The 144,179-nt window shown below is 37.5% G+C and overlaps 3 protein-coding genes and 1 long non-coding RNA gene across 4 annotated transcripts in view; 3 read left to right on the top strand and 1 right to left on the bottom strand.

The window, feature by feature from the left end:
• The window catches only part of tent5c (terminal nucleotidyltransferase 5C), a 7,729-nt gene extending 4,634 nt beyond the window's left edge, over positions 1-3,095 (top strand). Inside the window, exon 2 of the mRNA XM_007255609.3 lies at positions 1-3,095. This exon is cut by the window's left edge and continues 2,071 nt beyond it. The gene's annotated coding sequence lies outside the window, so the exon portion shown is untranslated.
• Positions 3,096-31,368: 28,273 nt separating this feature from the next.
• gdap2 (ganglioside induced differentiation associated protein 2) lies at positions 31,369-80,789 on the bottom strand. Its single transcript, XM_007255608.3, has 14 exons — positions 80,504-80,789; positions 76,358-76,584; positions 70,815-70,954; positions 70,508-70,661; positions 69,869-69,957; positions 67,838-67,914; positions 67,170-67,329; positions 58,469-58,619; positions 57,221-57,297; positions 56,242-56,318; positions 53,766-53,905; positions 47,297-47,351; positions 45,197-45,340; positions 31,369-32,990 (listed from the first exon to the last, which is right to left on the bottom strand). The coding sequence occupies exons 2-14, from the start codon at positions 76,555-76,557 to the stop codon at positions 32,949-32,951; spliced, it is 1,506 nt and encodes a 501-aa protein (XP_007255670.2). The 5' UTR covers positions 76,558-76,584; positions 80,504-80,789; the 3' UTR covers positions 31,369-32,948.
• On the top strand, positions 36,538-37,322 carry LOC111194929 (uncharacterized). Its single transcript, XR_002651377.2, has 2 exons — positions 36,538-36,829; positions 37,097-37,322. It is a non-coding gene; the product is annotated as an uncharacterized LOC111194929 (long non-coding RNA).
• Positions 80,790-81,288: 499 nt separating the features above from the next.
• On the top strand, positions 81,289-105,406 carry wdr3 (WD repeat domain 3). Its single transcript, XM_022680455.2, has 27 exons — positions 81,289-81,359; positions 83,563-83,763; positions 84,038-84,247; positions 84,425-84,543; positions 84,662-84,740; positions 85,775-85,870; positions 86,891-86,992; positions 87,165-87,266; positions 87,356-87,453; positions 87,566-87,667; positions 90,379-90,609; positions 91,064-91,157; positions 92,295-92,396; positions 92,518-92,603; positions 93,766-93,904; positions 94,070-94,126; positions 94,223-94,323; positions 95,387-95,498; positions 95,787-95,921; positions 98,778-98,828; positions 98,930-98,995; positions 99,082-99,174; positions 99,458-99,508; positions 101,291-101,334; positions 103,746-103,874; positions 104,486-104,579; positions 105,111-105,406. Exons 2-27 carry the CDS (start codon positions 83,590-83,592, stop codon positions 105,264-105,266), a joined length of 2,823 nt encoding a protein of 940 aa, XP_022536176.2. The 5' UTR covers positions 81,289-81,359; positions 83,563-83,589; the 3' UTR covers positions 105,267-105,406.
• The last annotated feature ends 38,773 nt before the right edge of the window (positions 105,407-144,179 follow it).

Here is a 144,179-nt window from a genome sequence, read left to right as displayed (position 1 = left end):
TACATGCTTTCGGCGCTGTACAGCTGCTATCTGTAAGCTTATTCAATCATGCGTAGTTTGTGTAGTTGCTGTATAGCCCGGGTCACAGTGTAGTCACTGAACATGGCAAGAGCATGGTTTCAGACAAGTTTGAAATGAATAGTGTAACATGAGGGAGGGTTTTGGCTATGTCAGCTGCAGCAAGGGGTAGGTCTGCTACCTTTTTGAATGACTGCCCTATGCAGGAAGTCGGTTCTAAATGAAAGCATGAGAGAGAGAGGGTGTGAGTGAGTTAGTGAGGGAGACAGAAAGAGTGAGCAAGGTTGTCCCTTTCCTTAAAAGGGTAAGGCTGTGGGTGTCCAGTCCTCTTGAGTCTATCACGATCCTTAGCAGGCTTTGCATCGCTCGCTGTGTAACGAGACTCCACGCTGGTGTCACACTGCTCTATATTTATCCAGTGAGGAGCACGGGTTGGGGGAATGAGGGTGGGAATATGCGTATGTGGTGTTCCACCTCGTGTGAGGGGTTAGTATGCTCAGCAGTGGGGCACCCTTGTCTGGTCAAAAGTAAAAGAAGAGCTGAGCATGGTCATGTTCATGGAAACACTACTTCGTTCCAATTCTGGACTGCTTTTTACTGACCACTGTTAATGCTGTGGTTTATGTTTCACACACAGCGTCAGCATGTCTTTATCACACTTGCATTATGATTTAGAGCTACTCCTGTCACATCTTAGATCGATAATCATGCCAGATCATATTAAATGGCCTAAATTGTTAATCTGTACAATGTGGGTAGACCCAGGTATTGTCCCAGGATTCCACTGCCTGCCTGAAAGGCCTTCTTCTGCCCTCATTAGCTTACTCGGCACATAAAGGTGAGAGAAATGCTGGAGATCCCTCTGGCTGCCCTTACGTAATGGCTACAGCTAACAGCTGCCCCGATAGCCCATACCAAGGCTCTGGCTTCCCCCCCCCCCCCCCCCTCTTTCTCTTCTCTCTGCAAGAGCGTGCACACACAGCTGCTGCCGGTTCAGCATGCACAGGCACACTAGCACACGCTCTGATAACCTGAAGAGCTGGACTTGGCCTCTTATCTGCTTCACACACAGACTTTGGGAGGGAGGAGGGGGTGGGTCACAGTAGCCTCTGCTGCAGGCCCCGGTCACACCCCTAGGTCAGAGCAGTTTGAACCAGAGTTTGTCCTGCTTTTTGCTTCTTTTTTTCCCCCTTCTTGTCTGGCTATCAGTTATTGTTTTGTGTGTAGAAATTTAGACTGTGGACCAGTGTTTGAACCAGCAACAAAACACAAGTGCCTTACTGAGTTTGTGGCAGTCTGTTTTGAGTCTATGGAATATGAGCATTGACTGAATTACCACATTTTGTATTTTTTTCTTTTTTTTTGTTTCTTAAATTTGTTACATTTCCCAAAAACGTGCAAATGGAATTTGAATGGGATTAGAACAAGTGACCTTATGGATCTAGTTCTTTTTGGTGTAATGTGAAAAGTGCCACCTTAGTTTTTCTTGTTGTCTGTGAACAGCCTAAACGCTGCAATACTGCTACCCAACTTTTCTCAAACCTAGTTGTCTAGTCATTCCAGTAATTGTTGCTTGTTTGAGGCTGTGTGTGTTTAACACCCTCGTTACCTCCCACTCCACCACACCACCAAAGCAGAGCATAGAGCACTGAGCAGTTTTTGCCATATGAGGATGAATGACTGACTCAAACACCCCCAGTAAACAGATGCACTTTAAATCTTACTAACCCAGGTAGCTGTGGAAGCATAAATATAAGCTCTAAATGAGGCCGGGACGAGGCAGAGGAGGGATCTCAGGGAGATGGGACATGTTTGTGGGATTCATGTATCTTTAAACTGTGGCTTATACCCTAATTGGTCCTGCCCCGTTTGTGTGTGTGTGTGTGTCCGTGTCCGTGTGTGTGTGTCCGTGTGTGTCCGTGTGTGTGCGCGCGTGTGTGTGTGTGTGTCCCAGGATGTGTTTTCAGAGGAGAGTATGTATTATGTAAATGTCATCTCCTGCCTGTGCTGCATTGTTGTCTGCTTTGCTTCTTTCTATGTGTCTGAGTTTCTTTGGCTGTCAGTTCCCCATTAGTGGTCTTGGTTCTGTGTCAATATTTTAAACCACCACCACTTAAAAAATATGTAGGATGTGAGGATTAAGACCACTGATGTGAACAAATGTGATCTGTAGATCAGTCCTGCTGTAGCTCCTATTGATCTGCTCGTGATTGGCTCCTAAACCCGTCATTCTCAACTCTGGTCATGGGTTGCCTCTACACAGGTCCTACAAATGTTGTCCAACTAATAATCAATCAGTAATTAAAAAGCCCTAAATTGGTGAGGACAAAGGGTGCTACAGGACCACAGTTAAGACCGTGACCGTGCCGAACATGAATGGTTTGATCTGACACAGAGCAAGCAATAGGTTTCTTGTAAATAGGGGGACGTTTGAAACCGATGCATTCAGAGTTGTGTTCATAGTTGTGTGTTTTTTTTTTTTCTCCCTTTTTTTTTTTTTGTTCTCCCCAGCTATAATTCCAGAAAAATCCCAATTCTGACATTTCCCTTATTTTTCCTGTCTCTGGATGAAGATGTTTTTGAGCTTTGCTTATATGTTGCACTACTAGAGCTATGAATGCATAAATGTATTTGTTTCATGTTTTTCTGGGTTTGGACAAGGGTCTAAAGTGCAAAGGCCTTTATTTTTCTTTTTAGGAGCTCAAATTCTACGGTGCGGGAGAATTGGTGAGATTTGCAGTAGATGCTGTTTACATTTTATTTTGTTTCTTATCTGCTGTTTGTCTGACGATGCCATTGATTGTGAGTTGAAAAGGTTAAAATATGGAAGTGTTGCACTATATATTCTTTTGAATTTCATTGGAAAGAGCTTACTTGTCAGCTTGGTGATTTTTGAGGACTATGAAGATGTTTCTTTGATTTTTTTTTTATTTTTTTTTTTATTTCTTTTCTTTTCTTTCCTTTTTTTTTTTGTTTCCTCAGCACTTTTACCTCACTTTAATTTTCCTTTGGATGGAACTGAACATCGGGAAAATGTGTTATATGAAGAGGGGAAAGAAATAAAGTATTGAACCCCATGTTTGTTGCCTGTTGGTTTTATTTTATGCCAGTGAAAACGTATTTACCTTCCCATTCACGTTTTAAAGAATGCCTATTTTCAGTGGCTTGTATTCCCATTTGCTTTAGTGTGTAAACCTTAAGTGTTTGACTTTGCTCAAAAAACACTTCACATCTTAAACAGATGTGGTTGTTCTCAAGCAATCCCCTGAGGTAGTACTTCATGGTGACTTTACATACTGCTATCTCATGACTTCTGGCATGTTTGTGTAGCATAGCCCAAATAGCTTGGAGTCAGTTGCGTATTACCTTACTATCTTTTTGCTTTAATGTCAGTAAGTAAAGGCAGGGGTTTTTAGGTAAATGGTAATTGTAGTCACTGGTTTCAAGCCCTTGAATAAGTTGTAATGTTCCTGGAACAATTCGTTCCTGATTGTGCCTCATCAGAACATTAACAGTCCTTCCTAAAGGCAGCAGTCTCTCGTCATGGCCTTGCTCCAGTGCCCCCTGCATACTCCAGCAGAGCTGTGAGTCAGCAGGCCAATCTGCTTAGAGACACTTATGGGTTTGGTCAGTATTTGGGCCTTAGTGTTTTGGCAAAAGCAAAATCTAAAAGTTAAAATTTGTACATTTTAGTATTCAGTTTTTTCAGGTTTTAATCACAAACTATGGTATGAGTAATGTACCATTTGTTGTCCAAAAGTAAGTAGTCACTTTTTTTTTTCATAAATGTAAAACTACATTTTGACAACTTTCCAAAATTCCAATTTTATTTTATCTTTCATTTTTTTGTTAAAACATACATTTTATTACACAGTGCATTTCAACACTGACAACATTGTGTTTATCAAAACAACAGGTTGTCATAATGCAACTTTGTTTGCTGTGTAGCTGACAGACTTTTTTTTTTTTAGGTTAGCTTTGATTTCTACATTCAAATGGAAACAAGTGTAACAATCCCCAACAATATGAAAATCTATTAAATATCAACGTGCAATAAATCTGCTGAAATGAATAACCAGAGTATGCTTTTACCTGAGGGCAAACTGAGGACTAGTGAAATTACTCAATAGTGTTGATGCAATGAGGTATAATTGTATGAATTTCGTTGGAAAGGGAGTTAAACGTTGTAAAGAGTCCTTGTGTTTATAGACTGGCTGTTTGGAGATGTTATCACACTGAAATCAGTTAAAATTTCACAAGAAATTTGTTGTTTACAAAGAGTTTTGTAATTGTGTGGGAACATTACTGCACATTTCCATCTTGCAGTTAATTGTAAAGTCATTTTCCCCTCCAGAGTCTGACTGTAATTTGTGTTTTACAGCTGCGGACTAATTCAGTATTTAAAACCATGAGATTTAATCCATATTTTAATGTAAATAAAATGTTATCTCCTTCTGAATTGAACAGAAGCAACCCTGTATTTTCATTGTTAAATTAAAACAGTAATGCATTACCAAGCTCTGTAAAGAGAGTATATGATGAAAGGAAGTTGGGGGCCAAACTTGGTACAATTATTAATTTACATAAATGTGAGTAAAAGTATTAAATGAGCCATTTCAATGAAAACGAGTATAACAAATAACCCTTTTTTTATATAAATCTACATAGAAGTAGTATAAGTCCAAATACAGCATATTTGAGATGCATTTTAATGTAAAAATCTAAATAGGTACAAATAGTTGCTATACTCTTTTTCATTGAAAAGGCTCAAGTTTTAAATCTGCAAAGCTTTTCTTTGGCTGCTTTTTTCTCTCTCAGTGAAAAGTGAGTTCACATGGACCTCTCTCTGGTCTTTGTAGATCATTCCAGTTAGAAACTTCCCACATGTTACATGTTTATGCGGATGGCAGGTCCGTGATGATCAGAGGGCCCAGGCAGTCAAAACATGGCCAGGCCAGTGGGAGGACAACAATCATCCCAACAAAGCCCTATTTCTGGAAAATTGCTGAAAGACATATGCGCAGAAAGACAATGAAAACACTACACAGCAGAATGTGAGAGCGAGCGAGAGAGGCAGAGACAATCCTGAGAGCATCCTCCCCCTCCATTCATCTGATCACCATGATTTAGTTCATTCACTTTTTCTCTTTTAGACAAAGCAGGTTTTCTAGGGTTACTTATAATTTAATTTCATTCCGCTTTTAATGAAATAGCTTAGAACAAGCAATACTACCACACAAAAGGTAGATTCTGGTATTTTGAAACATTTCAAGTTCATAAAATATACTGTATCTTCCTTCTTTATTTGATGCTGTTTAAACAAAAACATAATCTCTCTGCCATGTGCTCGAAGAAGATTTGAGAAAATAGTAGTGGCCTACTGATCTATATATAGGGTCTATATTGCATGTAGGGAGTGCTAGTCCTTTTGGTCTGAAATCACAGAAAAAGCACAAATTCTGAAAATAGTAAAACTACCCTACATGTCAGAGTTTATTGATCGCCATTCTGTCAAATGGATGTATTTAACTACATGAAGTTGGGGTTCATTCAACATTCCGACCTCACTGACACTCTTGTTCCAGAATCTAGTGGAAGGCCTAACCTGAACAGCAGAGACAGTTACTCCAACAAATGTAGGTTACACTCTTTTTCAATGCCTTTGATTTTGCAAAAACAGTGAATGAGCAATACTCCCTTAACTTATGTAAACGTAGTGCTGCTGTATCTTCCATGTCTCAACAGGTCAGAACTATTTTGGATGTACACAATTAATAGGCAAACTCTGTAAACAGAATTATGGCTTGTCTGTTATTTTTGTCACAAGTTGTGACCTGATTTGCCGTTGTGTTGGCTCATCACTCATCACTCATACAGGCCTTAACAAGTTTGCTTGCTTCACCCGTTTTACATGAAGCACATTAAAAAAAACAACACAAAATACAGATCATTCATTTCATTTGTAATAAGCTTGGCTCACATGTAGAGTCTGTTACATTTTTTCTGCTTATTAGCCTCGTCAGATTGTGACAGTGATATTGGCTCATCACACTGACACTGTTTGCATTACAAAAGTAAATACATTGTAAAAGTAATATAGGAAAATATGGCACAATACTGCACCTAATAGTTGGGGTTCAACTGGGGCCATGAAACTGTATACTTTTTTATTGCACTATTGTTTACCCTGGCCTTGTCTACCACCTTACTTTCTAATTTCTACTTGTGCACATTACTTACTGTCCTTTCTGTCTTCAGTGTCTTATTGTCTCATGTATGTGTCCTTCACATATAATGTTGCCTCAGTTGTTCAGTCCATTCGCATTGGGCTTTACAACGTCAGACAAATTTGACTGTTTCTAATGCAACAGGCTACCCAACTGTTGGTGCAAGCAGTGGTCATCTCCTGTCTTGTCTCCTGTAATACAATGCTAACGGGCCTCACAGCCTGTGCAGTAAAGACACTACAGATGGTCCAGAATGCAGCAGCAATGCGTCTGGTCTTCAACAAGCCAAAACGGGCACATGTCATCCCACTACTCATTGAGATCCACTGGCTGCCGGTTGCTGCTCGTAATAAATTCTATTTTGGTCCAGGGTCTATACCAGGGGTGTCCAAACTTTTTTTTGGGGGGGGCCAGAAGGAGAAATATATTTGAAGTCACGGGCCACAGACTCTATAATAAAACAAATAATGAAATATACCACTTTAAATAATACATTTTCCTGATTACTTTCATTTACACATCATTTTACTTGACTTACTATCTTTATCTATCTTTGACAGTGTTGTGTAAACTAAGATTTTTCAAATTGATGTTTCATTTCATGATGTCTCTTAATATTAAACTCATTAACAATGGCAACTTTTAGACTCTTTGGCCTGTTTTTCTGCGCTAAAACTGTGCACCCACTCCGCTTTTAGACTCGTTTGCCCATTTTTCTGCGCAACAACTGAGAACCCCCTCTACTTTTAGACTCTTTGGCCCGTTTTTCTGCGCTACAACTGAGCTCCCTCTCCGCTTTTAGACTCGTTTGCCCGTTTTTCTGCGCTAAAACTGCGCACCCTCTCCGCTTTTAGACTCTTTGGCCCGTTTTTCTGCGCTTCAACTTCACTCTCACCGCTTTTAGACTCTTTGGCCCGTTTTGAATCCCACATTATAAAAACCTGCTTAACAGCGGGCCAACTTCCATTCTATTTCTAAAATACCTCGCGGGCCGCTCCAAAAAAGCAAATGGGCCGCAAATGGCCCACGGGCCGTAGTTTGGACACCCCTGGTCTACACGCTTTATTAACCTACGTCACTTTTGACTACCAAAACGAGGGGAATGGAAGAAGCATTGTACCGCTGGGTACTAGCAATTCCGCCTCACTGCTGCATTCCCAATTGCACTTCTTCAAAAAGAAATAACTATATTTCTACTATTTCTTCTACTAATATAAAGGTCAAACCTTCCATAGTTTCCCCAAATATCCTGTACTTCACTGTGAATGAATTCACAAAGATCACCATTTCAATTTAAGATGTATGTTACTGTGCTAGCTAGCTAGCTAAGGCTACCCGGTTCTCCGGCTATAACTTGATTAAAGTGAATAAAGTGTATAGACCTAAATATGTTTAACTGGCCTCGAACAGCAGCCGCACTGTTTTGTAACGTTTAGTAAACTTTTAGTTTTTCAGTGTGCAGTTTCTTTAGCACTGCTGCTCACTCAGTGAGCATTTACCCGTCAGCGTTTGCGGACCCGTCCCAAATCACACCCTGCGCCCTGCTCTGCTCCGACAACAACACGCAGGGCGAGAAGCACGCTTTTCGGGACACAGCCAATCTATCCACCTGCAGCCCCACGCGCTCCGCACGCTGACAGCAACTCAAACACCGCGGACAAAACGAGTCACACGAGGGAGGAATCCAGGCCTGGGTCTTAATTAAAGCAGCTCCTGCACAACACACGACACTGAGTGTGAGTATCCGCTATTTATTTTTCTTAAACACACTTCAGTGCCTTCAGTAAATCACCATTGAAGATTTTGAAATTGTCTGAAGTTGCCCTTCCACCAAATGCTGATGTGGTGACATTTTTAGGCGCTTTGAACTGAAGGTCTTCAGCTTTTAAGGTGGAATAGAACATTCCAGGTTCAGTTTTATTTGAACTGTTTGTAATTTCTTTACAAAATAAACAGAACTGATGAATCCGCAGCAGCCTGATGTACCAATCTTCATAATTACTTACACAAGCATTAGCTTCTCAAAAAACAAAACAAAACAAAAGACACTAATATAAAGTTTAACAATATTAATTAATATTAACAACTCTAACTTGCATATAAAATCTGAAAATAAAAGCAAAACTGTGTTTATTGTAAGATACTTTAAGACATTTTAAGGCAATTAAAACCTTATTTTAATATAAACTAAGACTTTTAAGGGTATGCACTAGGGCTGGGCAAAATGGAGAAAAACAGATCCTCAGTATTCAGTAATATATAAGCAATTCACGATTCTTTATTTAGAAACAGACGGCACTTACATTTACATTTACAGCTACTGTTTTCTTTACATACATATTTTTTTTGTTACAAGTAGTAAGCAGCCACTTTCAACATTACATGTGGCTTTTATATTAAACACGGTGTAAACATAATGCCCTTGTATTTCAGTTTAGGAAAAGTGTAAATCAAATGTAAATCACTGCCACATAAAATAGTTCTTTACAGGTTTCTGACAGAAGCAAATGTATATCTACTAGGGGTATAACGGTACATGTATCCTTTATGTACGCACACAGAATACAGGGTACACAGGAAGTCTATAGGAGACTCGTGGAACCAATGAACGTAACCCGGAAAGTGTAGCTGTAGCACTGTTGCTATTAGTAACTCGCTAATGACCTAGCCCATAGCCTGCACTGAGAAGTTTAGCTCTGATTGAAGTCAAAACGTGTGCGCAGAAACGCAGATCATTCAGACTGTCCACACACCGCTGCTGGTCGCCTGTCTCTTTCCAGTGTGAACGCAGGGTCAGGGGCTCCTACTGTTTCTCTGTTTCTCTTAATGTACAAGCCCTTTGAGCCCTGTTTCGTTAAGTAAAACCCATGACTCAGGCCGTAGCAAGCCCCACTGGCACTGTTAATGCTTGTTCAGTACCACCAGTTTCATGTGGACTCCATGTATAACACTACTTTTTTTTGCATTTTACCAGAAATCTCAGCTCGTTTATTGGTGATTCCTTCAGTGAAGAATGTTTGGAAAACAGTAATCATGCTTATCATGCTCATAGCCACAGAGTATGCTGTGACTCAGTGGCTTGTAGATGTAACTGCACCCAGAGGCTAATAACCTAATGTAAAACTTAAGGATGCTGGCTGCACTCTCTCCAGCTGTTTTTCCAGCTGCAGATGCATTTAATTATAGACCTTTAAGTAAAATGTTCCCTCAAAGAATGACTGTATTTGTAAAGCATGTGGCACTTGATTGATTTACTGAACTGTCTGTTTATTCTTTAGAGATGGAACGTTGTTGTTTGATACCAAATTTATTATTTTTTCTTTAAAAATAATTAACCATGACATAGGGCTGAACGATTAATTGCATTTGCGATAATCTCGCGATATTTTAAAACGCGATTCTCTAACCGCACTGGCTGCGATTTGACTGGTCACGTGACTTGGGAGCGAGCCAAGCCGAGGACGAGCGGCGCATACCCGAGCAGAAGGCAGGGAGGTGGAGAAGTGAAGTCAACACAGCGCACTTTAGGGCGTTTTCACACCAGCACTATTTGGTCTGGTTAAAATGAACTCTGGTCCGTTTGTAACTTGTGCGGTTCGATTGAGCAGGTGTGAAAATAGTAATCGCACTGGAGTGCGGATCAAAAGAACCGGACCGAGACCAGCTAGAGGAGGTGGTCTCGGTCCAGTACCAAACGAACTCTGGAGCGGTTCGCTTGTGGTGAGAACGTGATCCGGTCTCGATCGGATCCACCTATTAAATATAAGCCATTTATTTGAGCTAAACTGCTAAAAAAGCAAGCATAGTTTAAACTAATATATTAGCCAGATAAAGCTAATTACCACAGCTGTGAACAAACACTGTGTCCAGGCACGCGCTGCATTCACTGCTCTGTTTATTATGTATAAATCTGCGCTGCATTCATAGCTCACAGCCGCGTAACTCTGTTTATTATCTATAAATCTGCGCTGCACGCAGAAACACTGTGTTTGAAAGTGCAGTGTTTCAGCGTTCAGTGTTAAAGCACAGATATTTGCGCTGGAACACAAAATCTTCTCGCTGTATTTACTTTTTTCGTATATTTATATTTAATGTACTCCCGTGTCAGACAGCTCTGACCAATCAGAGGACACAGGCTGCTCGCGTGGTTTATTGATGCGCATTTTGGTGCGTTTACATTTATGCCTGTGGGAAACCAGACCGAACAGAGCGAGAAAACGCTCCAAGTAAACGAACTCATTAGAAACAAACTACAGGTGTGAAAACGCCCTTGTTGCACAATGGCTTCAGGCTCGAAGGAACACATCAGTTGTGTAGAATTACTTTGGCTTTAAAAAAGAAGATGCTGCTCAACGTCAGGTACTGTGGTAAACGTGCCTTGCTACTGTTGCTACGACGCGAGGTAACACTACAAACCTTTTTCAGCATTTAAAAAAAACACCACAAAGCCTCGTGTGGTATTTGCAAGGCTAAAATGCCAACGACCAGTGCTGCATCCTCAAATACAGAAAATAACGAGTTTGTTAAAGCAGATTCTCTTTATGTTTTTTGCACTTTAATTTTTCATGATGATGTTACTAGCTGGAGAGCAGTAAGTTAAATTTTGTATATCTATTGTTTTTCCTAATTTAAAAAAAATGGTGAAAAGGAAAAGCTATTTATCTATTTATTTTTCTATAAAAAAAAAAAACAAATGATGAAAAGGAAAAGCATAGATTTTTTTGCTTTATTGTTATCTGTGCTTTAAATAAATCTGACATTGTTTATTATTAAACAGATTGATTTATTGCTTCTGTTGTTGAAACATACTTGAGAAGACAAAAAATCGCATTTTAAATCGCAATCGCAATTTATAGATAAAAAATTGCAATTAGATTATTTTCCTAAATCGTTCAGCCCTACCATGACATGAGCACCAGCTAGCAGACTTCACTTTCACATCAGGAATGTTTTATTTCTGTCTTTTAAATAAAATGACTTGCAGGGAAAGGATTGTCTGCAGCTCTACACTTGCTGATGAAGTGTGAATGAATGAAGTTACACTTAAATATCACCTTTCTATACACCCAGGGATGCTTTACAATCGACACTAATTACATACAATTCTTCACACGCAGTACTAAACCAACACACACGCACAAAGGAAAAACAGCGGCACTACGTATGCAGGAAGTAAAGTCAGATTATACTGCTCACTATATCTCTGAAACGTGCAGGCCATTAAACATTCACATTTAATGCAATTAATTAAAGGACAGAAATTGTATATGTTTGCTGGCTCTGTGCAGAAGCTGTGATTGGCTCTGCAGTTTTGGAATTGAGCTGAAGGAAAGCGTTCGTTTGGCTCAGTTTCATCAGTAGTAAGGATCTGCGGTCCTATTTCCAAAGTTACTGCTCCTTCATTCCTTCACCTTTTCCGAGGGATAAGAGAAGTGGCAAATGTTGATTTGGGCACAGAGAAGGCACCAGCTGGAGTAAATGATCACTAATAGGAAGTTGAGGCCTTGACAAGTTAAAAGTATTATGGAACTTTAATCTAAAAGTAGAGATATGCATTGACATGCACTCGCACACCCCATACCTGCACTACTGCTTCACTATCATACCCACTTTAATTCCCCCTACAACTGTGACATTTAAAGAACTTTACGCACTAGTTCACTTACTTTACCAGCCTTAAAGCATTTTTATACAGCTCTATATTTGCACTAATGTTTATATATGTTTTGTTAATTTGTTGGTACTGTCATTACTTCTTTAATCCCATCCTCATCACTGTTGCACTATTGTCTTGTGTGTCTTGTCTCACATACGTCTATCTTTGTCCTTGTTGTATTGGACATTTAGTGTCTCTCATACTTTTATATTTATAATCTGGTTTTCTGTACTTGCTGTAACTTTTGGGAAGAAGAGTAACATAATTTAAATTTGCTGTATGTCCTTTACATTTTTTAGCATCTGGTGTGAAATAGACTTGGGGTGTAGTGAAACATTAAAATGAGTATGAACTTTAGTTAAATAGTCCACCTCCATTCACCCCCAGCATTCCAAAATACAGCGCATGTAGCCAATGCTCCCAACAGGCTTACAATGCTAGTGATAGGGGACACCATTTTTCCAAAGTAGCTCAACACTTCATTGGTAGAATTCCAAGGATGCTGACAATTTAAATGATGCACTGAGAGCTTTAAAAGTGCATGAGTATTTTATTAAAAAAAACACTGTTTATATACATAATACCTTGAGGTAGTAGTGAGCATGAACAAAACTACAGGTGAGAAGTCCTGAATACTCGCATTAGTTTTGGAATGTAGTTGGTGCAACAGAAGTTGCCAAGTATTGCAGTGGTAGCAAAGTATGGGGACCATAACTGAAGATAGGATAGAATCATTTGTGTTGCCATTTTCTTTTAGGCAGTACGTAATAAACACAATTCGTAGGCTACCATAGAGTACCAAACTACTATACAACACTCAACTGTCCCACAAGAGGAAACATAGGCTACAGCTAAGAACGTCGGATCACCCAGTGTGTGATTGTGTGGTGTTCCAGGGGGGATTTCTGGACTGTATTGGATTAATTTTTGTCCTTCTCCAATATACAATTTATAATTTTCCACTTCCATATCAAATAGTAGCAGTATGCCCTCTCGGCTGTCTGCTCTCAATTTTGTGGATATTAATACTAAAGTGGCTTAATGTACAAAAGGCCCATTTCATATTGCCTAATAGATAACATCTTATGTGGAATTCATGCATACATTACAGATCACATCTGCCGTTCCATATGGCTCATGGGGCTGGCTGAGCATACCTGCTTCATGTAGCCAAATACTAACAAGCTGCTCAAACCAAATTGAACCAAAGTGCAGGATGTTAGCATCAGAAGAGTATGAGGTCAACACATTTACATAGAAGGTAGTTTATATTTTTAGTTTGTATTTGGGTAATTATCATTGGTATGACCCAATAGTATTGAGTTTGTATTGGGTCAGTACAGAGTAGATCATTTTTACATAAAAAAACCCAAACATTTATTTATCATAAATATAAGACTTAAAGGAGCATTTAGTAGGAAATGAGAACGAGTGTGTGAAATAAACTACAGCCATAAAAAAAAACCCAGAGGGTTGTCTGCCCCGCCCACTCCTCCCCAGATGCAAAGCTCACTCAGGTTGCCAAGTTGATGAGGCTGAATAAATATGTTTCATCAGCTAATGAATACAGTTGGAGGGTTTTAAATTGTTTGCACATTATAAACCGGCTCATGTGAACTTTGTCCGTCGTTAGCTAACCTAGCTTTATGCACTGCTATCTGCGTTAACCCTAGCCAAGCCTGTTATACCGGAAAAATCCCACTGCTCCAAAAATACACACCCTAGAGTTGGAGTTACTACTTTACAGGTCAGAGTAATACACTGCTTAGTTTAGCAAAAAAATTGTACGTCTATATATTTGAGTAGCCTACCGTTTTATCTTGTTGCAGCCTGATCTAGATCTCAGGGAATTCTTGGACTTGAATGTTTAAATAGCTTTATATTTTAATGAAAATAGTTAATAAATAACAGAAATACATTTTAAGAACGTATCTTTAAGAAAATATTTAAAAAGCACTTAAAATAATTGTTACTAAACCACTGTAAAGAAATATTTAACTTAACCGGGGAAAATTCATCCCACATCATTAAAACATGTAAAACAAGTACTTTTTAAGTGAATTAACATTCTTCTTTATTTGTAATATAATTTGTAATTTCAGTAAACAGTGTAAATAGTGAAAATTATATAAAAATGTATACAACCTTACTACAGACAAAAAAGGCATGTTATACTGATATTGGCCCAGTTATAGATGTAATCCACAGTCTGATTGATATCCTTCCATAAAACAGGGAACACAGTCTGCAGGGCAGTGCTGGTTGTCTTAAATTACAGGACATTGGAGTTTGAGGTGAGCTTTTTGTGGTGTAGCAGGCACGGCCAGAAGCCAGCCTAAGCCCTGTACTTTAATATTCTGAGAAAGCCAGCAGCTTAAGCAAACTGGCCTTCCTTGCCAGGAAATAGGCAAGCTGCTCAAACACAGACTGGCTGCATCTCTGAAGAGGTGCCATTTATAGGAGCTCAAGGTCCTGAGAAACAGGTGATGGGTGCAGGGAGGGTAGCAGATGTTCCTGTGGCCGAAACAGAGAAGGGGGTGGTGGTGGTGGTGAGGAGGGGAACGTTGGGGAGGGGTGCAGATTATAATGGTGTGGAGTGTTTCCTGTCATAGTTTGTTGTCATTTCTCAGAAGAACTCATACTTCAGCCCTTGTTCCCTCTCCCCCACACTGAAATAAAAACTCTTACCATGTGCTTATCACACTCCATGGACCACAGATCAGGCTTGTCAGACCTACATTCTCGAAGCCTTGTAATTATTTCCCTGACTCATGTACAGTATTTGGTTGGCCAGAGCACTGTATTGACTTCTCGGAGGTTGGGCGAGATGTTTGAAATGGATCTGGATCTGAGGTTGGGTCAGCTTCATGGTAACTCTCTGTATAATGCTTATGTATACAGTTCTTGAGCTGTTTATTGTTGCTGTACCTTAATGTCTGTTCTCCAGTTGTGTGATGGTTTTTATCATCATTATCTTCATTATCTGAGTCCTACAGTAAAGTTCTTTAGACATTTGGATATGCTGTATCAATTACACGCCTTGGATACAATCACTGGGCAACATTGTCTGATAAACATCAACATCCATATCTGCAACATGTCATCAACACCTGGTTATTATTAGTCTCCCCAAAGATTTTAGATCAGTGGTTCTTAAACCGTGGTACCATGTGTACAACTGGTGGTAATCGAAACATCCCAAGGTGGTACACCAGATGACATGCACGATTAGAATCTAAAAAGTTCCCATCTATAATTTACCCTATATACACACACCACACATTTTCACACTCATAACACCAGCTTCTTAGACCCTAAAGTAGAACCCTGTGAAACTCCACAGTTCCCAATAGTTTGTGCATTAGGATTAACCCAGAAGAGCCCAAACCCAGTTCTGAATATTGAAATCCTCATGTAACACAAAACACAACAATTTCATAACTTATATTTTACCTTTTTGGCCCTAAAATATGGTAAAACCTATAAGTATGTAAGGTAAAACATTTTAAAGCAGCTTTGAATGGTTATATGGTTGGAACAGGCCTGTAGAAGCAAATAATACACTTAATACTAACATAAAATTCACTAATAAAAGGATAAAATTAGCTAGTTTTATCTCCAGCACTAAACCAGCTCACATACACATACACACTTCAAGGCAATCTCTTGAGATGGCAGCAGTATGTGGATGAGCATTGTCGCATTGAAATAGCACACTGCAGTGTGCCTTTAACCTAATTAATTTAACTTTGGGCTGTAAAAATGCCTGTAATGAAGTACAAAGGTAATCCAGAACCACAAAGCCTAGTTAGACGGTTAGACAGATCCGTCTTACCTCCACAGCAGCGTGTTACTTTTTAACAGTGAGCATGAGAATGCCCTGATTGTGTACCAGATGTGGGTTTGCTAAGGAACAACTGATGTAGATGAGCCACGATTTACGACTGCACTTGCTTAGTCATCAGTTTGCTGTACAAAACCTCTGCATTCTTTCCATCTTTGCATTTCAATAAACGTGTACCGTAGTAGAGATTCAGTACTTTTCAGTGAACATGAATATTAATTTCCTACAAGTGTGCCTTTCTCAAGAGTGCAAAGAAAGTGTCAGATAAATCCTCAGGCTCACAGAAAGTGAGATTCTTTCAATATTTGAATAAAAAGAACAGCTGCTGAATCCTCTCTTTCCTGCCCCACACTGGATGGTAGTACACACAACACAGTGACCCCTGAGTGCCCCCACAACATTTAGACTTCATTTAAAGACATAGTTTAATGTGAGCCACAGTAAGCAGATGAGCATACACAGTGCTGTAGCTCCAGTATTGATCAAAGGCAGCAACCTGCTGTTCCTGCTTCTACAAACCTCAACAGTGGAGAAGGTGGAGTCTCCCTTTTATTAGGTGGAACACAAACATACTATAAGCTGTTCCCGTCTCACTACAAGCAAAACCATACAGTGGTGCCTGAGAGTTTGTGAATTCAATATTTCTGCATAAATATGATGTAAAACATCAGAAAAGTTAAATAAAAGTTGATGAAGAGAACCTAGTTAAACAAATTAGACAAATATACTTTTTATTGTATAAAATGATCTAATATTAAAGTATGTGAAACTTTGCCTTCAGTATCTGGTGTTAACTGTTGTTTATCAAACCTGAGGTCAGTTTCTCTAGCCACACCCAGACTTGATTACTGCCACACCCGTTCTTTATCAAGAAATCATTTAAGCAGGGCCTTCCTGAAAAAGTGAAGTAGACCAAAAGATACTCAAAAGCTAGACATAATCCTGATATACAAAGAAATTCAAAAACAAATCTAATAATAAATAATAATAATAAATAAAATCTATCAGTCTGGAAAAGGTTATAAAGCCAATTCTTACGTTTTGAGACTCCAGCAAACAACAGTGAGAGCAATTATTCACAAATGACGAAAACATTTGAACAGTGGTGAACCTTCCCAGGAGTGGCCGGCCATATGAAAGGGTCTGGGCAAAAATGGCCTGCATGGCAAAGTGCCAAGATAAAAACCACTGCTGAGCAAGAAGAACATTTAAGGTTCACTCAATTTTGACACAAAACATCTGGATGATCCCTAAGACATTTGAGAAAATACTCTGTGGGCTGAAAAGAAAAACAGTGAACGTTTTGGAAAGTGTGTGTTCTATCAGTCCCATCTGGGGTTGTTTTGCTGCTTCAGGGCCTGGAAGACTTGCTATGATAAATGGAACCATAAATTCTGCTCTCTAGCAAAAAGTGCTGCAGAAGAAATGTCCAGCCATCTGTTTGTGACCTCAAGCTCAAATGAACTTGGTTTCTGCAGCAGGACAATGATCTAAAATACACCAGCAAGTCTACCTCTGAACGGCTGAAGAAAAACATAGTGAAGACTTTGTAGTGGCCAAGCCAAGTAATGACCCGAATCTTATTGAGATAGTGTGGCATGACATTAAAAAGGTGGTTCATGCTCGAAAACCCTCCAATGTGGCTGAATTACAACAATTGTGTAAAGAAGAGTGGACCAAAATTCCTCCACAACGCTGTTAAAGACTCATTGCAAGTAACTGCAAATGCTTGATTTCAGTTGTTGCTGCTAAGGGTGGCCCGACCAGCTATTAGGTTTAGGGGGCAAGCACTTTTTCACACAGGGCCATGTAGGTTTAGATTTTTTTCCTCCATTAACAATAATAAACCCTTATTTAAAAACTGCATTTCGTGTTTACTTGTGTTGTCTTTGACTACTATTTAAATTAGTTCGATGATCTGAAACATTTAGGAGTGAAAAACATGCAAATAAAATAAGAAAACATGAAGGAGGCAAACACTTTTTTACACCACTGTATTTGTCTAATTTGTTTAACTGGGTTATTTTTATCTACTTTTAGGACTAATGTGAAAATCTGATGTTTGAATCTATATTTATGCAGAAATATTTTAATAATAAATTATAAAGGGTTCCCAAATGTTCAAACACCTATTTATATACACTCAATCCTAGGAACAAACAAAAAAAATTAACAGCGTGTTTTGTCAGGTGTCTTCATCTGTGTCTTCAAAGCAAGCTCTTGAGAGAGCAGCAGTACTAGGATAAGCATAGTCCGGTCGAATTAGCACCACTGGAGTGTGTTTTTAGAAAAAGTAGAGCCACTGATGTGTATTATACAATTACATCCAAATGTTCCTGTGCAGCGTTGTAGCTCTCTTAATCCCACAGACACCAGTGTTTAAAGATCTCATTCTATCGTTTTTTTCATTATTTTTTAAATGTCTAGTTGTGGTCTGAATGAATGCCATGTAAGCTGTTTTTTGTGAAAAAAAAGTGCTCCGGTGATGCGGTGTAACGCTGCTTTAGTCCCGTGGAGAAGTGGCGGGCAGAAACGTTTTCGGCTCTTGCTCATGAGTATTCATACATGCAAACATCACAGCACTGCGAGGCAGTAAGATGAACAACAGTTAGAAACGTTTTAAAATAAAGACATTTTTACACTAATAACAGTCTTTGCAATGTCATATGTTATATACTTTACAACATGTGTAATGCCCTGCTAAGTGCAGTTCAGCCATTGACCTAGTCTTAGAGTCTCTGTAAAATGCAAAATCCACCGGAGATCATATTTGAACCTATGTAATCACTAAGGCTGCAACGATTAGTCAATATAATCGTCAATGTCCATTATTTTTAATTTGTCGACTACAAATTTCGTTGTCGACTAATCATTAATTCATAACAGTACTGCATTACACAATGTGCAATGGGAGATGGGTAAATGGCTCACTTCCACAGATTACATTCAATTTAGTCTGTGTCTCCAAAAGTGCCCAAAACTCAACAGATTACATATTTAATCACTAAATATCGGTAATTTCCACGTTTAAACCACACCTAGACATTTAAATACCTTTTAATTCTCATGTTCAGCTGCTTCTATCATTTTAAGAGATGGAGGACATGGCGGAAATAATTGTTGACTAATCGAAAAAATAATCACTAGATTCGTCGACTACCAAAATAATAATTAGTTGCAGCACTAGCAAACACAGAGACGTGGGTAATCCAGGTCCTGAAAGTAAAAATCCACCCCAGGGTTTTGTTTTGACTGCGTGGGCAGCTCTGCTCTGCCTGGGGGTGGATTTTTACTTTTAAAGAACTGTTCTAAACATACACCTACCTATCTCAATTGTACTTTGCTGGTGGTGTTCCACAGACAAATTTTAACCATTTGTTCCTTAGCTTTGAATTACAGGTCAAAGCATACAGTATAACACTGATGTGATATTTGCACAAATAACACAGCAATGAACTTGCCATGCTGATCCTAGCGCTGTTAGCTCCTGCCTGAAGAGAGGCAGTCACAAGCCAAGGGGGGCGAGGCCATAAACTCACAAGTTGACATGGGTGTTTTCTTGATCAAGATGAGTTTTTCAAGATGAGATCTCAAAAAACAAGAAAACTTTCTTTAGCATCTGCTCATATCCAGTGTTGATTAAAAGCATTATAAGTGGAGTATTTAGCTGTAATGTCATGAAATTTAATGCTTGCAATACTATACTATAGAATCTCTAGAGAAGCCTGGTGAACCTAATTAACCCAATTAATCATGTTAACCTCCCACGACCCTTACCTATCATACAGTAAAAATACAACTAACTGAGATCCTAACTTATAGTTTAATGCAGATATGTACCGTACTCTCACTATACAGCTGGGAAATCTTGTATGATTTTCCTTGACCCTTATCAATTCCCAGATAAGTTTACACGTTTACGTCATCACACAGATGAGTGTGTCTTATCTGGAAGAAACAGTGCATGTGTGTGGATGGGTTAAATTATGTTTAGCTAAGGTTGGTTAGTTCTAAAGTTATATGAATCTGTTTAGATGCAGTTGTTTGATTAGACCATAATAAATAATTCACTAAGTGCCTCTGTGGAAAAGAAGTAAGCTGAGTAGTAGTAATAACATGGAAAGATAATGACGTTTAAAAAAAGAATTCCCCATGACTTTACCACTCCTACACACACACACACACACACTCTCTCTCTCTCATACACACCATACAATTATATTACACTTATATTATTATATTACTATTTACAGCTTCACCTGTAACTAATTCTTTCATATTGTGTCCAGAATATAAAATTACAGTCTCTATGAACTAATCTCTTCTTATTTTACAGTCTAACCCAGATATTCCCTCCACTGATAGCTACAGTTACAGCTCTACTACACTGTCCTACTTTAAAACATGTCCACAGTGTACAGTCCCCATCACGTCAGTGTCTTTAAATATTTTAAACATTAAAATAGCAATATTACTAGTGCATTACAGCAACAAGAAAAACAACAAAAACTACCATTAAAGCAAACAATTACAAAATAAATAGCAAATAATTATTTAAGTATTTAGACCCGTCTCTCTCTAATTTCTTTTAAATTTCTCTGTTTTTCTGTATTTTCCTCTGTCTAATATTTGTCTTTCTCTTTTCATCTTATGCTCTCTCTCTTCCTCTTATTTCTCTGTCATTCAGTTTCTTGTTCTTTCATTTTATACTTTCATTTTACATTTTGATTCTCTTGATTATCATTACCTTCCTTTCTCGCCTGCTCTCTTTCTGCCTGTCTTTATCTTCAACTCATTTCTCACTAGTTTCCCTCATTTCTTTGACTCTCTTCTTCTTCCAAAGTCATGTCTAATTCTCATTGTATCCCATTTCAATCTTGTTTCTCACTATCACTCCCTCTCTTACAATTCTCTGTCTCTCTGCATTATATTTCTCTGGCATTTCTCTCTTTTTCTCTAACTTCTCTCTCATTTCTGTGATTCTCTTTCTCATTCTTGCTCTTTCTTATTTCTTTGTGTTTTAAATCTCTCTTTCCTGGTGTATCTCTTGTTTCACTCTCTTGTTTCTCTATTCTCTCTGTTATCTGATTGCATGTTCTCTCTATTGCTTTCTTTTTACTTTCCTCTACGGTACCAGTAAACATTTGGACACACCTCTTCTAAGTCAGTGGGTTTTTTTTTAATGATTTTTAATACATTGAAGACTTAATACTGAAGACATTAAAGCTGTACACGCGTAATTATTTTGCAAGCAAAAAGTGTCAAACCAAAATATGTTTTATACTGTAGGTTTTTCTAAGAATACATTTACCTTTATGACATCTGCAGTTTAATCTTAGTGTTTTCATGAGGTAGAGTCACCTGGAATGTCAGGGTGCGAGCCGGGAGAGGACGCGGGGGCGGACGCCTCCGGAAGACAAACTAAGCAATTAACCAAAATAACATATAGCAAGGCAAATAAAACAGACTGGATAAATATAAGAACTACGGAATACACAAGGACTGAAAACAAAATACCTACAAATTAACTGATAATAAACGTATATAAACGGATAAACGGACAAACTAACACTAAAGACATAAATACACACACACAAGGGAACAGGTAACACATAGGGACTGATAATGAGGGGCGGAGCTACAGATGAACAGGCAGGCAGAGCACATGGAAAATGACAGGCAGAGGAAAAGGTAAACAAACAAAGAGAAACGCAAGCACAAGGGAAATGACGTGACATGGACGTGACACTATTCTTCCACTTTTACTTTACTGTTAAAACGGTGTAACTCAGGCTTTGGCAACACAAATGTAGCACTATTTGTCATGCCAATAAAGCACCTTGAATTGAATTGAATTGAATAGTTCTCTCAACATCTTGAAGGAGGTACGCTTTTTTACACTTTCTCAGCGTTGAAGGTGCACTTTTAATTGTTTACAACGTAATTCCACATCCACCTCTCTTAATTGTTTTATGTCTTTAATATTAAGATAATTAATAAAGAAATAAAGAAAATGGAATAAGAAGATGTATCTAAACTTTTGCCTGGTACTGTATAATATTTCTCTCTTATCTCTCTTGTCTCTTTCTCAAAATTTCCATGCATTTTTCCTTTTCTCTCTCTATCTCTCGTGCTCTTTCTCACCTCTTCTTCCTATCTCATCACTCTCTCTCTCCCACACTCTAAACTGATGTGGTTTGTTTCATTGACGTGTGTTTAGTGCTGGTTAGTAAGGTGTTAAACCACACTGTTTAGTATGTGAAAATAAGGAGCTAAATGTAGCACTTTTTTAGTATCTCATCATCTCAGATAATCATGTCATCATATCTCATCACAGCTGTATGTTGTAAATATACAGACAAATGTCTGATTAAAAGGTACTTAAGTTCATACTTTAATCAAATGTCTAATCTAGCTACTCTGAACTGTTCAGTCTAAATATCATTTTTAATGTTTGACACACTGAAGTGGGTTCATTTAAACTAGGTCATTAAAGTAATAAAAAATTTGTTTGAAAACCTGCATAAAAACAGTGTAGATCATAGACATGCAAATTAGAAACTTGTTGGTTTACTCCATGGTGGTGCCACATCCATCCATGGCTGGAAGTCCCATGGGCCATGAGCATAATTGTCCTTACATTTTTAAAACGTAAGTAGCATGACCCTCATCAGCCAGCTAAAAAGTGCTACCTCATGCTACATGATGTAGCAGAATTGGCGGTTAATGTATTTGAAAAACAATTTGTTTTATAAACTTTGAACAAGCAAAGTTTCCAATTTTATTTGGGAGATTTGTAATACATGTTGACAGCCAGTGTTGTGCGTGAACGAGTTTAAAAGAACGCGTTCATTGAACATGGTCATTTTTCGTGAACGTTGAACTGAACACAACACATTTTTAAATAAAGAACTTGAACGTGAATTAGTTCACATTATGTGTCATGAATGGACATCACTGTAAATGAACGCTGGTTGGTTAATAACATACTGGCAACGACGCGGAGAGCGTGCGCGCGCGCGCGAGAGAGAGAAAAAAGCAACGACGCGGAGAGCGCGAGAGAGAAAGAGAGAGAGAGAGAGAGAGAGAGAGAGACCAATGATGAGATTGCGCTGCAATTAAAAAAAAAAAAGTCTAGTGGAAGTGATGGCACGCAGACAGACACCGATTCTCCTTATGAACATTTTCATCACCTGGTAAGAAACCCACAATTGCAGTGTCATGAGCAAATGTCTACAATAAGCAGTTTCAAAGAACGTATAGTATTCTAGCTTGTAGTGTGAAAATATGTATTTATTTGAATATCTCACGAAAAAAGTAAAATGAACTGAACTTTGAACTAGTTCAGAATTAAAATTGTGAACTTTGAACGTGAACTGTTCACTTTGAGCATGTATGAACTGAACTTGAACTAGTCCAGAAAAGCTGTGAACTGGCACAACACTGTTAACAGCTAAAACATCCAGTTCTGTATACGGTATACAGTATAGATTAACCTATGATTATAGGATTTGCTCGTTGTATCTTGGAGTTTGTTTTTCAATCACTGAGTAAAATCAGAATAAATAGTTCTTTTTAAAGAGTCTAAAAGAGACGAAACTCTAGGACTCCACAGAATGTGCCTCTAGGGGACGTGGTTATCACAGTGAAGAACACACAACACACACAACTAAACAAAATCCATCTGATTCCAGAGCCTGTCATTGCTCATAATGTAAAAAATAAATTCAGCATTAAACACATAATCTATTATTCCTGGTAGTAGCATATAAAACAGGAGATACCACCTAAGCAGCCAGTCATGATACATGCGGTTCAGCTTATTGAGTGGGAAGGAATCTATTTCAAACAAGCCCTGAACCTTAGCCACATAGTTTGCAACTGCATCTTAAAATGAGACAATGATAAAAGCAGTCTTAAAAAAATATGCTTATGTTTTCAGAATCAAACCTTATATTTAGTATTATGTGTTTTTTTACAGTCTTTTTTTTGTTCATATTCATTTAGAAACAACATTACTAATATTTTAACTCAGGAAGAGTTTAGAAATCAATATTTGGTGTAATAAGTATTCCCTAAATTTAGTATCTAAATAAAGTATCTGTCTGCCTGTCTGTCTGTCTGTCTCCTGACATTTTATCACAGCTTTCATGCATCTTGGCATGCTTTCCACCAGTCTTTCACACTGCTTTTTCAAAAATTCAAGCAGTTCAGCTTTGTTTGATGGTTTGTGACCATCCATCTTCCTCATAATTATATTCCAGTGGTTTTCAAAGAGGTTCAGGTCTGGAGATTGGGCTAGCCATGACAGGGTCTTGATCTGGTGGTCCTTTATCCACACATTGATTGATCAAACTGTGTGGAATGGAGCATTATCCTGCTGGGAAATCCAGTCCTCAGAGTTGGGGAACATTGCCAGAGTAGAAGGAAGCAACTATTTTCCAGGATAAACTTTGTGGCTTGATTTATACGTCCTTCATAAAGATGAACCTGCCCAATTCCAGCCTTGCATCCCCAGATTATCACTGATCCTTCACCAAATTCCACAGTGGGTGCAAGACACTGTGGCTTGTACGCCTCTCCAGGTCTGAGTCTAATTATTGGACGACCAGGAGTTGGGCAAAGCTAAAAATTGGACTCATTAGGGAAGATGATGTAGATGATCTTACTCCAGTCCTCTATAGTCCAATTCTTATCATCTTTTGCAAACTTCAGCCTGGCTCTTCTTTGCTTCTCAGATGAAAGGCTTTTTTGTCATGGTACGGGGGTCACGGTTCGGTTTGCGCAAATGCATGCAGAATACATGGTACACGATAATCTATCTCTCTCTTGCGCACGCAGGCGTCCTCTCTCTTGTTTTTTTTAATATATTTTTATATTTTTGTGGAATCAGTAACGCGTTATTATTACACCTCCATGTTTGACCCCAACCTCCACTGTCATTTTTTCTTTTGAGCTAAACTGCTGATTAGGTGCAGTTTAATCTGATATATTATAAACATAATATACTGATATGAACAAACACTGTCTCTGCTACTTCATGCTGTTTACACGCGTGGTCTGTGCTGCATTCACTGCTCGCAGCTGCGCGACTTCGTTCACTACACGTCCCATTGAAAGCGCAGTGGCAATTTTTCAGCCTTAGTATTAAAGCAGCTTCACACTGCACAGATATACTGAATCCTTTTGCTATATTTCCTTTATTGCTTCTGCACAAGACAACTTTGACCAATCAAAGGAGACTGCAAACTTACGTGGTATGTGTAAAACCAAACAGAGGGAGAAAACTACAGATAAATCAACTGATCCGGACCATAGAAACAAACTACAGGGGAGAAACCGCTCTTTTTTATGCTACTCAGCTAATTAAGTTCAAATGAGATGTTTACAATAAATACTAGTATTTTAAATGACACTACTAATATAAATATAATTGCATTTTACATTTCTTACATTTAAATTTCCATCTGTGCATGAATTCCATCGGTTGTCGAAAATAGCCCTATAATGTTCATGCATTTCCACAGAATTAATTTCTGTGGAATCTGTTCCCCTGTCCCACGTATTCTTCAGTTGATATATTCTGACTTATTTTTAATATGGCAGAGCCTGGAGAACTGTGCACTTTCACAGTTCTCAGTGTCTCATTTTAAATGTCAGGGTCCTTAAAATTCTATCAATGAAGTGTTGAGCTACTTTGAGCTTGTTAATGGTGTGAAAATAGTGCCCATGTTGCTGACATTGTAAGCCTGTTGGGAGCATCAACTAAAAGTGCGCTGTATTTTGGAATGCTGGGGGGAATGAAGGTGGGCTATTCAACTAAGTTTGTACTCATTATCGGGTTTCACAATACCACAAGTCCATTTCACACAGGCTTTCCCCTTTAAATCACTTCATTGCTTGGTATGCTTGGTGCCAAAAGGTATTTTTTTTACTTTAAGAAATTAAATGGAGTTGACTAGACAAAACAAAATATCTTTATCATTTCCAATTAAATATAAAGAAAAGACTTTCCCCCATTGCTTTTTTCATATATACGTTTTAATTTTACCTTTAAAAAAAAGTTGTGTTGAATATATACAACAAATATATAGCTACAGTAAAAATGAACAAGAATTAGAATCTTTAAGAAAGTAGTTCATAGCCTGTGAGCTTGTCTGAAAAAACAAGTTTTTAATTTGTCTTGGGTGCATCAAGTCAGCGTGTGGATGTGTTCAATGTGATGTACACAGTGATGTAAAACCACTACTTGTTGTATTTGTATTTAATCTTATTCTAGATTAACTGAGCAAATAAAGACTTACTGCCCTGAAAAGGAATTTTACAGTTGTCAACAGGTATGTATGAATATTTTGTTGCTCAGGGACTGTAAATGACTACTGATAGCACTTCTAGAGAGAGATGGCTGCTGCTTCTAGGAACAGAGCGGTTATTTGAGGTCACTGGTGATGTCCTGTGTTTTTGCGCTGTAAGGAAAGCTCAGCCATGTCCGCGATGACACACTCCACCCTGCACTAATGCTGCTGTTTTGTTCACGGCTTTGATCCTCCACCGCCTGCTCTGATTCATGGAAAAGCCGAAAGCAATTCCATCCAGGTGTTTTGAGTTCACTGTGGCTTCCTACCTCCACTAATCCCGCTCTCTCATACACACACACTGACACAGAGGTGTGTGAATGATTGATTAATTTACCTCAGCTCGTTCTTCACGGGAACAGAGGTTCTTTCTGTTGTCCAGCTCTGCTGGCCCCTTCTTCAGAATGCTTTAATCCGATTCTCATTATTAAATAGTGGAAGAATAGAGGAGAGTGAGGGGGTCAGTTTAATGAAATGATGTGCTTCTTGATACAGTTTTATGGCGTGACGGGAGGAGGGTTCAGACCAAAGGGCTAAACATTGGTTTTAATTACAGTTGTGTGTGATTTATACCACAAAATTATATATATATATATATATATATATATATATATATATATATATATATATATATATATATATATATATATATATATATATATATATATACAGTGCCCTCCATAATTATTGGCACCCCTGGTTAAGATGTGTTTTGTTCAAAATAATATAGGACCACGATGGGAAAAAAAAGTAAAGTCCAACCTTTAACTCAAGTAAATTTTGAGGGGGAAATAAAATCCCTGACTAAGAAATAATTATTCTTCATAAAATCACCTGTTCCAAAATTATTGGCACCCTTAACAATTCTTAGGAAATAAATTTAATAAAAGTATTTCTGTCACTTCTACAGTAGTTTACGAAGTTGATCAGAGTATGTAGGAACATTTAATTAGTAATTCACAACTTCCTGTTTCCCTGGGGTATAAATATGACGTGACACAGAGGCCATTTATCTTCAGCATGGGAAAGACAAAGGAACATACCATTCAAGTGAGGCAGATGTGTGTTGACCTTCACAAGTCAGGCAATGGCTACAAGAAAATCGCTACTCGCCTACACCTGTCCATATTTACTGTCAGAGGAATTATTAAGAAGTTTAAAACAACTGGAACAGTGGTAAACAAGCCTGGACGAGGACGCAAGTTTATTTTGCCACCACGCACAGTGAGGAGGATGATAAGAGAAAGAAAAAGTTCTCCAAAGCTCACTGTTACAGAATTGCAACAAATGGTAGCTTCTTGGGGTCACAAAGTCTCCAAAACAACCATCAGGCGCTATCTACATGCCAACAAGCTGTTTGGGAGGCATGCACGGAAGAAACCATTTCTCACTCACAATCATAAACGCAAACGTTTGGAGTTTGCTAAGCGGTACTGGGACTTCAACTGGGACCGTGTGCTTTGGTCAGATGAAACAAAGATAGAGCTTTTTGGCAACAAATGCTCTAAGTGGGTCTGGCGTAACACAAGAGCTGAGTATGCAGAAAAGCACCTCATGCCCACTGTGAAATACGGCGGGGGATCAGTGATGCTGTGGGCCTGTTTCTCTTCTAAAGGCTCTGGGAACCTTGTTAGGGTGCATGGCATCATGAATGCTCTAAAATACCAGGACATTTTAAAACAAAATCTGGTGGCTTCTGCCCGAAAGCTGAAGATGGGTCGTCACTGGGTCTTTCAGCAAGATAATGACCCTAAACATGTGGCCAAATCTACACAGAAATGGTTCACCGCACACAGAATCAAGCTCCTCCCATGGCCATCTCAGTCCCCAGACCTCAACCCCATTGAAAACCTGTGGGGTGAGCTGAAGAGGAGAGTGCAGAGGAGAGGACCCAGGTCGTTGGATGATTTAGAGAGAATGTGCAAAGAGGAATGGTCAAAGATCCCTCTTTCTGTATTCTCCCATCTTGTGAAACATTACAGGAGAAGATTAGGTGCTGTTTTTTTTGACAAAAGGGGGTTGTACAAAGTATTAACATCAGGGGTGCTAATAATTGTGGCACACATGATTTGATGTTAAATAATTATTTCTTAATGTGGGATTTTTTTCCTACTGAATAAATTCACTTGAGTTAAAGGTTGTATTTTACTCTTTTTTTCCATCGTGGTCCTATATTATTTTGAACAAAACTCAATTCATGAGAAGAACACATCTTAACCAGATTATGGAGGGCACTGTATATATATATACAGGAGTTGGACAATGAAACTAAAACACCTGGTTTTAGACCACAATAATTTATTGTCCTGACGGACAGTTCTGGTGGAAACAGGAGAGTTGAGGTGCACATTGAATTCTGCCGTGATTTGATCAGCCGTGGTTTTATGTTTTTTGTATACAATCGGGTTTAGCACCCAAACCTCCCTTTCAGACAGCTTCCTCTTGCCTGTGGTTTTATAGGATATGTGGATTATGACTTTAGTTTACTCCATTTATAGTTAAAATGTGTTGCCCTGCAGTAATAATCTATACCAGCCCTGCTTAAAACACTTAAAATTAGATGCAGTTATTAAGAGAATTTAAACGTATTTTGATCAAAAGTGTACTTAGTAAAGTCAAAATAAAATAAATTGAATTTTCTTTATTATTGTTGGTTTACAAGTGTAAGTCTACAAGCTGATCTGATGACTTTTATTATGACACATAGCAGATAGTTAATTAGCTTCAATAGCTAATGGCTAACCAGCTTGCTGTATTTTGGAGCTGAATTAATTATTGTTTTTTAATAACAGATTGTTTTCTTAGTGCTGGTTAGAGTCGGTAGGATCTGTTGTAGGATATTCAACCTATAACCTTCTCAACACCAATGCTAGCTAAGCTAACTGACTGCAGATCTTACTGGAGATGGCTAACGGCTAACTAGCGATGCTAACTGTATTTCCGAGCGACATTAATCACCGTTTTTAACAACAGATGGTAAAAAATGAAAGGTCACACTATTGAGAAATTAATTTGCACATGCAAACACATTGGTCGCACTCTAGAGCCCTGAATCATGCATCTGCTATGCAGATTGATTTTAGAAACAGACCATATTTAGTTTTATGAGGAATTTTCTGGAGGGTGATACTCAAGAGAGTACATTTATCATGAAGCCCAAAATGGAAGATTAGCCATAATGGAAGGTGAGTATGAGCATTTTAATATGTTATTTCCAACACGTTATATTTCTGGGATTACTTAATCTAAATTAACCTTTTATTTCCAATAACAGCTTTTGTAAAATCTTTTTTTAAATATGATATTTGGATGAAAAAACAATCAATTTCAACATGTTTTTTTTTTTTTATTAGTGTGTAATCAATGTAAATCATTTTGACAACGTACTCCACCTCTACCATCAAAACACCAAAAAAGGAAATCTGTCTTAGAAGAATTGCGATGCATTACTCAGATCAGCTTCAGAGACTTGGGATTTGAGACAGATGGAATTTAACTTTCTTATTAACCCATCCATGCAGTGAACACAGTGGTATAATAAGCACATGTGCATGGATGGAGTGGTGGGCAGTCTATAGTGTGGCGCTTGGGGAGCAGAGTGGGTTTGAGAAGGGTCTTGCTCAAGAGCCTAACTACTCAACGCTGTACCTACCGCTGACTCGATAGATTGAAGCCAATGATCCAGTGAATATACATCTTAATACTTCATGGCTGTTTTCACAGCAGGTAAAAATGGCCCAAATCTGTTTTTTTTTTTTGTTTTTTTTGCAGATGCGTCTTTGCTGTGACCGTGTCTGATTAGAATTCATGTAGCTTTTATGTTTGTGTGTCTAGGTCAGGAAAATGGATAACAGCAGTGAGTAAGAAGTTTTCAGTGGCAGAATAGTGATGTAACAGTTTACTAGCAATTATCTTTAACGCAATCTGCTGTGCTGGATCTCTCGGCTTGGGGTGTGGGGCGTCTGACATTTCTGAATTCAAATGAAGCAACAGAATTGTTAAAGTAGGCAGTCATATATTTAAGATTTTACATTTTTAATCAGCCTTATTGTATAGCTCTGTAAATCCAGATTCAGCTGTCTTCAGCTTTTCTTCCACTTATGAAAGGGGGTTGTTTTGTGTTTTACCAATTATTTGCACAACCTCAGTAATTTCCCATATCGATAATAGCCCATGAGTGTAAATTATTTGGTATGTCAACAGTAAAACACAGGTTTTGTTTTATTTCATTTTAAGGTATAATCCTGTTATGATAACTAGACTTGTTGTCCAACATTCAGATTTGTATACAGTAATGATATCCTAGTTTGTTTTTCTTAACGAGAAGAGCACTTTATAATGTAGGGCCAAAACAGCGATTTATTTAAAAAAAAAAAAAAAAATAATTAAAAAAAAATTGTAATTCAAATAAATATTCTTAAGTATTAAAAGTTTATTACTCTTTAAAACTGTGTAATTATATTACGTATAGTCTTACTGTATTTTTCACACTATAAGGCATATTATCAATGACTGTGTTTTCTGGTCCATTTTCATACATAAGGTTCACTGGATTATAAGGAGATTTTAAGAGACACTATAAGGAATTTATATGCTGGATGTTAATCTACTAGATTTCTCTCCTGAAAATGGTTTAATTGGGTGAGTAAAGCTTTTGCGTTTATTATAGTATGCTTAGATTCCTGAATTTCCCCAGCACTAAAACTGGATTGTTAGCATAAGTGGCTAACTGCTAGTGGTTAGCGGCTAATGCTGCCCGACAGCGCTACACTGAGGAACCCTGAGTGTTCTGGTAAGTCAGGGTGATATTAGCTTGTGGTTCGCCCCCTCTTGCTTGTTTTAACAGTAAACACGCTGGCTACAGTCCAATGTACTCACCTCTAAACGGCGAAAAAGCGGTTTGTCCACATAAATAGTTATTGTGACAGGCCTAGCACTATGCTTATGTGTAAATTTGTGAGTATAGTTCCACTTTAGCCTTTTTGCACACAGTTAGTAATTACTTTCTTCTGATTAACATCATCTTTTAGATTTGTAGTGCATTACTGATCTCACAGTTGAGCTATAGCCTTGTATTTTTCTACAAAAATGCACAAAATCTGACAGACATGTTTTTACGCTGAACTTCTGTAGGAATATCAGTCCACAGTTCAGAGTTCTGCTCAGATCTGTTCAAAATGTAATGCTAACTGTTTATGTGCTTGGACTATTTATGTGCTTGGACAAAACGACAAAACCTTACATACAGAGAATTACTACAGAACAAAGTAGCAAAGAAGACTTTTTTAATAATCTTAAAGATCTTGGAAAGAGAGTGTACTGTGTTTTATAGCATGTCATGCATCATTGTTGCTACACACACAAATTGCAATATTTCAGGACAAGGAAAACAGCTTTAATATTTCATTTATTTTGGAGCATTTCTATTGGAACACTTATTAACTATGATAACTTTTAACTGTAAGCTTTCGATTAATTCATAAAAACAAAAAAACAAACAAAAAAAAAACAGATGAACCTTTTGTCTTATGTACTACTATATGTTCCATAAGGAGAGATCAGATTTTTAATTCACAGTCTTTGAATAAAACAAACATTCCTCCCAGTACTGGTATAAATTTCTCCTTCAGAATGGAATGTGGCTCAGAGTTATGAGTTGTGGCACCTTTATTTAAAGGCTTACTAAAGAGAGCTCGAACTGGAACCAACAAGACTTCATATTCAGTTAACTGCATACAATCACTCCCACGCTCAATTCTCAAAGTACCTTTGGCCATGTGTGGAAATCTGATGTTAGATTATATTATTGATGAGAATGCACAGTGTAGTAGTACCATTCAGTAGCAGGAGTTACAGCTGTGCATTTGTGTGGAAAGAAAGAACCAATTTATGGTAATGTAACAAAAATGTACTTGGTTTTAGAAAAGATCCACAAAGAAACTATACATATTAAATTGACCACAGATACTTTACAGAAGAAATACACAGAAAAGAAAGGCAAGTGATAATCTTAAGAGTGCAATTAAAAATAATAATAATAATTAAGTATTTAGAGATCATACTTCAGCTTGTACTACTAAAGACCATTCAGTATTCATTGTGTTTGTAGAGTATAAAAATATTAATTTACATTTTTAAATGACCAAGCGATTATTTATATATCTATACTATCTTCATTAACCTCTGTTTAAATTCAACAGGTCACCACTAAGGCCTGGAAAGGCAGATCTGTGATCTGTTAAATGGCTCATGTAGGCATTTCAACAAAGAGATACACGAAGAGGCTGTTCTGGTGAAAGCGTGAAAAACACACAAAATTAAAGGACAGTAAAGACTGTAGTGAACACCAGTGAGGCACCAGTGACTGGACAAGGTCAGTAAAGACAATTCGTTATAAAAGTGAGTATTCTGGACTCCAGTTACAGAATATACACTTATAAACATTGACATACACACCTTTTTAACACTCATACAAAATTGGTTATTTTATATGCAATCATATTTGAGCACACTTGTCAAATCATCCTTTCCTTGCATTGCAATGTCCAGTCTGTGACGTGTCCATCAGTAAGATCAGTTTACCAATATAAACACATCAGCAGCACAAGTGAGCCGGCAGCTCCGGACTGGTGGAAGAGGATGGTTTTCTGTGACCTTCTGTGAGCCAGTAAACACAGCAGTTTAACTCACATAAACACGTATCATAGGAGCTGGAGAAACAGGCTTTTTCTAGCTCACATGCACATACTAAGTTCATTTAGCTCCAAATCAGGTCCAGCTGTGAGCTTTCTCAGGCGTTGGGCAGACGCTGGCAAGTTCAGTCACATCCACTTGCATCAGAGTTTACTTCACAGGCCTGAAGAGTGGGACGAGCAGTACGGCCCGTTCATCTACAACACCAAGGACAAGAAGAGAACAGGTCAAGTATGTGCATAAATTCCAAAGCAACATGGTATTTACATAAAGTTGTATGCAAACAGTATTCTAATGATTTTCTAAGCAGTTGCTCGGCCATTGGACTTTTTTTTCCCCTTTTACCAGGCAGCAACCCCGACCAAACTAATCAACTGCTTTACATGCAATTATGGATTTGAGGTGGGTGCATGGAAGCAGGGAAAACAAAAATGCCCATGCCAAACATTGATGCCACTCTTGTACAGAGAGCCATTTTCTGCCCAGTTCAATGCAAACTTTCTGTATATTAAAAACCCTTTAACACTAGGAATGGGAATTGCAATGTTGCCCATGACGTGATGATATCATGATTCTTTGATACTCGATATATCGCAAGATAGTTCTCGAATATATTTCATATGGAGTGAAATTAGGTTCTAGGCAAAAAACTACATTTACGTTCCTGTTTCATTTGTGCGTCTGTTTTGACCTCTTTTTAATGTGGGGAGGGGAAAGGGGTTATGAGGGTTATGAAAGATTCACTTCAGTAGCCACTGATGCACAGCCCACCAGTTCAACTGCTCATCATGACTGACTCTAACAAACATAATTATTGATTATTTATAATAGCATATAGTTATTTTCAGTTATTAAATTGAGCAGTGTTTGCAGCCAGTTAGCTAGGACTGTAGCTAGTCGTGCCTTTAAATTCACATTAACTCTCTTGTACCAAAAATCAACTCAGGGTTCTATTCTTTATAGGCTCTGATGTCTACATTGCGCCTATGTAGCTTAATCTATGTAGAGTCTTTATAAAGGTGCCCAGTAACTGCAGTCCTGTAGTTAGAGGGCCTTAAAACCAATTTGTTATAGCTGGTTCTATAGTACTTTTAAACAACTCGAGATTACTAAGCAACTCTTAACTCGCTCACTCTTATTTGACACGTATCGATAATGTACCACAAATGAAAACAATGCTATAACGCAATAACAATATTTTGTCACACCCCTACTTAACACCCCAGGGCTTACACATTAAGGCACATTATTTAGTAACTAGAGGGACTTATTGATACTGTAATCCTGTGTATCAGCCAATCTCAATCCCATATTTTTGATTTAAAATTATCTGAGCTGTGAGAAAATGAGAGCAAGAGACATTAGATAAAAATGAATTAGAGACACGGTATCTAATAGTGACTAAGAGATGTTAGCTAAGAGTGAGTGAGAAAGAGACACGTAATCTAAGAAAGAGAGAGAGACATTAGCTAGGAGGGAGTCAGAAAGAGAAAAAACATTATTCGAACTAATAGTTTTTAAAGCTTCATTTAAGTATCTAAAAAGTAGGCTACGTTACTCCAAATAATCAAAACAGCACAGCACTACTCATCAGGAAGAAATACATGGCTAACGTTGATATTTCAGACTAGATTTGTTGTGTTATTAATTTTGCCTTCCGAAATCTGATTCAATTTCCATTATTTTATTCATAATTTATAACTAGGGCTGGGTATTGAAATTTCTCTCACTTGTCAGTACTGGGACCGTTATTCGAAAATTTTAAAACCATACACAACCCTATTTATAACCATAACCAGAGAAATGTAGATGAATCTCAGCTGTGGACATCGTGAGTAGCAGAACAAGCTAGAAGACACTGGTTTTAAGGCCACCACTAGAGTACTGCTGTTACTGGCATCTGTTCAACTTCCCTGAAGTAAACACCTTTTATAAAAGACTCTGCACAGTTTTACCTACATAGGTTCAATGTAGGCTTACAGTCCATAAAGAGTTCTCAATGGCTAACCAAACCCTTTAGTGGATTACGTGCTATGTGAGGAGCTGAGGAGCTACCTCAGGCCTGCTCTGCTGCCCTGACTGATGTAATTTACCACGGCTATGACCACAGAGTTGAGTAAAGTCCAGCAGCAGGGTCTAAAGCCTGCAGGTCAGTTTAAAACAAAAGCAGATTATTCTGCCCTGTCCATGACCAAATAATTGAGTTTGAGCACTCCTTTAAAACAGTCATTCTGCTGGGGGGAAAAAAGCAAACACAGTCCGGACTACAAAAACCTTTTGAGTGCCTTTCAATGCTGTGTGGAGTGCTGACTGGGTAATTCGGCCGATTGTAGCAGTGCGTTCTGTGGCAGTGCATCTATTCACAGGGTTAGTAAAGGACAGAGAAAGCCAAGAGCAGTTATAATTAAGCACTTACACAAGCTGCCATTTCCTCTCTTTATCATGACTAAGTAATCAAAACCCAAAAGGAAATGCTTCGGCAGGGTCATCCTGAAGTGCAACCACAGACAAAAGATGATGGATTGCAGGCCAAAACATGCTCCGACACACAGACCAAACGAGGAGCGTGCACAAACTAATACATAATCCAATACATGAACCAAACTGTGCTTCGCAATAAAAGCACAAACCTGGCATTCAAGCAGACGCCAATTTTATCTGGAGATGAAATAACAGACGAGGTATAACAAATAACAGACAAAGACAACTCCAAACCCACTGGAAGAGAGTCAGAAATGACTAATGTCTCACTGCTGGAAGGGCTAGCTACGAATTGTCTTGGATTAAGAATAGAAAAGTACCTCAAATATGAACAATAATAGGGGAAAGCAGGGCTCAAATCAACATGAACAGTTTATGTAGTTAAACAGTTTGAAGGACAACATATTTTAATACACCCATGTTAACATCTTTGCTACATTTTTCTGTAGCAATTAAACATACACAAATATGCCTAAAGTAGATTGGATAGAGGTATGTACATTAATCATGAAGCACATGTAAAGTGTTGATCAGTGAGTTTCAGTGAGGTCTGATATAGCTGGTGCCAGATGGATAGAACATTTTACTACTGAAGCTATGAGGCATTTAACATTCCTCAATCCACAGCGTCATTTCTGTACCAGAAATACGTCATAGAAGGCATTACCACTCACAGTGGACAATTGTTATCGGCAGCATCTGGCTAGAACTGTCAGTGTTAACAGACAACAGACACATCCGAATTCAGTGCATGAGGCACCACATGTATACCCCACAGGTCAGTGTAGAATTTCTTAGCTTCCATGGCAAAAGTAACGAGACATGAAACTCTTTGCTGTTCCCCGACATGTGGCATGTCAGTATATTTTAATGCAGATTTTGTTTTTTGTTGGAAAACTTTTCTTAACATTTAAATTTGACATCATTATTAGCTAAATTGTCTACAAGAAGCATTTGTTCACATTTCAAAACAGGTACAGCTTTTGCAGTTATAGATAGGAACCATTGAGATCTGATAAGGCAAAGGCAAATCTAATCTGAGCACAGAATCAGAATTTACTTATTAGGCTAATTATTTGAATGTAGTCATTCCAGCTTTTAGTAATCAATGCAATTAATAAAAAAATGTTGTTCTTTTCTGTATTAACATCCTACATTCTGTTGAAAAAATGTCTCCTGGTGTTACACATCCCAGTGTTTTCAGCTTGTGGATGAAGCTGAAAAGTAATTAACAGTGTTAATACATGGCTGTTCAAAGATCAGAGGAATTGTGGAAGCCATGACTAAGCTTTAAAAGACCTTGAAGATTTTTGGAAGCAGTTTTTAATTTTTTTGAAAGTGGTCTAAACATTCTTTTTTGCTTCTGTTTAATGCATGTTTTAACACCATCCTGTTAGAATAATGCAGTGTAAAATGCAACTTAAATAAACCGTAGATACTGTGCACTACTGACCAAAAGTGTACCAGTCCTACACATGTTCTCACTCTCTCAGCAACTGCACTCCAGCACTAATCAATCAAACAGCACATCTGTTGCCAGCAATCAGATTTTTGGGTGAGTAATTAACTGTTGCAGTTCTGCACCAACACACACGTTCACACAAACACAACATGGACACTTTTTTTTTAGACTGATTATGCCTCAGTGACTGGTCTGTTACACGGCATACACACTTGCACACACAAACACGGGATTGTCAGCAGGCTCTAACAGCAGGACTATCCATTACATTCATACAAAGCATAATCACTTCTTCACAGCTGCCCGCTGTTGTGTTTGAGATCTTTTATTTCCTCTGTGTCTCTCCACCTATCCTCTCAGCCAGACTAATGGGGACCTGCAGCTGTATTGAAGCCTGGATTCAGCCTCGAGGCTGAATCAGACAAGAGAGAAGGAGAACAGAGGAAAGCAACCTCACAGCCTCCAGAAGCCAATCTACCAAATCCAGCCCTTCCAGCCAAAAGCAACTGCAAGTGATGCCACAGAACAAATCCGCTTGTGTTACAGTAGAGGATGTGAGTAATAAAATAAATATATCATCCCTGCACTGCCTGCGCTCACTTCTTGGAAAAGGTTTATTATGCATATTTGATTAGCGCCAAAGAGAGAAAAATGACAGCCTGTAGGAAAATATACAGCTTTCTTGGAAAAAGCAGCATGTGGTAATCATATCACTGTTTCACCACCTTAATCCTCAGACACACCTACAGCCAATTCACTTCACCAAAACTATCTCAGAAATCTACAGTGGAAGCATGTTGGTATTTAGGGCTGTGTCACATCACTGAACTAACAGCACGCTGCCCCTGGAATTTAGATCAGCTCCTTTGTTTAAAATGATTTTGTTGGGTTTCAGCTGAAAAACAGTGATCTGATATACTACAGCAGTGCTACTCAGACTGTGGTATGTTTACCACTAGTGGAACATGAACCATCCCTAAGTGGTATACCAGATGACCTCAAAAATTAGCTACATGAAACAAAAATATTGATTGCACTCTATTAAGAGTCTAAGTTTTCATCTATTAAGTTACAACAGTATGTAAATTGATTATGAAGCGTTACTTTAAGGGCTTGGCTTGTGAACACTCACACATATATAAGGTCTGAGGTGTTTTCTGGTGGGCGAGGATAAACACTGATCAATGATGGTGACAAGTTTCTAAGAATCTAGCAGGAATCTAAGCGAGGGAGTGTTGCCCCTGCACAGAAATAAGTATTTTTATGCCTTTAACAAGCTCAAAGTAGCTCCACATTTTATTGGTAGAATTCTGAGGGCCCTGACATTTAAACGAGCAGGCTTTTCACAGCAGAACTACTTTTACATTGGTGTTAGTAATGCTATTTGTGATATGTGGTAAGCAATCTGACATTTAAAACGAGGCACTTAGAACTTGTGAAGTGAGAAGTGCACAGGAAGTTTATTACAAACACTGTTTATACACAGTAGTTCTCAAAACTCAAAAGTCATAAGTCATTGAATATTAAATTCAATATATATATATATATATATATATATATATATATATATATATATATATATATATATATATATATTAAATGTTCTTAAATGGCAGAAGGATGGAATTTTAAAGAAAGAGAATTAAAAGGACAATTGAAAAAACTACATTCAAGATGGCGATTCCATATTTTTTGCCAGTGGTTGTATGTGTAATGACAATATAATGTTGGCTGCAAACTTAAAACCATATCACCCTTTGGGATATGCTTCATAAACCTCACTTTGTAAAGCTAAATGGACAGAAGTCAGGGACGTTTGCTCTTTTCAGTAAAGATGGGACGATCGATCGGCAGTGTATCGGTATCGGCAGATTTTCAGCCAAAATACAGTATCTGCGATATTCCTCTGATTTTAGCCGATCTGATTCAGGAGTTTAGTGTTAAGCAGTTAAAGTGGACATGAAACATTCAAGTATTTAGTATAATTCACAAGATGTATTTTCACTCTAAAAAGTTTAACAGCTGTCATTGAAACTGAATTAAAATAATAAGCAATCTAAATGTCATTTTTTTAAGTAAGCGCAGCGCCATCTTGTCCCAGAGCTGAACGTGACATCACGAGGTTGGTTCTTGCACGCCTAACTAACAAACTATTAGTCTACAGTAACTTAGTTCCTCAATAGATAATAAAAGCCAAACCAAAAATCGCTGCAAAGGGGGGGCACTTTTGTATTGCCCCTGGGTGTAGTAATATATATAAACATTAAGTTTTATAAGAAGTTTTATAAGAATGAGAAAGGTTCACTTTCACACCTCGCCTTTTAAGCGGACAGCTGTTCTTCGGCGGTGGCTAGCGGCGCTGAAGCGCGAGAATCCTCCAGTTAGCTGCAATGCTAGGGGTTAGGAGCGAGCACTTTCTAGACCAGGACAATGGAGGAGAGGGTTTTTGAGTCAGGAGCATTAGTGCCGGACAAATAAGCTGAAGTCCGAGGCTTTTCACCTCCGTTTTTATTTTTCCTGGGATGTACAGACCAACAGACTGGGGGTAACGTTACTATGAAAGCAGCAGCTGTACGAGCCAAACAATGCGCCCACCCAGCAGAGCAGCAAGAGGTAACTTTACCCAAAGTATAGATAAGCTGACAGTTAAAAGATAACATAGCTAGCGTTAGCTACTTAGCTAGCTATCTTACCATAGCTAGCCAACACTAGCTAGCTAACTAACTAACTAACTAACGCTAACTAGATGAAGCTACCTACCCAGTAAGCCTTCTAACTTCCAAACTGAACGGTTTATCAACCAAACAGCGCCTGGGTGTTCCAATATCCACTTAAATCATGTACGTTTCATTCAGTCTTAATGAACTCTGGACTTTACATGCTAAATAGCTAAATGTAAGTTATATAAACAAGCTTGTTAACGGGATGGCAATACCTGCTGTTGACGGGCTGCAGGGTTCTGCACAGACCTCCCGTAGAGAGACAGGCTCTGCCAGTCTGGAGCGTTTTTACTGTTTCTAAAGTTCATCTGTGTAGGATCAATCCGCCACGTAGTGAAAAGAAAATAAAGGTTTTAACCCCACTAACTGCATAATACAGCTCTCTTCAGTTCATCTTTCAGCCCAACCAACTAACAGCAGCAGTTTAGAGCAGCAGTCACGGAGTAACTGCTCGGATTACATTATAAACAGGTCAGTTAGCACGCTGCTAACCTCAGAATTATAACTAAAGTTACGCGGTTTAGTGGAACTGTTGAAGGCTACTGAAGACTTCTAAGAGCTATTAGTGGTTATTGAAAGGGTTATTGGGGGCAGAAATCAGTACAGGCAGGTTAGATAAGTGATTCACGTCCTCGTCCCTTGTAAAAGAAAATAGGCTTTTTCCGTGCTGTACTGTTTATTAACATCATCAAAATAGATTTTTGTTAATTTAATTAAAAGCTCTGTTTTATTGCTGTAATGTTAACTTACATACTAAAATTATGTATTTTAAATCAGGTCCGCGCTCTTAATTACAGTTTTTGAGGGCGGGTAGAGACAGACTGGATTTTTTGCCCAATCTAAGGTCTAGCTGGAGCGTTAGATTAACGTTTTGTATTAACATATTGTATTATTATCTACATATTAACAGTAAATGAGATATTTAAAGCTCACCTTCCGCGAAAATCCGATTTTTCTTGTTTTTTGTGGAATACAGTAGGTCTCTCCGAGTTGAATGTGTACACCTGCACATTAAACTGTTTTGCAGCCCCCATTGTCTGCAGGAGCTAAGCAAAGAAATCCCCCCTCCCCCCCTCCGAAAAACGGGTGAATTTTGAATTATCTTTCTGCCTACGTAGGCAGAAACTCACAGACCAGCCCACCTTGGCTCGAGAAACTCCCAGAGGCGGAGCTGAAGCGACGCAACATCACCGCTCATCAGTTAGGAGGTGGGAGGCAGTGAGCGGCAGAGCGGTGGAGGGGCGTCGCAGTGCTCCTAGCCAATCAGAGGAGAGATATTTGCATGCTGTTTGCATGTATGAATATTCATGAGCAAAGCTGGAATCCGGTCATTTTGGACACACCCCTAAAACAGTCCATTAAAAAAGAGCTATACAGAGACACCTGAGCACTTTTTTTTTTACAAAAACGGCTCACATGTCATTCATTCATACTAGAGACCACAACTAGACATTTTAAAATGAAATAAAAAACGACGGAAGGTGACCTTTAAAGCAGTAAGCTGACTCAGAAAAACAGGCTGCGGCGGCTGATGTTACACATTCCTGCGATATTGACATATAAATATAAACTTGGTACCTAATAAATATGTATATTTATTTATTATAACTTATATCTCTCCTGAAATGCATTTATTTTGGTCAGTAACACTTTTCTGTTCATTTTCTATCAGTGTAAATTACCAGTGTTTGCTTAGGTGTGGATGTAATTAGGGGAATCTGTACCAGGTTTGTCTGGCACCTGTGTGGCATTTATGTGGCATTTGGCCCCACCCAAGATCGGTATCGGCGATCGGCCGATCGAGATAAAAGACGATCGGAATCGGCCCCAAAAACACTGATCGGTCCATCTCTACTTTTCAGCGTTGAAATGTTAGGCGCACTGTTGCTTTAGTTGGCATCACTGTGCCAGTTCATGCTTGCTGCTTGCAGCTATATTGTCCTGTTGCATTTGCCAAACCCAGACAGGAATGATTTGTTACATCACAGAACGTGTTTGTACTGCTCCAGGGCCCACTGGTGGTATACATTACACCACTCCACCCAAAGATTGGCATTGTGCTTGGTGATGCAAGGCTTGCATGCAGCTACTCAGCCATGAAAATCCATGCCATGTAGCTACAAGTGCACAGGTTTCTGTGCTGATGATAATGCCAGAGGAGGCTTCCACAAGTTGTATGCTGACCTCAGCCTTCGCACACCCTGCTCTGGCTAACTGCTAAACGCTTCCACTTTTCAGTGATACCATTCACAGCTGATCGTAAGAGGTAAGAAATTTCACCCACTTGTTGCAGCAGTGGAATCCTTTTAGAGTACCACACTGAAATGCAGCTCAATGCATCTCTTTGAACCCACATATTCCTTTACTAAAGTTTGTAAAGGAAGGCTGCATGGCTGGGTGTTTGACTTAATTTACCTGTTGCAATGTGACTGAATGAAACACCTACACTTGATGATTAAGTGATGTGTCCAAATACTTTTATCTTTACAGTGTAGCATCAAGCCTAAACCACCAAATGTTTTACACATTAACTTGCATTAGTTTTTAATACATTGTTAATTCATACATTTAGCATAAAGTTTGCTGGTTTTAATGTCTCATGTCGTACATCACAGAAAAAGATCCAGACTTTTGCTCTAAATAAGCAGGCTCTACACAGCAGAACTACTTTTACATTGGTGTTAGTAATTCTATTAGTGATATGTGGTAAGCAATCTATGACTCAGACCTTTTTTTGTGCTTGTGAAATGTGTTACATTGATTGCACATGTTGATATGAGCCTAGCCTTAAATATACTACAGGAAAAAAAAAAAAAAAAAAAAAAAAAAAGTTAGCTTCATTTCCCACGGTTTCCCACTTTTAGAAAGTGACCAGACCCTAATGACCAAACTTTCACACAATTCCCTTTCTAGCAATTCCTTTTGAGTCACGACAGAATATTAAAAATACTTTTCTTTAGTAGCACCACCAAAAATAACAAACTGCACACAAACTATTCTTCAGCTCTTGGGGGAACCCATTAAAAGAAATCTGAAGTAAATTGACCTTAAATAAAGTCCTCAGAACACTTACGTTTTCTGCAGGTATTTGCAGAAAATTACCCCAATCATCTATCCTAAGCGTTGGCTTCAAAAGATATTAAAATGTAACATTTGGTCTAGTTATAAGCACACACGCATCCAAAAAAATACGTAACTCAAATTGACCTTGTGAAAAATGCTTTCTCAAAGTATCTACCAACATACTGCATGCATAGTGTGCCTCTGCTAGTTGACTTGCATGTTAGATCTGTATCTGATCTAATTTTGGGATATTCAGAGGCAAACATTATGAGAATATGTGGGGAAACTAAATGCAATTTGCTTTAAAAAAAAAAAAAAAAAAGTACTAATTTAAATATAGAATTTTCAAACACATTTTAAAGGACTTACTGAAAAAATAAAAATAAGTAAAATCCAGTTTATCTACTATGAGCAAATCACAACCTAATCGCTACTTGGAGAGATAAGATGTAAAATTGCATCACTTTTTTTTTTTTTTCGAGGGAAAAATTTCAGTATAGTGCACTTACAGACTCTAGTAATCCATTAAACTACAAGCTTATTTAGCTGAAATATAAATTTGTAAACTTATAGTATCTACTGTATATACACAAAGCTATACATGCCGTATATCATGGTACAGGAAGTACGACCATGCTTCCTGGCTTTTTGCCATTGTCATATGAAAGCTAAAGAACCCTCCTCTGGCCTGTGGGTGTCTACTGCACTAAATGTGGATTTGATTTCTGACAAATTTGCTTCTCTACTTGCACAGACAATTCTAGCCAGATGCAGCTGGGACACTTTCTTTGGTAATGTTACGTTCACATTACCAGGCTGAAGTTAAATCAGATTTTTTGCTCAATATGGCTTAAATCTGATTTTTTTTCATGGCTGTGTGAACATGCAAAATCCGATTTTTTTCAAATAGGTTTGGATTCACTTTCATATGTGGTCCTAAATTGAATACGTATCTGATCCATGGACACGCCACATAAATGTGAACAGTCAAACTGGAATTCATGCATTTTTTGTCTTTTGTGTATGCGCTATGTGCTTCTCTTATGTATCCACACATCTTTTGGTGCAACTGTGCAGCTATAGCTGCAAAAAACAGCAAAAGCAAACTGCCTGGCCTGAGCATGTACTCCTCGACCTGAGCATGTACTTCAGACCAGCTGTTTACACTCCACTCCAGCAAAAGATGCTCCACATATGAGCTGCTAACACATCGTCGTCTCTCAAATATGCTGTTTTTTGTTGTTGGTGAAGGCGCAACTTTTAAACAGGTATCAATGTGCGCATGTGAGGCATTTCAGGGACAGACTGGTTCACATTACACAGTTACAGGTCACTTACATTTATGAACTTGAACAGTCAAGAAAAAAAATCCGTTCTGAGCAAAAAATCGGATTTGAGCAGTGTGGCTTGTAATGTGAACGTAGCCTATGATGCGTACTCGGTACAAACATGATACCGTCAGCAAAGGAATGTTAAACGGCACCAACACAACTGAACAGAACAGATGGAATATTCCATCAAGTACAAGTGTGGGTGTTCACAAACTGTCTCTTGAGGTAATGCTGCATGATCAGTTTACACACTGCTATCCAATGACTAGTAGTGCAGCTGTGGGGGTTTGGAGTTCTCATTAGTTATTAGTAACATTCAGTGCAAAACAAGAGAATCAAACTTTACAACAGCCAACCAATGACTTTTGGAATGTCAGTCACTATGAAATTACTAGAGTAGATAAGGTAAATCATGTATTCAGAAAGAGGAACTGACACAAACTGATGTACTTTAAAAGGTTATTAATAAAGGACAGGACTAGTCTTTGCTTAAGTGTTATTGTGTTTCTGTATGGAGAACTGGTGAAGTGTAGCTGCACACAGGTGGGGCAAAATATCAATAATGAGATACAAGATACATCATATCGTTTTTGTTGGCAATACATTATTGAATCGTGGTGCCAAATATCAATAATTATTTAAAATTCCAAGACTCATGCTCAATTTGAATTAAGCCCTATCCGGACGGGATTAGTTTCTTGGGGGGACGTCTGTGAAAAATATTTTAACTTTATAAAATTAATTTATTTAACTCTTGCATCCGGACTGCAATTGAAAATACAGGAGAACCAGTGATTTTTTTTTGGCTTTCTCGGTCACATGACATCGCGTTCAGTAGCTCCTCCATTTCCACTCGCTGTTGTGTTTACGTGGATCTCCGTGGAAACGTGCGCCCAAAGTGAAAAACAGTAGGTAATTAAGCCTGTAATTTTCTCAGAGGACATCTGAGAAAAGCACATGGTCGTTCCAGATGGGAATAAAATCACAGAAGAACTCCCCATAAAAGAGAAAATTACCACCTTTAGAGTTACTGCTTCATTACTCCATATGGTGGTGTTAGGTGCTAACTGAATAAATAAACCTGTGGTAAAGATTTTTTTTTTTTTTTTTTTTTTTTTTTTTCCCCTAAACTCATGCTCATAAATCCATAGTTCTTGGTATTTACTTATTTAAGAGAATTTTCTCCACCTTATTCATGCGATTTATTGAGCACAGTGGAACCACAGTATTGTGATATTGTTATTGTGGGCAATTTATCATAATAATATCGTACTGTGAGATGCCCTGTGATTCCCATCCCTAACACGAACATTAGTCAACGACGTCAGCACTGTACAGAGACTCACCCGTGCATCATACTCCAGGACAAATGGAGGGATATCGATCTGTTCCGGCAGGATGCAGGTAAAGAGCTGCTGGAGGGTCTCTATGTGATGAACCTTCTCCTTTATACCAGATACACTGAACGTGGAGAAGAACCATGTAGATACCTGAAACAGTCCCGCAAAAAAACCAAAAAGACCAAAAAAAAAAAAAAAGAGTTAGCAAAGGTAAGGTCATGTTTTTAGTAAATATTACATTTATTATTCCTTTCTCTTTATAAAACCGTCCATTAATTTGGTTCATTCAAGCTGTTCCTCAAATTAAACCAATAGGAAGCAACCAGCTGACAAACGACAAATAGATATTAAGCTTTTCATCTTTAATTACATTCAGCTTCACTCTTGTGCTGCTCTTATAAAGAGAGTCACCTCTTCAGCCATTTCTCAGCGCTTACCACAATTACTCATCCTCAGTGTCTGAACATGTTTCATACCAGTGAGCATTAAGTTGATTTGAATTTGTCAGACTGGAAATGATGGATTTAAAGAGACTAAATTATCTGCTGCCTAATTCTGCTGCAGAAGTTCGAAAAGGATTAAACTTTCTGGTACAAAGATATGACTTCAAATCCATATCACAGTTAATTAAACATTTTGTCCTGATTATGATGAATGAATGAATGTTTTAATGAATGATGGATATGTCATTTTCCTTTGGTATAAGCTGCTTGAGTTATGCAGTTGGCTCAGTGTTTGAGTTCTCCTCCCTGATGCTATAATTTCGTAATCTGAACAGGGGGTGAATTGAGTATAGGCACAGGAGTACACAGGTAAGTAGTATGTTTTAGGGTTTAAGGTTTTGTTAAAATTTTTGTCATTTTCACATGTCAGGACATCCATGCATTGAAATGCTTGTGGTGAGGCTCAGGTATATTACTCTACCTTAGGATTACACAAATATACAAAACTAAATATATAAAACAAAACAAAAATATGCTAAATATACAGAAATACAGCTCTGGAAAAAATAAGAGACCACTTAAAAATGTTTTTTTTATTTATTTTTTTATTTTACCAAATCGATAACCTCTGGAATATAATCAAGAGGAAGCTGGATGAACTGCTTGAAATTTTGCACCAGGAGTGGCATAAAGTTATGCAAAATCAGTGTGTAAGACTGGTGGAGGAGAACATGCCAAAAAACAGGGTTATTGCACCAAATATCGATTTCTGAACTCAAATGCTCAAACTTTATGAATATGAACTTTTTTCTTTGCATTATTTTAGGGTCTAAAAGTTCAACATCTTTTTTGTTATTTCAGCCATTTCTCATTTTCTGCAAGTAAATGCTCTAAATGACAATATTTTTATTTGGAATTTGGAAGAAATGTTGTCCGTAGTTTATAGAATAAACGATGAACGATGTTCATTTTACTCAAACATATACCTATAAATAGCAAAACCAGAGAAACTGATTCAGAAACTGAAATGTTCTCTTAATTTTGTCCTGAGCTGCATATAGAAACATGAAGGTCCAATGAAAGACAAATGTCTGTTAAATATAAATATTTTAAGCATAAAATAGACAAATATACAAATAGGCAGAAGTAATAGCAATCATTTTCGTTTTTTTGTGTACTTTTTAAAGTGAATTAGAGGTACTGTCCATAACAGTAATATGATGCTATATAATAAGTCATGTGAAATGGTATTGGGGTAGGACATTGTAAAAGCAAAGTGAGGGAGGGATGTTTTCACACAATAAAAAATATATATACCAATAAGATTATGTTGGTTATTTTTTTATCACGCAAAATTATATCGATTAGAGGTTTTGTTTACTGGTTTCAACTAATTTGCGATTAATTGCCCAGCTATAACTGTGAACACTTGAAATAGTACACAAAAGTCTCTTATTCACTTGCTTATGAGTAAGTGAACTCACACAGATACAAAGAGTGGCCAGTTGGTGTAAAAATGTGAAGATAACCCATATATCACTCAAAGAAAGGGCAAGTGAGTCTAAACACTGATAGGGAAAACTGTTTCAGTGTACAATTACACAGACGTGACCGTTTAAAACAGGAAAATCATGTATAATAGATGCAGAATCAGTAAATTTACCTTAGAGCGAAATGTGGGATGTACAAAGTAGAAGGCCTTCAGGTTCTTCTTAAACCTAAAAACAACAATAAAAATGAAGTAAAGGATTAATAGAGTCAATTCCTATCACACAAATCCCTCATCATTCATCATCCATCACTTCTTCACTTATCACTTCCTTACAGACACTGAACAGGTTCAGCAGAAATATTTAACAGCACATAACAATAACATGCATTAGTACAGAGAGCAAGCAGCAAATGTTAGAGAAACACGTCCAAGTGTCTCCAGAGTGCCCCTCTCCTCAGTCCAAGCACAAAGCGCCGTCCAAAGCACACAGGCAGATACAAATCTCCGGCCCTGCAGTCCAAATCTGGGGGAGTGTGTTAGAAGCACATCCATCACCCTTTCCCACGACAGACGAACACCATCCTATCCAAGCCTTCTCTGGCCTGTACGAGAGTCAGCGTTAAATCTAACAGCAGCTCCTCCTAACTGCACTGGGACACATGTACTTCTGACTGGAAACACAGCACTCTGATACCCCTGACCCAGCCAGACTTCACATTCATAAATACTCAAACTCTAAAAAAAATCAGCAACATAAGACTGGTTTCTACTGCTTTTAACTGCAATCAAATTTCAAAATGTTCTAGCTGTTCGTACACACACTCTTCTAAGCGTTCTTTGCATTAACATGGATGTTACAAGTTTGATTCTATTGTTTTTTCATTAATTTTAAAATGTCTTGTGGTCTCTGTTGAATAAATGTCATGTGAGCTGATTTTTCTAAAAAAATCTGGTGATCCAGTATAACGCTGCTTTAGTCCGGTGGAGAAGTGGACAGTAAAAGAACGACAGGATTTCGGTTCTGGCTCATGAATATTTATATATGCAAACACAGCATAGCAAATGTGTAATGCCCTGCTAAATGCAGTTCAGTAAAACACAAAATCCACCGGAGATCCTATGTAAACCTATAGTAAGTTACACACAGAGGTGGGTAGTCAAGATCCAGGAAGTTCAAAAAACCCCAGGTGGATTTTTACTTTTAAATAATGTAAACAGAACTGTTTTAAACATACACCTGCCTATCTCAATTGAACTTTGCTGGTGGTTTTCCACAGACAAATTCTAACTATTTGTTCCATAGCTCTGAATTACTGGTCAAAGCATATAATACTAATGTGATATTTGCACAAACAACAGAGGAATGAACTGCCATGTTGTTCCTAGCACTGTTAGCTCCTGTCTGACGAGACGTGCCTGGCTGTTTAGCTTCAGTATTTCACAAAGAACAAGACAAATGGATTTTAGTAGAAGGAGACCTTTAAGCAATACATCCAAGTTCAGATTCAAACATTTTTGACAACAAAAACATATGTATGGATATGCACACTAAAATCACTGTAAAATTTCCACCATATGTTTTTCTTTGCTGCCAATTTCTTCTCCTTCTCTGTTGTACTTAAATGACAGTGGTTGTGTTTCACTTGAACTACGGGTGAAATCATTGCAGAATACGGACATCCCCATCCTTATAACACTGAGCAAAACTGAGCCTTAAATGCCCATAATGACCCCAGCAATATCAGGCCAAAAATCAGATCACAGGCATACCAATTAACTGATCTTGACTTAATCCAATGGTCAAGACCCTGTTCTGAGCAGTTACAAAAATAGTTTAAAAAATTAATCAGTTAAATTAATGTACCTTTCATTCCTATAGTTACAAAGAATGATTAAGTATCTTAATATTTTCAAATTCTGATGCAACAAATGACAATTTCATTTTATTTTAGACATTGTCTTAGAACATAGAATGTGTATAGAAGGTAAAACATTTTGTTAAAGCATCTGATTTAATAATATGATTGGAACAGAACTATAGAAGCTAAATAGACTTTTGAAAGGAGCTTTAAATAGATTCATTTCCAGCACTGAACTAAACCCAGCACACCTACATTCTGTAAACAAGGTCGGATGAAGGAACACACATTCACAGACTGTCCTGTGATGCTCTCAGATCTCGGTTCAGTACATGCCACTTAGGGGCTTTGAGTTAAAGTGAAGGACAGAGTGCTGTAAGAAACTTTATACTTCTTTTAAAAACAGTCTGCGACACATACAGACAGCACCATGAGATTTTTGGTTAATTCTCAAATTTAGATTAGGTTTGTTTTCACCTGTTAAAAATTCATGGGTATTCTGAATATAAGGCCTAAAGTAATATGCAGTCGTTGGGAGTGAAAAAGGTCACAATTATGCGGCAAAAACTAACCAGAGCTATCAGACAGACAACAGGAATTTTCAGTGTGTCCAAATCAACAATTTGGTTCATTCCAAAAAAACAAACAAGGAAAAAAAGAAGAATGCAGTGGTAACACCAAAAAACTGTAATTCAACAGAAGGAGATAATCACAAAATTCTTTCTTTACAACATCTAGTCGAGTCCAGAACACATAAGGATCTCAAAGTCTGCAAGTAAGAGACAGATTCATAAAATAAATAGATAGTTTAGCCCAATACGTAATCCACTGCTAACACTCAACCACACAAACGATAGAAAACGCCTTAAATAACCTGCCAACTACTGGAACAAACTTTTGGTCAAATAAAAGCAAGATTTACAGAGCGGAAAGAAAGGATGTGAAATCTGAGCATGAACAGCTGCCAACAGAATAAGTCACTGGTGTTTACTGATGATGTGACTGCTGACAGGAGTAGCCGGATGATTCCTCCACACACACATACACACATACACACACCCAAAAACGTCAACACGTCAACCTCGTCCAATTTTCAACGATTTCAGGAGTTCTATTAAGATGCTAAAGCCAGAACATTGATGAAATGCATGTTTACTTTCAGTTATTTCAAATGTAAAAGGCGAGAACAGGGAGAGAAAGAATAAAAAGAGATTAAAAACAGCAAGAGGAGGACAGATGAAAAGGAGGATTAGGGGTGTGGGGGACAAACAAGACTAGAAAATCACAGCAATATTCCTAAAACACTGTGAAGATGGATTATGAATTGAAACATACTGCAAAAGCAACACAAAAGCAATTGGTTGGGTTGTATAACAAAAATAATCACCATACTTATAGACTATTAGTATACTTAAATAAAATAAGAATTAAGGGTGTGCAATATTATATCGTATACACTATATCGTGACACAGAAATATCACTAAAAATCCATATCGTGATTTTGTTTTATTGTCCATTTGTCCATATTGTTTTAGTTTGCAGTTTATATGCATGCACTAAATATTCTGCAATATTTTTGCTGCATTATCTTATTTTATGCTATATTATTTATATTGCCACATTATGATTATGCTGTTATACTCTTATACTATTTTCCTGAAATGAATTCATTATTTTAGTGTTTTCCTTTATCGCCACGTATATCGTTATCTCAAAAATTCCCTGAAATATCGTGATATTATTTTAGAGCCATATCGCCCACCCCTAATAAGAATCAATAAAAACCTCAATGAATACGAAGATTTGGGTACAAACTGAAATGTTTAACCAAAGCTGAACAAACAGAAACGTGACAAAAACCCGAATTATGAAAACCAAATAAGTTTTTTTCCCTGGTCATAAATTTTGCCACATTTCACCACTAATTAAAATTAAATCGTAAAATTAAATAAAAAGTGCATTTTGCCTTGCTTTTTCAAAGACAAAAAACTGCAAAACTACAATAGAAAATATTTATTAAACAGTTACCAACAAAGCACAATTTGACTAAACTAAATCAATAAATCAGTAATATATATATATATATATATATATATATATATATATATATATATATATATATATATATATATTACATACACACACACACACACACACAGACTTTAGGTAGGTGTAGAATATTTGATTTTATTCATATTCTCTCACAGAGCTGCACCCATCCAATTAAACTAATTATGCAACAAAAAAAAGTTTGTTTAGTAGTTCACCTTTACTTTTTGATAGTGTATGTGTGTGGCAATATATCATAACTCATTCTTCTTCTCTAATTATGATATTTAACTGCTCAGTATTCAAACGATTAGACCAAATAATTAATAAGAATGAATCATGATATATTGCTTCACCCCTAATCCACACTCCTAATGCATCAGGCTTTACGGGTTTTAGAAAACACAAGTGGTCTGAGTGTTGTTTTACAGAATTCTGGACGCAGAGCTCTCTGGAAGGAAGTGCTGAAAGCAGAGCCAGGGTGAGAGTCTCACGCGCGAGAGACCAACCTCCATGCCTGTTCAACTCCTACATCCAACACACACACACACATGCTGCTTTCTGTCAAAACTGAACCACAACGGCCAACACCAGAGAACACTGAGGACAGGAACGCGAAACCGGGAAAGAGAGTGAAAAGAAAAAAAACAATAAGAAAGCAAAACAGAAGAAGAGGAAAAAGAGAAAAGAAATAAATAAGTGCTGAAAGTTGGTTAGAAAGAAGATGGGGAAGTACATTTTTTAAATGTTGGATATTCCACACAGACCAGCAGAGATTATTAAACTGTAACTAGAGGTGGGCGATATGGCCCTAAACAATATATGACCGTCACTATATCTCAGGGTATTTATTGGTGGCTCAGAGGTCAGAGCACTGGGTTATCATTAACAAGGTATTGGGGTTTATACCCAGCCCCGCCCTCCGGCGAAAAAGTTCAGAAGCTCAACTTTATTCAAATGAATCCAGCCGCAGCGCTGCATCCAGCCAATCGGGGAACAGCAGGCTGCGACTTCACACACATACAAGCCTCACACACAAAACAGTTGCCTTCCAACCACACAAGAGAAGCTGAAAATAGTGGAATATGGATTTATAGAACTGTACATTACAATGAGGTTGATAAAAAAAAATCTTAAAATTATGATTGACTACATCTGTTGCTTCCTTTGAACTAAAAACATCACGGACACGTCCACACATGGCAAGCTGAGAGATCCAGAACGGTGATATGCGCTGAAGTAATGTGCCAGTGGAGACGTACCGTCAACCCTCACCTCACCAGGAGCTGCAACAATAGCAGCCCACCGCTCCGGACACGCATGTTCACTGTACGGATGGGTTAAACACAGACCAAATTCCGTCTGTGATTCCATCACAAATATGGTCACTATAATCGGAATATAATGTAATTTGGCACAGCTCTGGTTCACTGGGTCACTTTTACAAAAGCGCTGGCTGAACTTTCTTTAGCTAACTACAACAGAACAGTGATGGCCAGCAAGGTCAGGATCTTTACGCTAAATCTGGACAACAGACAGTGGTCTCAGGAAGTGAGGGAAAAAAAAAAAAAAAAAAAAAATCCAGAGCTCAAACACATGTAATCTTTTGGCTAAATCTGAGGTTAGAAAGCAGCATTTGGCAAAGAAACTTCATCAAAATTAGAAGCAACTGAGGCAGCATGTAGTTTAAAACAGTGTTGAGCAATTCTTATTTAAAAAAAAGTAAAAAAAAAGAAAATGCATTAGCCTCCTAACAGCTGCATAGGAGCATCTTCCAAAGGCTAATCACTGCCGACTGCATGAACTTATGGATTTTACAGCCAGGTTTGCATATTATTTTAGCATTAAAGTTTAATAATATCAAAAGCTCTGTCATGATAACGACATTATCTACTTATTGTGCAAAATAGGGACAAGACCTCAATCCTTTTTGCTGACCTAGATAATCACCCATTATGTTTTTCTTAGCAAGAAAAGCTCATTAATGTAAGATAGAATGTCGACTTTGCAGTTTTATTTTATTTATGCTTTAATTATTTAGCGTTTAAATTCCAGTGTTTGTATTTTATTGGACTCACATAGAGCAATAGCTCGATTACATTGTTATTGTCTGTAACAAAAAATATCGTTTATCATCTACAGCTCCGGAAAAAAAAAAAGAGATCACTTAAAAATAATGAGTTTCTTTGATTTTACCAAATTAAAAACTTATAGAATATAATCAAGAGGAAGATGGATGATCACAAGCCATCAAACCAAGTTGAACCGCTTAAGTTTCTGCACCAGGAGTGTAAAGCATTAAGTTATCCAAAAGCAGTGTGTAAGACTGAACATGCCAAGAGGAGAACATGCCAAGATGCATGAAAACTGATTAAAAACCAGGGTTATTCCACCAAACATTGATTTCTGAACTTTATGAATATGAACTTGTTTTCTTTACATTATTTGAGGTCTGAAAGCTCTGCATCTTTTTGTTATTACAGCCATTTCAAATTTTCTGCAAATAAATGCTCTAAATGACAATATTTCTATTTGGAATTTGGGAGAAATGTTGTCTGTAGTTTATAGAATAATTCAACAATGTTCATTTTACTCAAACATATACCTATAAATAGTAATGATTCAGAAACTGAAGTGGTCTCTTAATTTTTACAGAGCTGTATTTCCATTAATATTATTAATTATTATTATGACAGGCCTAATTATCAACATAAACATTGACACTACTTACTTTATATCCACAATGTCGTACAGCTTCTTGAGGAAATCCGTGTCCAGGTGGTTGTGTTCACCAGTGAGAGTGTGGAAATACACCATCACGTACTCCTTCACCGTGATGTGATCCATCACATGAATGAAATACAACAAGGCCTACAGGTACAGAAGCAGAAAATGAACATGTGGTATTTAAAATAGTGATATGAATATTTAAAGGTGCCACAGAATATTTTTTATCTAGAATGTTAGTCTTTTTTAATGCATCAATAATAAAACTGATGTCTTTGGTGGGGTAGATGTGGTATTACAGGTCTATTTACAACTCCGTTCTTTTGCCTCAGAATAAAACGCAGGATTTGTGAATAACTTTTTGAGCTCTGCTCCAATTGGCTGATTCATGAAACCATGACATCTGACCCAGAAGCCACATAGCATAGAACAGCATAGCATAGCTTTGTTTGGACACTAGAATAAGAACACAGAGAGAACAGCCAAACAATCTGGAAGTAGTTACAGTGTGGTGTTTTAGAGAGGCATTAGAGATGGAAAAGCCAGTCAGCTAGGATTAGCTTTTAGCTTTTAGCATGAACATTCGCTTATTTTCCAAGCTCCTGCTTCTTTGTGTGCCACTTAAGCTCCCCCACTGTGGACCCTTTCCTCCTCTAGCACATGCAAGGCTGTGGTCATGAGGTCTGGTTCATGTAAACTAACAGTACATTTCAAAAACACCACACTTGCCCAAAGTAGCTGTAGAGTTTTTACCACATCTGAGCCATAGTTTGTTTGTTTTAGCTAGTGGGCTGAGCGTATGTGACCAGAGACGTTATACATGACAAGACCGGCCACCGATTGAAATATGAATAGGAGTTCTCATAATGCTCAACATTAGGTCTGTTTATAGATAAAAACAACCAGTCAGCTTGTTGGTTATGCCAGGGGTGTAAGAGCTACCCCCCTCTCTATGTTGCCATCTGTGCATCTTTTTTGTGCAAGATTGCGACAACTGCTACAAACTATTTTTAAAAAATTGTATCAGATTATATAAATTGATTTAAAAAAAAGTTTTAAAAACAGTTATTCCATCTTTGCAACTGTTTCGTGTATATTGTTTTTCTAATTCATAGAGACAGAAGCCTGTGTGCTAGGAAATAAGTATTAGGAGCATAAATAAGACTGTTGCATCACAGTTTCAGGTTTGTAGAATTGACCTGTTTTACAGCTGTGTTTTTGTCAGTGATGTTCCAAAGTAAAATGTTTTGGCATAAACCAAACATGAACAAAATTTAGCCAAATGCTAAACGTTATTTATTTATTTTTTATTTTTTTTAAGGTTTTCATAAATAGGCTTTTTTTTGCCCCCACCGCTGTATAAATTAAGTTGTTTATTTGCTTATCTAAGATAAATCAATTACTAAATAACAATTATGATAAAAAAATAATATATATATATATATATATATAGCTCTGGAAAAAATTAAGAGACCAGTTCAGTTTCTCTGATTTTGGTATTTATAGGTATATGACTGAGTAAAATGAACATTGTTGTTTTATTCTATAAAATTTTTTCCCAAATTCCAAATAAAAATATTGTTATTTAGAGCATTTATTTGCAGAAAATGAGAAATGGCTGAAAAAATATGCAGAGCTTTCAGACCTCAAATAATGCAAAGAAAACAAGCTCATGTTTATAAAGTTATAAAGCTCAGAAATCAATATTTGGTGGAATAACCCTGGTTTTTATTCACAGTTTTCATGCACACTGCTTTTGGATAACTTTATGCCACTCCTGGTGCAACAATTCAAGCAGTTCATCTTTGATGGTTTGAGGCTTGTGATCATCCATCTTACTCTTGATTATAATCCAGAGGTTTTTAATTCAGTAAAATCTAGGAAAAAAACATTATTAAGTGGTCTCTTATTTTTTTTCCAGAGCTGTACATTTCCAGTGCATAGCTATATCTTGCAGTGGTGACTGTCTTATGATGTTTTAGAAATGTCTGCGAATTTGTACTTGTGGAAAGAAGACATATCAGTGTTTGAAAAAAATGCAGCTTTCCAGTCAAGGGCACTTTTAAAATAGTGACTAAACTGTTTAAAACAAAATTAGACTTCAAAAATAAATGAACATACAGAAATATAGCCTTCTGTAAACATTAAGAATTTTAGATTGAGCACAAATAAAGTGCATATAAAACCTCTATAAGAACAAATGTTACCATACACTGACCTTTTGTTATCTTATGACTTTTATGTCCAACCGAAGCTAAAGAATGCTGCTCTGACCTGAGTGATGTGTGTGTATGTGGATGTGACTTTTAAAGTCGTTTACCAGTCACAATCATTACCATACACTGCACTGTCCACTGAAAATGGTAATGCCTTCTGTGACACACTTTAGTGTCACTTTAATGTACTGAAGTTTCATTATACAGTTTTCCATTCTGGGGTACCTTTAATACAGTGACAAAAATTGACAGTTTTTTTCTTACCTTCTCAATGTCAATGAGAGTTACTGGAATGTTCCTGCCTACAATCACCATTACTGTTCTTCCAAACATATCGACACCTGCAGGCAAAAACAAGCAGCATCATGAGTTACTGGAATTAAATATGAAAATATAACACTGGTTTTTGAGCTGGCTCAGCTGAGATCATTCCCTTACAGAGTCCAATTTAATTAATCCAAAGATTTCCATAATCAGTTTCAGCTATTTTCACTTCCTCAACCCAAGTTCAGTACTGAAAGAGTAAATTAGATTAAATATATATTGTGAATTAAATGCAGCCAGATGTTTTCATCTATTCTGTGCTGCACACAAGATGAATAGAGCTATGCATAGTTTGGTCAGAGACAGTCTGCCCCCTTTTGGCAAAATGTGATTATGTCATCTACTGAGGTCATGCCAGTCAACAGTGTGTGCAAGTTAATTACAGCTGGCTTTATAGGCTGTGCGCAAACTGCCTGCTGACTGTTAGGGATGGCAGCTTTTTAACCTCAGGATTATGGGCTTTGGACAGCCTGAGCATTGTCGAAAATGACACAGAGCTGCTGGTTTTGAACTCAGTAGGGTAGTGCTCCGCACACGGCTCTGACACTACCTGACCCGAGCAACAAAGGAAGGATGATCTAAAACATCACCACAGCAACCGTTTTCTGGTGGCTATTTTTAATCCCGAAATTGTGAAACGAGAGAAGCGGATTACAGAACCCCCCGATGTTGCGCTCAATGAGCTGGAACTAAGGTTTCCTGCTCAGTGTGCAAACACATGGGGAGGGAAGATCCAGCACGCACATGTGCACAGACACTCAGCAAGACAGGAAGAAAAGAAGAGAAGAAGAGAAAAGAACCCTGAAAGGAGAAGCCATGGAAGTGCACACTGACTCCACATTTCTGGACTATGATCATACATTTACACACATCAATACTCAAAAAAAAAAAAAAAAAAAGAACCGAGGCCAAAACAGACCGGTTTGATATAAAGCTTTCAGTGCTGCTATGTCCGAAAGATCCTCTGCTCGAGCTCTGCACAGCCAGCGGTTGTAACTGAAAGAACAAAAGAAAAAAAAAATAATAGAATTAAACAGTTTATCTAAAATATCTCAACAGACAGACGTATTTATTTATAAAAGTTCTATTTTTCTGTTTTTTTTTGTTTTTTTTTACTGACTTTCACTGACATACCACGTCATGCAACAGGAACTAGTAACCAGTGTTCCATGACTTTTGCCTTGTCCATTGGAAGCTAAAGAAAGCTGCACTGACCATGTTGAATGTGGATACATTTTCTAACCAAAGTCACATTTTTTTACCAAACAATGCCAGTCAAAATGACTGCACATTGCATCGTCCACTGTGGGTACACACGTGACACTGTGAATTGAGGAAAGTTAAATTCAGCGGGCTAAGCGCTGCCACTATGATCAGGAGATTGCAGGTTCGAATCCTGTTCATGTAGCTTGCCATCGAGTACCGGAGACCTGAGAGAGCACAATTGGCGCTCTCTTCCCACATCACTCCAAACGGTGATGTCTGCAGCACAAGGCGTCTGTGAGCTGATGTATCAGAACCGAGTCGCTGCACTTTCCTCCGAGTGCGCTGTGATGCTACTCGGCAATGCTGCATCGGCAGCAGTTCGAAAAGAGGCAGTGGCTGACTTCACATGCATCAGAGGAGGCATGTGCTAGTCTTCACTCTCCTAGTGTTGGGGCATTACTAGTGATAGGGGGAGTCCTAATGAGTGGGTTGGGCAATTGGCTGTGTAGACTGGGAAAGGGAAAAAAATAAATAAATAACCACACAACCTAGAAACAGAGATAGAACCTAGCTCCACTCTAACTCATATTTCATATTGTCTTGCCATGAGCATGCTGGCCAGAGTTCAGCTGCACTCACTAGATAACACCTCATAACAACTAAAGTTGTTGGCACTCCCAAACATCCCATAATGTAACACTATGTCCCATGACTTTTGGCATGTCAGTGTATTTCAGCTTTTGAGGTAAAGATCATTGTGAAAAGCTTTTTACAGGGGAGTTTCTTCACTTTTTGACATAATGTAAAAATAAATAAGGTTGTATTTCGTGATTAACGGACCAACAAAAATGATCCAAGAGAAGTTTTAATGTTTATTTCCTTCTTCTGTAGGAAGAACCTGATTTTGAGGTGTGTGCGCACTTCTCCAAGATGCTACAGAAAGGGGTGTGCAAGTTCTTACTTCCTCTGGTGTTGTTTCTGCTGAGCTGCTTCAGAGAGCTGACCCTGCAGAATGAGCTTCCGCTGCTTATCCACATCTCCCTCCATGCGTGCGAATGCATGGTTGCCCACCAGCCCCAGTCCTGACTCCAGAGATTCATCCTCTGAATTGTCTGAAAAAAACAAATACAATATTTCATCTCCTTCGAGCAGACAGAAAAAAACAGACAATGGCAACGGATTGGTTAATGTCACAATGTAACACCTCCCAACCACTAGAGGCAGTGTGAATTTGTTTTAATGCCTCAAAAATATACTGGATTTTTAAAGCTTTGTAGAGGTTATTAACAATGGCCATCTTCACAGTCTTATGACTCTCCTACCAAGAACTTGTGATGTCACACATTGTCTGTTCTGCTCTCTACCAATCAGAGACAAATTATCATCAGGATTCCAATATGGACATGACCAATTGAAAAATGAGTGAGTAAGTGATGCATTGTGAGTATGTCCTGACCAGGGGCAGAACACAAAGGCTACTGTAGGCCCACTGATTGGCCACATTTTTTTTTTATTAATTAATTTACACCCAACCACGCTGCCCTTCCCCGCCCCGCCCAGCTTTGTGCTTCAGTCAGAGACTGTATTAATGATGGGAATAATGTCTGTTTATCTGTGTGAGTGTGCTCATGGCTGCTTGCACCGTTTACCGCGTGCCCGGTTAACAATAACGCTAATCTAGCATGCTACCTATGGACCTATGTCACCGTGATTCAGACTGTCAGACTCTCACTCACTCTATTTTTAAGTGAGTTCTAATTGATTGAGTTCATTAATATAAATAGTATTATTTTTATGTGTATGTTTGAAATGGGGGGCCCCGATCACCTTAATCCACTACTGGTCCTGCTGATGTTTTTCCTCAAAGAAACTTATCTTTGAGATCTTGAAAATGCTTAAGGAATCTGGTCCAAATGTTAATTGGAAGTTGTCTCTTCAGACATGTACAGTGTATCACAAAAGTGAACTCACCCCTCACATTCCTGCAGATATTTAAGTACACCTTTTCATTGGAGAACACTGACAAAATCAGGAGTGCTGTCAGCATTGCTGCAGAGATTAAAGAGGTGGGGTGTCAGACTGACAGTGCTCAGACCATAAGCCGCACACTACATCAAATTGGTCTGCGTGGCCGTCACCCCAGAAGTAGCCTCTTCTTAAGTCTGTACACAAGAAAGCCCACAAACAGTTTGCTGAAGACATGTCAACAAAGGACATGGATTACTGGAACCATGTCCTATGGTCTGATGAGACCAAGTGTTGCGTGTGTGGATGCAACCAGGTGAGGAGTACAAAGATAAGTGCGTCATGCCTACAGTCAAGCATGGTGATGGGAATGCCATGGTCTGGGGCTGCATGAGTGCAGCAGGTGTTGGGGAGTTAATTGTATTGAAGGACACACAAACTCAACAAAATATATACTGTGAGCATGATTTGGAACATCCTCAAGTGGAAGGAGGAGGAGAGCAAAGTCTTGAATATCTGCCAGCTCTGTCATGTTGTCATGGAGGAGTGGAAAAGCATTCCAGTGGCAACCTGTGAAGCTCTGGTAAACTCCATGCCGAGGAGAGTTAAGGCAGTTCTGGAAAATAATGGTGTCCACACAAAATATTGACACTTTCACTAAGGAGTGTACTTACTTTTGTTGCCAGTGGTTTAGACAATAGTTGCTGTATATTGGGTTATTTTGAGGGAAGAATAAATTTACATTGTTAAATAAGCTGTACACAGACTACTTTTCATTGTGTCAAAGTGTCATTTTGTCAGTGTTGTCCCATGAAAATATATACTTAAATATCTGCAGAAATGTGAGGGGTGTACTCACTTTTGTGATACACTGTAGCATTTAGCCAGTGATTTTCTGTGTCTGACACATTCCCATTAGAGAATATTGTACTTCTTCATGGTTTAGGCAGGGGGCGGAGCCTGTGTAGCGTATGCAGGAGCCACAGCATGATGCAAAAAGTCCTTGGAAATAACATTTAGTTCTTGGATTTGCAATTGCATGAGACCTGCCAACATGCCTACTGTGAATATTATACACACTGGGTCTGGGTAATGTCCGGTATAACTGATCTGAACATTTCATTCAGGCATTCACTCATACAGCTCCTGAAGGAATGTCAGAAGAAGCTCTAATGTGAAAGATGCTTTATGTTTCTTTCAAATTAGTATTCTAAATCAGGTCCAGATATTATCTAGATCAGGGGTGTCCAACCTACGGCCCGTGGGCCATTTGCGGCCCGTTTCCTTTTTTGGAGCGGCCCGCGAGGTATTTTAGAAATAGAATGAAAGTTGGCTCGCTGTTAAGCTGGTTTTTATAATGTGAGATTCAAAGTTTGAAACGGGCCAAAGAGTCTAAAAGTGGAGAGGGTGTGCAGTTTTAGCGCAGAAAAACGGGCCAAAGAGTCTAAAAGTGGAGAGGGTGTGCAGTTTTAGCGCAGAAAAACGGGCCAAAGAGTCTAAAAGCGGAGAGAGTGCGCATTTGTAGCGCAAAAAAAAACGGGCCAAAGAGTCTGAAAGCGGAGAGAGCGCACATTTCTAGCGCAGAAAAACGGGCCAAAGAGTCTAAAAGCAGAGAGAGTGTTCAGTTGTAGCGCAGAAAAAGGGCAAATGAGTCTAAAAGTTGCCGTAATTAAGGAGTTTAATATTAAGAGACATCATGAAATTAAACATCAATTTGAAAAATCTTAGTTTACACAACACTGTCAAAGATAAAGATAGTAAGTCAAGTAAAATAGTGTGTAAATGAAAGTAATCAGGAAAATGTATTATTTAAAGTGGTATATTTCATTATTTGTTTTATTATAGAGTCTTTGGCCCGTGACTTCAAATATTTCTTCTTCTGGCCCCCAACAAAAAAGTTTGGACACCCCTGATCTAGATCTAGAGCTTTTCAGTGTTAAATTTGTTCTCGCCACAAGAAATATTTTATGTAGTTCAGGCAGAATTTTGTACCAGAGGATAGACATTTCCCATGAATAACAACTAGGTAGAGCTCAGTACAGCTAATATGGACAGCTGCAGTCCCACATACCACAAGTGTGGAAATTTCTGGATTACTGTGCATGTGTGAAAAGGGCTTTATATTTGTAGTCAGTGTTTTGAGACAGGCAGGATGCTTGATGCTTCCTGTTGGGCTTAACTGCTGACATTTTTTTTTTTAAACGTAGCATTTAGTTATTTATCTGTCTCTGTGATCAGCATGAAGAGACCCTTCTTCTTGACAAGCCCACCTCTAGACTGTACAACTGAACAAAAAAGTTGTGGTCTTCTTTCATCTTATGATGTACAGCAGGGGTATTTAATTAGAATTCAGTTCAGTACAGTCAGAGAAATATTCGCCAGGCCAAGGTCCGGACCATTGCCATTTTTAACTTGCGTTATGATTCAGTATTATATACACTGTATACTGAAGAAGTATAGTATATAGTAGTTCTGTCAGTGTTTTATATCAACAACTGAAAGACAAAACAAATTACACATACTAGTATATTTCAACAATATTTATTGTTTTAAATAGGCCTGTCACAATAATTACTTTATTAACCTATCATAAAATAAATGGAAACACCCTGAACTTATCGAGTCTATTAATGTGAATCTGTATGTTATTTGTTTCAAAATGCTGTATTTATTCTATTTGATTTTATTTATATTAGATTTGCACTTAACTGTCATGTGTCACGTCTTAGCCCTGTCTCATGTCTCTGTGTGTCTTCCCCACGTGACCTGTGCCTCTCTGTGTCTCCTGTCAGTAGATTTCCACCATGTGTTTCTCATTTGTAGCTCCGCCCCTTCCCCAGGTGTTTCTAATTATAGTGTGTTTTATGTTACTATAAATAGCCCTCGTCTGCCACCTTGTCTCGGTCGGCTTTTGCACCTTCCTCTGTCGTTTGTCTCGCCACGTTTACTATAGTTTGTTCACGGTTTCGTCACGCTCTATGTATTTCTTGTATATTTCTAGTCACATTTCTTGCCTGTTTGTTTCTTTGTTTATTTGTATATATTCATGTATTTATCCTTTGTACATATTCCCTTACCTTGGTTTGTACTTATCTGTTTAGTTTAGCTCTTTGTTTGTTCTCCCTGTTTGTTTATGTATATATATATATATATATTCGTTATTCCCCTGTTTGTTTGTTTGTTTACTTATTATTCATTAAAGTCTGTCTTACCCGCTTTTAGGTCCGCCTCCCGTCTGGTCCCGCGTTACATCATGATAATTACATGAATGACAAATCATACAATGTATGGAGAAATGTTTGCTGAACTTGGCCAAAATATCAGCTTTTTTTTTTTAAACAGCAGCTTTATTTTATATTATATTACTGTATCAGACTTTATTATGTTGTGGATAAAACTGATGGGGGATGTTGCAAATGCTTTTTGTCCCCTGGGGGTTGCCTTAGTTTTGAGGTAGAGTTGTTTTGGGAGTAGAGAGAGCGCGCCTGCCAGCGAGGGATTTTTTTTTTGTTCTTGCTGAGCAGTTCTGATCAGGTGGAGTAAAGTGGAATGGTTGTTTCTCTTTAATTCCTCCAAGTAACAACACTCGGTTACATAAAGGTAGTATTTTATTCCTTTTTCTGGTGCGCACCATCTGTATTAGCTTTTCTCGCTTTATTCTCCGACTTCTCACCGCCTGCTTCGCCTGCAAAGCATGTATAACCATAAAGACAATAAACATTCCGCCGCTTTAAATGAACACAGTCAGAATTAAATCCTTCTCAGTAGTTTATCGGTTTGGGTCCGGATTGGACAACCTCTGGGTCCGGACCCAGACCACGGTCCGCCTATTAGTGACATCTGATGTACAGGGTGTTTAGTGTAGGGATGCAAATTGATTATTAAAATAGCTGGCAACTAAGTTTATAATTGATTAGTTGGGTCTGTTATACTTATGTATTATTATAACCATAAGTAAAAGTTGCTACCCCCTAATGGGGGACAGTAAGCCAAACTAAGCAGTGACAATAAAGCAACAATAAGCTAGAATCATGTTGGAGTCATGCGAGAAGGAGATTTACAGTTAGTTTGTAGTAAGTTAATGATATTTTGTCTCTTACTCGATATTCATAGAGCCTGCTAGAGTAGTTAAACAAGATGTTTTATTCTTTTGTTTTAGCGACCAATTTATTTGTAACCCAATCACTGATGAACAGATCGCATTATTAATATATCATATCGTAACATGTTTGGATCATTGATGTTGTGTACATATATTGCATGATGAAAAATATTGTGGCTGGCCTAATTGCGGGTGTTTTATTTTGGATGCAATTGTAATCTGCAGAACAGTTGCATGTTACTGGGCAGGGTTGGTAATTCCTCATCTAAATAAAAAAGGCCTATAGGACTTTTTTTTGGTTCAAGTTTTCAGTACACAGAGTTCACAGAACCACAATAACATTCCTAACCTGCAATATGTTTCAATGGAAATCTGAGATTTCTCACACTCACATTGTTCAGTGGAAAGAACTTGCCAGGTTGGGAAAACCAGAACTGGTACACTTAAACACTGTCAGCCTCCAGTAGAACAACCAGAGAGCCAGTGTGTGTGTATAATGTTGGGCCAGGTGGACTGGCAAATAATATTCTACAATCTACTGTTATTTGAATCCCAAGCTAGCGTTCCAAATTGTGGTGCTCTGTGGCAACTCTCCAACCATATCTGAGTGCACTTAATGGAGAATGTCTGAGCACTCTGCTGTCTTCAATTCCATGATTACACTGATGAAAATCTGCAGTGGAAACATCAGAAATCAGTAATGGTTGAGAAAAGAAGAAAGCACACTTTCCTCTATGAAAAAAAGATCCTGCTAAAAAAAGGTAACCAGCACAATTGCAGCAATTTACAGCAAGGATAGAACACAGCTTTGGCTAAACACTAACTACAAAAAACAGCTTGAGTGACATCAGGACCAAATTAGACACACATGTCTCTGGAAGGTTATTTTTGGCGAAAGAACTTCCCTCATATTAATGAAGAATCAGATTTTGTTTTTTCTAAAAACTGCACCACACGGTCCTTTTCATCCACTTCAGAGGCTCCAGAGCCTGGATTCTCTTTGACTGAGCATGGCCGCAGTAACAGCGGACAATTCCACGCGGAGACCTTGAGCTGTCCTCCCATATCCTGCACTAAAGCCATGGGTTGCGGGCAGGGACGCAGTGCATGTTTATTTACATTGGGACCGGCTGATGCGCAGTTTGTTTGAGTTGGATTGATAGCTCAATGGAGGGGTGATCACCTCCACACAGCTGGACCGCAGGCCACAGAATCTGGGACTGAAATAATGGCTGGCAAACAAACATAAGTGGCCAAACCCTCACTAGCAAATAAACATACCCATGTGAGCTTATCGACACTGAAGCAACGACACACCAGCAAAAGAAAAACACGCACTCTAGCCAAGTATTGCAACTGCGGCGCAGTTTTATATCAGAGTATGCTTGCTGTTACTGCACCTGTTGTGGCTTTGAGGGCCTGAGGATAACTTGCCAGCTGTAGAAGGCTCCTGGGAATATCTCTCAGCACTCACAGGGCAAAAGATGAATGGCCCACAAGAAAGAAATGGCTCATTTAACGATTAGGCTCACCCAAATGTGCTCCACCATAACTGTCAGCCTGTCTTATTCTTATTGCATTACAGGAACACACTAAGGATTTCCATTCTACTGAGAGATACACTACACCGTATTCCTCACTGAACCCAAAGCATTTTCCCATGAAAATCATCTTTCCTCTGGAGAAAGGCTGTTTTTCAAATCTGCTGATGCAAAGATGGAAACAATGAACATGACTAATGATGGATGTCTTGGAATTCCGGTTTAGCAGTTCGTTCTCTAGAATCCTTAAAGAAAAACATTAGTCTACCAGTTACATAAGCCACATTGATGACTTCTGACTGATTTTTTTCCTTGGAGTTGGTTGTCAAATGGCACTGAAAAAAGATCATATTCCAAAGTCTGAGCACATTTTCACTATTTGTTGCAACATGTAAACATTTATGCAAATCAATTTTGACAATCATCAGACTTGTTAGGTAATCCTAGAGTTTTAGTATTAGGGACAGAAGGACAGTGTGCTGTCAACAGAAGCCTGATGCCAGGTGCCATGCAGCATGCAGAAATATGAGCAGAATTTTCCTCTCATCTTATTGGGCTTTCTTATTCTTTTCTTTGTCCTCTATTTGTTTCTCTAGTTGTTCCCTTTCCCTCTCTTTTCTCATAAAACCAAAACTGAACAGTGATTAATAGCAGAGTCTTGATGCTCGTTGGGAGCAAACAAGAAGGCAAATTTTTAAGAAGACATGATGGCTTGGTTGATCGCATGTTCTTCTGTCAGCGCTGGGGTCTTAAGTTCAAGTCCGTTCTAGGTGAAGTTTACATGTTTTCTCTGTGTCTGTGTGAGTTTTCTCCAGTGACTGGCATTGGGATATGGACTTAAACCTCTTCAGTGCTTATTTAAGTCCTCCACATAAATGTCCATTTGGCTTCTCTAATGTGAGTATAGGTAAAATGCTGAGTGTATAGTGTGTGGATTGATTGTGTATAGTGTTGCTTTTATAGTATAACCATCTATATACAGTGATATGAAGAAATTTGGTCACCCCTGATAATTTTCATGATTTTTCTTTATAAATCATTGGTTGTTCAGATCAGCAAGTTCAGTTAAATCTATCATATAGCGGATGAACACAGTGATATTAGAAAAGTGAAATGAAGTTTATAGGTTTTACAGAAAGTGTGAAATAGTCATTTAAACAAAATTAGGCAGGTGCATAAATTTGGGCACTCCAACAGAAAAACATACATCAGTATTTAGTAGATCCTCCTTTAACAGAAATACCAGCCTCCAAACACTTCCTATAGCATTCAATGAGAGTCTGGCTTCTGGTTGAAGGTATTTTGGACCATCCTTCTTTGCAAAAACATCTCTAGTTCAGTCAGATTTGATGGTTTCTGAGCACGAACAGCCCACTTTAAATCACACCACAGATTTTTATTAATATTCAGGTCTGGGGACTGAGATGATCATTCCAGAACGTTGTACTTGTTCCTCTGCATGAATGTTTTAGTAGATTTTGAGCAGTGTTTAGGGTCATTGTTAGTGAGATTTTCCTTTTACCTTTTTGTATTCTTCCTCTAAACCATGATGTTTGATCAGTCTTTGTTTTCAGGTCATATGAGAGTTGTGTTTGCTTCAGAGAAAATGCAAAGAGGAGAAAAACTTGCACTTGGCCACCTTAACCCTTTCTTATAATTGGATTTACCTGTGTATCTAGGTCAAGGGTGAATGAGCTTACCAAACAAATGTTATTTTCTAATAATTAGTGCTAAAATGTTTCAAATCAACAAAACGACAAGGGCGTCCAAATTTATGCACCTGCCTAATTTTGATTAAAGACTACAGATTTTCATTTTTGATTACAGACTTTCTGTACATCCTATAAACTTCATTTCAGTTCTCAAATATCACTGTGTTCTTTATCAGGGGTACCCACATTTTTATACCACTAAGTATGACTTTTCATTTATGCATATATTTTAAAGTTGTGGATAAGTAAAACATCACTGTGAATGGGTCTCTCTGACCACAGATCCTGTTATGCATAAACTACTTTGCAGTAATCTAATGTGAAGTTGTGTACTGAGCTCACCCTCCAGGATGCCGGGCTTCTCAGTGATGCGGATCTGCCTCTCGGGTACCACCGGCTCACCCTCTGCGTTCCCGATGTCTGCAGGGAGAAGCGGCAGGCTGGCTCCTTCCTCCTCCCTTGAGCGTGGGAAATATAGCGGCAGCAACTTTCTGTACACTGCCTGGGTAACACATGGCATTCAGAAACACAAACAATCACAATCAGCAGAGCCCAGCGTCTATCGCTTCATCATCAATCACACAAACACACATCTAAAGTCTAAAACATTCACTGCAGTAAAAAAAAAAAAAAAAAAAAAAAAAAAATCAGAATGCAAAATGACTTGCTTTCATGTTTGATCAAAACTTCACCTTCAGCTGGAATATATCAATTCTAATCTTGAGTGTGCTCAGACTCAATCGACTCAAACGACTCAATCAGCAATCAGCGCAGGCCCTTAAGCAATATCTCAAATGTAGAAAATGTCTAAAATCAGCTCTGTAAATGGCTCTCAGTGCAAACAAACCCATTCTGTTCTGTTTCACACAAACACAAAAAGAACAAGCTTGAAATAAAATCAGAAAAAATCTGAGAGTTAGCACAAAATGAAGACACATGGAACGAGCTAGAGGACTGCCCATACGCAACAGCTGATTTACAAAAAAAAACAAACAAAAAACTAAACAAACCTCCTCAGTGTCCGACACTGCAAACACCACAGATTCTATGCTTTCTCCATGGTTCTCCAGAAACCTGCGAACAGTCCCTGTCAAAAGCAAGAACATAATGAGCTACGACTTAATTTAGGATGTTAAATCTAGAACTTAATTAGATAACAGTACAGATTAGGGGTGCAACGGTACAGAAAATTCACGGTTCGGTTCACACCTCAGTATAAACCCCACGGTTCAGTACGTTTTTCGATAGGGTTGGTGGAAAAAGAGGCTGGGCATTCTCCTTTATTAACTTCATAACAATGGAGCTTCATTACTTTATAATACTGGATGCAATACTGTGTTTGCGTTCTTTTTAAGAAATATCAGCATTAGACTATTAAAAATAAATTATATTAGTGGGGTCAATGACTTAAATCTTAAAGAGAGAGAGAAAGAAAGAGAGAGAGTAAAAGAGAGAGAGAGAGAGAGAGAGAGAGAGAGAGAGAGAGAGTGAGAGAGTGAGATGAAGACAGACAGAGAGAATGAGAGTCTGAGAGCGAGCACGAGTGCCGGACCCTTCCAGTCGCCCATGTGCTCAGAGCTAAACTTCATCGCAGGCTAAGTCAGTAGCAAGTGGCTAATAGCAACAGTACTACAGCTAAACTTTCCGGGTTACGTTCATCATACATTCAACAATCTCCTACAGACTGCCTGCACCATGTATTCTCTGTGCGTTTGCGAGTACCGAAGCGTGACCCCCGTAACATGACTGTTTACAAAAAATACATGTACCGTTACATCCCTAGTAGAGATGCACTAAAATGAATGATTTGGCTGAAACTGGAACCACACAAAATTAAAACATTTGTCTGAAGGCTCAATACCCAACAAGATTTTTCAGTTCAGGTTTTTAACCATGGAATACATGAAATAATCTATGTGTATTTTTGTCTTGTATTCAAAAGAATAGACATTTAGTCATGACAGCAGTGCAATGTTCATCATACATTTACCTCAGCAGTGCTACTTTTTTTTGCTTTTTTGGTAAACAAATGCTAATGCCAAGGCTAAGTTAGCTACCTTTATGAGTTAGCTACCCAACATTACAGCAGCCCTGTGACTACAGCTTATATAAATACTTTCAGCTAGAAAACAGCCAGTAAACATACACCTTAGTGTAATGAGAGACTGAACGCTAGCCCTGGTCCAATAATTACACTATTGACTTGTTGAACAATAAATGGTCATGGTTTTTTAGCAAGGAGAGCAGGCTAATATAAAGGAGTCAGTATTTTTTTTAAGTGGGTTTTATTTATTTAGGGTTAGGGTCATTTATATTCCAAAATTGTATTGCTCCTAAAAGGGTGTAAATGTATAATATAATATAATATAATATAATATAATATAATATAATATAATATAATATAATATAATATAATATAATTTAATAAAATGTAATAATATATTGCATTATATGACATAATGACAAATATTGTTTATCACAATCATTTTTGGTACAATACAGCTCTGGAAAAAACACCACTTTCTGAATTTCTGAAATCAGTTTCTCTGATTTTGCTTTTTATAGGTATATGTTTGAGTAAAATGAACATTGTTGTTGTATTATAAAAAAAACTACGGACAACATTTCTCCAAAATTTCAAATTATAATATTGTCATTTAGAGCATTTATTTGCAGAAAATGAGAAATTACTGAAATAACAAAAAAAAAATCCAGAGCTTTCAGACCTTACACACTGCTTTAACTTTGCGATAACTTTATGCAACTCCTGGTGCAAAAATTAAAGCAGTTCAGCTTGGTTTGATGGCTTGTGATCATCCATCTTCCTCTTGATTATATTCCAGAGGTTTCAATGTGAAACAAAACTCTAAAAAACAGTTATTATGACAGGCCTACTGAATTGATTGATTATGCATGATTACGATTTTGGTTGTAATTTCAAGACATAATTTCTTCTGCCAAATATTTAGTGCATCCCTAGTTAACACATCACTAATCTCTATGCTGTAATACAGTGTATAGATATTGTAAAAGAGATTTACTGAAGGCTATGTGAGTAGCGTCTTCCAGTGGATATCCTCTCTTTGTGGTGCTGATCACACAGAAACCCACAGAGACCATGGCATGCTCCCTGGAAAGACACACGTGAACACAGGAAGCATCAGACTCCAATTCGCAGATGTTCTATCTCTCATAAGAGGAGTGAGTGAATTACCCTGGAGGAATGACTCTGATCAGCTGAAACAGTTCTCTATAGAGCAGCAGAACTTGCAGACATGAGTGTCTTTGATGAAGACACACTTTGTGTGAACTAGGCTTAATGTAATTAACAGCTCCCGAAGTCACACCCAAATTGCTTATTAAAAAGTTACATAAAGCTCTGGCCTCAGGGGATTAATGGACAAGCACTGGAATCCTGACTGTAGTCTAAAGCTAAAAATCAGGCACATTCTCCAATTCTCAAATACTGCAAACCAATTTTAACACTTGATATCAGCGCAGGGTGCTGGTTTCTGACATGCAAAGAGGTGATAAGGGAACAGGCTGTGTTTTCTTATTGGAAAGTTTATCAAGTTTATCCTAATGTTCCCATGGAGACTGCAGTATTCGCAATAACAGTGAGTAAAAGAAGTCTGTTCTGAGCTAATCTCCCATTAGGTGATGTAATCGGACGTGCTTACATGGCGAGCTGCATGACTTTTCTATAGCAGCTGTATAAGGAGCTCTCGGCAGCTGTGCGATACTTGGCTTTGTACTTGGGGCCGACTGTATGAATGATGAAGCGCGCAGCCAGATTGAAACCTTCCGTTATTTTCGCTTCCCCCGTCCTGCAGCCTGTAACAACACAAACGCGATCCTATGAAACCAGGACATGTTACACTTTTCACACATACCACACTGAAAACAAGTGAACAAACAACCAGACGAGGCATGGCAGTTTTTCTGTGTCTTGCTGCACCAGTCTCCTGTATCAGTGGCGCCCCCTACCTTTCAGTTTGAGTAGCTCATCCTTGAGCTCAGGGCCAGCATTTCTGTGAATGCTGTCCGAGATGGGGTTCTTGTCCGTTAGTGTTTCGTTGCTTGTGTTCACAATAGCAGTGCAGTTCAATAGAGCCACGTCCCCATTGCTGGAATGATAAGCATATATAGTAGCATATCAGAGAAAGCCAAAGGTAATCATGCTTTAATTTGACAGAACAAAATACCACAACAAAAATTCTAAAATCAGGGGAACCCAAGGAATTGAGTCAAGCAAGTGCAAAAAAATTTAAAACAGCACAATAAAATATTTTAATCTCTACTTAAAGGAGAACTCTGGTGTAAATTTGACTTTTGGTGTAGTAAAACATGATAGAGTACCATCCTTTGTTGAATAGCCCACCTCCGTTCTCCCACAGCTTTCCAAGATCCAGCAATTTTGTGCCTTTTGCCCAGCGCTCTTTACAACGTGTGCTTTGGGGCATCCACTCCAATTGCCCCTACAGATAATTTGCTTTTTACACCGTTCTCCAGGCTCAAAGTAGCTCCACACCTCATTGGTGGAATCCAGAGAGCTCTGACATTTAAAATGAGGCATTTCTAACTTTAAAAGTGCACAAGAAGTATATTAAAAACCTCTGTTTACATCCCGTAGCCTAGCCTAATCGTTGGGCACCTTTATCTTAAAGTAAAGTAATGATCAGAACAGTGGAGATTGATAGCCTCAATGAGGTGTGGAGCTACTTTGAGCCTAAAAAACGCTATAAAAAGCGATTTATCTGCAGGGGCAAGTGGATGCCCTAAAGCACACATTGTAAAGAGCGCTGGGCAAAAAAGCATAAAATGACTGGATCTTGGAAAGCTGATGGAGAGTGGAACAGGGCTATTCAGAAATGGATAGTACTCTAGCATGTTTTACTTCACCAAAAGTCTATTTTACACCAGAGTTCTCCTTTAAGCTTTACTTTAAACGCTCATGTTACTGGAACAAGAACCCAAATATCATCAAATCAGGGCAAACCAAGGAATTTAGGAGCGTTTTCACACCAGCATTATTTGCTCGGGTTAAAATGAACTCTGGTACATTTGTTACTTTAGTGCGATTCGATTAAGAAGGTGTGAAAACTGTAATCGCACTCGCGGTTTGGATCAAAAGAACCGGACTGAGACCACTTAGAGTAGGTGGTCTCAGTCTGGTCTCAAACGAACTCTGGAGCGGTACTTATGGTGAGAACATTATCCGGTCTCGATCCGACCCATCTATTAAATATAGTCTATTTATTTGTGCTAAACTGCTGATAAGGCACAGTTTAAACTGATATATTAGCCAGATAATGCTAATTACCACAGCTATGAACAAACGCTGTGTCTATGCACGCGCCGTCTGTCACTTCTCACAACCGTGTGACGCAGTTTACTATGTTTACATCTGTGCTGCATGTCCAAACACTGTGTTTGACGTATATTTGTGTTACAGCACAAATATACGTATTGGAACATAAAATCTTCTATAATTACTTTTTTCCTATATCTATATTTACTCCCACACCAGACAGCTCTGACTAATCAGAGGACACAGCCTGCTCGCGTGGTTTATTGGTGAGCATTTCGGTATGTTAAGGTTTATGCCTGTGTGAAACCAAACCAAACAGAGGGAGAAAACGCTCCAAATAAACAAACTCATCAACTGATTCGGACCATAGAAATGAACTACAGGTGTGAAAACACCCTAGATATTAACAATGATATTAAATAAACAATAAAGCAAGTGCAAAAGAAAGAAAGAGAACAAAACAAAAGGATTTCTTAACTTCAGCTTCACATTGACAGATCAAATTATCAGAAACAGAATAAATCCGGTTCAGATAAAGAATTAATCTAGTTCATCCGGTTTGTTTAGCCGTGTGTGCCTTCAGTAGTTAAAGAGGAACTCAATCATATGACATGAAAGGATTGTCTGTCATCATTCTAAAGACTACACATCTGGACTTCTGCTTGATGCACGAAATGATACAGCAGCTCACGGGAGGTGTCGTATCACTTCCTAAACTGAAAAACGAATCATGTAATTACAAGCAATGATGGGTAATATCACAGTACTTGATCATATTGTATTAAATGTGCTTATTGTGATGCACAATACACATCTGGTAGCACATCATTAATTTAATTAGTGCTTGTAGAACACTGAGCAAACTTTCATTACAAAAAAATCTCATTGATGCTGTTTAACTGGATATAATGCTGCAATTTTTGAGTGAAAAAAAGTCGTTATAATAAGTAAAAGATAATATGTCAATATAATTTCTTAAGAATCTGCGAGTGACTAATTTTGTCTGTGAAACGATTGGGCTAAATATTAAGGATGGACCCCATATCATATTTGGCCCCCAAAAATATAGAAATAAAAAAAATTAAATAAATGCATGACTTAAATTGTACAGCTGAGGTAAATGTATGATTAAAATGGCACTGCTGATGTAAATGTATCATGCTTTGTTGGTAAATGTGCTAGGATATTGAAGTTAAGCATTGCCAAACTTCATTTTAGACTTTAGATGTTATTTATTTATTCCCTCACTATCTTTAAGAAACTCCTGAAGACAGAGCTCTTTAAAGATCACTTACTATCCTAACAAAACTGACAACTTCTAACCTCATTTCCTTCTTCCCCTTGTTTCCTCCTCTATCCCATTAGTTTCCTTTGGCCTCCTTTAGGCCCTGTCGAAAATGTGTTGTTTTTTTGTTGTTTTTTTTAACCTTAAACTTCTATGTCTTATATTACTAAATCATTACCTTGGACAAAAAAGGCTGCCAAATTTAATTATTAAAAAAAGGTTTTAATACAGATTTAAACCTGTGAAAAATGGCTGTTTTTTATTTGTTTGGTTATGGACAAAAGTTATTTTTGATTTATTTTGGGCCTAATAAATATTGTATATTGTAATGGTGTCTTGGACTAGGAAATTTTGTTAACAATATTGTATTAAAATATTCATAATTACAAGTCTACTTTGTTAAAATACTAAGATTGGACAATGCCATAAAATACCCATTTTCTTCTACCTGTAATTTTCTTTATGGAACCAGAATGTAAATCATTAATTATGAAACCAATCATAAATCTTCGATGGAATCACACAATAAACCCTGCATAGAAACAATAGCTAAAAGAAAGATCTAGTTTTTTTTAAGTGATGAAATGCAGCAGAGTAATGTCATAACAGCAGCTTATAACTTCCCTTTTCCCGTTTTTTTGTCTGTTTAAAACCAGAAGCTATGCAATAAGTTGCACAAAACATAGCCGTCCATAAACAGTCATCTCACTCAAAGAGCAGCCAGAGGGACCTCATGCTATCATGTGGCTGTGCAACAAAGAGGATTTATGTTCACATGGTACGAGGCAGCGAGGGGAGGGGTGGAAGTGTAAAGTGTACGAAGCTGGCATAGAAATTCCACAACTCTACAAACTGCAGGAACCATAGGCAATAAAGTTTAGAGCTAAAGGTAAATAAAACATTAAAAGAGCTGGTGAGAGGTGAAGGTTTCTGTTTACAGCTCACTGTATCTTATATCTTATCTTATATAATTTACTCAACATTGAATAAACCTAGTCTTTGACTACATTGTCCTTTTCTTATTTTCTCACCAAATTAACTGAACCAATGAACCCACCCATTCCTTCATTACTTGCACTGCTCCAAACACTACGAGGTTTTATTTTTTTATATTTTTTTATTAACATCCCTTGACCAGGCTACAGGCTAGGTGATACAAAACCCACTTTTTCTGCAGTAAAATAAGTTATTTACACTCTTTAAAATCTACTACAGGACACTTGGAGAAGCTGCCCGTTTTCTCTCTACTTCACTTAATAAATCCAGATCAGTAACAGGAACCAGCCTAAATTCTGCAGGACAAACATAATTAAATTAAAGGTTTGGACACGATGATTTATACTGATTTTAAAATTAAGTTCAAGAAAGAGCTATTTTATGGTTTTATTCATTATATTTTGACAGTTGCAGATTTACTTGACTATTTTTCAATACTTTCTATTAGAACTACAATGACGATTTTCAGTAATGTTCCTAATCAAACATTAAAGCTTTTCATGTAATGCTTGAATAGAAATCCTCAAGATTTAGAGGTGTAATGTCAGGCAGACAATTGACTGGCCTGTAATGGGGTTAATAAACTGACAACACATTTGGATAAAAGCGCCAGATTCCCAGCTCTGATTAATCAGTCAACAGACTCCTGTACTCACGAGCATCAAACTAGGAGCGATGAGGGGAGAGCACACCATCTACCCATCGAGAGTGAGCATGGCCATACGTAAAAATGTAGTCCTTGAATAGGTTTAATACTCCATTCAATGTTATATAAAATATATATGTAAACGTATAAAAAAGGCATGAAATAACAAAATAAAGATTACATTCAGGGCAGTAGGTATTTTTTCCATGTGTGTATACAGTGTTTGGGCTGGATAGAACTTTGAATTTGTGATGTCAAACAATCAGTAAAAAGTACAGTAAAAAAAAAAGGACATACATTTGTATTTTACTGTTTGAAATGACATAAGGTCACATTTTAAGAAAGTTAAATCGATTGATTCATTACTTGTTTTGTCTGGTTTTTCTCCAGCAGCTGTTTCGCCTGATACAGTCTCTGTAGTGCAAAAACAATATATATGTGCTATAGGCTTAGAGTGAACAGACAAACTCAACAGAATTCACCTGGGGTTACTTTACTGTCTATTATGGCTGGCTGTTTTTAGTTCTCAAATAAAGACAGATTAAGGGTTAAGGTTGATGTATAACCTATTTTGAACATGAAAATGCAGACAAGCTGATAAATGTACGTTTAGATAAATGGTGACGAAGAGTGAAATTTTGAACCTCTCAACAGAAATCATGAAACTAACCTCCCCTCAGTCCTGCACTGGTAGGTTAGACACATGTAGGCGCCCCGTGTGTCATTACTATAACCATTGGCACAATGGTTATGCGGAGGATTGAGAACTACGTTTGCTTTAAATAATTGTAGTTTTAATCATCATTCTAGTGTTAAATAACCTTGGGGCAATGGTTTTAGTTAAACTGTGCTTTAGAAACCAAGGTCAATGGTGAACTGCTAATTGCATTTCTTAAATTCAAATAAAACCTACAATTCATGAAATTTGTTTTATTGGTTTCTAACAATTCACTTATGTTACACTCAAGCTAAAGGTTTTGTGCAAATCCATTGTATAGATCTAACCACAGTGTGATATTCAGGCAATATTACTTTGATACATCCTTGAACCATAAATTCCAAAAACGGAACAGTTTCATACAATATAATGTCTTCACTGTCCGGTTAAACTACTAGTATCTCTAAAATGGCAACTTAACAGGAAAACAAATTGTAACTTTTAATAGATCCTAACATTAAAGGTTAATCTGGCACTATTTTTCTATTGGTTTGTTCATAATGAAAACAAGGCCAACCGCAAGATTAACATTACATCAAAAAGTGGAAGTAAAAAAAATAAAACAGGAACTCACAACAGAATAATTTTCTTGTTGATATCTTCTCTGAATGGGAAAGGGGAGAGAAGAGAGTTGATCTGGTCAGTCAGGTGGTCCACCTCATCTCTCTCAATAACTTTTCCTTTGTCCTCTCCGTCCTCCTGTCCTTCATGCTGATCCCAGGTGGTCAGATTGAGGACTTCTACAAACTGAGATCGAGCTCCCAAAGGATCCATGCTGCTGATCGGCAGTACAGCAGTGAACTAAGCAGAAAATATGCAAAGACAAAGACAGTCAGTATTTATTCTATATTAGGAGAAAATTAAAACATGTACATGAATTGCTATTTAGAAAAAAATTGAAATAAATTGTGTTACACTGACTTGTGTTAGTAATAATACTGATTAGAATCGATTTGCCATTTTACCCAAATGTTTACATTTCGATGGCATTTTATTACAGTAATGAGTCTTCCATGACATTTAAAGAGTGACAAATGGTAAAATGGCAAACATTTATCAACAGAAACAAAACGCTAGCATCTTGTTTCCCAACGAACACAATTTAGATGTCTTTTCCTGCAGACACACTCTCATTATTCTCATGCTTGCATGCCTCACTGATAAGCCACAATGTCAGTCTTGTTGAGAAAAGGGTCCTGCATTTCTGAGCATTAACACAAGGTAAGAGAGAGATGAAGAGAGGTATTATATACAGGGCGACCTCTTCAACACTGAGTGGCTACATTGACCAAAACAGAGAGCATCTATTTGCCCAGGCAAGATTCAATCAACTGATGAAGAAGTGCGTGCAAATGTCCATGTCTTTCAACTACACTTTGGAAAGAAATGTACCAATAAGTGTTACTTATAGAAAGTACACTCTAAAAAAGAATTCTGATAGCTTTTAGTCGATAATTAAATAAATACCCTGTTTTAGGGGTGGGCAATATTATATCGTATACAATATATCGTGACACAGAAATATCGTGATATTAAAAATCCATATTGTGATAGAGATGTTCTGTCTTAAAAGTAGTCTATTATTTACTGTGAAGCTTTAAGTGTATTTATTGTATAATTGTTTTAGTTAGCAGTTTATATGCATGCACTAAATATTTTGCAATATTTTTGCTGCATTATATTATTTTATGCTATATTATTTAATTTGCCACATTATGATTATGCTGTTATACTCTTATAGTATATTCCTGAAATTAATTAATTATTTTTATTTTTATTAATTATTTTTTTAATTAGTTTTCCTATATCGCCAAGTATATCGTTATCGCAGAAATACCATGAAATATCGTGATATTAATTTAGAGCCATAACGCCCACCCCTACCCTGTTTTAAGATTAGGTATATGCATTTGGCAGAATTTTTATTTTATAATTATTGTTTTATTGAGTTGTGGTGACATAAAAAATGGAAGTGTTGTTTTAACAAACTTTCCTAACTAACCCAGACTAAATATTTTCCATTAAACACAAAAAAGAAAAGTTTATTTTCTGGTAACTTAATTATCTGCATTGGACAACTTAATTTTTCCATTCATCTGAATTCACTCACCCACTTGGTTGGATATCACTCTGGAGAAGTAGAGAGGCTCCACCAGTTTACAATACAATTAAATATAATAATTATTATAACATATCATACTTAATCATATAAATTAAGGCAACTTTTTGTGTAGTTTACCTGAACATATCTGTTGATGGTCACAATTGTTAAGTTCATGCTATTTAAAAATGCTTTTTACTATAACTGAAGAACTAATTAACCATACTTGGGTCAATGTAATCCTACAAGAAGTTGACACAACTCAAAGTTTATTGCAAACCTCTGCATTGATTTTTTTTTGACCCAAGGCTTTATTTTGTAGTGTACTAGCAAAACAGTATACACAAAAAAATGTTAATTGTCTAATGGTTAAAAAAAATACTTTTCAAATGACAAAAATGTTACAAAATCCATGGCTAAAGAGAAGACCTGGCAGATGTGAAATCATAACATATCATTATGCTGTAACAGAAAGAATTCTAGGTCAAAATTTCTGATACAGTGAATAGCTCAGCAAACTACTTTTAGCTAAGCTATTAGTCAAGTAAAAAAAACAAAACTTTTTTAAACGTCATGAAGTTGAAGAAGACATGTCTTCAGTTTGTTAATCATGCTTACTCAGGAACACCTCTTGTCGCAAGAATCAAAGCTTGCAAAATGTGTCAATAGCCAGATAAGGGACTTTTAAATCAATAGCGCCATTATTTATTATTTATTTACTATTTAATTGCTGTCAGCTTATGTGCAACAGAACCATGTTTCCTCTAATTTTAGTTTTCATAGATCAACATTTTCAGTATTGTTTTCTTGCATTTATTGTATATATAGATTTTATTTGATATTGTTGCATATTTCCTGACAGTTCTGCTTTCTGCACTGCTGTAACACAAATGTCCCCTCTGTAGGATTAATAAAGGAGTATCTTATCTTATTTTAACTCAAAAGCCCATACCCATTTCTGAATATTGATTGATACAAAGTTCATATCGTAAACAATATTATACCCTGAAATATTGTGCTATATCACCCACCCCTAATTTTCAGGATACTACTTTTTTTTTTACTGTTTTTAGCGAAAGAAAAAAAATAATTCACACTGTTCTCATTTCCCATTATACAGCTCTGGAAAAAATAAGAGATCACTTCAGATTCTGAACCAGTTTCTCTGAATTTTGCTAGTTACAGGTATATATTTGAGTAAAATTAACATTGTTGTTTTATCCTATAAACTACGAACAACTTTTCTCCCCAATCCCAAAATATTGTCATTTAGAGCATTTATTCGCAGAAAATGAGAAATGGCTGAAATAAAAAAGATGCAGAGCTTTCAGGCCTCAAATGATACAAAGAAAACAAGTTCATATTCATAAAGTTTTAAGAGTCCAGAAATCAATATTTGGTGGAACAACATCCCTGGTTTTTAATTACAGTTTTCGTGAATCTTGGCATGTTCTCCTTAAAGAGTTGTTTATTTTAGCTTGCAGGGGAGTTGTACCCCGGAAGAGAGGTGGGGGTAGCCCACCTTTCATTTTCTTTTCTACAACATCCTCCATCAGTCTTACACACTGATTTTGGATTACTTTATGCCACTCCTGGTGCAAATGTTCAAGCAGTTCAGCTTAGTTAGATGGCTTGTGATCATCCATCTTTCTCATGATTATATTCCAGAGGTTTTCAATTTGGTGAAATCAAAGAAACTCATCATTTTCAAGTGGTCTCTTATTTTTTTCCAGAAATGTATATCTACTAGAGACAGATTATATCTGTCCAGTTTCATTTACTTTACTTTAATCCTGGATATATGGAAAGATTTGGAGTGCATTATTAGTATCATGACATTCTGCATCATTTACTTCTGATACAAATCTGATAAAATTCTTGTATTTTTTTAATATCTCAGTTAGAGGTGTGCCATATCACATCATACTCAATAAAAAAAAAAATCATAATTCATTTGTTGTAGTAGTATATATAATATAAAATATATATATATATATATATATTTTTTTTAGGGCCTTATCTTCCACCCCACAGTAAATATATTATGATTACAATCATGATGGAACATAAACAACAACAACAACAACAATTTCTAAACTTATATTTTAACATTTTGTTTAAAAAATCAGGTCATAATTAGTTATATGGAACATAAAAAATTTTATTAAAGTGTTAAATGGTTAAATAGTTGAAACAGAGCTGTAGAAGTGGAAAATACACTTTTAAAAGGAGCTAGTTTAATCTTTGGCACTAACTCAGCACACCTACATTCTGTAAATAAAGATCAGGTGAACAAACCCAGATTCACACTGTCCTGTAGTGATGTTCACAGGATGTTCAGTATGTGTCACTTAGGGACTTTGTGAGTTAAAATGACTGAAAAAGTGCTGTAAGCAACCATGGGTTCATTAGGGTTAAAACTGTCATGTTCTGAAGCTTACAGAGAGAAAGAGAGACAGGCACCTTGCTGAGACATAAACTCACAGCTGTAGAGGAGCGGTAAAAATCATATTAATGAACAAATAAAGAAGACCAGAGAACAGTTTCCTCACTCGAATAAATAACCAAACACTAAATACTAAATAACTGTGAGTAAAAGAGAGATGTAGTGAGACTCACCCCGAGCCCTCCTGCAGCTGCTGCAGCTCACTGAGAGCTGCTGTTAGCACAGCTAGCCCGAACACAGCGGAACACAGCAGAACACAGCGGCTCCCACAGCTACAGAGACCCGCTCAGACTCACCCTCCCCTCACTGTACCATTACAGAGCGCGAGACCCAGCGCGAATCTGATCAATAACACAGCGCGCGGGCTAGTTAACAACTATATTCACACACCAAAATCTTTCACTACGAGCTTAATTTAGCGTGTGTGATCAGCTGATTCACGAGTGAACACGATCACTTCCGGGAGGACACACGTACCTTAGATAAATTAGGGACTGTCGAAAAATTATGATCTCTGGACAAAAACGCAGAATCTGTTTTGATTGTATAAGAAGTTTAAAGACTGTTACTCTCCTGTCATCATTTAAATGAGAGGGTAAAGGAAATAAAAATGTGTCTTTTAATATAAATCGACATTTAATCAATTAATTTTAGTGATTTAGAGACTCTAGAAAGGAATGGATGGGGCTCACGCTGAGATGACCAGCCGAAGTAATGCTAGCTATACGGCAAGACCAAAGCAATAGAACCTGCCTTTTAGTAAGTTTTAGTGATAGATAATAATCCAGTATAATTGATAACACATATGAATCAAAACCTGCATAAACATTATTATAAATAAATTGGGACAAATATATCTATGTACGGCAACTCCTAAATTTCTAAACTCCTCACAAACATCCAAATCGAGCTGGGTACTCGATTACTCTAGCCTTTAGTGAACCCTAGCACGTGTGCTCTCAGTCCGCATGATGGAAGTAGTTGGCAGTGTGGATCTGAATTAAGAGTGTTTTACTAGTTATATAAAAGGTATGTAGACGGGTATGTTTTACACCAGGCTGTTTAAACTGCTTACTTCATTATTTGTTGGCTGATTAACTAATTTAATTAGCTTTTTCTTTACCACACGTGGTTCCCTCTGAGAGCTGCAAGTTTAGCTAAGCTAGCGAAGACCAGCATCACAACAGTGTAACGTTAACCCAGTGCTGTGTAAACTAATTTTTCCAGTTTAATACATAATCTAACATATTATTTTTATGTTATTTGGTCAGTGTGATAAAACCAGCTAACTATGGCCACAGTTAGTAGCTGTTTTGCTTAGTTTTAACTGTGTAGTTCATGCTACAGAGAGTTTTATTAGTGATGTTTACTACCCTGCTAAAAATCCAGCTAGTTATCCAAAAAAAGAACAGACCTTGTGCTGGTAGGTTAGCTCATTAACTAGCTCCTGACCAGCCTAGAGTATGTTTTAGCTTGAATTTTTTATTCTATTATAGTAGTTAAACTACCTAAACCTCCCTGTATCTAATGCGTTTTGTATTAGTAACAACTCTCCTTTCAGATACCAATTACGACACCTTTACTAGAAGTGAGGTTAGACTTATAGATCTATACAGATATTCTGACTAGCCATGCAGCTCTGGAAAAAAATAAAAGACCACTTAAACATTGAGTTTTTATTTTATTTTACCAAATAAAAAAAAAACTCTGGAATATAATTTAAGAGAAAGAGAAAGATGAATGGTCTCAAGCCATCAAACCAAGCTAAATTGCTTGTATTTTTGCACCAGGAGTGGCATAAAGTTATCCAAAAGCAGTGTGTAAGACTGGTGGAGGAGAACATGCCAAGATGCAGGAAAACTCTTAAAATCTTGCATCTTTTCTTGTTATTTCAGCCATTTCTAGTCTCATATGTTTTTTTCCATGGCTGTATTGCCAGCACAGTATATTCTCAATGCAGTTTTGACTACTCATTTGATATCTTACCATATCTGTGTACTTTTGGATTTTCAGTGATAACCTAAACAGTGTTCAGAGATTGCATCAGATTTTAAAATGTAAAGCTCAGATTCAAGATCTTTGCATCTAATACATTTTTACTAATAAAGAGCCTCCTTTCTAATATCGCCTATGACATTTTTATTAGTAATAATTAATCAGATCTACAGATCTATAAAGACTTTCTTTATATTAGCAAAAAAAATATTTCTGCTTATAAAGAAACTACTTAATATTAGCATACCAGTATATCCTGTAATATGTAATTTTACCAGTCATTTGTTAGCTTACCTTATCTGTATACTTTTGGATCTTCAGCAAAAAGAGATTGCAAACAGATTTTTCAATTTAAAGTAAATTTCTTATTTTATAATCCAACAGACTGTTTTTCTAGAGTAAAAACTATTTTTTATTTAGTTCTTATTTATTTTTTATCATTTAGTATAATGATACCAGCAAATTATGGCCAATTATAATTACTTTGCTAAGCTCTAGCATTAACTACACAGTTTTTTTCTGCTAGTAGTGTTTACTAGTAAAAGCTTAGATTCAAGATCTCTGTATCTAATTCAGTTTTACTAGTAAAAACTCATTTTAGGTCATCTGACTATATGGCATCTTTACTAGTATTAAAGCAGATCTATAAAAATATTCTGACTAGTTGTATTACCAGGATAGTATATGCCTAATTTAATTTTACTGGCCATTTGTTAGCTTACCTTATCTGTATATTTGGATTTTCAGTGAAAACTATAAACAATGTTCATAGATTTCAAACAGATTTTCCAATTTAAAGTAAATTTCTCATTTTATAATCCAACAGACTGTTTTTCTAGAGGCAAAACAATTTTTTATTTAGTTAGTGTAATTATACCAGCTAATTATGGCCACAATAGTTACTTTGCGTAGTTCTAACTGTGTAGTTAATGCTACAGTGAGTTTTAATAGTAACACAATGACTTAAGATCTCTGTATCTAATGCATTTTTACTAGTTTACTTACTTAGGTATTATAACTGACCTCTTTACTATTAATAAATCAGATCTATAGATGTATGAAGATAATCTAACTAGTCACATTACCAGAACAGTATATCCCTAATGTAATTTTACCAGTAATTTGCTAGCTCCCCATATCTGTATACTTTTTGAGTTTCAGTGAAAACCATAAGCAATGTTCAGTGATTGCAAAAGATTTTCCTATTTAAAGTGAATTTCTCATTTTATGTCCACAGGCTGGGAAAGTCTTCCTGCAGCTCGCCATGGGCTTGACTAAGCAGTACCTGCGCTACAACGCCTCTGCGGTTTTTGGAGTGATTGGCAGTCAGAAGGCCAACATTGCGTATGTGACCCTGAGAGGTGGAGAGAAGGGTCGATATGTGGCAGTGGGAGCCTGTGAGCATGTGTTCATATGGGATGTGCGCAAAGCTGAGAAGGTGACTTTTCAATTCACTGATATCTTTTCCCCTTAAACTCCACCTCTGTATCAGGTGGTCCAAAAATATGGACGCCACATCCACTGTACTATTAATGATCTGCATGTTTATAGTACCAGTGGTATTTATATGTTACATAATTACAATGATATATTATTGTTAGAGCCCCTAAACTAATCTTCTTATGTCTCCAGGTGCAGATAGTGTACCCTGTTGTTGAGTTCAGTCTTCAGCTGGTTCAGTCACTTACGTTTTTAACTTGTTGTTTTTCTAGGTTCTAATCCTTCAGGGTAGTAAACACGACGCAACTTATCTCTGCCCCTCCCCCGATGGTGTTCACATAGCTGTGGGTTATGAAGATGGTTGTGTGCGCATATTCAGTCTGTTAAATGGGGAAAACAATGTCTCCTTCAATGGACACAAATCTGCTGTTACGAGCATCCAGTATGATGCACTGGGGGCACGACTGGTCACTGGCTCCAGGGTAAGACTTAAGAATGTGTATGAATTTTCTCTATATAATAATGGGTTCCAAAGTGGGGAACACACATGACTCAACATTAAATAATGTTGAAATCTGTCTATAATAGCAATACAGAACACAAACATAACACTGGTTTGTAGTATATAGTGACAACTAGTCTTTTCTTTCTTTCTGTAGGACACAGATGTAATTGTGTGGGATGTGATAAACGAGTGTGGATTGTACAGACTGAAAGGACACAAAGATGCCATCACACAAGCTCTGTTCCTAAAGGACAGAAATCTGCTGGTCACAAGGTCAGTCAAAGTCTATGTGTAGGTTGTAAAAAACTAAAAACAAAAATGATTTTGTACTCTGATAAATTAAGTCAACGTTCTGAAATTTGATTCACTTGTGTTGCCCTCTTTTCTTCAGCTCAAAAGACAGTTTTGTAAAATGGTGGGACTTGGATACTCAGCACTGTTTTAAGACCATGGTGGGCCACCGCAGTGAGGTGAGCAGGATCACTATATTGTGTTTGTTATTGTACTAGGTGTGTGGCTGGTCTATTGTTCTTAGGCATTGTCATTGTATTGACTTAAACCTGGCAACATGCTATATATTACAAAACAAGGGTTATGATTTAACATATTACAATGCTGTACACACACATATGATGGAGTGCTACAGACTAGTAGCTCTCCAGCCCAGAAGGTTGTTGAACCCAATTGCAGAACAGTTGTTCTCAAAGCAGGTAAACCCAAAAAGAAAGGCGATGCCACAGCCAACTATAGCCAGGAGTTTCAGAGAGCAATGGCCCTTACTGTTATTGTTTGGCTAGAATGGCCCTTTTTTTTTGTTTTTTTGCGGTGCATATTGGGATCTTTTTAGGAAAAGATAAAATAGTAGTAGTAGTATAAAAATGTGCTTTTATATTCATACGTATTTTTTATTAGTAAAGTTTACTTTTTATCCAATCAGAACAGTGGGATCTGAAGTTGAGTCGGGTTGTTTAAACATGACAAACTAAGAGCCACTGTCTGGCACCAAACATTTTTTTTTTAAGTAAAAAATATATGTGTGAAATAGTTTCCCCAGATTCTGGTGCTTTTAACTTTTTGGGAATAAGTGCTCACATTTTACTAGCTTGTTCAACTGCAATTACGCAATAGCTAATTTAATGTTATCTCCCATGTAGTTTTGGTATAGTTTCGGTCCCTTAAGCAATCGAAAATCAATTGCAGTTTGGATGCAAGAGTTGTATCACTGAATAGAAGTGTGAAATATATATATATATATTTTTTTTTTTTTTTTTTACAGACGTCCCCCTGAGAAACTAATCCCATCCGGATAGGGCTAATTTTAACTTCTCCTCTTTGTCTTAAGAACACAAATGTCCGGTTAATTGAAGCTTAAACTTTCGTGGTTTGTTTCAGTGATTAATGTATGAGAGACACGTGCAAATGTCAAATCTTTTAAACACTTAATAATTTTATAGTGTTAGAAATGATGAATCATCCTGTTGCTAATCCTCCTTTGGTTCTTTAGGTTTGGGGAATGGTTCTGTTGAATCAGGAGAACAGGCTGCTGACCGGCTCTGCTGACAGTGAGCTCCGAGGCTGGGACATTGAATACCTGGAGGAGGTAAGGTTTCAATAAAGGACTAAATGTTACAATACCCGGTGTTTGAACCATTGGCAGTATGGCTTCTTGGATCCACAAATCGTTAGTTATATAAGGAAATAAGGAAATATTCTATAGGTCATATAATTGTATCAGATCTGATCTTTTAGGGCAGGGGTCGGCAATTAAGTTTGGCCGCGAGCCAGATATTTCCCAAGCCATTACGTGACGGGACACAAATAAAAAATTCTGTTTTGGAAAATGAAGTGTAATGGGATGGAGTGCTACAGACTAGTAGCTCTCCAGCCCAGAAGGTTGTTGAACCCAATTGCAGAACAGTTGATCTCAAAGCAGGTAAACCCAAGAAAATAGGAAAAAAAAGAAATAAACTTATCGCTCCTTACATGGAATCAAACACGTGTTGTCAGGGTCGCAGTCCAATACACTACAGCTGCCTCGGCTAGTGAATTGAGAGACGGCTGGGGAAAAAAAAATGCCGTAAATAAGGAGATAGGGATACCAAGAACGGGGGGAAAAACTAGAACAGGCAGAAACTAAAGTCACACCAAATGCAACAGAGAGAGAGACAGGGGAGGAATGTAAACAAAAGCTCGCCAGAGAAGCATTTTATTTATTTATTTTTTCATTATAGTTCAAGCATAGGCCAGATGTTTCATGCTTGCAGATTTTTGGGTGGCACAGCTGTCTAAGTGATGTACCTATTATTGGCCTATCCCTGGTGATGCCGCAGCCACCCATAGCCAGGAGTTTCAGAGAGCAATGGCCCTTACTGTCTCTGTTTGGCTAGAATGGCCCTTTCTTCCTGTTTTTTTTTTTTTTTTTTTCTCCATGCTTCTCATTATGTAAATCTAAAAATGTTAGCTAGCTATTGGCAGGTTTGTGTGACTGAGGAAGACCTTGGGACTTGATGGTAGGAACTGGAAATGAGTAAAACAGAGGAGAAAATTGTGAAAAAAATGTGATTTTGTATTGATCCTTGTTAATTAGTGTAATATCAGTGTTAACATTAATCTTTTTTAGGGTAAAGAAGTTGGAGAGCCGATGGAGAAAAAAGGGAAAAGTCTTCTTGATGATGATGAAGCTGACAGTGGAGATGAAGGTCCTAATGAAGATCCAGAAGAGGTGTTGTCACTCTCATTAATAATAATTCTGCTTCTCGACTAAATCAACCAAATACAAATGCCAGTTTTATCGTGTCTTGATATGTACCCGATACAGTGTCATGTTCGTGTGTAAAATGGGTTTGTGTTCAAATAATATTAAACAAATGATTTTTTATGTCCTCTTTCTCCAGAGAATCCTCAGCTGTAAGAAAGCTGGTTCTGTCATAAGAGAAGGCAGAGACAGGGTTGTGTCCTTGACTGCTGATCCCAAAGCTAAAGTTGTGGCATGCCATGTATGTATTTATTTAAAAAAATATATGTATTTTTTATATTGTTAATTATCTTCTGTATTGTTGTTTCAACAAGCAGTTTATCTTTGTAGGGAGTTGATGGCTATCTGGAGCTCTTCAGTGTTGTTCCGGAGGAGGATGTACAGAAGAAAATAGAGAAAAAGCTGAAAAAAGCAAGAAAGAAGGCAAAGTGTGTAACCAGTGTCTAGAATATAGAATAAAAAAACATAAAATCATCATCCTGTTCTTTCTAAATGTTTACTTTTTTAAATAAACTCATTGTTGTGGTGCTTTTGATCCAGGTCTCAGGAAGGGGGCGGTGAAGCAGCAGATCCAGTAGTGGAGAGGAAACTGACAGATGAGCTTGAAAAGCTGACCAATATAAAAGCCTCTTCCAAAATCAGGTTGGTGCAGTTAACTAAACAAAATATAACATTTGACTGAAGGAAGAATATGGGACATATATATATTTTTTATTTACCTCAGCATTTCATGACTTAAATTGCTAAAAGTGCTATTTAGGGGTGGGCGATATAGCCCTAAAACAATATCATGATATATTATGGAATTTTTGTGATAACGATATTCTTGGCGATATGACAAAAAAACTGAATATAAAATCTATATATTTCAAGAACACACTACTGCAACAAAATGAAAATTAAATGTTTTTATTGCATATGATATGATATGGCACACACTGCAAAAAAATAAATCTTAGCAAGTGAAATTTTCTAAATTTAAGGCAATAAATATTATTTTCGTCTCTGATGAGACTTTTTGTCTTACTAAGCATTGTAAGTATTAGATGATTTTGCTTATTTTAGGGATAAGTGTCTTAATCATTCTTACTTAGAATTTGTACCTTATTTTAAGTAATTTGAACTAAAAATAAGCACAATCAAGCAGCAATCAAGTTATTCTGATTCTTGTGTCCAAAAGCAGTGACTTTTTTGCTTGATTTAGGTGTTACTTCTCTCATTTTGAGACTTTGCCATTGCTTTTTGTAAGAAATCTTATTAAGAAAAAATTGCTTACCCCCATTGGCCATTTTTGCTTAATATACACCCTAACTGAGATATTAAAAAATACAAGAGTTTGTAACAGAATGATCCAGAATGTCATGATATTAATAATATACTCCAAATATCTCAGTATATTCAGGATTAAAGTAAAATAAATTATACTGGAGAGATATCATTTGTCTCTAGTAGATATATAATGGGAAATGAGAACAGTGTGAATTTTTCTTTTGCTAAAAACAGCAAAAAGTAGTACCCTGATGTAGGGCTGAACGATTTTGGAAAATAATCTAATTGCAATTTTTTATCTATAAATTGCGATTGCGATTTAAAATGTGATTTTTTTTTGTCTTCTCAAGTATTTTTCAACAACAGAAGCAATAAATCAATCTGTTTAATAATAAACAATGTCAGATTTATTTAAAGCACAGATAACAATAAAGCAAAAAAATCTATGCTTTTCCTTTTCATCATTTTTTTTTTAATTAGGAAAAACAATAGATATACAAAATTTAACTTACTGCTCTCCAGCTAGTAACATCATGAAAAATTAAAGTGCAAAAAACATAAAGAGAATCTGCTTTAACCAACTCGTTATTTTCTGTATTTGAAGATGCAGCACTGGTTGTTGGCATTTTAGCCTTGCAAATACCACACAAGGCTTTGTGGTGTTTTTTTAAATGCTGAAAAAGGTTTGTAGTGTTACCTCGCGTCGTAGCAACAGTAGCAAGGCACGTTTAGCACAGTACCTGACGTTGAGCAGCATCTTCTTTTTTAAAGCCAAAGTAATTCTACACAACTGATGTGTTCCTTCGAGCCTGAAGCCATTGTGCAACAAGGGCGTTTTCACACCTGTAGTTCGTTTCTAATGAGTTTGTTTACTTGGAGCGTTTTCTCGCTCTGTTCGGTCTGGTTTCCCACAGGCATAAATGTAAACGCACCAAAATGCGCATCAATAAACCACGCGAGCAGCCTGTGTCCTCTGATTGGTCAGAGCTGTCTGACACGGGAGTACGTTAAATATAAATATACAAAAAAAGTAAAAACAGCGAGAAGATGTTGTGTTCCAGCGCAAATATCTGTGCTTTAACACTGAACGCTGAAACACTGCACTTTCAAACACAGTGTTTCTGCGTGCAGCGCAGATTTATACATAATAAACAGAGTTACGCGGCTGTGAGCAGTGAATGCAGCGCAGATTTATACATAATAAACAGAGCAGTGAATGCAGCGCGTGCCTGGACACAGTGTTTGTTCACAGCTGTGGTAATTAGCGTTATCTGGCTAATATATTAGTTTAAACTATGCTTGCTTTATCAGCAGTTTAGCTCAAATAAATGGCTTATATTTAATAGCTGGATCCGATCGAGACCGGATCACGTTCTCACCACAAGCGAACCGCTCCAGAGTTCGTTTGGTACTGGACCGAGACCACCTCCTCTAGCTGGTCTCGGTCCGGTTCTTTTGATCCGCACCCCAGTGCGATTACTATTTTCACACCTGCTCAATCGAACCGCACAAGTTACAAACGGACCAGAGTTCATTTTAACCAGACCAAATAGTGCTGGTGTGAAAACGCCCTAAAGTGCGCCGTGTTGACTTCACTTCTCCACCTCCCTGCCTTCTGCTCGGGTATGCTCCGCTCGTCCTCGGCTTGGCTCGCTCCCAAGTCACGTGACCAGTCAAATCGCAGCCAGTGCGGTTAGAGAATCGAGTTTTAAAATATCGCGAGATTATCGCAAATGCAATTAATCGTTCAGCCCTACCCTGATGTGGCACGATATTTCAGGGTATAATATTCCGATATTCAAAAATGTTGGCGATATGATTGTGTAGGATACAATATGGCACGCCTCTCTAGTGCTATTCTAATCATTAATGTACTTTATCATTAATCTACTTAAGTTACATGTAACTTGAAAAATACACATATAATGGTAGCCAGTATTTTGGTATACCAGCAAATGCTGATGCTACCTTACCTCACCTATCATGACTGTATATCTTTCCAAATATTTGGTAGATCACAATAAATAATTCTAGACTGCTGTACATGTTTGATGGTATAATATTTGAATCTGTGTGTTTCTCAGATCCGTGGACTGCATTCTGTTCCCTAATGGCGAGCTGAAAGTTGCTCTGCTGCTGCAGAATAACACAATAGAGACCTACAACCTGAATACCACAGAGAAGAACGCGACTGGAACCAAAACCAGCCGCCTCACGCTTGCAGGCCACCGTACCGATGCTAGAACTCTGGCCTTCAGCTCAGATAACATTGCTGTGCTCTCTGCCTCTGGAGACACGGTCAAAGTGTGGAACAGGTGAGTGTAAAGCTGGCAGGAGACTTCAGATGAGGAAAGAACTAAACAAAATCGAACAGTGTATGCTGTGTCCTGTTTAAAAGTATAGTCAAAAGTATTGGGACTTGTTGATTTTGTCTTCAGCTAACACAGAGGTTGAACCTCCAACATTAAATGTGCCTTTGTTGCTGCAATACGTACAGACGTGCATGGTTTGGAATGCAGCATAATAAACAACAAGCACAGCGGAGTGGTGTGTGGCAAGGAAGAGGATATGAGAGTGCTTTAAAAAACGATTCTATTATTGTTTTTCTTTTTATGTTAAACATATTAAAAACAGTTTGGTGAAACAGGTTGCTGGGCAGAAAAAATGCATTTTATATCCATATTTATGTTTTATTTATTTTTCCTTCAAATAATAACCTTTTTCTGTAGTTTTCTTTAATTCCTAACATGAATTTTTTTTTTTCTTCAGAGCCACTCTGCAGGTGATTCGAACCATGGCCTGCGAGTATGCTCTCTGCTCACTGTTTGTGCCTGGAGACAGACAGATTATCTTAGGAACAAAGGTATTTCACAGTGTTTATTCATATGATAAATTAATTTCTTAGTTCCTGTTGTGCCATATTGGTGCTCAAGCTTGAATGGCAGACTTATGTGTTCAAATCCTACCTTAAATTGACATTTCGTATTATTTTGTTTCTAAACTGAAAGCAGAAGCATTTCTGAGTGGAGAAAGGACAATATATTGTGTTTAGTGGTACCAGTGTGCTGGAACTACCATCCCTGCTAAGCCTATTATATTCACTTTAAAACTGGGGTGTCGGGACACTTTTTACGGGAGTTCTTCTGGCCACGTCACACATCTTCACGTACTAACGTCAGACGTACAGCCTTTAAAAGAGGATCCGGCTCAGTTTTACTGAACGCGAGCGGCTGGTGGAGCAATGGAGACTTCAGAAGGGGAAACTCAGACCTCAGTAGCTCATTCACTCATAGTAAAAACAAAGTGTGTATTTGAAGTGAAGTTTCTGACTGAGCACTCTCTCTCTCTGACTGAACATAACCTGGAATTAGATTCATCTGCCCTGAAAGGAGACCGCATCACACCCACCCAGTTTAAAATGTATATATATCTCCGCATGCTCGGTGCAATTACCTATTCTCACCAGAGAGGGCCCTAAATCCCCCAAATCCTATAACTTAAGGACATCAGCTTTAACAGTTGTCATCTAAAGTGGCCTAAGTATCATAAAAAGTATAAATAAAAATGGGTACAAACTGATACAAAGTATAAAATCAAATAATTAAAAAAAATAAAACAAAAATTTAAAGCAAACATGTATGCTACAACTGCTTCGTTATCTACAAAATCCTACAAATTAAATTTTACTATCTGCCTTTGTTGTGGAGCAAAAACAAAAAGTAACATAGATATTCCGTTTTACTCAAAAGATTCAGATAACTGTTAAATAAATTCACAACGCTGTTTAAAAAAATGTAAATCATCTGTTTGAAATAAAATGTACAGTATATATTAATTGCACAAACCGCAGTAATCAAACCCTTACGATTTCTGTGACAAATTATTAAAGTCATAGTTTTTATTTTCTAATTTATTTAAGATAATATGGCATCAGGGAGTTTAACTGAATGATGATTATGATTATAGTTTGAATGTGCTTGACTTGCTGTCTGTCTTACAGAGTGGGAAGATTCAGATTTTTGATCTTGCGTCAGGAAGTCTGCTGGAGACTAGAGAAGCTCATGATGGAGCGCTGTGGTCTATGTGCCTCTCTCCTGATCAGGTACAGTAGGAGGTTTCATTTGTTGTTCATTATGAGTGAGTGCGTTTTTTGTGTGTGGGGTTGCTTGTGTGTAAGTCTGTGTTCAGCTGTTTAGGTTTTTTCTATCTGTGTTTGTGTTCAGAGGGGTATAGTAACTGGAGGAGCAGACAAGACTGTGAAATTCTGGGATTTTGAGCTGATAAAGGACAAAGATTCCGGACCAAACAAGTGAGGCAGACTATAGTTACATCACAACTGCTTTCTTTCTCTTTGCCTTTCTTTCTTTTATTCCTTTTCTTCAGTTTCAGTCACTATCTACGCTTTTAATTTTGTACAGAACAGTAGTTCTGACTGCACAGTTTGACTGGTTGCCACCTGATCTTGCTGTGTTTTTATCTAAGCTTTTCAGCTGGGATCAAGAAAAGTATTGAAATTAAAGCAACATTTTGTAGCAATTTAAACTTTAAATAACAGATTTTAAATCCTTGTGCTCCACCTACTTCACTATGTAACTTTGATGGAGACCTCCAATAATGCAGAAACTGCATAACATTGCATAATAATAATAATAATAATCCATAGGCATATTATTATAAATTCTTTTAATATTACTCTCTCAGTTCACATACTTGCTTCTTTTACTTAAGATGGCATTTCTTTATCTCTTAGCTTTTTTGTAACAAATTGATGTTTGTGATTAAGAAGAGGGTCCAAGGGTCATTTTTATTTATGGCTTTAACGTAAATGTAAATACCACTTCCTAATGGTAGGATGTGCAATTTTTTTGCATAGTGCTGCTTTAAAAACGTAAATAAACTCGTTTTCATGTAGCTTTGCTTGCCATTTTTTTGTTGTTTGATTTTGTCCAAACTAGAGCTGGGAAATTTATCGATTTTATCGATTAATTCGAATTTACAATTATGTGTTTTTATGAAAATGGATTTTCTCTGATTTTTTTTATTTCCAACACCGACGCTCCCCTGTGGGTTCCTGTAGTTCAGAGTGAGCTTAGCTTAGATTTTATTTATTTCTATTTGTTTTTTGAGGGTATGTTTTATTTATTTAGTTTTAAAGTTTGAGGGTGCATTGTATCAGTAACTAAACTATGTTGGAGAAAGCTTTCTAAAAGTTACTGGATGTTCTTACTGTTTACAGTTGATTTTTGCTTGTTTCTGGTTGTACTTTAACCAAATCATTTTTGTCATCTGTAGTTTTAGTATGTGAAAAAAATAGATTATAATTGAAAATCTGATTGTTTTTTTTTTATAAATAAATCATTTTTTTTTTCATATCGCCCAGCTCTAGTCCAAACTAATGTATAGAAGTGATAGAATACTGAAGTTGTGTTATTATAATGCATAAAACACATTCCCTCTGTGTGTGATTTTAGGAGACTCACACTGAAGCACACTCGCATGCTGCAGTTGGATGAGGATGTGCTGTGTGTGCGCTACAGTCCTGATCAGAGGCTGCTGGCTGTCTCTCTGCTCGACTGCACCGTGAAGATCTTCTACACGGACACACTGAAGGTGTGCTGCACAGCATGCACAGATCACATGCCTCTCACATGCACACAAATGCACACACACACACTTTGTCTGGTTCATGCATTGGTCATGGGCCAAATCTACTGAAAATACTTTTGAAAGCTCACAGTTATAAATGTGTATCTCTCTCTCTTTCTCTCTCTGCAGTTCTTCTTGTCGCTGTATGGACACAAACTGCCCGTGCTGTGTCTGGATATTTCCCATGTGAGTTTTCATTTTTCCTGCCACAGTGAAATCCATTGTGAAGTCATAGACTGATTATGTTCATAGTAAAGTAATGTCTTAATGTTTGTGCTGTAGGATAGTGCACTGATAGCCACTGGATCAGCAGACAGAAACGTGAAAGTGTGGGGTCTGGACTTCGGTGACTGCCATCGTTCAATGTTTGCACATGATGACAGGTAGGCGTTTTCCTTTCGCAGCTATGGTGGCTGCCCACCATTCCAGCTGTGAGTTCTCACCGTTCACTAGTGGTAGGTGCAGAGGTACAAGTCTGTGCAATAGCTGCAGGTGTGCTTGTAAATAAAACAAAAAAAAATCTAATTTATGTGTATAGTGGTTTTTACAATTGATATTTTTGAAAAGCACCATGACCAGAATCTAGTAATGGGACAAGAGCTTAATACCGAAAACACAAACCCTTTTTTGTGTTTGTTTAAACACTGACTGCATAAGACATTATTCAAATGTCTGCTTTCTGTTGGGGAAAAAAAACGATTTTACCAAATAAAAAAAATTGAATATAATCAGGAGGAAGATGAATGATCACAGCCATTAAACCAAGCTGAACTGCTTGATTTTTTGCACCAGTAGTGGCGTAAAGTTATCCAAAAGCAGTGTGTAAGACTAGTGGAGGAGAACATGCCAAGATGAGTAAAAACTGTGATTGAAAACCAGGGTTATTCCACCAAATATTGATTTCTAAACTCTTAAGACTTGTTTTCTTTTCTTTTTGAGGTCTGAAAGCTCTGCATCTTTTTTGTTATTTTAGCCATTCCTCATTTTTTGCAAATAAATGCTTTAAATGACAATATTTTTATTGGAATTTGGGAGAAATGTTGTCTGTGGTTTATAGAATAAAACAACAATGTTCATTTTACTCAAACATATAACAATAAAAAGCAAAATGAGAGAAACTGATTCAGAAACTGAAGTGGTCTCTTAATTTTTTCCAGAGCTGTATTTACATATTTCTGATCATTGGTGTGTATATATACTCAGACATATCAGAGGAAAAAAAGGCACATCTCAGTTCATGGAAAATACATGATTTTATCAGTGTCACCAGGACAAACATAATGATACTTTAATTCTTAGAGCTGTTACTCAGCTAATACTGATGTCCAGTATTGGTGACCAGTCACGATGATGACGACGTCATCCATCCCATATGGTCAGATTTTCTCATCTGCTCTTTCTTTTCTCCTTTCTCTTTTCCTATTTTCTTATTCTCTCACTTTCCAGTGTCATGTTCCTCCAGTTTGTTCCCAAAACCCATCTGTTCTTCACAGCGGGGAAGGACAGAAAGATCAAACAGTGGGACGCCGACAAGTTTGAGCACATCCAGACTCTAGAGGTGACTTCATCTAACGAAGGACCACTCTCCACATGCATATTCACTTATTCACATATGCACTTAATGATTGTTATGGGGGTCAAAGGGTGAAAATGGTTATTATTGGCCTCAAAGGATTAGTGTGTGATAAGAATAGAACACAGTCGATAGGCAGCAGAGGTCGACTGCATTATGTATGCAGAGGTCTGTTATTCTTTAGATGATAATCAATAAATGTCCGGAGGAAAACATTACTGTCCAAGTCTCTCACTGTTCTGAACTCTCTGACTTTGAGACTTTCTTTTTCAGGGTCATAAGGGTGAAGTTTGGTGTCTGGCCATCAGTCCCAGTGGAGACTATGTTGTGTCATCCTCTCACGATAAATCCCTCAGGCTTTGGGAGAGAACCAGAGAGCCTATTATTCTGGAGGAGGAGAAAGAGATGGTGAGTGGTGGGACGACTGGTGTGCTTGTGTTACTGGAAAAATCTCTTAACCAAGCAAATATACAGTTGCTTGTATACTGAGGAACAGGGGTGTCCAAACTACGGCCCGCGGGCATTTTGCGCCCGTTTCCTTTTTTGGAGCGGCCCGCAAGGTATTTTAGAAATAGAATGAAAGTTGGCCCGCTGTTAAGCAGGTTTTTATAATGTGAGATACAAAGTTTGAACGATAGGTGTCAGAAACGGGCCAAAGAGTCTAAAAGCGGAGAGAGTGTGCAGTTATAGCGCAGCAAACGGGACAAAAGAGTCTAAAAGCGGAGAGAGTGCGCAGTTATAGCGCAGAAAAACGGGGCAAAAGAGTCTAAAAGCGGAGAGGGTGCGCAGTTATAGCGCAGAAAACGGACCAAAGAGTATAAAAGCGGAGAGGGTGCGCAATTATAGCGCAGAAAAACGGGCCAAAGAGTCTAAAAGCGGAGAGAGTGTGCAGTTGTAGTGCAGAAAAACGGGCCAAAGAGTCTAAAAGTTGCCGTAATTAAGGAGTTTAATATTAAGAGATATCATGAAATGAAGCATCAATTGAAAAAATCTTAGTTTACACAACACTGTCAAAGATAAATAAAGATAATAAGTCAAGTAAAATGGTGTGTAAATTAAAGTAATCAGGAAAATGTATTATTTAAAGTGGTATATTTCATTATTTGTTTTATTACAGAGTCTGTGGCCCATGACTTCAAATATATTTCTCCTTCTGGCTACCAACAAAAAAAGTTTGGACACCCCTGCTGTAGAATTATGTATTTTATACATTAAAGGAGAACTCTAGTGTAAAATGGACTTTTGGTGTAGTAAAACATGCTAAAAAGTTCTTACCTTTGTTGAATAGCACACCCCCGTTCTCCCACAGCTTTCCAAGATCCAGTAATTTTGTGCAGTTTGTCCAAACAGGCTAGAATGGGTTTTAACAGGGCATATTTTGCCCCTGCAGATAAATCGCTTTTTACACCGTTATCAGGGCTCAAGGTAGCTTCACACCTCATTGGTAGAATCTGAAGAGTCCTGACATTTAAAACAAGGCATTAAGAACTTTAAAAAGGCACAAGAAGTTTATTAAAAAACAATGTTTATAAGCAGTAGCGTAAGCTACATCTCTGGGCGCTGCCGTCTTAAAATAAAGTCATGATCAGTAGAGTGACGAGCATGTAATGTTGCAGCCTGGAAAGACACAAACATGGACCATTCTGTCTTATTTCCTTTCGCCTTCTCCTTTGATATGCCGGCTGAAGGTGCAGTCCGAGCACAACGCACATCACGGCAGTGCCTTCTTCCTGTATACAGCTTGTACTTCCGTCAACATTACTTGCTCATCACTGTACTGATCATGACTTTACTTTAAGATGGCGGCACCTGGAGGAGTAGGTTATGCTACGGAGGTTAGTACTCTTTATCATGTTTTTTACATCCACAGTGAATTTCACAACAGAGTTCTCCTTGAAAGGAATACTTCTCAAATTTCCATATCTGCAGTAGGGGTGGGCAATATTATATCGTATACAATATATCGTGACACAGAAATATCATGATATTAAAAATCCATATCGTGATAACAGGGCTGTTCTGTCTTAAAAGTAGTCTATTATTTACTGTGAAGCTTTAGGTGTATTTATTGCATAATTGTTTTAGTTTGCAGTTCATATGCACGAACTAAATTTTCTGCAATATTTTTTGCTGCATTGTTTTATTTAATGCTGTACTATTTATATTGCCATATTATGATTATACTGTTATACTCTTATACTATATTCCTGAAATGAATGAATTCTTTTAGTTTTCCTATATCGCCAAGTATATCGTTATCGCAAAAATACCCTGAAATATCGTGATATTATTTTACAGCCATATCGCCCACCCCTAATCTGCAGCATAGAAAAAACATATTAAAATTGTAAAAGATGTGTCAGAGCGCAGCTGCTGAAATATGCGTTCACATACTCGTCGTACAGTATGTTTTTAATATAAAAGTTGTTCACGCAGTCATGTTCTTGTAGTTTATGTGGTTTATTTAAAATGTTGTATTTAATATTTTATTAAATATTATATGTTGATGGTGGATGTCTAAATAATTACATTACTATAAGAATTAGTAATGTTTTAATATTTGATATTTTACCATTGTGAACCTGCTCTGCCAGTTTGTGCTGCATCATACAATTCCGATATGCCAGATTTGAAGATCCCACCCTTCAGAGAGGGTGTTCACGTGGTGCTTCATTTTCGTTTTTCCAGTAAAACTAACACAGCATGAATGCGGCATAACACATCACCCTTCTATCAGTTGTATGTGATGGTATGAAATGTGGGTTGTACTTTCAAATGTTCCAAGTCCCAAATCTAAACCTGTTGAATTACTGACAAACTCTACTATAAATCTTCTACAATAATTTGAGTATAAAGTGCATGTAAATTCACTCAACACTGAGCCTAAAAAAACTTTAGTTACATGATGTCGGCAAACACAGAAGCTATTTGTCTTTTGTAACCTATAATTATTATTATAAAAGCCATTATTTGAAAATTAATGAAAAATAATGTGCTCTGTAGAACCAGCCTACTTTAAAACACTGTTTTTTTTCTTTCATGAGCATCAGATCAAGTTTTAAGGACAATGCAGATTTGTAGCTATGTTGTTTTTTCATTTCTTGTTTCTTGATTAATTTACATAAATTATGGAACATCAAGATATCCATTTTTTAGGACACATCCTTGTGTATTAATTTAAAGTAAGAATGATCACTGTGAATGTGCAAATGTCTGAACCACAATTAAACACCATTCTTTTAACACATTAACATCTGTTTTCAGGAAAGAGAAGCAGAATTTGAAGAATCTTTGGGAAAAGGAGAAGAGCCTGTGGTAAGTGCTGCTCTTAAGATTCACAGATCACATCATTTTCTTTCTCTCTATCTTTCAGTAATATCTGATAACTTCATGCTGATTCTCTACTATGGTTTTAGGTCCCTGGAGAGACTAAAGGAGAGGCAGAGCCGGCGGGGAAGAAGACTATAGAGACAGTCAAAGCTGTGAGTTCATCAGCTTTTCAGGGGAAATGAGTTCTGGATGAAAGCTGAAAGATGTGAATAAAACCTTCTCTTGTTCCTTGTTAAAGGCTGAACGTATAATGGAAGCCCTGGAGCTCTACAGAGAGGAGAGCAAGAAGCTGGAGGAGCACAAGGCTGCCTGTGAGGCAGCAGGGAAGCAGGTGTGGAATATTTTTTCATATTTGTATATTAATATATATTGTTACTGTCTAGAACAAATCTATAAAAGCCTTTCAAATCTATGGAATTCAGTATAAAAAGATTCTAAATAATTTTGGATTATTGCATTATATGATATAAACTTCCACATTCAAATGGTGAAAACTGGCAAAGAATGAGATGAGAGAAATGTTTTGGTATGGTCCATATCTAGTAGAACAGTCATTATATGCATTATATTTATACAACCAATAAGAAATAGTTTATATTTCTTTTGTTTTGCAGTTACCGCCTCCCAAGACCAACCCTATCCTTGTAGCCTTTGGTAATATTTCGGTAAGCAGTCTTAAGCTCTATTTAGCATTTGTAAAAGTTTATGTTCTAACATTAAACAGTCAGTTATTGTGCATTAAAGATTATTATGAGATAAATAAGCTCTCTTTCTATTGGGTGTTTTATATAATCTAATTCACAAGTGCATGGGCCATTGGAGATTAATTATTCTACTCAGTAAATGTGCCACTGCCTGGCCAAAAAAAACTCTTTTATTTAGTTGTACTGCCTTTAGCTTTGATTGCTTTGAGGCATTCACTGTGGCATTGTTTACATAAGCTTCTGCAATGTCACAAGATATATTTCAGTCCAGTGTTGCATTCATTTTTACCAAGATCTTGCAGCAGCATTGATGATGGTAGAGTCTGACCACTGCACAAAGTCTTCTCCAGCACATCCCAAAGATTCTCAATGAGGTTAAGGTCTGGACTCTGTGGTGAACTCTCTCAATCCATGTGTCATCCTCCCTGAATCACTTTTTCTCAATCCCAGCCCCATGAATCCTGGCATTGTTATTTTGGAATATACCCATACCATCCGGAAAGAAAAAATCCATTGATAGAATAACCTGATCTATATTCAGTAGGGGTGTGACGAGACACTAATATCACGAGACGAGACACGATACTGGGTTCACGAGAACGAGACGAGACAAGATTTAAAAATATTTTTTTTAAGAAAATGTCAAAAATGAAAAATTAAATAAAAATAAAACTTTTCAAGGTCTTATATAGTGCAGATCATAAGCAGATCTTATAAGTGCAAATCATAACCAGTCATATTAAGACTATGGTTTGTGTTTTTTTTTCTCCTAAATCTCTTGTAATTTAACTATGCATAACCATAGTCAGACAGATAGACAGACAGACAGATACTTTATTCATCCCAAAGAAAATTTAGGCAAAATGCAGTCAGATATACAACTTAAATTAGATTTCAGTATGATCCAGTTAGAGAATGTCCGGACCGATTGTTAACTTGTGTTATGATTGAGTGCTATATCACGCTTTAGTCACGCCCAGCGCGCTCGGCGTGACTTTAGTTTGCGCCCGTTCTCGGGCTCCCTATCTCCTTATAAAGGCGTTTTTCACGGCCGCGTCCCAATTCAACAGCCGGAGCTGCGGCAACACGGGTTGGATCCCACGTGAGGAGCAGTGTGTTTATTTATTTATTTATTTATTTCCTTAACGCGTCTGCACAGATCTGATTGACTGAAGAGAGCGTTTGGTGATCTTCCACTACACGTGATTGGTCTGTGAGTTTACTGCGCCTCAAAGCACGTATACAATTAAATCCTTCTCAGTAGGTTTGGGTCCGCATTGGACAACGTTTGGGTCAGGACCCGGACCGCGGTCCGCCCATTAGCGACCTCTGTTCTATGCAAATGCCCGAATTTTCCTCTGCTGCTCAGTAGCTACTGTGTTGCCAGATCCCTCTTAAAAAGTCCACACTAAACTGTTTTTTCTTCCCGCGAGACAGGTTTAAGCTTGACGAGAAATATCGTCACATTTAATCTCGCGAAATCTTGTGCCACGAGATCTCGTCACACCCCTAATATTCAGTATATTCAGGTAGTCAGCTGACCTCATTCTTTCAGGACATACTGTTGCTGAACCTAGACCTGAACAACTGCAGCATCAACCCCAGATCATTCACTTAGTTAAATCCAGGTGGCGACTTTTTCTTTTTTTTTTATGGCCAGGCAGTGTAAAATAACTTGCTATTTTTTGTGAAATGTCCTTGAGCTGCTATTGAGTGACACCTTTTTAATTTTATTACTTGTAGCCCTCTCGTTATGTGCTAGATGTCATCAAGAAGGTTCGATCCAGGTAAGGAAACATGATCTCTTCCAGCTCTTTCAAGAATTATGCCTTTGCCAATGTGCTGCATCATGAATAATGTTCTTGCTGATACCTAGAGCCTAAATATACTTAAGACATAGACTGTGTATAGCTGGACAGAGCATCGTTTCTGAAAGTGAAGCCACCACAGGTCGGGCGCCCCCTGCTGTTCGGTTTCAGAAAGCTGTGTAACCCCACCCATCCCCATAGGTTTCAATGGCAAAACAGACAACTTTCAATCACATTTTTTTCTAATATACTGTAATTCTACCTCCTTTATTTAAATGCAACAGCTAGTGTACCCTCTGCTTATATTGTTAAATTTTTATATCCCCACAGAATTCGTTTTTTAAAACGTTATTCAGCTCTATTCAAAAAGGTGTGGTTATTGTAAAAGGGCTGGGTTACACTTAGGCGGGGTGGGACCAATGACTGTATGGGTGGGACCGTAGACTGTGTATAGCTCTGTGGAGGCAGTCCTCAGGGGCGGAGTTATTTAAATGAGTAGGCTGTCTCTCCACAGTCTTTCTCCCTCGTCTGGTCTCTACTGCGCAGAATCGGGTATCAGGATCACCAACATGGCGGAAGATTTTAGCTTCATTTTCATTAAATGAATGGGGACGGCGACACACCTTTTTTACAGTCTCTGACTTAAGACTATATGAATTAAAAATTAATTCTTGGTGTATTGCAAAAACAGTGAGAGTTTGAGAAAATAAAAAGTTTGGACACACCTTCTCATTTAATGTCTTCAGTGTTTTTTGTATTTTAAATAAATAAATACTAATAAATACTAAATACCAGTCTATGAAGGAACACATAAGGAATCATGTAGTAACTTAAAAGTGTTAAACAAACCAAAATACTCTGTGAAGCATTTAGGTGCTTTTATCTGAGGTGCTTTTAATTTGTGGTTTCTGAGGCTGGATGAACTTATCCTGTGCGAACACTCGTTACCTTTTTTTTTGATGGTCTTTGAGACTGCGTCTGAGGATGCTTTCAGAGTTCTTGAAATGTTTCTGATTGACTAACCTTCATTTACTAAAGTATTTTTTCTTTACTTAGTTGAGTAGTTCTTGCCGTAATATGGATTAGAACAGGGGTGTCAAACTCATTTTGGCATATTGGCTGTCCTCTGAGGGCCAGATGTAACTTATAAATGTAATAAAATGTAACCAAATGTAATATAAAATGAATGTAATTACTCCTTAATGTTAAATAACTCTCAATATATTATTTATTCAATCAAATATTACAGTTGCATGGAAAAAATGTTTGCTTGTTGCTCTATTAACATAAATCCTTTTAATTTGTCATGTTATGAAATCCAAAAACTCCATCAATCAAGAACCAAACTATTCAAGTGAATAGAAATGACATAAAATACAAGTTATATTATCTTTGATCAAAACGTTTGATACTGAAAAGAGGCTTAATAAATATAAAATCAAAAATTGTGAGCTGCTAAGAACATGTGACAGATTTAGCATTTTGCAAAAAAAAAAAACTGACAGCAACCACCTTGCCTCAAACTAGATGCTTAATTACAAAATCTGGACATTAGGGGATAAACATTTGTATGTCTCAATTCCACCCGCGAAGTTACGCCTTCCCTCCGGCAGGGTTTCCACATCAATGACTACACTGCCGTGTAGTGGCAGTAAACCGTAACTTTGCGGGTAACACCATCGACAAGCATTGTGGGAAATGTAGTTTTTGGTCAAAGCACGCTTTTGACCTATTTATTATAGACACTAAGATCTTACAAGCTCTCGCGGGCCACATAAAAGGACGTGGCAGGCCACATTTGGCCCGCGGGCCTTGTTTGACACATGTGGATTAGAACATTACTCAAATAGAGCTATTCACTGTATACCAATTCTACTCTTACAACTTTCCAACTGATGCTCTCAAAGAAATTCAAGTAATTTACTCTTGATGAGTTCAGCACAGCTGTTAACTGAAAGCCACTCCAGGTGACTGAGCTGACTGAGAAAATACCGCCTAGATGTGCAAAGCTGTCGTTTAAACCAGAGATGCTACTTTAAGGAATCAAGAAATAAACAAACCACAACATGTTTTATAATTTATTTTACTGAATAATTCCACGTTTTTCTTCATTTAGTATTATTCTAAAATGCTGGAATTTTTTAAATAATGAAAAACCTCTGATTTTAAGTTGTCTAAACTTTTATCTGGTACTTTTACCAGAAGTTCATTAATTAATTAGTTTGTTAATATGGGAGACATCAGGTCAAGGTAAACCGGTCATTACAATGACATTAACCTAAACTACAAGATATTGATGTATTAATTATACTAAATTGGAATATATATTTTTTATTTATATGATTATTATTGTTGTTTAAGTGATTCTTAATGTGTTTTTCTGCTTTCAGTGAGCTAGAGGTTTCTCTGCTGGTGCTGCCGTTCCCGTATATCCCCGACCTGCTCTCTCTCTTCAACAGCTACGTCCAGCAGGGTCTGGAGGTGGAGCTGGTCTGCCGCTGCCTCTTCTTCCTACTCAGGTATTCATGATCTATTGCTTATGTTATATCTATGAAAAGCATTCTGAGATATAAAAGCGTTTTTAATTAGTTTAAATTATTACATTTAGGTGAGATATTCCCTCTTGTGGACACATGCATTTATTTATACTGAGGTCACTATTCCTGGTGATCAGTTTAAAGGTATAAAAGAACCCACTGCCTGGTGGTGAAGCAGGGAACAGAAACTCTTAAGTGATGGAACACAATCTGCTACTTTTGAGTTGAGTGGGATTGGCATTTGTTATCCAGAACTATTCATCCAACATCAGTATCTGACCTTGATAATGCTTTCATATCTAGTAAAAACAAGCTATATTTTAATGCAGAAAACTGGTAACAAACTCTTTTAATGCTGAAAATGGTAGAAGTGTTGATTGTGCAACTGTCTACAAACAGTTAGACATTATAGTGATTTTTTTTTTTAACAGTACTTCATTTGTCCACTTTTTTTTTTTTACAAGAATTTAGTTGCAGCACTTGAAGGGGTTCACAATTAAATCTATGTTAAATGTGCCTGATGATGATGGAAAAAGGCTTCCTTGATTACAAATAATTTTCACTGAAGATTTGTTGTTTTTGTTCTTTTGAAGGATCCACTTTGGTCAGATCACCAGTAACCATATGCTGCTGTCCGTTATCGATGACTTAAGGACCAACACTATCTCCAAAGTGCGGGAGATCAGGGTAAGCTATGTTACACCAAATTCGAATCCCGGTCTTGCAGCTTGCAGTCAGCTCCTGGAGCCTTGAGAGAGCACAATTTGCATTGCTCTCACTGATTGAGTAGATGGCGCTCTTTATTCTTATCACTCCAAAGGGTGATGTCGATCAGCACAAGGCATCTGTGAGCTAATGTATAGGAACTCAGTCGCTGCGATTTCCTCAGAGCGTGCTGTGATGTTCCTCGGCAGTGCTGCATTAGCAGCAGTTCCAAAAAGAGGCTGTGGCTGACTCCACATGTATCAGAGGAGGCATGTGATAGTAGTCCTCACCCTCCTTGTGTTGTAGCATCACCAGTGATGGGGATATATAATTGATTAAGAGCTGACAAGCAGCTGAATGGATGGGACAATCTAAACTTATCTAAATTGGGGAGAACAAAAATAATAGAACATTAGAAATGAATCTTAAAAAAAACAACAACTGTTACAGCTACAAAATCTCTGCTCTTCCCATTGCTCAGTCAGTTCTGATCACTCTTCTTGTCTCTCTCAGGATGTTCTGGGCTTCAACAGCGCTGGGCTCCAGTTCCTGCAGCGAGAAATCGAGAGTAAAGAGGACGTGATGTTCTTCGCTGATGCTACAGATCGTTTTGAGGAGAAGAAGAGAAAGAGGAGAAAGAGGGAGAGAGCCATTCTGACCATTACATAAATCACATCACATACGCTGAAAAATCAAGCTAATAAATGAGATGAAGATGCGCAGTGTTCACCATGTTTTTATAGGCTTAAATGTAACGTGATTGTGTAATGTGTGATGTTCTTTTAATAATGAAATTGTCATTAAGCTACCGTCTGAGTCTCTAATTTGCACAGCATTGAAATACTGTATATACCTGAATCAGAGTATACAGTTGAAAATGCATTGATTTATGCACGCCTCAGTTTACAGTGGTGGAGTGAAGGCTAAGGCTTGTCAGTGTTATAAACAGTGTCGTAAAATGGATTTATTTGGAATTGAGATTGAGTTTTCCCTTCAGGTACATGGAGGCCAGGCTAGTGCTGATATATGGGCTTTTCTACAGCTTTCTCTGTACTGCAGCTCGCTGGGGAGCGTGTTCAGCAGTGCAGGGGTGGTTAAGGTTTGTGTGGGGGTTCAGCAGGGAGGGCCATGTCAGAGCTGTCACCACAGCACGGGACCACCGCAGAGACTTTTCATACTATCCTGATAGAGTCAGGGAGCCTGTGGAGGTTCAGTGAGGAATTACCACATTTTAGAAAAGCTTTACAGGTGTGTGTTGTCGTTGGGCTCAGAGACACACTCGTAACCTCTTTACGGTTTAGCAGAGGTCAGGTAACAGTGGTAAATAAAAGCCTTCTTAATCAAGGTTGTATATGTGTGGAGGATTTATTATAACAAAAGTAAAGGTTTACTGATTTTAATACAACATAATTCTTAGTTACTATTAGTCTAAATGCATTTATAAATGTTCTTCAAGTATAAAAATCACAGTGAAAAGCAAAAATTGCAATCAATCAACCTTTATTTTGACTCACATTAGATTGAGGCCAACTCTCATTTTCAATGTAGCCGAGCATTTACAAATAACATTTTAAAATAATGAATAGTGAATAAAAGATAAAAAATAGATAAAAAATAAAATAATAATAAAACTTGGTTTAATTGATAAGAAATTAAGATCAAATAAAGGTAAGATTAAAACAACAAAAAACAGTTACAATTGAACTAAAACTAACTTTTACATAGTACAATAAAAAAGTAAATGAAACAATAAAAGAATCTAATCAAAATAAGTTATAAAACAAAAATACAAAACTGTGTAAAAAAGATGTAATGAACGTAATAAATACAAAGGAAATAAAGAACTAAGAGAAGAACTAAAATTAGAAATAAAAGTTAGGAATAAATAAGATTAAGTAAAACAGGAACAGGCTGTCTAAAGGTGGTTAGATAATAAAAATTTAAAATGACTCCAGTGACACCAGTGAGCTGAGTTTTATATAAATGTTATTCAGACTGTAAAGGAACACATAAGGAATCAAGAAATCATGTGTTAAACAGACCATAATACTCTGTGCATCATTTCAGTAGCTCTAATCTGAAGTGCTGTTAACTAGTGGTTTCTGAGGCTGATAACTGATGAACTTATCCTGTACAATAGAGGAAACTCTTGGACTGCGTCCAGAAGCTTTTGCTACTCCTAATCTTTTGCTACTCCTTCTTTCCTACCCCGGAAGAAGGTGGAGGAATGGAGGGATGGAGCAGTAATTGGGGAAATGGGAAGCTGATCTTTTGAATAGGATGTTGACTACTGATAAACTGAGCCAATCACAACGTTCGTTTTCAGCTCCGTTAACTCTGCCCAGCCAATCACAGCAAATATAGGCTAATTGGATGAGGATAGGTGTGAATTGTGTAATATATTTTATTTCATTTGAATTAAATTTTATTTTTATTTTATTCATCCTTTTTTTTACCCTTTTTGTTAGCTCTGGAAAATATTAAGAGACCACTTTAGTTTTCTGAATCAATCCCTCTGATTTTGCTATTTATAGGTTTATGTTTAAGTAAAATTAACATTGTTGTTTTATTCTATAAACTACAGACAATATTTCTCCTAAATTTCAAATAAAAATATTGTCATTTAGAGCATTTATTTTTTAGAAATTAAGAAATGGTTAAATAAAAATAAAAAAATGCAGAGCTTTTCAGACCTCAAATAATGCAAAGAAAACAAGTTCATATTCATTAAGTTTTAAGAGTTCATAAATCAGTATTTGGTGAAATTACCCTAGTTTTTAATCACAGTTTTCATGCATCTATGCATGTTTTCCTCCATCAGTCTTACACACTGCTTTTGGATAACTTTATGCAACTCCTGGTGCAAAAAATTCAAACTTTTTTTTTTTTTTTTAACAAATCCAGACAGTGAAGTCCTGGTGAACTTTACTAGACATCAAACTCGACTTGAATTTACTGTTACAAGCCCGAGTGTATAGGGTAAACCTAACTCACTGTGTGTGAAGAGCTCTAGGCTGCAGCTTGTTTCTTTTCACACCCACATCCACCTCTTGGTTTAATCAGGGTGTTTATGCCCTGGTCATCAGTAAAATCTGAAAAAAAATAAAACACGTCACTCACAATTTTATAGATCTGACTGTTGAGCAGCAAATAAGTAGCTGTGTGTGTATTTATAAGGCTGTAAATGGCTGACAGTTTTTATGAAGCTGGATTTGGCCTTCATAAAAATTCATAAAAATCTCACCTACCAAGATTAAAAATTCCACAGGAAAAGAAATGAAATTTTGCTCATGCTCTGAACACCTACAGTGACACTCAGAATATAGCCTGCATTACACAGAATATGCTGATTTGACTAAAACATACCGCTAGTGATCTCTAACCACAACTTTATCAATGCGCTTAAAGGTTACAGCTTGGATTTACATTATATTAAAGGGATTTTTGTAAAAGACAACTATACATTTGATAATGTAACGCCATTAAATAGGTGTTTAATGGTTTTTAAGGAATCTCTAATAGAGTACTGCTAGAGAACAGAATAGGTTAAACTATTTCAATGGGCCATTTCACAGAATGGGTGCCATTTTCTTGTTGTATTCAAACCTGTACTGGTCAATCTTATTATTTTACAAGGTTTCTAAACAAAAGACGGTTACAAAAAATGTGACATTTAAAAAGCATGTTTAATGCAAGTCCACTAATTCCTTTGTTTTTCTCTCAACAAAAGTCTTTATTTTAAAGAAATGGTTCACTGCATGTTTAAATAATTGATATTTATGACAAAAAAACACTCCTGTTGATGTTACTAATTCCTGTTACTGGAACTTACTCCTGTTACGGGCACTCATTCCTGTTACTTTTTATGTTTTGACATAACAGTAATGAGCATTTTAGCATAGCATTAGCAAAAACATGAAAAATAAATAAATGGCGGCTATGCTAATAGTATGAGGACACTGAGCACATTCTAGTGATTTTCCCAAAATTTGTATTTTAAAAATAAACAAATAAGATCTAATAATTAATTTAGGTAACAGGAATGAGTGTTGAGATTGACCTCCTCAGTCAAAGTTACAATAAGATCAAATATACAGAAAAACAAATGAGGGAACTTAATTTTGATTTTTTTTCCCATGGTCTTTAGAAGAAACAGGTGATGTCACTTCCGGTTGTAGATGTGACTTGTACAATGTTCCAGATTTTTCAGAGGGTAGTGTTTTATGGTAACAGGACTGAGTGAAACCCAGGGACACAAATAAAATGTTTCTTTTGACTTAAATTTGATATATTTATTATGAAAATTGGACAATGCAAAAAATACATCTCTGAAGGATTTTAATAATTATTTTTCATGGTAAAGTTTATATTTAGAGATTGGGGACTAATTAGGGAGATTCATTTTTTTAATTACATATCTTACTTTTGCAATTCGGTCAATGTACAAGACAATATGCTTAACAATAAAATGTATTTTAAAGTTATTTTGTGTGCACATTTATACATGTAATTTCCTGTGCACAGAAGTGGCACCCATTCAGTGGAATAGACCAAATATGTATTTTTTTATTATTTTGTTTTGCATTGTCTCATTAAAATAGTATGTACACATGTTTATATATAGATGTGTATACAATATAAGAACACAACTAACAGAATAACTGCATTGCACGAGACACAAAAAAAATCTGCTGCCAATTTCACGCAATTTTGCAAATCAATAACAGAACAGTCATAAAACTCCAAGGCACAGAACGTGTGTGTGAAATGCTTCTGACATCTCCTTAGTTTCCTCATGCTTCAGTCATCTGGCCATTTTAAAATCAAGAACACTTTATTATAATCACTTTTCCCTTTATTAGCCTGAATGAGTATGGGGATGATTGCATCACTGCGCCACAGAAATAGCTCTAATATACTCTAAAGTGAAACTGAGAAAATGAAACCAGTGTTTTGTAGGCACATTATGTGTATGAATGGACGGATTTGTTTTGGGCTGTTAGCTTCAGGTTTATGTGAGGTGTTGCCTGATTTACGGCTCGACATAAACAGTCCGAGTTGTAGCTGGTAATGGATAATAGTTAAGAAAGGATAAAGCTATTCCAGTTTCTTTTTTATTGTAATTCAGTGAGAGGAAAACATCAAGATGTTTACTCGGTTACTTACAGAAGCTTTAGGCTTCTCTGCAGTATATATGGGTAAATATGAATTTAACATACCTTGTGTCTGCAGCATTGTTGTATACTTTTTAGACACTTTGTAATTACATTAAATATATGCATACATGTTTATAATTTACTCTAAAAGAACACATTATCACAAATATAGTGGAGTGTTAACCTTCACATTAAGAACAGCAAACTCAAAATTGGTGTGTAGGGCAGCTATAATCAACACATCCAATCTCATCACAATCCTGTCTCCAATTAGCTCTTAGAAAAGTCACTAGCCTATATGTTGTGTTCAGTAAAACCATGCAAACATATAATTTTTGTGTGGTATCAGTTTAAGCAGACTGTGTTTGACTTAGATGAAGATCAGAACACATTTAATGACCAATTTTTGCAGAAACCCAAGTAATTCCAAAGGATTCACATACTGCAAATGTACATACATACATACATACACACATACACATATGCATAGATACATACATACACAGATACATACATGTACGTACATACGTACCTACATAGATACATACATACATACATACATACACAGATACATACATGTACGTACATACGTACCTACATAGATACATACATACATATATGCATATGTAGATACAGAGGCATGCTAAAGCACCACCAACTCTGCCCTTTTTCAACCAAAGTGCCCTTTTGAAATTTCGTTTTTTTTTTTTTTAATATATTATTATTATTAAGATTTTACTGAGGCCGGTTTGAAATGATCTTTTGAAAACCTGAGCGATTAAAAACGAGTGAAAACAAAAATGTCCTGAAATCAGCTCGCACACACCCGACCTCTCTCTTCCTCTGTCACTTGACCCCACGCGCTGCAGCAGCAGTTCAGTTCAGCGAGTCTTCAGCACAGCACGCACGCCAACAGATAGGCTTCTTCTCCCCCGTGTCCCACCAGCCAGGTAACATACACATCAAGTAAAATCCTACCGTTTGCCCTCTAAGCCCAACGTGAAATCATTTTGTTGTGCAGTAAAATGTCTCATACAGCACCAAACTACTAAGCGTCTTTAGCCGACTGGTCACCAGATAAACTAGCCTCTCTAGCCCAATTCAATGATAGATAACGTGAGGACGACCACATACAGCCCCGGTTCTGGACTGATTTGCTTGGGGGTGGGCATGTTGATATTCATGTTGAAGCCAGAAATATATTCAGGGCTTGATTTGTACATGAATGATGACAGCAAAGCTATTGATACTGTCTTAAATTGCATGAGGTAATATAGTTAATATTGTATATGTATTTTATCAGTTGGTGGTGTGACATTTTTCCATTGAAATCTCACGTTTAGAGAAAGTTACAAATAAGTCAAATTTCATTCAAGATGTGCGTGTAATTTTTTTTATAATGAAGTGTTCCAGCTTGGAGCGGAATTCAGCAGAACACTGATGAAGGAAGGTGCCTACCTGATGACCCCTGTGAAGAGCTTGCAGCATAGAGGATAATTAGTGTATGGATAAAGGGGAGGTTAGGTGGGTCCGGACCTTAGGGATAAGATGTTGTTATTTTTGCAGAGTTAAATGTGAATGAGTAGGAGAGTAGAGTATAGAGGAATGGAAATGTATAATGCTAGTTTTGTCATCATCCTGTTTTATGTTACATAGATACAGAGATAGATACATACATAGATGGATAAATAAACTGTGCACAGTGTAATGCACAGCATAATGGAGGGCAAGTGCAGAGCTCCAATATTAAGGTTGTGGGTAAACTTCTGTGATATCTTATGTGGTGAGTAGGGGTGCTGACAAAAATTGATTCCTCGCAATTCTGAATCAATTAAAAAAGCCCAGAAATCGATTTAAAAAATGCATTTAGGATTTATTTTTTGCTGCTCCTACTACCGACAGTACTGCATACCTCATTGCGTGTCCGTAGAAGAAGGCTGCCTAGGCCACCGTACAGCAAGCTAGTTAGTTAGCCAGCTCCATGGAGTCTGCTAGCATGTAGTACGAGAAGAGCATGGGTCAACCCACACCGGCGTTGCTAAAAGCCAGCGGTTGGGCACAATTTGGATTTTACAATGTCCCGGGGAAGAGAGAGCTTGACATGAGCACAATTGTTTGCAAGCATTGTAAAATTAAACGGAGGTACAGAAAAGCAGCTAAAAGCAGCAGACCAGCAAACTCTGGAGCAATGCAACAAACTTACAGCGGTGAAGATTCCCCACTCCATCTCCTGCTATATCACAAAGGATTTATGACCATACTCAGCTCAGTCGAAGGCTATGGGTTTAAGTCTGTGGTTAATACGCTGGACCCAAGGTACGTTTTTTACCTTCACATAGCTTTTTTAGTGATAAAGCAGTTCCACAACTCTAGAGTAAAACAAAGAATAAAGTGGGAGAAGCTCTGATTAATGCCGATAGACTAGCACTTCCATGTGACTCCTGGACCCAGTCATATGTTTACAATTTAAAGTTCTGTATGTGTTTAATATTTAAAGTTAAGTTTTGAAAATGTAGCATGATGCAATATGGTTAAAAAGACTGCGATGTCTGTGTTTTATTTTAAGGTTACATTTTAAAGATTTACAAAACATGAAATATGAAATGGTGCAAAAAGATTTGATACAATAAGAAACCTAAAATGATTGTTTTAAATAAATGTTCTATTTGTTTAAATTATCATTTCATATTCGAAATCACGTAATTTAAACAAAATTTATAGACCATTTGAATCGAAAAATTATTTCACAATCGAAAATAGTTTCTGAATCGAATCGTGACCCCAAAAATTTAATCGAATGGCCAAACACTGCGAGATTCACACGATAGTGGTGAGCTTGAGTCTGGGATGCCAGACTTCACTGCTAAACCTTCTGGAGGTGTTATAAGCTTAATTCAGAGAAATACTGATGAAGGGAGGTGCCTACCTGATGACCCCTGTGAAGAGCTTGCAGCATCGTGATTAATGATTATTGTATGGCAAAGGGAAGGTTAAGTGTTTAATGTTCATATTAATTGTAACTCAGTTGTGGATTTAAATATGAATAAGTGGGAGGGTAGATGTCTTGTTGTGGAGTCTTGGTTCCTGATCTGGGTCTTTATATATATATATGGTATTTTAGATAAGTTTACAAAATCAAAATGCCACAAAATTAAAAGTTAAAATGTTTGTTTTAACTGCTTAATTTATTTCATACACCACTCCAAAATAATCCACATTATAACCTCAATCAGATTTTGAGTGACAGGATGAAAGCACTGGGTGGCAGCATTGACTTTCTAAATGTTTTGTGGAACCTGGCCCACAGTGTTAACGTCACCAGAGTATTAAAAACTCGTCAACCCTGACACCAATACATTACATCTACATTAACAAATCTCAGAATCCCTTCACAATTCTAATGTGATACACATAAACAAATAAAGAACAATTTTCTCTTAGTTCATTATTCTGTAGCAAAATCCCTTTTCTTATGTAAATGGATGCCATCTACTGAGAGAACATTATAAGTGCAGCACTGAGTGTTGGGGAGGATTTTACTCTGGTGATGATCACTAACTCTCCCTACAGAGACATTAACTTTCTGAAAGTAAACAAATAATATTTCTATCAGTAAAAATACTGAGCTCAGAAATATGGACCAGGCCTTTAAATAAGCTGTCCACTAAAACCTTCTAAAAAGCTAAGAACAGTATTTTTCAGCAAGGCCAAGGTACCTTAATAGTTTCCAGTTTTCTTAATAGTTTTCTATAAAGTGGACTGCACAGAATATTCAGCCATTTTAAGGGTGGTTTTAAAACACAGGCAGTAAAGAGCCTCAGTTAAACAGCAACTTCAAACTATGTAGACACAAGTATACAGTGTTTTAAATCATTTTTCAAGTAATTTACAGGAAAGTTTACCCTTTAATACAACTGCATTTCTATTAGAGATTCAGTCACAGACACTTTTATCATTACACTGCCTAATAAAGCAAAACACTTAAGGCTGATTCACACTCCATCCAGTTTTAACGGACCCAAAAATTGGACCTTAAGTTAACACATTTTAAAGTTTAAAGATCTAGGAAAAATATTTAAAAGTATTTTTTTTCAGTATGAAACTTCTTATGCTTGCTTTAATTAGTTTAAACAACATATAAAATGAAAATGGTTCATCTCACATATTTGCAACCACCCCCTGCAAAAACTAAAACTAAACACTGCAATTTTATTTTTTCAGTATTATGCAAAACTATTGTGTTTTATATGTTGGTCTTTCAAAAGTAATAAAGTAGTGAAATATTTTTAAAGTTTGAACATTAATTGAACCACTACCTGTTAGAGGTAAGGAACACCATTGCACTTAATTAAAGAATACTATATTTTGTATAATTAAACATGCACAGGGTCAAAATGACCAGGGAACACCATTGTTGTTCCTAATAAATGAAGGGTTAAACTGGAGGGTTAAAACGCTTTCTAGGATGTACAGGATGTGTGATAATACACTATAGGTTAAGGAGAAATGGAAAAAGAGAAGGTAATTTTCCTATTAGTGTGGATGCATGGCACAGGATATGCGAATTACAATGGATGTGGAAGGAATTGAACTGGAAGAACATCACACATTTTTTTTTTGTTTCCCCATTGCAAAAACAACACAGGCACACTTTTACAGAATGCTGAAGAAACTGTGTGCAAAAGGAAGCCAATCACCATCATATATTTTAGAACTGTAAAATTCTTATGCCATGTTGGAAGGACATACGCAGGAATATGAAACAAATTTTTGAGTATAAAATCCCGCTAATGTGTGAAGTTCTGTAGCTGGACAATATCTGTACTATAACAGTAAATGAAAAGAAAAGGAAACGAATGCTTCTTCTTCTGCTAGTAGCCAGTAAGAAAATGATAACAAGGAGATGGTTAAAGTCTGTGCCCCCCACTATAGACGAATGGTTTGATATAATTCATGAGAAATGTGTAATGGAAAGCTTATTTTTCCTTACTTAATATGTTAAAAGGTCAATTTAATCGGATATGGAATCGATTCATTGAATACATTGAACAAATAAGAACCAATTTCTATTGTTCTTAGTAATAATACCACTATACTTAATGATGTAATGGTTAAAGTGTAGTCTGCGTGTATAACATAATCTCCTTCGGTGCGTGGAGGGCGTTTTTTCTTCATATGCTTGTATTACTTTTCATTTTTGTATATAAGTCTTATAATCTTACAAATACAAAGGAATGCCTTGTATTAATGTATCAGAGGTCCTCTCTAAGGCTTCTTTCCTTCCCAAATAAAAAAATTAATAAAAAAAAAAAGAAAAAAGAAGGAAAAACGAACAAATATAGTAATGATGACTTTCAGACTGAGTTCATAACTGATGGACTGTGAGGCTGCATAATTCTATGTATTGGGTGCCTGTTTGATTTTCTGCAACTTCAGATACATTCAAATCAGGCTGACCAATCAGCAGTGGCAGACTTAGCAATTTGGGGGCTCATCGAATTTAGCTTGGGGGCCCATCAATAAAAAAAAAATATTGATCAATAAAATACTAAAAATATTGAAAATGAATAAAAAATAATTAATATAAAATAAAAACTCATTTAAAACACAATCAAAAGCTATCTGACAGTGCGCAGAATAATATCAGTTTCAGTTAGTTTCAGTTTCAAATAATTGAAACAGCTCCCCAAAACCTCAACCTATCCTTTATATTTGACAATATTTGATTAACTTTACAGGTCCTCACTCATCTTAATTTATTTAACTAAACTGAGTTTTCAAATTATTTCTAGCCTCGCGCTGAATTCAGCTCCGCGCTGCGGGAGAGAGAGAGAGAGAGAGAGAGAGAGAGCGCACAGCTCAGTGCGGCGCCGTGCATTTTGCCTGATTTCTCTTGTTTAAATATCAATAAATATGTGAATTCAATATTTTTTACTACCATATATTTTACTTCACTTAAGAGGACCTTATTTATTGAAACTTTTTTTTTAAATGCAATGCCAGGCGCTTTCTTTATGACTGACGCTAAACTGTTTGATGCAGCTGTTATATTATATTATGTTATATCAATACCATTTTAAAGTTTTTCGTTTCTATGTTTTAAAATTCGTTAGATTATATTTTTGTCAACATTTTGGGTTTATTTTCGTTTGTTATTTTTCTAATAATAATAATAGAATTTACATAATTTAAAGTAAGTCAATTACTTTTACTAGTTACATTTATAGTGCGGTAACTCCTTAGTAACTAGTAAATATAACTGATTACTTTTTCAAAGTAAGGTGCCCAACACTGGTTGACAATGAGCAAGTTTCCCGACGCACAAGAGCAGGCTTATTCTATTTGCCTGAATAACATGAAATGTTTAAAATTAATACAGACATGTAGAAAAAAAACAAAGACAAGCTGTAACCTAGATATAAATAATAATATCTTAATAATAATAGAATAATAATAAATAATATAATAATATGCCAATTAGGCATATTTATAGCAGTAGGGTATTTTCATTTTCATCCCTGACTCTAATTCATTTAAGTTATATACCTGATTTGATATTTTTCCATACAATCCCTGCTAAAGTTTTAGGTGAAGGAGACCCAAAGAAGGTAAGTGCATGTTTCTGGAAAAACAAAAAAGTGGGCGTGGCATCGCAATGGTTACCATCCATCGCGATGTTGGGTCATAAATGACGATATGGCACCTCCTCGTCCTCCTCCTCCACCAAAACATTCGGGTCCGGTGGTGCTGACACACTAAAAAAAGCTTATCAGTTTTGGAAGAGCATCTGTTTTTAGTTTAGCCTCTTCCTTCTTTTTTCGCTCACATCCCACTTGTACACTTAATTTCACGGGTCTGTTCAGGGTCCACAAAAAAATATGAACTATAACTTTTCTCTTGCTGATGAACTCTGGCTCGTGTGGAGAAATAAATTAAAGAGCAGAAAAAAAATGAGCAGAAAGCAGATACATAAACTGAAAGAAAGGGCTTTTATGAGAATTATGGAGACAGTATAAATATAATGGTATAATGGTCTTATAATGGCCTCGTTTACACTGGACTCTATTATTTAGTCATACCCTGTTTCAGTCAAGTTTTAATATCCTCTTACTGCAACTCAACTCTTTTTGGGCAGAAAAAGTGTCATTTTTGTTTAAAACATAACTGCAGCTATATTTGCATTATAATTTTAAATAATAAACTAGCCATGGAAACTTGGCAAACTCCCAGAAATGTTGCCAATACAGTTTAATAAATGCTTCTGTAGGGTAACTGCCTGTCTGTAAATGTTGGGTCATGCAACAAGACAATGATCCAAATCACACAACAAAATAGTTTAAAGAGAAGCACCGAGTCTCCAAGTCTGAGGTAAGATTTTAGTAGCCGCCGGGGCGGGCAGTATGAGCTAGGCTGTATCTCTGAAAACATTTTGTCCTTAGCTTTAGAGCTGTAAAATTCCCTAAGGCGGTTGGGGGGGGGCTGGTAGGCACTCTCTGCTGCAGTGCTGTTAGCCAATCAGAGACGATATGTTTGCATATAACAATATTAATGAGTAATTGCCAAATCCTGCCTTTCTTCAGAGACCAATAATTCAGTGAAATAAAGCAGGGCTAAATAAAAACACCTTTTTTTACACATTAATACTGGAGACCACAATTAGACTGTTTCAAATTAATTTTAAAACGATAAAATGAGACCTTTAAACAATAACTTGGCAAACTCCCAGAAATGTTGCCAATATCCAACATATTTGGGAGTTTGCTACAGAAATGAATAATACATGTGAAAAAATGCCACTCTTAAAAAAAATAATAAAAACTGTTCACTTTAAGAATAAAGTCGTAATATTACAAGATTAAATCTCAATATTGCAAATTTGATCTCGTAATACTATGACTTTATTCTTGAAGTGAACTGTTTTTATTTTTTTAAAACACAGAAACAGTCATCTTGCATCCGTAAAAGGCTTATTTCATTTATTCATGACTGTAATTAACATTATTTATTTTCTTTGTTCGATGTAAAAGGCAGGAAATGTCAAAATCAGAACACTGTATTATCTAACTGTAACACTACAGCAATAATAATCAGCAGGTTATGAAAGTAGATTACTGATGGTGATCAGCCCTGTAACAGATAACGAGCGGAAAATGCCTTAAACTGCAGCCCCAAGCAGTTAAAACTACATTTCCCTTTAAATACTATGACTTTATTCTCGTAATATTATGACTTTATTCTTAAAGTGAACTGTTTTTACTAAAATGCTGTTGTAGTCTGACTATGAGATTTAGTTTAAAAACATATATGCATACATTCATCCATTTAGCCAGCCAGCTAGATAACTAGCGAGCTACCAGAGCAAACAGCTGCATCTGCCATTTATTTCATGATTAAATGGGGAACTGCATCAGATTGCCAGGAGTTTTGTGTAAGTTCTGCTGTCTAAGTAAGTCAACACTTGAATTCACTCAAATCTTTTGCCCCCAGCAGCTCATCTAATCTACTTCATTAAGTAAAAAAAGTCATGGAACTTGAGGATTACCTCAATGGGGGAATGGTGTATCCAAGTGCACATTACACATTACGTGATAACACTTAAAAATTGCTGTGCAAACAAGTGGCTAGACCATGTTCCAATTGTTACACTTAAACACTTAAACTGCAGTTCTCAACTGTGTATGTATGTCTAGGCTATGAGACTGTGGGATGTCTCAATTCTGTTTTTTTTTTAGTATTTAAAGTTGTGTTCACACTGCACCTTTAGTGCAGACACTGGTAAGTACGGAACTACTTGATACCAATCCGAAATCAGAGTGAAAAAGTTTGTTTCTGTTTAGACTCCTAAAAAGCTGACATTTCACATGCTTTATTGTATCCAACTCTGTCTCTCCATCCACAGTTTTGGGAAAATCTTTTTTAAGTCAGTAAAGGCAAATTCATACATCTGTGTTGAACCTACATCATATCCTACACATACCCTATGGCAGGAGTATTTAATTAGGATTCAGTATGGTCCAGTCAGAGAAAATTTCGACAGGCCAAGGTCCGGACCGATTTTTAACTTGTGTTATGATTCAGTGCTATATCCTGTAAGGTTGTTCGAACTATGATGAAAAAATATATATTAATAATAAAAAAATGCCTCTCTGGCCAGATTTTTTTTTTGTTTACAATTCTCCCCTGTCTCTCTGTTGTGCTCGGCATGACTTTAGTTTCCGCCCGTTCTCGTTTTTCCGCCCGTTCTCGGGCTCCCTTTCTCCTTATAAAGGCGCTTTTCGAGGCCGAGTCCCAATTCAATAGCCAGAGCAGCGGGACCGTGACCCTGACAACATGGGTTCGATCCTGCGTGAGGAGCGGTGTGTTTATTTATTTATTTTTTCCTTACCGCGTCTGCACAGATTTGATTGACAGAGGAGAGCGTTTGGTGATCTTACACCACACGTGATTGGTCTGTGAGTTTACTGAGCCGCAAAGTACATGTACAATTAAATACTTCTCAGTAGGTTTGGGTCCGCATTGGACAACATTTGGGTCCAGACCCGGACCACGGTCCACCTATTAGTGACCTCTGCCCTATGGCATAGCCTTTGCTCAAAGCAGAAAGCAGCAGCTGTGATTGGTCCATCCATCCTTATTCATGTCTTTGTGGTTAAAACTGCAGAGACATGAAGACACACCAATGCACAAGTATAAATGCACACAGCGGCATAGGACACAGGCAATACCATAGAATACCAGTCTTAACCCCTTCTGGGTAAAGTCTTGTTGTCCACTAAAAAGGACACTGAATAAAACTGTGGTTTGAAATGTACATTTCTTAAATCTGTGGCTATAAGCAACACAGATATATCTGCAAAAAAAGATCACTTGCTCCTCTTGATGCTGTAAAATGTGAAATCTCTGATGTCCAGCATTTTTTTTAAAAGACAGCTCTCTGTACTTTGTTGGCCACACCCCTACAATTAAGGCCTCACTGGACAGCCCAGGATGTCACCTTGACTTATAGAACCAGACCTATGTCCACTACAGTGGGCAAAATGATCTGCCAGGTCTCAGAAGTATATGCAGAAGTATGAACCTTTTAACCTAGAGCCCTGAAGGACTCTTGCCCTCTGTGTTCACACATTATTGATGTCACCAAAGAGCAGACTCACAGGAGGTCCACAGGGATTAGAGGAAGGCCTTTGAAAATTGTACTAAACAGCTGAAAAAGTTATATTTACATGCAGGAGCTTGAAATTCCAGATCCAGGTTCACTAGAGGAATCGTCTCATGGTCTTCTTCTTGTTCCTGTTCTTGTTCTGCCTGCTGCAGTGATTCTCAAGGCATTTTTGGTGCCATACTTGTGCATCATTAGTCTTATTTGTGGCAACACACACACACACACACACACAACTTCTAAACAAGCCCCGAACTTGGCATGACGTAATTCTGCATATGATCTCCTTGATACTGTACCAATCAAATCTACATCCTCACCTACAGCCTCTTGTAAACTTTGACTTCTGTTTTTCCTTTCACTCCGTATTTCATCTCTCATTCTCTCCTTCACTCTAATACAAATTCCCGCTTTGTAAAAGCTTAACCCAGAAATCCATACAACTGATGTAATTAGTGATTTTAGAGCCCTGCACTTCGTATTACTACTCATAAACAGACATTCAATCCTTCCCTGAGAGTGCACTGTTTACCCTGTCCTTTTACAGACCATTCAGACGGCTCTCTGCTTATCCTCCGCCAACAATAATGCTCCTGTGCTGCCCTGCAGGAAGGCCATTCACTTGTCCAATTAAAAAAAAAAAGCAAAAATAAATAGAAACGGATCGAAGGCCGCTGTTGAGGTTCATTTTAATAACACTTTTACAACAGCACAGGACTTTTCAGATTAACTGTGCACATATATGAAAAAGCAGTGATTAAAAAAAACCTTGTGGTTTTTTCAAAGGTTTGATCTACATCATTATCTAAATATATCAAGGCATAAATCTGCATTATGTCCTAAAAAGCAATCATGCTCAATTTGATTGCTACTCATGGAATAAAAAACTGTTCCACTACAAAAAATGTATCATATACTGTAGAACTCAACATACTGACATTAATGTGGCACGTTATGAATCACATTACACCGTTTTACCTGAATTAGTCTGGATTAAAGTGATTAAAAGCTTGCCAACATAATCCCTTAACTGATGGGACAATGACAAAGCACCACTGAAAAACACAAACATTCATATAAATCCGCAAAATGATTAAGCTGCAGGAATTAGTTCTAAAGGACAAAAGAGCTCTGTTTTGCCTCATGCCAGCATCCCTGGTCATTTTCTTTTGGCTGCTAAAGAACACTCAGAACATTCAAAGAGGTGAGAGCTGTACCTGCAGTCATTTGTGGAGATTTAAGTGCTGTGCTGGATATAAAGCAGCTTGTTTCACCTGATGATTCTGCCTCAGTCATAATATACTAAGGGGGAGTAGAGTAATACAAGAGTCAATACACCTAGTCCTGATATTTTTCTTTCTGAATACAGTGCTATTAGAAATGTTTTTTTTTATTCCGCTAAAATCCACTTTTTTTTTGTAGATTGTGAAATACTATAGGCTTCTCAGCCTTCACTGTCTGCATTAGCTAGTAAAAGAAAATCCTCAGAAAAACAAGTTGATCAGAGAGATGTAAAATGTCGACGTCAACCAGTGACTTCATGGCCTCGCCTACCTCGGCTCAGGACTGCTCACAGGTAAAGCTATCTTGTGTAATTAACTATAGGTTTAAATCAGATCCCAGGATAATTCCACATTTTACTGAGACCTTAAATAAACACTAGGAAAGTGAAGTTTTAGTTGGATTTTATGATATAAAGCGGACTCTGGGGCTTCGACATGGTGAAACCGCCTAAGCACCGAGTCTCCAAGTCTGAGGTAAGAGTTTAGTAGCTGCCGGGACATTCCTAGTGTTCATATTAACACCACCATTCTTCACAGCATAATATGATGTTAAATATTTATGTTGGCTAAAATGCTTCACTTTAGATTTACCTATTCATAAAACAATGTTGCAGCACTCAATAGTTCCCACCATGATGTTTTGCCATGACTCTCATTCTTGTGATGGTTGAGTCATGAGCAATATCCTGAATAAACTGTGGGACCTACAGTTTAATAAATGCTTCTGTAGGGTAACTGCCTGTCTGTAAATGTTGGGTCATGCAACAAGACAATGATCCAAATCACACGACAAAATAGTTTAAAGAGAAGCACCGAGTCTCCAAGTCTGAGGTAAGATTTTAGTAGCCGCCGGGGCGGGCAGTATGAGCTAGGCTGTATCTCTGAAAACATTTTGTCCTTAGCTTTAGAGCTGTAAAATTCCCTAAGGCGGTTGGGGGGGGGGGGGCTGGTAGGCACTCTCTGCTGCAGTGCTGTTAGCCAATCAGAGACGATATGTTTGCATATAAGAATATTAATGAGTAAGAGCCAAATCCTGCCTTTCTTCAGAGACCAATAATTCAGTGAAATAAAGCAGGACTAAATAAAAACACCTTTTTTTACACATTAATACTGGAGACCACAATTAGACTGTTTCAAATTAATTTTAAAACGATAAAATGAGACCTTTAAACAATAAAAAATATAGAAAAAAGTTGAAACAGGCTTTTTGAATAAAAAATGACACAAGCAACTCCAATAATATTTTTGTCCCCTCTTCCCTGTAAACCACACAACTGTCCAGCTTGTGTAAAGCAATGGCAATTCATTCATAATTTGACACGGGTGGCCTATGTATGGCCCGATCAAGACTCACACTTTTTTTTGAAGTTTCTTTTCACGTTTTCACGTAGCATTCTTTTCTAAAATGCTAAATCTAAAGCTTGTCTTAGAAGCAGCTGTATGCTGGTCTTTCAAAACTGTTTGGTGTGTTTGTGCTCCCAGATGTTTGGTAGACATCAGTATAGTGGCCCACGGATTAGCCCTTGTTAGTTAAGCCACTGCTCGTCATGCCCAGGGTCTCTAAACTGCAAACAACCGCAAAACTATCTCTGGTAAATCCCTCTATTTTGATCGTTTTGATGCTGCACTTTTTACAACTGATGTTGTTGCAAAGTATACTGCCTGTAGAGAATTACACAAAACAGCAAAACATAAACATGTAACCCCATTTAAGCAAGCTAAATGCAGAGAAAATCTCCCTTAAAGCTAGCATAGAGACCCGGGAGGGATTAAGATTCATATGGAGGTAAAAAACACTTATAACTTATATAAAGCCACATACATACACTCAAAAGATACTCTCGAAGATTTTTTTGCTACAAAAAAAATCATATTTTCCTGATCAGTAGGCATTCAGGCAGCAAAGCATTCCTAGTGTTCACACTAACACCACCATGCTTCACAGCTTGATATGATGTTTAATATTTCTGTTGGCTAAAATGCTTCACTTTAGATTCACCTGTCCATAAAACAATGTTGCAGCACTCAAGATCATTTAGGGTTCTTTTTTAGCAATATTTCCCACCATGATGTTCTGCCATGACTTTCATTCTTGTGATGGTTGAGTCATGAGCAATAACCTGAATAAACTGTGGGGCCTACAGTTCTTAAGATGCTTCTCTAGGGTAACTGCAGATGTAAATCTGTAAATGTTGGGTCATGCGACAAGACAATGATCCAAATCACACAACACAATAGTTTAAAGAGAAACGTTAACATTTTGACTGGCCTAGTTAATGTAATGACCACATTTTAAAATACAGAGATCAATTGTTTGTGTTGCAAAGTTCCCTGCATTTTATATAATGAATATATACTAATTCAAAAGCTGTCAAAGTTTGTAAAACTGTATAGAAGTAGCATTAGTTCCTTTAGATCTTTTTGAGAGGCTTTGCCAACAGGTGTGAGAGTGGAAATATGGTATGTGCAGTTGTGAGCTTAGAGGCAGGAGGAAATTATATGATCTGTCAGTAATCCTTTGTTTTCTCCAATAATATGTAAGCAAATCAGGCCTTATTCCTTCCGCTAGAGGCAGACTTTGGCAATTAAGGGATGTTTCCAGAGGTTAGCAAGGTCAGATTACCTAAACATCCCCACAGGGGAGGGAAGTCTAGGACAGCCGGCCAGTGGCAAAAGATTATCTTGGCCCTGGCGATGGATCTGTGTTTGGTCTGTCCACCTATCAGTTTGTTTTAACTGCTCCAAAGTCAAGGAAATACAGAAAACGTTACTACTCCCTGAATCTAAAAGCATTCTGAGAATGTCTGTGAAGTTCTTCCACTACTGCCATGTTGATTTTAATTCAATTAATTCATTTTCTTTAGGCTTGTGGAAAACTAAAAGTTAAGAATGTCAAAAATGAGCCGTAAAAGCCAGATTATTAAAAGAGTTAATAATACACTGCATTCATTAGGCTTTTTTTTGACCTACAACTTGTGAACTGCTGCTCTAACATGTCAGAATAACCTTTGGGAATATAAAATTGATTCCTGATATGGGTATGGTTATTTTATTTTTGAAAAAGAGCAGATTTGGGAAAATAAAAATGTCTTAAAGGCTCGTGGGCTGTCAAAGCAGACCTACCCCCACCCAAGCATAACTCGGACCACCCAGACTTCAGCAGGACAGCACGTCAATCAGCCCACATATATACACACACTAATTTCACAGACCAAACTGCGGAAAACAAGTAGAAAGAGAACCTTGGTAATGCAACCACTTAAAAGGTAGTCCTTATAACCCATTCAAATATAAAATAACCAATTAGAGATGTTTTCAATCAATCAATCAATCAATAAATTAATCAATCAACCTTTATTTCCACTCGGAATACAGTGAGGGTAACCCTCATTGGGCATTTACAAAATAAAAGGGACTGAAAAATAAGGTTACATTATAAAATCAAACAAACAATATAAGATTTAATTAAGAAGAAATAAAAAAATTCTAAATAATAGGATATAAAATGTAAAGCAATCAAACAAAGAGATAAAAAATAGAATAATAAACTATAAACACAATTAAAGAAATAGAGGACTAAAATAACTCATATACATCCTTTAGATATCAGGTATGCATTTTTATGACCTACACTGTAGCAATGAAATAGACTTTATTCATGTACAACCCTAAATCTGCAAAAATAGTGACAGCATGAAAAGTGAAAAAACTAAAAATAAATAAAAAATAAGCACAATGTTTCTCACATTTCCCTTTGATTTTTATTTGATTGCAGACAGTATAAACGCAAGATGTTTTAAATTTTTATCCGGTAAACTTCTCATATCACATCGTATACAATAATATTACCAAAAATTCCATATTATGGCAACGGTGATATTTTTGAAAGCAGTCTATTATAGCAGTCAGCTACATTTGTTATGCTATTTACTGCATTTATTTTTAATTGTTTGATTGCAGTTTTACATGCATGCACTAAATATGCTGTTTTGTGTTAGATTATCAATGGTACATTACTTAGTTTTGATATAATTTTATTTTGTTACAGCATTTATTAATTTATACAAAATCAGGGCCTTGGAAAGTTACTGTTTACAAAACAGGCAAATGTTCTTAGATTTTTCTGTTTCTACTGAAAGTATGAAGCTCATTTATGCTAAATAACACCTATTATTATTATTATTATTATTATTATTATTATTATTATTATTATTAAGATTATATGTTATATATGTTGCCATAGTATATTCTCAAACTGTATTTAAAACATGTAAGCATTTTTTGTCTTAATTGCAATAATACCCTAAAATATTGTGATTTATTTTAGGGCCATATTGCCCATCCCTGATATACATTCCTGAATTTCAGACCTGTGACACATTCCAAAAAAAAGTTTGAAGGAGGAAATTTAGGCTAGCAATGAGGCAAAAAATTAACTAATGGCGATTTTTAACAGGTCAGTAGATCCCCAGTTTGTAACAAATGTGTGATAAAATTGATGACATATTGTTCAAGGATGCTTATGCATAAAAAAAAAAGCACATACTGCAAAAACAGAGACTAGCTTGTTCTGCAGTCCCCACCTGTCTCCAACAGAGAATGTGTAAAGACTTTTTAAAAAGATCCTGTACTGTTGCTCACCTTTAAGATGTGTCATCAGGTAGAACAAATAACACCTGAAACATTTAATTGCTTGGTATCCTTGGTACAAAAATGTCTTTGTGAGAATGAAGGGCAACATTATACACAAAGTATAAATGCTATTTTGGTATGTATTGCAGTTATGAAATACAGGAACAGGTGTTTATTAATAAATGAAATGATGTTGAGAAGACAAAGCAATGGAAATATCAACATTCAATGAAATAGAATACGCAGCATTTTTAATGTATTTGCATTTTCTATATTGTCCCAACCTTTTCTCAATTTATAATGATGTATAAACAATGTACATATCTGAATTAACACTGAGGTTTTGCAAGGAATGGCAACATTACAAAGTATAAATTCTATGTTGGTATGTGTTGCAGGTCTGAAATTCAGGAATGGGTGTTTATTAATAAATTAAATGATGTTAAGCAGACATCAATTTTTATTTAACATTTTTAATTTATTTGCATTTTCTATATTTCCCAACCTTTTCTGAGTTTATAATGGTGTATAAACAATATCCACATCTGAATTAATACAGATGTTTATGGACCGAAAAGTTGCTCTAATTTTTCTGCGACCGCACCTTGGGCCAGTGCAAATCGTGTCCTTTTCCCCCTGTCCTCTTTCGCTGGAGCCCCGGGGCTCAGTGTAATCCTGCTAGCATTAATAACACCTCCAGTGCAGCACCAGCACCCACTGAGGGGCCCAGCGGCTCCCCTACAGGCCCAGAACAAAGGCTGACGCGCTGACTGCTTCATATTAGTGTTTAATTAAGTTAAACAGCTCGCCCCTCTGTCCACAGAGCAGTAACCCAATTGAAGTGGTTTATTCTTTCATGCCTCTGAGCTGGCATTCCGATGGGCTGCCATCACCGCGGACCCGCAGAGGCAGGGGCTGCTGTAGCCTCTGGTCATAGAGCTGATCTCTCACTCATGTGATTAATTCAATAAAACCATTAAGACAGAGACCCCCACCCTTTCTAAAGATACATAAACACACACACATATAGCATACACATATAAAAGAACACACTTGCTGTCTTGTTTTCTTACACTGTAAGGACATCGGGTAACACATAAATCCCACAAATTCCATTTTCCAAAAGTAACTAACTTTAATATTTTCCAAAACAATTTACAAACTATTTCAATAATATAATATACTTTATTTTTGGATGTGTTTATGTCTTAATACTTATTTGTAGTAATAGTATGTCTCATATGCTTTTGAACTGAGAAGAAATCCTGATTTCTCCAAACTAGTTTGGGAATTTAGGGAACGTCACAAAATTCCAATTATTCCATTATATCTCTCTATGATTTTAAGCTTTAAGTTCTATGGAAACTACAGAACGCTGCACTGACCTCTAGGATATAAGGGCCTCCTCCAATTAATGTGGATCCAGTGTAACATCAGCATTCACAAGAAAACACCTCACAACTTATACAGGTGTGGATGTTCCCAAGCTGTCCCATAAGACTACACCAAATTAATCAATTTTCTATGAGCGAAAAAACAAACAAACAATCAAAAAAACATCTAAGCCCAAATTGGCCGAGATTTTGTCCAGAAAATCTATAAAAACAAACACCACTTCACACACGCACACACACATACACACAAAAGCCTACACACACTTACTCCAACACACACTCCCCCAGGCATTCTCACACTGACAGATCTCTGTTTAGCACCTTCATACATTACAGATAACCTTTTTAGCGCTGACTAAATAGAGCCAGACCTGATCTCCTGAGGTCTGATCTGAACCTCCAGGACGGAGGACTGGGTGGGTGGGGAGACGGCGAGAGAGATGTAATCTCCCTTTAACCCATTTCTGCTTATTTTGCAAGACTTAAAAAAAGGAGACCACCATATGAAATTGCCTGATAGTGTTCACTGTGTAACAGTACTGTGCAAATGCATAAAAATATATATTATATCAAATTGTAACTCATTTATAATGTTTATTACTTTAATATTAAATAATAAAATTCTCAAATGATTTACACAACTAAAATTCCCAACAGGACACCTTTTTTATCTTTTGAAGAAGAATTCTACAACTAGCTTCAACCTTGTACCGTATTTTTCACACTATAAGGCACTCTAGGTTTTAAGGCACTCTATCAATAAATGTCTATTTTCTCATCTATTTTCATACACAAGGTGCACTGGATTATAAAGTGAATTATGCAACACTAGTAAGGAACAGGGGTGTCGCAATGTTTTCCTTCTAATTCAGTAGATTTCGCCACTGGTTTGCAAGACCTGTAAAGCTAAGTTAAGAAAACTATAATTCTTAAAAAAACATTTTATTTTAAGTCAAATGAGCGCTGGATGTTAATCTACACAGATTTCTCTCCTAAAAACTGTTTATCTGGGTGAGTAAAGCGCTTCTGTTTATCTACAGTAAGCTTAGATTTCCAGATTTCCACTGGGTACAGCAGCATTAGCATTAGCAACTAACCGCTAGGTAAATGGTAAACACGCAGGCTACAGTGTGACCTACTTGCCTCTGAATGGCAAAAGTGCTTGCGCTTAGCACTGTTAGCAGCTAATGCTAATGCTGCCCCAGCAGTGCTAGCCAGCTTTAGCAGCGACTACAGTTTGATAATACCCACCTTTTAATAATCTATTACTGTACAATGATTGTCTGAGCCTCACTCCAAGCATTTTAATGCACGTATGTCTTGACATGATGTGTAAATGACAAATAAACTTGAAACTTGTACTTGAAACTCTGAGCAGCAAAAGTGTGTTTAGCGTCTAAGGCTAAAACTGCTCAAGCAGTGCTAGCCTGGGTTAGCAGTAGGCTACAGGCTGATAATACTCACTTCTGAACTGCAAAAGAGCTAACGCTTAGCACGGTTAGGGGCAAATGCTAATTCTGCTCCAGCAGTGCTAGCCGGGGTTAGCAGCAGGCTACAGACCCATAATACTGACTTCTGAACGGAGAAAGAGCTAGCGCTTAGCAGCCTCTGTGCTGGAGAGCTAAACTGAACCTCCTGTATAACGCTGTACTTCAGTGGAGTGGATTTACTGCTTTTTAGAACCTGACTGGTAAAATTCATACATAAGGTGCACCAGATTATAAGGCACACTAATGATTTTTGGGACAATTAAAGGATTTTAAGTGCGCCGTATAGAAAAATATGATACTTTATGTACCTTGTTCTATTTCTCACCCATTATATAGAACCCCTTCATTCAATGCAATCTGCATTGGAAGAGTGGAGGCTAGCATGTGGTTCATCCAGCCACAACAAGTTATTTTCTAACTGCTGCTAAATGTCAGGGAAATCACACTTGAAGGAGAGCACTAATTGTTACATCAGCAAACAGGCACCCACACTGGCTGGCACTGTGCTTCATGATATGGGGAGGTTTGCCTGTTTCAACTTTACACTAGCACCCATATTATAGTGATCTATATGTGAGCAGTCCACCGCACACCACGGTGCTTGCTTTTGGGCATGTCATTGTGTCTTTGCTATCAAAACGACAGGAAAAGTGCAGCTGCATTGTGCAGCTCAAATTGTGCAAAAGGCATGTGCTAATTTTCTTAATTACTCACAGGTGTGTTTGGGCGTAAAGTGAAATAAATCAATTAGCATGTTACTTTCCGTTCCCTTTAACAGAAAGGTGTTCTCTTACATTGAAAGATTGGAAATTCAATGGCACAAATAAGTGTTTAAGTGGTGCATGTGTTTTTCATTACCAAGATAGTATTATGGCAGAAATGTACCTATACACACACCTCACTTTCAGACCACCATGCATATCAGCATAGATATATTCATAAGCATCTTTGCTAATTATACAGCGCAGGTAAAAGAGACGGGAAAATAGACTGTTTGCGGGCTATAAGATAGCAATAAGCATCATTAAGTGATCTTATTTTTATGCTATTTATATTAATTTAATTTAACTATGTATTTTACAAGCAAAAAAAAAAAAAAAACCAGAGATAAATGGTCATGAATAATGGCTTTTTTTCTATATAATTTCAAATGTTTCAAACATGACATTGATACATTTCCAGCCTCTTGATATATATTGTTATCTGGCTGGTGTGCCACACGCACATAAATCTCTTTCTCTAAGCAGTAAAATGACTTGACTGTATTACACTGTGCCAGCATTATGTCCTTTTATTGCTTACCAATATGAACATGAAGGAAAGTTTTTTTTTCTGAATGAAAAAACAATTTAAATCCATCATTTATCACTCCGAATTTAAAGCCCCTTAAATGTCTGGTTTTATTTTGGCTCTCAGTATTTCATTACAGCCTCGCTTCAAGTCCTGTAACAGTATCAGGAGAAAATGTGATGTTTGTAAAAGACATGAAACCCTGCCCTGCCTGTGGTGAGCAGTGAGGAGGGGGTTAACTGTCCCTCTTCCACTCAGGACACACTCCACCGGGGTCCTCCCTGGGCAGAATGCCACAAAACAGCAGGGGGCCTCATTCTAGAGGTGCCTCGTGCACTGCCTGAATGGAATATGAATTACACTGGGCTGCCTTGTTGGCTGTATCGGATGATAGCGTCGTGTGTCTGCACTGTAAAAATAAAGTGTGTATGACACCACTGCTGCTTTCGCTTCCTCCGCCGGGCCATTTGTGGGACATTTTTCCGAGGTTGGATAAGAGTATCTTTTTCATTCCCTCAGAGACACAGGAAATGGATACATCCAACATCACTTGTAAAAAAAAAAATAGGATGAAAAACAAAAAAGTAGAGCAGGAGAAGGAGTGTGAGGAGGCTGGAAATCGAAAACACAGCAGTGTGAATGCTTGTAAACCATGGGAGATGTTCAAAAAAGATAAGAGACAGTGAAGATGGACAGTTTGAAAGGAAAAATTAAGTATTTTTTCGTAATAATGAGGAAAACAGAACATGCTGAAAGGATTTTTTAAGCTAATTAAAGATTGTTTATCATGTCAGTGCCAAAGAAATGAGTTATGACCCCCCAATCAGGACAGGATTAATATTTTCGCCTCCTGTGTCCTGATACTCTGCCCTAAGAGTACAGTGAAGACAGCTTGATGGGCTTGCGCACTAATTTATTACTGCACTCATTAGCATTGTTGCTATTTGGCCATACTTAGCAAACATTCGGCCATTCAGACAATGTCGAAATGAAGCTCATGTACATGATTTCAGTGTCGTTTCAAACTTGACCCCTTCGACTGTATACTGGGTACAGACCCCTAATTAAAATAACTCATCTCACAGTGTCTCTCACTGTCTTTCATGCACTGATGGTGAGCAGCGATAGGCCCAGATTCCTCCCATATTTCAGCATCTCAGTTAATCTGGGGAACAGGAGAGGAGGTCTTCAGTGACTGAGACATTTGGCTGACATTTCAGCGTCGGCCTTAACCCCCGTATAGCTCTTACCCTTGCGCTGCAGTCTGTGTATACTCCAGCGCTGCGGCAGCGGGAAGTGGCGGTCTTGTGGTAGAAGGTGTGGAATTTCAGGAATCTTTCTTATAGACACAAATAAGCACAAAAATAGCAAACCAGCTACATCATCTCTTTTGTAACAGGTCCCATACAAAGCCAACATAGACAGATGTGCAAAACTATAGTACAGATCTTTTTGAGCATATCGTCGCTGTCCAATGAAAAACACTTATCTCCAAAACAGCAACTTTACAGGAGAGAGAAAAAACCTTGTAAACTTTTAATGGAAGTCAATGTTAAATATATATATATATATATATATATATATATATATATATATATATATATATATATATATATATATATATATATATATATATATATATATATTTCAGGTCATTTTAAAGAGTTTCTATTGGTCCATCCATCGAGATTTTTTTGGCACAATGTAAGGGACAGGTTGTCTGTTCAAATTACGTGGTAAACTAAAATTCAAAGCTCTTACAATCGCCTACAAGGTGATGACAGAACAGCTCCTTCCTACCTGCACTGATCACTCCTAAAGGCTTATGCTACCTCCCGGCCGCTGCGCTCCTCCAAAGAATCCAGACTGTTCTCATACAGAGTTCCCCAATGGTGGAACAAACTACCTTCCACTACCAGATCAGGAGAATCTCTCACTATCTTTAATAAACTCCTGAAGACAGAGCTCTTCAAAGAGCACTTACTCTCCTAACACCTCTAACTAACTACCTTCTACTACCAGATCAGGAGAATCTCTCACTATCTTTAATAAACTCCTGAAGACAGAGCTCTTCAAAGAGCACTTACTCTCCTAACACCTCTAACTAACTAACTTCTACTAACAGATCAGGAGAATCTCTCACTATCTTTAATACACTCCTGAAGACAGAGCTCTTCAAAGAGCACTTACTCTCCTAACACCTCTAACTAACTACCTTCCACTACCAGATCAGGAGAATCTCTCGCTATCTTTAATAAACTCCTGAAGACAGAGCTCTTCAAAGAGCACTTACTCTCCTAACACCTCTAACACACTAACTACTTCTACCCTCATTTCCTTCTTCCCCTCCTTCACTCCTCTATCCTATTATTTCCCTTTGACCTTCTTTAAGCCCTATCTAAATATGTTTTTACCTTTAACTTCTATTGCTTTTTTGTACTTGACTATTGTAAGTTGCTTTGGACAAAAGCGTCTGCCAAATGTAATGTAATGTAAAACATTTTCATAGGACAGCCACGATATATATACAGCAATGACTGTAGAAAACATTGAAGCAGTTGTTCCATTCCCTTTCGCTCTATAGAAAAAAGCCACCATTGTATGCCATGTTGTCAAATTTACAACCATAGATTGCTCATTAGACACCAAAGGTAAAGTCAGATTTACTTACACATTTAGTTGACCTGCCCCCTTCTCCCACACCCAGCATCCCAAACCACCTTCATTGAGTTTACAGCACAGCCTAAAGGACCCAAAGCAAAGAAGGTATTTCAACTGGATAGAGAGTTAGTTCAAGAAGTGTAATGTTTCAATATTAATATTAATGCAGTTCATGCATTATATTATGAAATCATTTGCATTTGAACACATTTAAGCTATCATATCGTAACATATCTAGATTCCAGTTTACAGGATCTCTCGAGTTGCTGTGAGAGGGTCAGTGCTCACTAGTGGCCATTAAAAAAGAAGTGCATGGACAACATACTTTTGAAATAAGACAACGGAGATGGAAAGTTAGAAGAGAAAAATCTGATTAAAAATTGTATGTTTTCTTATTGAAACACACAGGAACAGGCAGAACATACTGCCAAGGCCTGTGATGTCAGTTTTAAGGTGTCCTTTTCCAGGCCTTAAATCTCTTTCAAGTTTGACAACCATTGAAAATCACACCAATGTTTACTGTAGTTTTACCTTTATTCGTTCCAAACTTTTTTTTTTTTTTTTTTCTTTAAGGTAAGCTGCCCACTTCTTTTATATGTTTTGAATGAAATGATTGGCCTAAAGTTTGTGTATGACCTTGTTTATTTCTGACCTGGTCCTGCCATGTGTAGTAGGATGTTATGTTATATTCACATTACCAGGCTAAAGTGACTCGAATCTGATTTTTGCTCAATGTGGCTCAGATCAGATTTTTTCATGGCTGTGTGAATGTGCCAAATTATGGATCTGATATTTTCCAATCAGATTTGAGTCACTTTCATATGTTGTCCTAAATCGAATACGTATCTGAACCATGGACATGCGACATGGACATGCGACATGTACATGAACGGTCAAATCAGAATTAATGCGTCTTTTTGCTTTTATGCATGCATTGCGTGCTTCTCTCTCGTACCCACACATCTCTTGGTGCAGCTGTGCAGCTATGGCTGCAAAAACAGCAAAAGCAAACCACCTGTCCTTTTCTTACCTCCTCGACCTGAACATGTACTTCAGACCAGCTGTTTACTCTCCACTCCAGCAAAAGATGCTCCATTTCATTCCATTTCAGCTTTATAAAGCTACGAGTCATCTCTCAAATATGACGTTTTTTGTTGTTGTTGTTGTTGTTGTTGGTGAAGAAGGCAGCATTTATACACGTATTAATATGTGCATGTGAGACGTTTCACGGACAGATTCATTCACATTACACACAGATACAGATCACTTACATTTGTGAATGTGAACAGTCAAGATCTGAGCAAAAAATCGGATTTGAGCAATGTGGCTTGTAATGTGAACGTAGCCTTAGCACACTGACCTCAAACACATATTAAGCACCTGATAATTTGATAATAACAATTAAACTGTAATAATGGTGACTGGACAATAACCTGAGCTTGTCACGACAGCTAGCAGCATGTGGTGTTTCGATTGACGGCCTTGGCTTCCTAATTATCTTCCTCCTCCACACTCAAATGTGTTTACCATGCCAGTGTTCAGATGCCAAGTTCAGAACAAAAGCAGTAAAATGTAAAGGAGTTTGTTTCAGGGGTACATTTTTTCCAAGGCAGACAATGGGAGAGTTTACTGTCCCCTTCTCTAGAGCGTGCTGGACAGGCCACCAGTGCCCAGTCAGTGCTGAGCCATAAATTTCCACTGGCATGAAACAGAAGATGGCTTCTCAGCAGGACTGGGAGGTTTTTTGTCATTGGAGATTTTTTTAGTGGCCTTCACCACAAAGGCTGCGTGACACTGAAGAAGAGAACTAAGAGGTTAAGAGTATACATGTTAAAGTGAATATATCTGAATAGTATCTGTCTATTATTATTTATTTGTTCATTCATTCACAGATCATTGGTCCATTCATTCATTTATTCATTAACTATGATATGAAAACCTTCTAACAGCAAAGAAGTGTTGCATTTATATATATATGTGTGTGTTTCTGTGTGCAACCTTAAAAGCAGACATCATTGGGGATCTAAGACGAATAAGAGAAGGCCAGACACCCCTGAGGAGGTGAGGAGAGGGTCATAAATTCATCAGAGGCCTGGACTGGGAGTGGCTTGAATGCACGGAAAAAAGACCCTTGGAAATTTTCGCTGACAAGATTAATATGCAGTTGATGGGAAGGTTTTCACGACAGGGTGCCAACAAATAAACACAATTCAGGGATGCCACATCCCCTGTGGAGTGGTTACCCTCAATGGATCCCCACCATTCCCAGGATTCCATGAGGGTGATCCAGTGTCAGGTGGTCCCAGCCCCTCTCATTTGCCCTCCAGAGACAGGAAGGTTATCCTATTCTCTGAGAAAGCCGAAGAATATCGAAGCATGATAAAGTTCAGTGGGGCAGCTGGTCACTAATCTCTGTTCCATGCCAATCACAAACGGAACCATAAAAGCATTTGAGAACAGCCATATGATACCAGCATGGAAACAGCTATAAGTACTGCAAAAATGTCCAACTATACCATCTCAACTTAACGGCCTTATTTCACATGAGTTCTACATGAATTTGTTGTGCGCTATCGAATGACATTCCAAGAGGAATTTAGGAGACTAATTATATCATGTATTACACAAGTACCGAGTCTGTAATCCTATCTTACAGCTGTGTATTTTTTACAATCAGACAAGGTTCCAGTTCTGAACAAACAAAAGGCCATTGCCATTCTTGTCATGCTCCTATAGCTAGTGTTATTCCACAGCATGCAGGCCGCTTAGGGTCAACTCAAAGCCGCCATAGCCAAAGGCTGGCCTACGTCTTCTCTGCATCACAGTCATCTAACCTCCCAGCGACAAAAGAAGCCACGACTGGTCACAGAGTCACGACTTGGATCACAACCGGGCCAATTTTACAACCCAGGAGCCACCGGCGTGCTGGCGGTCCGTCACGTTTCGGCTCACAACTGAGCCTCTTTTACGACCTGGTAGCCATCCCCGAGCTCAGCCCCAGTCACGGAGCTCGCATGCCACCGGTCCGTCCGAAGGCCCGCCGCGAAATCCCTGCCGACTAATTTAGTCAAGTGTAGAATGACGACTTCACATTATCTCCGAGCAGGACTTAAAACTGAACCCGCAACCGATGACAACAGATTTAGAGCAAGGGTTTGGCTTTTGTCACTCAGGGAGTTTTATTCATGGACTGCCACGAGCCTTTCAAGTCCAGTCACAGCTGATGCATGAATCAACTTCAACGAGGCACTAATTTTCTCGCGCACTGGAGCATCGCGGAGTATATTTACTTTGAACCTTGGAAACGTTCATTGGAGTCATTTCATAGAATGACAGTGTTCTAGTTGTTCTATGAAATTATGCAGGAAAAAAGAAAAATGACAGAATTGTTGTACAGTGATTTAAATGGCACAAAAAAAACTCTGTATAATATTTTTACAACATTTTGCCTTAAATGTTCGTATTTCTACATTCTTTTCAAAATTAATTCATGGTGGAGAAGTCAGAAAAGTCCCCAAATATGCAGGTTTACTGCCTCAGCTAACAATTTTTGTATAATATAACTTTTTCTGAACATTACAGTTTTAGCGATGCATAGGTGAGCAGTCAACCGTGCACCGCACAGCTTGATTTAGGGCAAGTCAGTGTGAGTTTAATATCCTAAGGAATGAAAGTATGCCTGGCATGTTCTAATTCTCTTGTGTGTTTTGGGCATAATGTGAAATAAGCCAATCAATGTGTCACTTGCCATTCTTTATAAGCCTTCAGCTCAGTTTAAAACACTGCAGTTAATTTTGTTAATTTCCCTTCTTTTTAATATATTGTTTTAATCATGTTTTATTCATGCTTTATTCTTATTTTATTTTTATTTTACATGTTTTTAACTTGACTTCTCTTTCTATTTCCTAATGTGTAAAGCACTTTGTTTGCGTTGCTGTGTGTCCTTGTGTTTGTAAAAAAAGGGGGGGGGGGTGTCTGCACTGTGTTCTCCATTGCCAAGATAGCAATACACCAGATATTTACCTCATATTAAGATCACCACAGACATCGGTGCAGATATGTTTGTAAGCTCCACTGCTATTTAAACAATGCAGGCAGAATGTGTGAAAATAGACTGTTTGCAGGGTGTTAGATAGCAATGATCAGTCTGTTGCACCTTATGCAGGGTGTAAGATCAAGCTTTAAGGAGGTTCACATCTCTACTGCTCTAGAGTCCTGTAGTGGCGTGCTTTATAGCACCGAATATGACACTTTGTATTGTGTTTGGTGATGTAAGGCTTGGACGGAGCTTCTCAGCCATGTTCTAGTGTTCTTGAGCTAATCTGAAGCCACATAAAGTTTGGAGGTCTGTAATGATTGACTTTGCAGAATATTAGGGACCACTGTGCACTGTAAACTTCAGCATACACTGACACCACTCTGTCATTTTACACAGCCTACTACTTTTTGACTGAGCTGCTTTCATTCCTATCATGATACCATGCTGGAATTCACTGAGCTTCTGAGAGTGACACATTTTCCAACAATGTATGCTGAAGCAGTCTGGATGCTTGGTTTCATACACCTGTGGCCATGGAAGTGACTGGAACACTTGAATTCAATGAATCAGATGGGACAGTAAACAGTTTTGGCAATATAGTGTAGAACTTTTACTTTAACTTTGAACACACAGTGGTTCTTTGCCTGAGAAGCTACTTCACTAAGCTATGTTCAAGATAAGAACTTATTATTAATTAATATTTAATTGTATCTATTTCATCTCTTTTTGAAAACACCAAGTGCAGTATTTATACTGTCCCCATGTTAAATCACTGATAATCACCCTCCTCTTTATACAGTGCACTTATGGGTCATGAAGTAGCAAGACCTCCCTTCAAACAACGCATGATACAGTGGTATGAAAAAGTTTGGGCACCCCTTCATAAATCATTGGTTGTTCTGATCAGCAATTTCAGTTAAATATATTATATAGCAGATGAACACTGTGATATTTGAGAAGTGAAATGAAGTTTCTAGGATTTACAGAATGTTGGCAATAATTATTTAAACAAAATTAGGCATTTTATTGATTTGAATACCTTTAGCACCAATTATTGTAACACAAATGTAAATGTAAATGCAAATGTTTAGTAAGCTCTTTGACCCTTGACCTACACACACAAGTGAATCCAAATGTGGCAACATGGAAGCCTCGAAACACAACTCTCAAATGACCTGAAAACAAAGATTGTTTAACATCATGGTTTAGGCAAAGAATACAAAAAGCTATCTCAGAGATTTCAGCTGTCAGTTTCCACTGTGAGGAATATAGTGAGAAAATAAAAAACCTTAACTAGGTGAAGTTCTAGTTAAGACCTAAAGTGGCAGAACAAGAAAAATCTCAGATAAGCAGAGGAGAAGGATGGTGAGAACAGTCATAGTCAACCCACAGACCAGATCCAAAGACCTACAACATCATCTTGCTGCAGATGGAGTCACTGTGCATCGTTCAACTATTCAGCACACTTTACACAAGGAGAGGCTGTATGGGAGAGAAATGCAGAAGAAGCCTTTTCTGAGCACACGCCACAAACAGAGTCACTTGAGGTATGCTAAAGCTAAAGCACATTTAGACAAGCCAGCTTCATTTTGGAATAAGGTGCTGTGGACTGATGAAACTAAAATTGAGTTATTTGCAGGGTGGTATTCATGTAGGGAATATGGTGAGATTTAAGACAGTCCTGATAGTCTCTTCTCCTCAAAAAGAGTAAACACTGCAGTTTCCTGTGAGTTTTTCTGGCACAACAGCTTATGCAGCTGATCACCTGAGCATATTGTCGCTGTCCAGTGAAAAACAAGTATCTCCAAAACAGAAACTTTACAGGAGAGAGAAAAAACCTTCTAAACTTTCAATGGAAGTCAATGAAAAAAGAGTTTAGTTTAGGTCATTTTAAAGTGTTTCTATTGGTCCGTTCATCAATAAATGTTTGGCACAGTGTGAGGGACAGTTTGTGTGTTCAAATTTTGTAGTAAACTAAAAATCGGCAAAAATTGAGATACTTGTTTTTCATTGGACAGCGACGAAATGTGGCACCTCTGATGGTGCTGATACAAGAGCGACTGCGGACATGGAGATATCAGAATGCCAAACTCATCAGCCTTCATCTGCTCAACACAGAGAGCTGGCAAGCCCAAAAAAAAGAGAGAGACATGTTCATTCCTAAAATTATGGAATTAATCTACTCTGATAGAACACTGGACCACAATGCACATTTTAAAAGTACTTTTTCCACACACTCAATGCAGTTACACATTGTAACCAGAGGGGCAGTTATGAGCAGTATATATTTTGAACAGTACTGTATGTGCACTATTTGCTTTCACGCAAACATAAAATGGTGTAAACACCCACTTAGCATACGGGGAGAGGTTTGCCACCTTGGTGTGTGTACACTGTGTGATTTACAGGGTGGCTTGCATTAGCCATTGCACTATAGGGGGTCTACATGGCGCAAAGCTTTGAAAGAAGGGGAAACATGCTGAAGTCCGGGAGGGTGTGGGATGAGGCAGACCCGGCCCTGTGATGGACAGTAGCACTCGGCTTTGGACGGGTTCAGCACGCAGAGGGCTCATCGCTTTCACCCATCTCAGATCACGGCCAAACATCTCCAAGTGCACACTCAATCCCCACATTTAAATTTACCCCCAAGACTGAAGGGCCTGGCCTGTCAAAGCTGTCACCGTGCTCCTCTCATCTATCTGCTCTTTCTCATGACCTCCTGCCTTCCCCACACCATCCACACTTGCTACTCTTTCTTCATCTCCTCATTCTCCTCATTTCTGCACCTCTCATCTGTTTCTCCGGTCATACTTCAGCTCTGCTGACCGGATCATACAGTTATTTTCACCGTGGACTGAAGATTGAGTCAACTTTTATTAACATCTACTACTTTCATTTTGCTTTGCTCTTCAAATTATATAATTACAAAAGCTTTTTTTTTTAACATTACAACACATAATTGGTTCTTTTTCCCTCTCCTGTTGTTGGGTATTTGTTATAACTGATGATGCAATGGAATTGGCAAAATTGGTTCAATGTGTCTCTTTTAGTTAGAGAAGTGACAATTAGGGATCAAACAAAATATTAATATTGTTTGTTTAAGATGCATTATGGATACATGGCACCAAATATTGCTATCTTTATTAAACCATAGGCTAAGACCCTAAGACTCTCACCACAATTAAACTTACTAAAGTTATAGAATAGGCTAAACCAGTAGTGAAGAATTTTGGCTGTGAAATTCTGTGAAACTGACACCAATAAATACATAATTACTGGTATTTGCTAATTTAGAAGTATTTAATTCTTTTGAATAACACAGATTTTGTGAAGTATCACAAATAATTGTCTTGCGATATAACGAGTATTGCATAGTGTTGTTATAATATCGTAGTGTGTGATGCTCTATCATTCCAACCCCTAGTGATCTTTTGTCCTCAATTTAGAAGACATGTTCTTTTTATGCAATATAAAAAATGTGTCTGGACAAGATTTCTAAATTGCAAAAACAAAATACAATATATACATTTCTATCTACCAATACATTTCAGAACAGGAATGTTGGGGATGTGTTTTAGATCAGAAAAATTGGAAACAATTTAGAATTAATTCAGACCCAGTGTAAACATTTCATATACGGGTCTGAACAAGTCACAAAATTTGTTTCAAACTGGTGACAGGTGTGTTACTTTTATTGTAAACATTTTGTCTTTGGTATCATGAAGGTGCAAAAAATACGCATTACACGCTCGAAACGCGCAAAAGGCGTGTACTAACTCTCTTAATTATTCATGGGTGTGTTTTGGGCATAACATGAAATAAACCAGTCAGTGATGTCGTCAGCCAGTAGTCATTCCCTTTAAGAGCCAGATGCACTGTGACTTTGGTGCTTTCTGATCTTAACAGCAGTAAAAAACCATTTTTTTTTTATCAGTCAGAGGCGCACCTGTGTTTTTCAGCCACAAAGATAGAAACACGCCAGAAATGAACCTAAACACCCATCACTCTCAGACCACCAGACCCTTCTGTGTTAATATATTCCTAAAATCCACGCTGTTCTTCTTCCGTTGACTTCTAACGGGGGTGCGCGCTGTTCAACGAGGGGGGGGGGCAATATGTTGGGGTGTGCAGTTCTCCTTCAGTTGTTTACCGACGTGTGTTTCAGAACTTTCGAATCAGACAGTTCTTTGCAAAACTCCACCCTCTTTGACTAGGTCTGCCTAACAACAGAGCGATCTATATTCTGATTGGCTCAAGGAGAGCCACATTGTAATACGGCCAATGGATTGACAAGCGTGTGGCACACGCTCAAAGCGTGAGACTTGAGAACACTGTGCTTAATGTACATAAACCTCATGCAAATCTCTGCTTTTTTGTGAGCAATGATTGAGAAGTTTTAAATAAAGTGAATTATTCCCTTATTATGCGCAGCAATAATTGACACTTCAGGGGTTAAATGTCAAGGCAGATGGAATATGATGTAAGGAACATTGAAAAGGAGGTGAAAGACCACTGACTGAAGTAAATGAAGTTGTCTGTCTCTCTGTCTGACTGTCTGTCCTGCATCAGACTCAAATATCCCTGCAATAGGACCCAATAACCTACTGACCTCTGAGAAAGCAGAAGACCACCGTGACACCTCTGCTACGTGTGTGTGTGTGTGTGTGTGTGTGTGTGTGTGTGTGTGGTAGAGTGCACGTCTCTACTCTCACACACATTGCATAGATCTCCCTAACTATCCACACAGGGCTTCATTCTGAAGACCACGTCTCTCTCTGTTGTTGAACAGACTGAATTAACACCCTCCTTCTCTCCTCAGGGTGCCTCAATGACATTAGCACTCACTCCCTTTCACTCCCTTCCTTTCTCTGTCTTTCTTACTCACTCCCTCTCTCTCTCTCTTTTTTTCTCTCATACACACCCACACACACTCACACGTATGTACAGTACATGCACATGCAGAGTATGAGGTCATGAGGAACCATTGTTGCATTATCACATTGCACTAAGTTGAAGAGGTCATGGTGTCCAGCCCTTCTCGGCTCCAGCAGCTGTACGTTCGAATGACGCTGCGCTCCAGCATGTGGCTTCTTTAAACATTACGTTCTATCAAAAATGCATTAGCAGATGGTATTGACACACAGCGTACACACTCCCATAAACGTGTCCACCAGTGAATTCTAAAAGTAACATGTATTTGGGGGGCAGTCAGAGGATAATGTTCAGTTCTGGCTCCAAGGTCACACTCCCCGCTCCCCCCCTACCCTCACAGAGAGGATTGTAATAGCTGTGCTGACAGACATGTCTGACCAGCTGGGACTATCAGCACTAACACACGTTAACCCTTTAAGGACAGGCGACCAAAGCGCCGGCCTTATATTCTGAGCACCAGCCAACACCTTCCGTACTCGCAAGAAATAAACACCGTCGTGCGTAGGCCTGCAAGAGAAATGACACACAGCACTGTAATTTTTCTATGGAAAAAGTCCCATTTCATAAAGTCCCAAGTCATAATTACACTAAATTAATTTTCTATTTCTATTCATCATAAAACACAATGTAACTCTACAAAAAATATAAAATCCTTAATGCAGACACAACGTTTTGTGTGACAGCACCAACATGAAGGCTATTCTTTCATTGTCTAAATAAATAAATAAATAAATATATATATTTTTTATTTCAATAGTTATTAAGTCATTTAAGATCATATTAATAATAATATCAAAAAATAATTTCTCACATTTGTTATATTAAACAGACTGACACTGCAAGTAAACCAAGCAAGTAAAACAAATAAAATCAAATCATTTTACTGTCACTATCAAAGTTACACAGTTGTTGAGGTGAGCGAAAAACTTCACTCGCTATAGCAGAAAATCCAATAAATAAATAAAAAAAATAATAAAAAAATATAACATTTCACTCATAACTTACACTATACACACATTATATGACTATTAATGCTAATAGCACAATAAATATATTCATAAATATATTTAGTATACACATCGAAACATGTCTTTCACCACAGTCCATATAACCCAATATGCATGCAATAATGCAACCTATATTGTATAAATTTTGTATTACTGTGTATCATTAAGAGAAAGCATCGTTAACAAGAGAAAGTCAGATTTGGGCAGTATCATATATCATATATCATGTTTTTATTATCACCAATGATGCCCCAACACTAGTGATGTCTCCTCCGACACATATGATGGCAGCCACCGCCTCTTTTCAAACTGATATGCAGCAATGCTCTGTAGCATCACAGCGCACTCGGAGGAATGCGCAGCGACTCGGTTCTGATACATCAGCTTACAGATGCCTCGTGCTGAGCGGCATCACCCTTTAGAGTGATAAGGGCAGAAAGAGCACCATCTACCCACCCAGAGAGAGCAAATCTGCAATTTCCTGATAATAGTGGCAGCGCTTAGCTCGCTGGACCAATTGGAACCCTCAAGAGCTTTAACTATTTAATAGATACCTGGTGTATGTATTCAGCATATCTGGTTAATTGGAATTAAATAAAAAACTATTTATCTGTTTTTTATCTGGTTATTAATTTAATGTTTTGATAATATTTAAGATCTTGAATAAATCTCTGACCCTGCCTTCTGTTCCTGGGTCACAGAGTGTAATAGATGTAAACCTATCCATGAGAGAAACAAACAGTGATGTGAGAGAGAGTCTTTATTGTAATCGTGCTCTGGTGTTGGCAAAGGCCGCTCGGGGGGGGGCTCTCGCTGATCTGAGAACAGCTGGAGAAACACAAGTCACACGGGACTGGGCTTTCCCTCCAAACAGCTGGGAAAACAAACCGCCTGATCTCAGTCACCTCAGGCCCGCTGCATGATCACACACTCGTACAGCTACTTCAGCCTCGGCCTGCGCAGTCATTAAAGCAGGGCACTGGAAAACAACATCAAACAGCACACAAAGCAGTCCTTTAAACACTCCACACACCTTCCCACGTAGCGCCGCGCACAACACACACCTTCACACAAACACTAAACAGTCCCAATACACTTTTACACACAACAGCCCCCCAACACCACCCCGACCCACCGCGCTCCTAAACGTATTAACAGCTCTCGGTGGTTTCATAGCTGTATATGTGCAGCAGAACGCAAACAGAGGGGTCACACATGCAGTGCAGGAACCAGCTGTGAAAGACTCACACAGAGCATTAATTTACTCCAGTTTAAAACAGTGTGCACACTAGGGATGCAACGGTACAGTGTGTCCACGGTTCGGTTCGTATCACGGTTCTTGGGCCACGGTTTTGAATCGGTTTCAATTTATTAATATTAAAGCTTAGATTCTCTGCCTGAACCCAAAAAAATAGTCTGTGACATAGGCATCTGTTTTTTTAATGCTATTTTTATAAGAAGAATAGAATGTATAAAGCTCTGGTGTGATAATCACAATAAAGCCAAGTAACCAAATATTATTGTTAATGAAAATGAACG

Source organism: Astyanax mexicanus, chromosome 11 (assembly GCF_023375975.1).
Source record: "Astyanax mexicanus isolate ESR-SI-001 chromosome 11, AstMex3_surface, whole genome shotgun sequence".
Lineage (NCBI taxonomy): Eukaryota > Metazoa > Chordata > Actinopteri > Characiformes > Acestrorhamphidae > Astyanax > Astyanax mexicanus.
This window is presented reverse-complemented; position numbering and strand designations above follow the sequence as displayed.

What these genes read in the sequence shown, in the direction of transcription:
- gdap2 (XM_007255608.3), bottom strand. Translation starts at nt 76,557, where the DNA reads ATGGATCCTTTGGGAGCTCGATCTCAGTTTGTAGAAGTCCTCAATCTG. An exon ending in CGCTACTCACATAGCCTTCA is followed by an intron (nt 67,915 to 69,868) that starts GTAAATCTCTTT and finishes TGCTTTTGACAG; the next exon opens with GGACTGTTCGCAGGTTTCTG. An exon ending in TCCTGGAGTATGATGCACGG is followed by an intron (nt 32,991 to 45,196) that starts GTGAGTCTCTGT and finishes TTGGTGTTGTAG; the next exon opens with ATGAACGGGCCGTACTGCTC.
- wdr3 (XM_022680455.2), top strand. Translation starts at nt 83,590, where the DNA reads ATGGGCTTGACTAAGCAGTACCTGCGCTACAACGCCTCTGCGGTTTTT. An exon ending in TGGTGGGCCACCGCAGTGAG is followed by an intron (nt 84,741 to 85,774) that starts GTGAGCAGGATC and finishes TTGGTTCTTTAG; the next exon opens with GTTTGGGGAATGGTTCTGTT. An exon ending in CTAAAGTTGTGGCATGCCAT is followed by an intron (nt 87,267 to 87,355) that starts GTATGTATTTAT and finishes TTATCTTTGTAG; the next exon opens with GGAGTTGATGGCTATCTGGA.